Here is a 144179-nt window from a genome sequence, read left to right as displayed (position 1 = left end):
CCCACGTTTACTGACAAAGAAGAAACTCTTCTCGCGTCTCTGGGGGGTACAAAGGATAGGGAAGGCAAGTGGACCTTACCCGATGGCCGCCAGCTACTAAATCGACCGTTGACGCGGGACATTATTGCCCGTTTACACCAAGGGGGTCACTGGGGCGCCCAGGCACTGTGTGATGCCTTCCTGCGCCGATATGCTCACCCTGGTCTGTACACGGTAGCCAAGCAGGTCACAGGAGATTGCATAACATGTCGAAAGATTAACAAAAGGGGGCTGCGGCAGCATGCAAGACAAGGGGGTAGGAGTCCGGCCTATAGGCCGTTTGAGTATATCCAGGTAGATTACACTGAGCTCCCCCCCACAGGTCGCCTGAAGTATCTATTAGTAGTGGTAGATCACCTGACAGGATGGGTGGAAGCTTTCCCCACTACCACGGCAACGGCAACTCAGGTTAGCAAGATTCTACTCGAGCAAATCATCCCACGATTTGGGCTACCCCGCGCTATTGACTCTGACCAGGGGAGCCACTTCACCTCGACCGTCCTCCAGAATGTAGTGCAAGCAATGGGGATTGACTGGGATTTGCACACTCCCTGGCATCCCTCCTCCTCGGGCAAGGTCGAAAGAATGAACCAGACCATCAAAAAGCAGCTAACCAAGCTCACTAGTGAAATCGGCCTGCCTTGGACCAAATGCCTACCCCTTGCCCTGTTGCAAATTCGCACCCAGCCAAGGCGGGATTTGGGCGTCTCCCCTTTCGAAATGTTATTTGGCCTCCCGTTCCATGAGCCGAAGGGGGAACCTCCTGTATTTGAGTCTCGGGATATGTTTGTGCAAAAATATGTGGTGGCTCTGGGGTCTGCTCTATCTCGTTTACGCCAACAGGGACTTTTGGCACAGACGCCGCCCCTCGAGTTTGCGGTGCACACCGTCAAGCCGGGTCAGTGGGTCCTGATTAAAAGCTGGAAGCAACGTACCCTCGAACCAACTTGGGATGGTCCCTTCCTGGTACTTTTGACGACCGAAACGGCTGTCCGTACGGCCGAAAAGGGCTGGACACATTACACTCGAGTCAAGGGACCAGTGCCACAACCGACGGAGGACGAACGAACCTCTCTGACAAAGGCATCTAAGGAACAGAGACTCTGAGAACGAACTAATCGGACTTTGGCGAGTCTAAAGGAACTGTGCCCTCGGGCTACGGGTGTCGCGACAAAATGCGGTCAATCGTATTGTTAACTTGCTATGCCATTGTCCTTGGGCTGGGTCATAGTGTGCGTGTTACCCAATTTGGCCTCCGGATGAAACAAATAGAGGACCGTCAGTGGTTCACCATCTCCGTGCTTGCCAACCAATCAACACAGACACTTAGCTTAGACCTATGTGAGTTGGTGCCCTGTAGGACTAAAAGTCAACTGAATCAAACTAAGCAGAATCTCGAGAGAGAAAGGGGATTCCAGGGTCAGACGTTAGTATTACAATTGCATGGTAGGGAAGGCCTAAGTAGGCCTCCAGCCCCCGGGGTCCAGGCTATGGTGTCAGTTGTCCGTGATCCCATCACCCCTGGACGAGATTGTGGGCATAATCGGTGCAATCCGCTTTATCTGACCATAAAGAACTTGGAAAAGAACGAGGCGAGACTTAATAGAACAATACTGGGTATTAGAGTTGGGGGCCAGGCAGGATGGGGGGGGGGGGGGATGCAGCTGTGCTGCACGTACATCACGGTCATTGAAGCTGAGTCTGGGGGCTCATCCACCACTGATAAGCAGGAAAAGATTAGAATAATTGAGACGACGGATTTGGAAAAGACCTTTGAAATAGAAACGGGATACGGGGAGGCGAATGCCTGGATGGAATGGGTCAAATATACTGTGAGGAGCATGAAAAAGAGTGATTGCTACGCATGCACGAGTGCCCGCCCTAACCCTCAGGTGGTCCCATTCCCGCTGGGATGGGAGAAACACCCACGAGCCATGGACTGCATGATAAGGCTGTACCAGGACCGAGAGGCCTGGAACGACCCCACTTGTCGACCCTTGAGTTTGAAGTTTCCCCCCGTCAGGTCTGAGGGGGCGCCCCGCCCGCCATCATTCTCAGGGGTAACGGGTACGCACCAGGCCTGCGTCTCTCGGACGGGACTACAGTGGGATGACGATGTGGGGACATTTGACAAGTGCAGTGGATCAATCCGGCTGGTCAATGAAACTACTGGGGGCGGGGATTACTCCCACATTCATGTGCCTAGGGCAGACCTCTGGTGGTACTGTGGTGGGAGGGTTCTGCGACCGACCCTGCCCCAAAAATGGACGGGCACTTGTGCGATCGTTCAATTGGCCATCCCATTCACCCTGGCATTCGAAAAACAAGAGCGACCCCGTTCTAGTGGAAGAACTGAGAGAGCTTTGGAGACCTCTTTCGATGATAACATATATTTAGATGCCATAGGGGTCCCCAGGGGTGTTCCTGACGAATTCAAGGCTAGGAACCAGATAGCGGCGGGTTTTGAGTCGTCACTGTTCTGGTGGGTGACCATCAATAAGAATGTGGATTGGATTAATTATATTTACTACAATCAGCAGAGGTTCATTAATTATACCCGGGATGCAGTGAAAGGAATAGCAGAACAACTGGACGCCACTAGTAGGATGGCGTGGGAAAATAGGTTGGCCTTAGACATGATGTTGGCAGAGAAGGGGGGTGTTTGTGTCATGATAGGCACTCAGTGCTGCACTTTCATCCCCAACAACACAGCCCCTGATGGGTCCATCACCCGTGCCCTGGATGGACTCACCACATTGGCGGACGAACTGGCCGAAAACTCGGGCATCGACTCTGGCCTCACGGACTGGTTGGAAGCTTGGTTCGGTAAATGGACGGGGGTGGTCGTCCCCTTTCTTGTCTCATGTATAGTGGTGGCAGGGGTACTCACTGCCCTTGGGTGTTGCGTTATTCCCTGTGTCCGGGGATTAACTCAACGACTGATCGAAACCGCCCTTACTAAGAAGGATGTTCCCTATGGGCAGGTTGAACGAATAAATCTCGAGATGGAACAACGTGAATCCCTCTTGGGCGGGGGTAGTATTAGAGAAGGGCAGTTTGATGAACAAGCTCGGGAGTTATTAAATGCCCTGGAGAAGAAACTTACGGTTGAAAAATTACAGGCCGTAAGAAAAGACACGGGGGATTTGTAGGGGGTAGTGTAATTTTTGAACGGTTAGCTGCCTTTTAGTCTTTTCTACCTCATAGTAAACACAAGCAGACACTCGAAACTGTTGCCGGACCTCCCCCACGTTTATATGAATGACACAGTTGTAACAGCTTTCCTCGATAGTTGAGAGGCCGCCCTTAACCACAGTTGTACAACATCATCCATATAAGGGAAGAATGGGAAGCTCAAACACTGATTGGCCAAGTGAATGATAAAAGAATCGCAGGCACCAGAACCCAAAAAAGGAAAACAGTGCGGAATCCGAGCACTCGTTGGTCAAGGCAGCAGTAGTAAACCCAGCCCACATATACATGTATATAATGTGTGGAGATTACTATGCTTGTGTGTGTGTACCTTTGGGAACAGCACCCGACTTTGCAAAGTTGAATGAAAAGTTTTGGACTGACTCCTCCGTGTCTTTGTTCCTGGGAAGGGAAATAAAAAAGTGCCGTAGATGGGGCTGGATAGCCACCTATCTCGCACACTATCTGTGCATTTGTCCAAATACCTTTTCAATATTGTTAGTGTGCCCACTTCAACCACTTCCACTGGCAGCTCAGTCTAATTTGCCAGTTCACCTTGGATACCATGCGATCTAACCTTCTAGAGCGGCCTACTATGTGCAACCTTGTCAAAGGCCTTATTGAAATCTATATAGAATATAAATACATCCCTGCTCTCATCGACCTTCCTGGTCACTTCCTCAAAAATCTCTAACAAAATTTGTAAGGTATGATCCGCTAGGCACAAAGCCATGCTGACGGCTCCAAGTCAAACTGTGTCTTTCCAAATGCATGCACATCTTATCTCTCAGAACCTTCTCAAGTGGTTTACCGAAAACAGGTGTGAAGCTTACTGGTCTATATTTCCGAGGCTTTTTTTGCAGCCCTTCTTGAATAAGGGAACAACATTTTCTACCGCCCAGTCTTCCAGGATCTTGGTCCCTGAGCTTTTTTCTCTCGCCTCTTACAGTGTTCTCAGATATATCTGATCAGGACCAAGAGATTTGTCTGACTTTGTGCATTCTAATATGTCCGACAGCAACTCTACTGTGATATGAACAGTACCAAGATATGACAACTAACCTCCTAAAGGTCAAAGGTCTTCATGTCTTTCTTCATGATAAACACAGAGGGGAAATTGAGGACTTCACCCATCTCTTGAGGTTTTACGCATGCATGCCGGTTTTGGATTTTAAAGCATCCTATTCTCTCTCTAGTTGCTCTTTATCTTTACTATACTGCATTTGGATTCACTCTACTCTTCTCAGCCAAGACTACCTCATACCCCCTTATGGCCTTGTTGATATCCTTCTTCAGTAAACTCCTCTATCCCCTGAATATACCTCCAGGGATTCCCTTGATATGAGCTGCCTGAACATGAGCCACGCCTCCTTTTTCTGGTCAAAGCCTCAATATCCCTTGACATCCAGAGTACTCTCATCCAGTCTCACATAACCTTCACCCTCACAGGAAAATGGAAACCTTGAACTCAAGCTATCTCACGTTTAAAGCCCTCCCACTTTCCCGAGATCCTTTTACCTGGAATCAAACTACTCCAATCATCCCCTGCAATCTCCTGTCTAACTCCAACAACATACGCCTTGCCTGAGTTTAGAACTTGAATCTGTGGACCAATTTTGTTCCTACCATAACTATTTTAAAATTAATACAACTCTGATCACTTTTCCCAAAATGCTCCCCCACTTTATCTCCTTCACCTATCCTGCCCTATTTCCCAACAGTAGGTCGTGTTTGTCCCTTCCCGAGTACGATACTCTATATATTGATTGTGGCAACTTCGCTGAACACACTTAACAAATTACGTTCCACCTAAGTTATTAACCATCTGGAAGCCCCAGTCTATGTTAGGAAAATGGAAATCACCTATTATAACAACCCTATTGTTCCTGCAAGTCTCCCTAGTCCCCCTGCATATTTGTTCCTCTAATTCACATTGTTGATTATAGTGCAACCACTATAACATTACCATCCCCCTCTAACTACTTTGCACCATTCACGAAACCTCATTGCATATTATCTCAGGTATTTCAACTTTAAATACTGGTGTGATACTCGCCTGAAACGGAACTATTGGTATTTAAAATGTTTCCATTTACATCTCTACATCGCAGTGATTTTCACATCCATGGCATCCTTTGTCAAAGTACAGTGGAGATATGGAGCTGTAAATGGATGGGAGCTGCACATCCTGTCACATTCAGCATTGGTTGCATGTATCCCCACACTGGGCAGTGATCTAACAATGTGTTACCAAACAATGCAACAGCCTGTGTTTATATATGAATGAACCAGTGCGGTCTGCACAGCTCCCCACGCTGGACATTTAGCCCAGGATTATAGATCCAGCATTGGTGTGGGCTGCACAGAGTTCCATTCTGGACATTGCTGGGTTGTATTCTGCCGTACGCTCGCCATATCAACACAGTGCTCCATCCTGAAAGTATAATGGACGGGCTGGTTCTGTGAGTTGGATTGAGAATGTGAGAGAACTAAACATCTGGCTATACCTTTATTTTATGTTTTCATTCTTGTTATTGGACCCTTCAAATCCAGACTCATCCGGTTTGACCCGACCCTCTGGATGAGTCATGGTGACTGTTGTTGCAGCATCTGGGTATGCAACATGACCAACAAATGGAGCAGAGGCTGCAGAGAGGGGAGTCTCCGTAAAATGGAATGAGGGAATCACAATCAGATAAGTCGTGGTCTAAGTGAATGGTGGGGCAGGATTGTGTGGACCACGAAAGCAACTTATTCATCTATTTATGTTTGTTCCAAACAAACTCCCCTTCTCTCCCAGTGTCCCATACAGATGGGGAGTGAGTTACCTCCTCCTGTTCCTGCGTAACAGGATCCTCGGGCCTCTCTAGACTCTAGATTTCCTGTGTCCAAATTTCGAGCAGTTGAATGACTCCCTCCTGTTCCTGTGTCCCAATCTCAACCAGTTGAGTGACTGTCTACTGTTCCTGTGTCCCAGTCTCGAGCAGTTGAGTGACTGCCTCCTGTTCCTGTGTCCCAGTTTCGAGCAGTTGAGTGACTGCCTCCTGTTCCTGTGTCCCAGTCTCGAGCAGTTGAATGACTCTCCCCTGTTCCTGTGTTCCAGTCTCGAGCAGTTGAGTGACTGCCTCCTGTTCCTGTGTCCCAGTTTCGAGCAGTTGAGTGACTCCCTCCTGTCCCTGTGTCCCAGTATCGAGCAGTTGAATGACTCCCTCCTGTTCCTGTGTTCCAGTCTCGAGCAGTTGAGTGACTGCCTCCTAATCGAAGTTTTAGACAATAGAGAATAGACAATAGATGCAGGAGTAGGCCATTCTGCCCTTCGAGCCTGCACCGCCATTCAATATGATCATGGCTGATCATTCCTAATCAGTATCCTGTTCCAGCCTTATCTCCATACCCCTTGACTCCACTATCTTTAAGAGCTGTATCCAATTCTTTCGTAAATGAATCCAGAGACTGGGCCTCCACTGCCCTCTGGGGCAGAGCATTCCACACAGCCACCACTCTCTGGGTGAAGTAGTTTCTCCTCATCTCTGTCCTAAATGGTCTACCTCGTATTTTTAAGTTGTGTCCTCTGGTTCGGCACTCCCCCATCAACGGAAATATGTTCCCTCCTGCCAGAGTGTCCAGTCCTTTCATAATCCTATACGTTTCAATCAGATCCCCTCTCAGTCTTCTAAACTCAAGGGTATACAAGCCCAGTCGCTTCAGTCTTTCCGTGTAAGGCAATCCTGCCATTCCAGGAATTGACCTCGTGAACCTACGCTGCACGCCCTCAATAGCCAGAATGTCTTTCCTCAAATTTGGAGACCAGAACTGTACACAGTACTCCAGGTGTGGTCTCAGCAGGGCCCTGTACAGCTGCAGAAGCACCTCTTTGCTTCTATACTCAATCCCTCTTGTTATGAAGGCCAGCATGCTATTAGCCTTCTTCACGACCTGCTGTACCTGCATGCTTGCCTTCATTGACTGGTGGACAAGAACACCCAGATCTCTCTGAACAGCCCCTTTACCTAATTTGATACCATTGAGGTAGTAATCTGCCTTCCTGTTCTTGCCACCAAAGTGGATAACCAGACATTTATCCACATTAAACTGCATCTGCCATGCATCTGCCCACTCACCTAACTTGTCCAGGTCACCCTGTAATCCCCTAACATCCTCATCACATTTCACCCTACCACCTAGCTTTGTGTCATCAGCAAATTTGCTAATGTTATTGCTGATACCATCTTCTATATCATTTACATATATTGTAAAAAGCTGCGGTCCCAGCACGGATCCCTGCGGTACCCCACTGGTCACTGCCTGCCATTCCGAAATGGAGCCGTTAATCACTACCCTTTGTTTCCTTTTAGCCAACCAATTCTCTATCCAATCTAGTACTTTGCCCCCAATCCCGTGCGCCCTAATTTTACTCACTAACCTCTTGTGTGGGACTTCATCAAAAGCTTTCTGAAAGCCCAGGTACACTACATCCACTGGATCTCCCTCGTCCATCTTCCGAGTTACATCCTCAAAAAATTCAAGAAGATTAGACAGGCATGATTTCCCCTTCATAAATCCATGCTGACTCTGTCCTATCCTGTTACTATTATCCAGATGTGCCGTAATTTCATCCTTTATAATAGACTCCAGCATCTTTCCCACCACTGAGGTCAGACTAACTGGTCTATAATTTGCTGCTTTCTCCCGCCCACCCTTCTTAAAAAGTGGCACAACATTAGCCGCCCTCCAATCCTCAGGAACCGACCCCGATTCTATTGAACTCTGGAAAATAGTCACCAGCGCATCCACGATTTCCCGAGCCACCTCCTTCAGTACCCTGGGATGCAGGCCATCAGGTCCCGGAGACTTATCAACCTTCAGACCTAACAGTCTCTCCAACACCAAATCCTGGCAAATAGAAATTCCCTTAGGTTCAGGTCCTTCAGCCACTGTTACCTCAGGGAGATTGCTTGTGTCTTCCCCAGTGAACACAGATCTGAAGTACCCATTTAATTCCTCTGCCATTTCTTTGTTCCCAGTAATATATTCCCCTGCTTCTGTCTTTAAGGGCCCAATTTTTGTCCTAACCATTTTTTTGCCTTGGACATACCTAAAAAAGCTTTTACTATCCTCCTTTATATTCTTGGCCAGTTTACCTTCGTTCCTCATTTTTTCTCTGCGTATTTCCTTCTTACTAATCCTCTGTTGTTCTTTAAAAGCTTCCCAGTCCTCCGTTTTCCCGCTTATCTTCGCTAAGTTATACTTTTTCTCTTTTAACCTCATATGTTTCTTTACTTCCCTTGTCAGCCACGGCCGCCCATGTCTCCTCCTGGGATCTTTCTTCCTTTTAGGAATGAACTGATCCTGCATCTTCTGCATTATACACAGAAATATCCGCCATTGTTCCTCCACGGTCTTCCCTGTTAAGGTATTGAACCATTGAACTTTGGCCAGTTGCTCCCTCATAGCTCCATATTTCCCTTTATTCAACTGAAATATTGTCACTTCAGATTGTACCCACTCCCTATCAAATTGCAGATTGAAGCTTATTGTATTATGGTCACTACTTCCCAATGGCTCCTTCACTTCGAGGTCACTGACCAATTCTGGTCGGTTACACAATACCAGATCCAGAATCGCCTTATCCCTGGTCGGCTCCAGCACCAGCTGCTCTAAAAATCCATCTCTGAGGCACTCCACAAAGTCTCTTTCTTGAGGCCCGATACCATCCTGATTCTCCCAGTCTACCTGCAGGTTAAAATCCCCCATAACAACTGTAGTAACATCTTTGCGACAAGCCAATTTCAGCTCCTGATTCAACTTACCTCCAACATCCAACATCGAGTGTCACAGTGTGTCTAGGTGAGTGCCAGAGAGAGTCACAGCGCATCTAAGAGAGTCTCAGAGAGAGTCAGCGAGTGTAACAGTGAAAGTAGATGTCCTCCTCCAGCTCCTGAGTAACAGGCTCCAGTAGCTCTGTGCTCACCTGCTGCTCCTGTGGAATGGAGGTGAGGGACTGAATGGCCTCTTCACATTCTTTACAGCTTCTCTTGACTAAAAGCCTTTCTCCTGTTTCTGTAAAACACCATCAAATTTTAAATGATTTATTTTTGTATTTTACTGTCAGTAATTGAGCAAACCAGCTGACTTACAGAATTCAGAAGCTGAATAGCCTCCTCCTGTTCCCGTGTTAAACTCTCAAGAGTCAATAGACTCTCAGAGATGTACAGCACAGAAAAAATCCTTCGGTCTGGTTATCTATACCAACCAAATATCCTAAATTAATCTCGTCTCCCTTGCCAGCACTTGGCCCATCTCTCTCTAAACACGTTCCATGCATGTATCCATCCAAATGCCTTTTAGAAGGTGTAACTGTGTCTGCTTCCACCACCTCTTTTGGCTGTTCAATCCATATCAGCAACAGACTCTGTGTGAAAATGTTGTCCCTCACATCCCTTTTTAAATCTTTCTCCTCTCACCTTAAGCCTTCATATTCCTTATTTGGAATTGTCTATCCTGGGAAAATACATTGACTGTTTACTTTTTCTATGCCCGTCCTGATTTTATAAATTTCTTTAAGGTCCACCCTCAGCCTCAACACTTGAAAATACTCCCAGCCTATTCAAACTCTCCCTGTAACTCCAACCCTCCAACACCTGCAACATTCTTTTAAATCTCTTCTGCACCCTTTCAAGTTTGACAACGTCTCGACGACAGCAGGGTGACCAGAAGTAAAGGCAATATTACACAATAGGCCAAACCAATGTCCTGTACAGATGCAACATGTCATGCAAACGCATAGACTCAAAGCACGCACCAATAAAGGGAAGATCACCGAGTGCCTTCTTCATTGCGCTGTCTACCTGTGACGGCAATTTCAAGGAACGGAGAAACTGCACCAGAAGGTGCCTCACAGGGCAGCGATCGGGGTTTAATTCCATCCTTGAATGACTGGCCATGTGGAGTTTGCACATCCTCCCCGTGTCTGTGTGAGTTTCCTCCGGATGCTATGTTTCCCTCCGACAGTATAATGATATACAGATAAGGGTAGGTTGGCCATCCTTAATTGTGCATAGTACACTTGGATGTGAGGGCAAGGTGCATTAGCCATGGGAAATGCAGGCTGAGAGGGATAGGGTAGGGGTTTGTAAGTGGGATACTGTTTAGAGGGACGGTGTGGCCTTGATGGGCCGAAAATCCTGTTTCCTAACTGTAGGCATTCCATAATTTCTATGGAGTTCTCCTTGATTGGAAACTTTCGACAGGATCCGACCTGTATGCCTGGTCCTGATTTTTCTTGCCAAAATGCAACACCTCGCATTTATCTAAAATAAAATCCATCTGACACTCCTCAGCTCACCCAGTTAAGTTCCCATTATATTCTGAGAGATCATTTTTCACTGTCGACTACACCACCAAATTTGGAATTATCTACAAACTTACTGACAATACTTCATATACTCAAGTGCAAATGATTTGTAAAGTAACAAAAGACAATGGATCCACTATTGATCTTTGCGAGCAGCGCCACTGGTCACATGTCTCCAAGTTTAATGAACAAATGCCAACTGTCACACACTGTCTCCGATATTCAAGAAAAGTTTTGACCTAAATTGTGAGTTCTCCCTGGATCCCAGCCAGCCTAACCTTGCTAATCAGTCTACCATGTAGAACATTTTGGTTTTCTTACTGAATTCCATGAAGACAACATCCACTGTCCTGCCTTCATCAATCATCATCTTCAATTCCTCAAAAAATTCCATTGAGTCAGTTAGACGTGATCTCCAATGTACAAAGCCCTCTTCAGTCCTTGTCTTTCCAAATGCATATACATCGTTTCCCTCAAAATCCCCTCCAACAATTTAGTCACCGTTGACGTCAGGCTCACCGATCTATAGTTACCTGGGTTTTCCTTAATTTCTGAAATAATGACACTATGTTATCAACCTCCAGTCTTTTCCCACCTCACCTGTGGAAATCAATCTTACAGATATATCAGCAAAACGATGAGCAAATTCTTTCCGAGCTTCCCATAATATTCTGGAATACAACTGATCAGGTCCTCGGGATTTGTTCACCTTTATATGTTTTAAAATGTCCAACATCTCCTTATAATATAGATACTTTTCAAGATATCACTATGTATTTCTTCATTCTCTCGCTCTTGTAACCTCTTCTACATTAAATACTAGGAAAAATACTTGTTTAGTATCCCTTCCATCTCCTATGGTTCCACACATATGTAGCCTTACTGATCTTTAAGGTGCCCTATTCTCTCTCTAGTTAATATTTTGCAATTAAAGGATGTGTAGAGTTGCTTCAATGCCTCGTTAACCCTATTTCTAAAGCCATCTCATGTCCACATTTTTCTGGCCAATTTCCCTGTTGACGATACACTTATTGCCCTTATACACCTCTCGGGATTCACTTAAACACAGCTCTGTTTACCTGACATATGCCTCCTTCCTTACCTTGACCAGACCATCAATATATCTAGCCATCCAGCACTCCCTGCACCCACCAGCCTTGCCCCTCTCACTAATAGGAACACGTTGGCTCTGGACTCTCTGAAACCAAGTTTTGATGGCCTTGCATTTTCCAACCATCCCTTTACCTGTGAATAGGGTATTCCAATCAGCCTTTCACAGGGCTCACCTAATACTTTCAAAATTGGCCTTGTTCAAAGTTAGAACTTTAATGTTTACATCAGGTCTTTCATTTCCACAACTAGTTTCAAACTAAAATTTATGTGTAACAGACTTGAATGTTAAATAAACATTTCCTGCCCCTTTGTGACAGGTTCGAGAGGCTGAATAGTCTCCTCCTGTCCCTCTGTAATAGACTGGAGAGGCTGAATGACCTCCTCCTGTCCCTCTATAATATACTGGACAGGCTGAATGGCCTCCTCTTCTCCCTCTGAAATGGACTCAAGAGGCTTCATGGCCTCCTCCTGTCCCTGTGTAACAGATCTGAGACATTAAATAACATAGCAACCCATGGATTATGATCAGCTGGTAAACTGTATCTAATGGAGATCTATTCCTTCTCAGTTACAGAAACATAAACAACACTATTTACTCCAGGTGCCCTCTCAGTAACACTTCATAAAGCTGCAGCGAATGATTCTTTCGGCAAAATGTGCCATTATTCCAGCTTTCCACCTTTTCAAGTAGTAACAGGCTTATATGGGCTGAATGGCCTTCTCCTATCCCTCTGTAACAGGCCCATAGGGACAGAATTGCGTCGGCCTGTTCCTGAGCAGCAGTCTCAATAATCTCAAGGTTATGAAAGGATTTGACAACAGGGAATTAAAACCAGGAGTGGCCGCACACTGGTCAATAATTACTGTACTTTGTGTTCAGGTATCGAGAAACTTGCCCACCCGAATTATTTTTATGCAGTCGATCTGTTATTTTATAACTGCCTCCTTTCATAAACAGAGTGGAACATATATAGACGACTGCAGTGTCCTGTTAATACTCTCATATACAAGTTAATTAAAAGATTTAAAAGATTTAAAGATTTATGATCCATCGCTCAGCAACCCTCATCCATTCCATCCAAAACCAGTATATGAAAAGTGATGTGTTGAACAGGTTAACTGAGCCTATTTGTTCAGTAAGTGTGATTAATGCCAATCTCCATGGATTCTAATTATCCCAGTGGAGGGTATCCATCTTTTAATGATAAATGGGCTCCTTTCAATGTGTCAACCCATAACATGAGCGGGAGCATCACCAACAGCACTGACAGGGAACAGCGGATCCAGAGAGAGGGGGAGGAGAGATCAGAATCTGAGAACATTAGACTGGAATGTTCCAACAATGGATCAGAATCTGAGAACATTAAACTGGAATATTCCAACAATGGATCAGAATCTGAGAACATTAAGCTGGAATGTGCCAACAATGGATCAGAATCTGGGAACATTAGGCTGGAATGTGCAAATAATGGATCAGAATCTGGGAACATTAGACCGGAATATTCAAACAATATACAGGAGCTTATCCGATTATGTTTGGTATCTTTCTTCATTTTATTGGATGTCATTATCGTCGCAGATCTTATATGCTCTTTTCATTATTCAATATTTTTATTATCCCTTCCTGGCTATCGTTGGTGTTCCTGGTGAGTATCACTGTCCAGACTTTGTTTTTTATAAACCAGTTATGACTGTATTATTGTTATTTCATATAGTCTACACATCTTGTCACTATTATTGTTCCTGTTGAATCTCTCCATCCAGATATTCACTCTACAGACCACTACTAAGTACATTAATGAAGGTGTTCAATTCCTGCCTCCCTCTCTGCTCTGGCAGTGTTACTCATGGGTCTCTATGTTGATCTATTCAGTTTCAGGGGAGAACCACAACGCATCGTATCATTGACTTTGCTATTAACAGCAGGGAGGTCACTCTCTACTCTTCTGGTTACAAACTCCACTTCCTTCCACTGTTTCCATCCCAGTCTTGCCAATAGCAGCAGCTGAAGCAGCCAAGTCACAATTGTGGGACATCTCTTTGACTATGACCTGATTCTTGACACCATTCCCTGACCATTTCTAACTTGAAATACTCACCACCCCAGAATATATCTCACTGGTTTATTCCATCTGCTGTTTGTACCTTGAGCTATGAAGTACAGGCTTAATGAAGCCAATAATCTGCTGCTGACGCTCCTGGCTTCAGACCTGCCGAAACAAATCTGATTAGACCTCACACCAAACTCCCATCGATCTTTCATTCATGTGCACGCCGATGTATATTGCTGTTGTGTCTGGCAATGACTTTATTTTAACATTCTCAAACACTTTATCTTTTCTGTCCATGAAACTTCTCTCGTTTTGTCTCTGTTGATTAATAAAAAGCCTGCCAGTTGTTCATATTTATAATAGTTTCCTCCATGTGCGTTCCTTCTCAAACAATGAGTTTCACATTCAAACACACACACACACACACACACACACACACACACACACACACACACACACACACACACACACACACACACACACACACACACACACACCTCTTCCCATTGTAGGCAATAATCTGATGTGAGTATAGTTTGCATATTATAGTAAAGTTTGCATTACTCTCATGCTGGGCAGACAGTGCAGTTTACTGAGCAACACACTAGCATGGTCTGCACAGCTCTCCATGCTGGGCTGTCATCTTGTCCCAGTTTATGTTGTTTGTGGTGCTCTGTGAAGCAGATTTAGAACTTGATGTAACAAACCATTCCAGCTGATCTGACAATGCCTTTATTCAATGTTCTCATTCTTGTCATTTTACCCACGAAGATCTCACTTCGATAGTTAGTCCCACTGCCCTGTCTTTTTCCACATATTTCCACAACATCTTTTCAGTTAATTAACTGACTGTTTCTGTCTTTAAAGTGAATCTCTCTGTCCCTCTGTATCTTTCCTTGGCCTTGGGTTTTGGCTCCCTAGTGTATCCAGTGCTGGTATTGTGTCACTCAGAAATACTGAAATGGTGTATCAAGCTGTTGTTCACTTCCCGTGTGATGGTCGATGGACAGGCATGTTTCAAAAGTTATGAGATACATCCTTGTAACTTGGTCTGGACCTGTGGGTGACCCTCTCAGGTGACCTTGCGATCAGTAACACGAGGAAGCCCACTGAGTGAAGGACAAGGCATATAAATGGCCTGACAATGCTGTCACTTTTTTAAATAAAGTGTTAGTTTCTCTTTTTTAGTAAGAGGTCTTAAAGGCCAAACTGTCGACTGAAAACAGCTGAAGTAAATAACTTACGGGGCTTTTAGCGTTTTTAATAAATAGTAGTAACAATGGCCAGCTCGCATAGATCAGGCTTTCTAGTTTGTTTTTTCTTGTAGCTGTAACAATCACCGGGTGCTTGGGGTCCCAGAGGGGTTGGAAGTTTTAGTAAATTATCCCGAGCTGCTACTCTCTCTAAAGCCTCACTTGATGGTGTTTCCTCCTGGATTGGAGAACTGTATGCAAGAATGCATGTCTGAATGTTCCTTTTTGCCAAGTGGTCTGTTTAGGTGATGTTAGTAGATTGAACAGTTCATTTGTAGAACGCACTCTATCCATTATTCAGTTAAGTTTTCCAATAGTTAAGTTATTCTAAATTCCTCTTCATTTTGTATGGATTTCCATTAGAGGATAATGAGGAGGTAGCAACACTATGGTAGCCGAAGGCCTGATCAGGATCTGTTTAAATACATCCAGGCATTATCTAAATTTGATGAGAATGATGGGGGAGCCTTTTTAATTTCATTTCAGAAAGTGGCAAAACAAGTGCAGCGGCCAGTGAACATGTGGATTCAGTTTATCCAAACAAAGCTGATCGGTATTTGCATCCCTATCGGAGGAGGTGAAGAAAGCCATCTGAAGTGCAAATGAGCTTGTGCCAGAAGCCGACAGTGTTTCAGGAATCTAAAATAGTGTCCCTGGTTAAACGCACGTTGTGTTTGAAAGAATCAAACAAAGTAATTTTGAAAGTTGGGGAAGGGTATTAAAAACAGCACAAACCTATGACACTCTGAGAGAGACTCTAATTTTGGAGAAGTTCAACAATTCACTTCCTGCAGTCGGGAGAACTCGTGTGGAAGGGCAGAGAGTTACAATGGCAAGCTTAGAAATGGCTGATGATGATGACTGAGTTCAGAAATCAAAGTTTGGTTTCTGTGAGGGATTGAGAAGAATGGGTGAGATCTTCTTAAAACATATCCCTGTGAGAGTAAGGTTTACTGGCATAGGCCAGGAGTAGCAGAGAAAGGGGTAACAGCATTAAGAGGTACAGAAGCATGTAATTCTTTTATGCTGAGACATGAGGAGCTATGTCATTCAGAGGGACTATTGGAGAGATGAGAAGTGCTCCGTTATGTAACGTGTGGTTGGAGCGTCCAGTGGAAACATCAACAGATTTATTCCACAATCGGGAAGGAGGCCTTGAGCTTGGTGTTGGCGTTACAACATTTCAGCATTTAAATTGCGAATAACATACATGAGACAAATCTTTATCACTGATCGTGACCCCTTAAAGTTTGTGGAGAAGTTTAGGGAGAAAACATTATTGAGTTTATTATTGCTGCCATTCAACTTGAAATTATAAAGTTGACAGGGCGAGAAAAAGTAAGTTTTGACACGTTGTGGAGACTTGGACGAAGAAAGATAAAATGCATTCTGTGGTATGAGTAAAATGACTGAAATCGAAACGAGCTGTGAACATTTGTATGCTCAGAGTCAATGTAATATATATTCATTCCAGTCTACCAATAGAGGAAGATTAGGAGGTCTAAAATGAATCCACCTTTGTATATGGATGGATTATTTTATTAAAGATGGAGTTGTGAGGATACTATCACTGTAAAAAGGTTATTTTCTGTTGTGGTTCTGTTCGCCTAGCTGGGAATTTGTCCTGCAATCGTTTTGTTCACTGTCTAGGTGACATCCTCAGTGCTTGGGAGCCTCCTGTGAAGCGGTTCTGTGCTGTTTCCTCCGGCATTTATAGTGGCCTGTCTCTGCCACTTCCGGTTGTCAGTTCCAGCTGTCCTCTGTAGTGGCCAGTCTATTGGGTCCCAGTCGATGTGTTCGTTGATAGAGTCTGTGGATGAGTGCCATGCCTCTAGGAATTCCCTGACTGTTCTCTGTTTGACTTGCCCTATAATGGTAGTATTGTCCCAGTCGAATTCATGTTGCTTCTCATCTGTGTGTGTGGCTAGTAAGCATAGCTGGTCATGTCGTTTCGTGGTTATTTGGTGTTCATGGATACGGATCGTTAGCTGTCTTCCTGTTTGTCCTATGTAATGTTTTGTGCAGTCCTTGCATGGGATTTTGTACACTACTTTGGTTTTGCTTATGTTGGGTATCGGGTCCTTCGTTCTGGTGAGATATTGTCTGAGAGTGGCTGTTGGTTTGTGTGCTGTTATGAGTCCTAGTGGTCGCAGTAGTCTGGCTGTCAGTTCGGAAATGCTACTGATGTATGGTAGTGTGGCTAGTCCTTTGGGTTGCAGCATGTACTCGTTCCGTTGTCTTTCCCTTAGGCATCTGTTGATGAAATTGCAAGAGTATCTGTTTTTGTCGAATACCTTGTATCGGTGTTCCTCTTCCTCGTTTTGCAGTTCTGGTGTGCTGCAGTGTGTTGTGACCCTTTTGAATAGTGTCTTGATGCAACTTCGTTTGTGTGTGTTGGGGTGGTTGCTTTCATAGTTTAGGACTTGGTCTGTGTGTCTGGCTTTCCTGTAAGCCTTTGTGCTAACTCTCCGTTCGGTGTTCTCTGTACCATCACATCTTGGAATGGGAGTTGGTTGTCCTTTTCTTCCTCTCTAGTGAATTGGATTCCTGTATGTGTAGCGTTGATGATCTGGTGTGTGTTCTCTCTTTCTGTGTTTTTAATTATTACAAAGGTGTCATCCACATATCTGACACAGAGTGTGGGTTGAATTTGCGATAAGGCTGTTTGTTCTTACTTTTGCATTACCGCTTCTGCTATGAATCCAGAGATCAGTGAGCCCATGGGTGTTCCGTTGATTTGTTCGTACATCTGGTTGTTGAATGTGAAGTGTGTTGTGAGGCACAAGTCCAGTAGTTTAAGTATGCCGTCTTTGTTGATAGATTCAACGTCCTGTTGTCTGTTATGTCTGTCGAGCAGGGTTGGCTATTGTTTCTCTGGCTAGGGTTTTGTCGATAGAGGTGAAGAGTGCCGTTACATCGAATGAGACCATAGTTTCTTCCTTGTCTATGTGTCTATTTCTGATAGAACATAGAACATAGAACATAGAACAATACAGCACAGAACAGGCCCTTCGGCCCACGATGTTGTGCCGAACTTCTAACCTAGATTAAGCACCCATCCATGTACCTATCCAAATGCCGCTTAAAGGTCGCCAATGATTCTGACTCTACCACTCCCACGGGCAGCGCATTCCATGCGCCCACCACTCTCTGGGTAAAGAACCCACCCCTGACATCTCCCCTATACCTTCCACCCTTCACCTTAAATTTATGTCCCCTTGTAACACTCTGTTGTACAAGAATTCCTGTGTTGATTGTATGGATTGTCTGGATGCGCTGATCAGGTGTTTCAGTTTCTGCTGCAGTTATTGAGCCAGTTTGTGTGATGGTGTCCCTGGTAGTGATACTATGGGTCTGAGTGGGATGTCTGATTTGTGCACTTTGGGTAGTCCATAGAATCTGGGGGTGTTGATGCTTTCAGGTTTCATTCTTTGTCGGTCAGACCTGGTTATCTGTCCGTTTTTTTGTCGATTCCTGAGTGTGTTGTTTATCCTAATGGTGAGCTGTGGGGTGGGGTCAAACTCCCTCTTTTGGTAGGTGTTGATATCTGCAAGTAGTTGTTGTACTTTTTGGATGTACTCTGCTTTGTCCAGGATGACCGTCATTCTGCCTTTGTCTGCTGGTAGTATGATTATGTTCTTATCGTTTCTTAGAGATTTTAGTGCTTCCCTCTCCTTGGTGTTGAGGTTATGTGTTTGTCTTTTTCTTGTTATCAGATGTACGATACTTTGTCTCACTGTTTGTTGTGTCTCTTCTGTAAGTCCATTGTTCCTGAGTGTGCATTATCGTGCTGCTAGGAAGTCTTCTGTCTTGGCGTCCCTGTGGTTGTAGTTGAGCCCATTAGCTAGTTTTGTTCTTTCCTTGTGTGTGAGCTGTCTGTGGAAGGGGTTTTTAACCGAGGTGTGTGTTGTGGTGTCCTCTTCGTTGTGTGTTAGTTTGACCATTTTTTCTTTTAGTGATTTTTTTTTGCGGTGTGTTGTCCTGTTCTGTCCTATGGTGACGGCCTGATCTATGGTCTGGGTCCATTCCTGATTGGTGGTTTTTGAAATTAACGGTTTATAGCGCGCAATTTCTTGTCTGTATTTGTGTAGTCTGCTGTGAGCGTCTGTAATCATTACCTGGATCATCCTGAATCCGTTCTGCCTGGCTGTGTCCCTGGCTTGTGGATATGCCGCAACCCAAAGGACTAGCCACACTACCATACATCAAGAACATTTCGGAACTGACAGCCAGACTACTGCGACCACTAGGACTCATAACAGCACACAAACCAACAGCCACTCTCAGACAATATCTCACCAGAACGAAGGACCCGATACCCAACATGAGCAAAACCAATGTAGTGTACAAAATCCCATGCAAGGACTGCACAAAACACGACATTGGACAAACAGGAAGACAGCTAACGATCCGTATCGATGAACACCAACTAGCCACGAAACGACACGACCAGCTATCCTCGGTAGCCACAAACACAGAGGAGAAGCAACATGAATTCGACTGGGACAACACTACCATTATATGGCAAGCCAAACAAAGCACAGCCAGGGAATTCCTAGAGGCATGGCACTCATCCACAGACTCTATCAACAAACACATCGACCTGGACCCAATATACCGGCCACTATAGCGGACAGCTGGAACTGACAACCGGAAGCGGCAGAGACAGGCCACTATAAATGCCGGAGGAAAGATCACAGAAGCGCTTCACAGTAAGCTCCCAAGCACTGAGAATGTCACCTAGACAGGGGACGAAACGTCTTCAACACAAATTCCCAGCTCGGTGAACAGAACCACAACAACGAGCACCTGAGATACAAATCTTCACCCAAACATTGAGATTACCTTATCTTGTTTTTTTTTGGCGAGAGGTTTTAAAGGCAGAGGTGCAGAACTGCTGTCTGTAAACAGTTTAAGTAAATAACTGAGAAAGCATTTAGATTTTATTAAAACATTGGTAACAATTGAAGGGCAGTGCCCAGCTCTCCCAGACCAGGTTTTCCTCGTTTTGTTTTTAGCTGCAGCATTCAGAAGCTGCTGGGGATCCCTAAAGGGTTGGGAGTTTCAATACATGATCCCCAGCTGCTTTTCTCTCTGAGATCTCTGTTGATGTTGATTTCTCCTGGATCGGAAAACTGCATCTAATGATCTGTATTTGAATATATCTTTGTGCCAAGCGGTGTATACCAAGAAGGTACGGTATCTATTGTTTAGAACATAGAACATAGAACATAGAACATAGAACAATACAGCACAGAACAGGCCCTTCGGCCCACGATGTTGTGCCGAACTTCTATCCTAGATTAAGCACCCATCCATGTACCTATCCAAATGCCGCTTAAAGGTCGCCAATGAATCTGACTCTACCACTCCCTCGGGCAGCGCATTCCATGCCCCCACCACTCTCTGGGTAAAGAACCCACCCCTGACATCTCCCCTATACCTTCCACCCTTCACCTTAAATTTATGTCCCCTTGTAACACTCTGTTGTACCCGGGGAACAGTTTGTGTAACTGTTCCAACATATAAGCCATCCCGAAATGTTCTTTTCTTTGATTGTATTTTAACTAAAGCATTTAAATAGATTATGTTTTGCTTAACGTCGAGTGGTTTGACCAGTCACAACATATCTGGAAAGCACACTTCACATCAATATTCAAAATAAGAAAAGGCTTGGGTCTAAGCAGCCTTCTTAAAATATTTTGCGGGAATCTGGTCTGGTCCACAACACTTATAGACGAGGGGTTTCTAACTGACTCCTGTTACTGAAAAGTTAGTGCAGCAGCTGGGGATGGTTTGCTGGAGGTTGTGCTGTGAACTTCCTCAGACATTCAGGGAGACCTGAGGATTTGGTGACCCAACTTTGGATGGAGCCTGGGGACTGTAGTTACAGCATCTGGGTCACATGAACAACAAATGGAGCAGAGGCTGCAGAGAGGGGAAGCTTTGAAACCACGGAGTGAGTGTGTGTGGGGAAAGGGATCTGCTGTGTCCACCCCGGATTTTCCAGGTACAGCTTCCCAAGCTCCACTTAACCCAGTAGCAGAGTGTGAGGGGACCCTGACTGAACAAGGAGCTGGTCACAGAGCGGTGTCACCTTCTTTAACACGTCCTGCAGCTTCACACCAGGGGGAGGATGGTGCTGCCAGCGGCTGTTAGGGTCACAGTTTCATTCAGCTTCTATGTTCTGGAACTTTTCAAACAGGACTGTGTGACATATCCATCATCTCCCAGTATGTTGCCATCAATGTAACCATTCAGTAACGGAGGATATATATGGTGGATGAGGTAAATACATTGTTTCACCCTCAGCAGGGAACTGCCGGGTGTATCCAGTATAGTGGGATTCCCGATGGTGTACATGGCGTCTGCGGAGTAGCCGTGTCAATGGGGAGAGGTAGAGGAACTGAAGGAGCACTCTCTGCATTAATCTTGTAGTGTGCCCATCACAGTACATCACGTTGGTGAATACCCCTGTCCTCACTGCAGCCACAGCCTCTTCATTCACAAGCAGGCAGCAATTCCCATCGTCTTCAGATCTCCATGTAGAAAGGAATGAATGTATCTTGGATAAAGGCCATCCCCTTGATACACGTTTGATAACAGCATCCCCCATCACCAACCAAACACTTCAAAACATTCCATGTGTACGGAGAGCAATGGGGTCACTTGGAGCATCAAGGAGCAGACGATCAGGGATGGAGCAAAACCTCCCATGTCTGAACGGGTCTGAGTGAACCCCCAGTACACAGTATCATTAATTCCTGTAATCCCTCTCCATTTCAGTAACATACTGCCTTCCATTATTCCTGTAAATGAAATGACAGATTATATCATGTTATATTCCACCTGCCAAATTATTCGCCATTGCCTTTACCTCTCTGTATCTATCTGTAGACCCTCCACCCTCTCTTGATAATTTAATCTCTTGCTTATCACAGCAACATGACCAAACTCAGTATCTCCATATCTGTTCCATCCTCCTGATCATTGATATAGATTGTAAATAGTTGAGGACCCAGCACTGGTCACTGTGTGACTCCACTGGTGACGTTCTGTCAAACTGATTTAGACTGATTTATCCGGAGTACCTGCTTCCTGTTTGATACATAATCCTCCCCCATTACTGTGTAACACAGTCGTAAAGCTGAATATGAACGAGGAGAATCAGTCAGGAATCCAACCCCTCGAATCTGCTCTGCCATGGAATACAATCATGGCTGATGTCATCGCGGCCTCTGTTCCACATCCCTGCTATCTCTCAATTCTCAAACTGTCGTCTGTTATTGTAGACTGCGCCACATGAAAAAATATCCACTCCACAGCTACACTTTCAATTACGTTTAGCATTTTACAGACCTCAATGAGCTCTCCTTTCATTCTTATAAACTCGACAGTATAGGCCTAAACTGCTCAATTTCTCTTCATAAGACAAACAATTCAAATATGGAATCATTCTAATGAAGGTCTTCTGAATTGCCTCTTATGGAAATACCTCATTCTGCAGGACACCCAAACTGTACTCCAGTTACAGCCTCACTAATGCCTTGCATAGCTACAGCAACACTCCCTACCTTTCTACTCTATCCTTTTCCAAATAAACGCTGAAATTATGCTTGCATTTCTCATTACTTCAAGTACCCGCAGGCAGGTTTTCTGTGGTATACAAGCAGGCATCCAGATCCCTGTGCACTTAAGCACTTTGAAGTTTCTCTCCATTTAGATAATAATTTGCTTTTTTATTAGGCTGGCCAACTTGAATAACCCCATATTTATCCACTTTAATTTTCATTGCCAAATGTTTGCCCATTCACCCAACCTATTCATATAGTTTTTAAATCTCTTGCATCATCATTCCGAAGTAATTTCCCACCAATGTTAGTGTCATCTGAAAATGTAGCGAGAGCATTTTCTATCCCGTCAACCGAGTAATGATGTCGATCACAAATGGTTGAACCATGAGAACTGAAATCTATGGCACCCAACAAATTGCATTTTCCAATAGAAAATGACACAGTTTATTCATCTGACTGCATTTTGTTGGTTAACCAATCCTCCATCCAAGCCAATAAATTACTCCTAAACTGATGCTGTCTGACCTTACCACTCACTCTTTGGAGAAGGGACGTATCTGAATCCTTCACGAAGACCAGATATATTCCATCTCCAGCATTCCCACTATCCACCTTGTTTGTCACATCTTTAAATAACTCAAGAAAACACTTCAATCATGATTTATCCTTTGTAAAACCATGTTGACTCCGATGAATTGTGGTTTTACGTTTGCAAATGTCCTCAACAATGGATTCTAATAATTTGCTTTAAATTACAATACTTTATTGTTCCATTTTACTCCCTAATGTATTCAGTTATTATAAATTCTTCCCTTTTGAAAACTTTTACGTTTTCTTTGAATTCCTGTTTGATGGGCAAAAAGGTTTTAATAGATGTGCTCCAATTGCTGTATAAGCGGTATGTGTGGCTGACTGGACTCATCATCCTGCTGGTGTACAAAATCGATGGGATGAAGTCTTTCTGGTGTTCCCATGTTGTCATCTCCAAGGTCAGAATGACCACCTCCTGTTGATGAGTTAGAGGGGTGGGGGATTATGGAATCTTCCCGTTACTGTGTAACATTTTGAGGGGCTGATGGGTCTTCTCATGTTTCTCCATAATCGGTGGAGATACTGAACGGTCTCCTCATGTATCCCAGAGATGGGACGAAGGGAGCGATTGGTCTTCTCTTGTTCCCACACAACAGACACGTGTCTGAATTACCTCCTCCTTTCTCATGAAATAAGTTTCAGATAGTTTTTTATCCTAACACATTTCCCTTGCAACAGACTCGGTGGGTCTGAATGGCCTCCTGTTATCCCAGTGTAACAATCTCCAGTCACTGTGTGACCACTTCCAGTTCCTATGTTACGGACTTGAGGAGGCTGAATGGACTGATCCTGTTGCTGTGTAACAGGATACTGGTGCAGCATGGCCTACTCTGGGTCCAGTGTTATAGATTCGAGGGGCTGATTGGCCTCGAATACACATCAGGCTCCAGGGGCTGAACAGTGTCGTCCTATTCTGGTGTAACAGGCTCGAAGGCCTGAATATCCTACTGTTGTTCCTGTGTAACAGGCTGGAGAACGGAATGGATTCCCCCACTATCTGTGTAATTCTCTTCAGTTGTTGACTCCTTCCTGTCATCTATGTTGAAATAAGATCATCCTTTATTTTTGTAAGCTCCAATGGCTATTGGATCAACCTGATCATCCTTTCGTTATAGGCTATCACCTTCATTGCAGGAATAAGGTGAGGGAACCATCTCTGAGCTGCTTCCAATATCACAACATCCTTTCTTCATTGAAGAGATTAAATCTGTACACACTACTCCAGATGTGATCTCACTAAGATCCTGTACAGCAGCAGTAATGCTTTACCAGCCTGTTGTAAGGTTCCCACCCAGGTTAGAGCAGTCTCAGCTCTCTGGGGGAAATACAGAGCATTTATGAACGATCATTGTCCTTCTCTACTCCATCAGCATCACGGGAGATCTGGAGAAAATGTCACAATGATGCTTAAGAAGATCATAAATGCTGTGGCGAGATGATCTCGACCATTAATCTCCCCAAATCCCACATCGCTCAGATTCTCCAGAACCTAGTAAGGTGGAGTGCAAAAACAGCAAGGAGAAGGAAACATTGATGGGAGTTATATATCAAAGTGAAAGCTGCAATACAAATGCTGGACATGTTATAAAACAGGAAATGAGATATACACATTTGTGGGTACTGCAGTAATAACGTACTGTTTACATTATATCGAAACTGTGTTAACCCAACTGAATGCTAATGGTGGGAAAAATGGATTTCATGAGCATGTGTAAGATGGTGGCATTAACATTTTGTCGAGCGCTGAGCTAGAGATCAGGTTATTTCGAAATTGGTGTTGGATGATCAAAAGAACTAATCGAAAACTGTGCTGTAAAGGACCTTTTGAGAACAGTGACAACAATGCATTGGTTTTCTTTTATGCTGTTTGAGTACTCGGTAGTTTTTGTTTTATTTGAAGTAACTGTCATAAATCTGAATCATACAAGCCCTGAAGGTGTGAGGAGAAATTGGGGACTGCAGATGCTGGAGATCAGAGTCGAAGAGTGTGGTGCTGGAAGATCTGAGTCGAAGAGTGTGGTGCTGGAAGATCAGAGTCGAAGAGTGTGGTGCTGGAAGATCAGAGTCGAAGAGTGTGGTGCTGGAAAAGCGCAGTCAGGCAGCGTACTAGAAGCAGGAGAATTGACGTTCTGGGCATAAGCCCTTCATCAGGAATGAGGCTTATGATGAAGGGGGCTGAGAGATAAATGAGAAGGCGGTGTGGCAGGAGGGAGGTAGCTAGGAATGCGATAGGTAGATGAAGGTGGGGTTGAAAGTGATAGGTGATGAAGGGAGACAGAACGCCTCATCTACTACATACATTAAAGTCAGTGTGGTCTTCTCTACATTGGTAAGACAGGTGGATCATTTCAGAGAACATATCTGGGATAGCCACATTGACCAACTCCACCGCCTTGTGGCTGAACACTTTAACTCCTCTTTCCACTCTGCCAAGGACGTGAGAGTCCTGGGCCTGCTCCATCGTCAAACCCTAACCACCCGAACCATGGATGTAGAAAGGTTCTTCTTCTACCTTGGGACCCTCCAACCACAGGGGATTAATGTAGGTTTCACCAGTTTCTCCATTTACCCGAACTCCACCTTATCGCAGTCCAATCTTCCAACTCAGCATCCTCCCCCCTTTTGAACGTTCCTATGTGTTCATCTTCCTTCCGATCAATCTGGTCCACCCGCCTCTCTGACCTAACCCTTTCAGCCTCACCTTCAACTATCTATTAGATCACAGGAATCAGCTTCGAAAAATATCAAGTACTGTAGTAAACCAATGGATTCGGAGAAATATAGGACCCAGCAACGGATGACGAAGAAAAGAAAAGCAAACAGCGAAAAAGCATACAAACAAAAGAAAAATATAAAGACTGCGAAAAAAAAACGTACATCAGTGTATGAAACAAAAGTAAAAACAAGGTCAAATATGGAACAGTGGGTGTGCGGACAGAATAATTTATTGAAGACAACAGAGAAATCACAGGGAAAAGAAACAGTTTCTTTGTGTCTATCTTCAAGGCAGAATATCCAGAAATTCTCCCAGAAATACCAATTGACCATGGGACTTGTGTAAGTAAAGTCTAAGATTATTCTTATCAGTGTTTAGGTCATCTTTTAAAAGAAAGCTGGATTGAGTATTTATAAATCTGACAGATCAGATGTACTTCATACAGGAATTTCAGAGGAAGCAGCAATTGACGTATTGATTGCATCGTAGATTATCACGTTGTATTCCAATACATTCCCGAAAGATATTTAGCCAATCTGGATAAGGCAAAGGTTACAAATATTATCCAACAGTTTCAGAAAGGATGAAGATGGAGAGTGGTGAACTACAGATCAGTAACTTGTCATCCGCGGTCGGGTGTCTGTTGGGCTCGATTATAAAGAACGTGTTACTGGAAATATAGAAGGTCATGGGAAAACTGGAGAGGATGATAATGCATCGATGAAACGAAAACCATAAGTGGCAAACATTTTCTGGAATGGTTTGAATATGATTCTTGTGGACGTCGGCAATGAGGAGATAATGGATAACGTATCGTTGGATATTCAAGAGGATTTTTTTTTTAAGAACTCTCCCACTAACATCATAAGAAAAGTTAAAGTGAAAGGAATTGGGAAGAATTGGGCGGCACGGTGGCACAGTGCTTAGCACTGCTACCTCACAGCGCCAGAGACACGGGTTCAACTCCCACCTCAGGTGACTGACTGTGTGGAGTTTGCACATTCTCCCCGTGTCTGCGTGGGTTTCCTCTGGGTGTTCCGGTTTCCTCCCACAGTCCAAAGATGTGCAGGTCAGGTGAATTGGCCATGCTAAATTGCCCGTAGTGTTAGGTAAGATGTAAATGTAGGGGTATGGTTGGGTTGCGCTTCGGCGGGTCGGTGTGGACTTGTTGGGCCGAAGGGCCTGTTTCCACACTGTAATGTAATCTGAACACAAGCAAATAGGAAACGAAAAATTAGGTTTACATTCATGTGAATGTAATTGAAATATAGAAGATGCCATGCGCCAGCTGCACAGAGTGTTGCTGAGACTAAATTGAGAGTATTGTGTACCATTTGGAGTCCCAATCTAAGACAGAATATACTACAGACGAACTGCAAAAGGTATTCTCCAGATTAATCCCTAAAATGGCAAGATTATCTGATGTGGAAACTCAGCCTGTGATCTCGAGTTTCAAAAGATGAGAGGTGATTTTAGTGAAACTTAGAAACATAGAGGGGAGAGAACAACCGAGGGACATGGAGAAGTGCAAGCAGGAGAGATGAGGGAGAATCCCATGATATTCTACACGGACAAGTAGAACAGAATAATCAGCAAACAGTTAGTGTCCATTAGAAACCAAAGGGGCAATCTGTGTGTCAACCCGGAAAACATTGATAGAATGTTACATGTAAACATCACAGCCATTTTACTTGGGAGAAGGAGGATGCAGGTACAGAATTCGAGAGGATGGACTGGAAAGCTCTTGAAAAAAAAAAAGATTGATGTAAAATACGAGCGGGGGTTTGAGGCTTTGTCTGGTATAAAATTGGACCAATCTGCAGGTCTGGATACTGTTGGAGTCAAGGGAGGAAAGGCTCTGACTGGAAATTTTAATTAGAATCTGACAATAGGGGAGGTGCTAGAGGACTGGAGAACAGCTATTATGATTGCACTTCACAGTAAGGGTGGTAGAGATAGACCAGGAAACTCTAGACGAGCGAGTATTAAATCACTGTTCGGGAAACTACTGGAGAAAATAGAGAAGGAGAAAATTGAACTCCAATCAGAATGGCAAGGTTTGATCAGGGATAATCACCATGACTTTATCAGAGTGAAGTCACACTAATGGAGTTGATTCAATTAGTTTGAGGAGGTCGCTTATTTAGTTTTGATGCAATGCCTTTGACAAAGTTCCGCACGGGAAACTGAAAAAAAAAGTATATTCTCACAGTATCAACGATAACTTGAAACGTTACAGTGAAAATTGTCTTAGTGTCAGGAGGCAGAGGGTGGTGGGAGAAGGCTGTTTGTGTGATTGGAGACCAGTGTCCCCTGGTGTACCACAGAGATCAGCGTTGCGTCCCTTATTGTTGGTAGCATTCATAAATGGTATAGATGTGAATCTGGAGGCGGGGGGTGGGGGGGGTGGGTGGAGGGGTGTGAGTTGTGATAAGTAAGTTTGTGTTTGACACAAAGATTGGCCGGGTGGTTGGCAGTGAGGAGGAAGTTCTGATTTTACACGAAAATACAAGTGGAATGATCAGATGGGCAGATCAATGGTAGATGGAATGTGATCCTGATAAATATGAGGTGATGTACTTTGGAAGGAGGAACCAGACATGGGGTGTACACAATGATTGGCAGAACACGAGGGAGCTCACAGGGTGTTTCTCCACACATCCCTGAATGTGACTGAACAGGGTAATGGACTAGTTAAGAATTGAACCTTGGGTGGAGCGTTTATTAATTAGGGAGTAGATTATAAGTGCTATACAGGGCTTGGTTTAGTCCATGATGGAGTACTGTATGTCGTTCTGGGAGCCTCATTACAGGAAGGATGTGATTGTACTGGAGTGGTTGCAGAGGAGATTCACCAGGATGTTCCCTGGGATGGAGCATATCAACTATGGAGAGAGGCTGGATAAGCTCGGGTTGTTTACTTTGGACAGAGAGGCTGAGGGGGATGTGATTCAGAAGGATAAGGTAACGAGGGGCATCGACAGGGTGGACAGACAGCAACTGTTCCTTTTAGACAAAGGGTCAAGAACAAGGGAGCACACTTTTAAAGTGAAGGGTTTGAGGTTCAGAGAGGATTTAAAGATTACATTTTTTTCACCCAGAGCGTGTTGAGGTCTGGAATGTACTTCCTGAGAGGGGAGTTACCACGGCTAACCTCTCAACCGTTAAAAGTACTTGGTCAAGCACTTGGAAGTGTCATAACATTCCAGGCTATGTGCGTGGTGTTGGAAAGTGGGACTAATATAGATCGTGCTGTATTTCTGTTGGTACAGAGACTATGCTCCTGTGCGTGTATGATGTGGAGCTGAGCAGCTTAAGAGTTGATGGGTTTCTGAAGATAATATTCACAAAGGTTATAAGAGTGAACTGTTATAGCTTGTCAAATTATGTCAATGTGAGAAGTATGAAAAAACAGTGCAGGTTCCTTCCAGTTTGAAACCAGAGAATGGAGAATGGGAAACAGGGAAATGGCAAAACTATGAATCCACTACTTCAGTTCTGTCTTCACGCAACTTTCTGACAATATCAGGAAAAGCAAGTCCGGTATGGAAAATGAAATAGTACATGGAACATAGAACATAGTAAGTAAATGGCTTCGGAGAAATTATTGGGACTGAAAATAATGGGTATAGACAACACTCACATAGAGTTATGAAATGGGAATTATGTTTCAGAAACTGACTGGGAGACAAATGAAAGAGAAGCAATGGATATAGAACACGTGGATTTTTAGAAATGTTTTGGTAAAGCTCCAAGTCCAGTTTACAAAATCAAATCTTAGTGGATTGGGGCTAATGTATGGCCATGTGTCTAGAATGGGACAGCTGGCAGGAAACAGTGAATAAAAATAAACAGACTTGTGAAGCAACAGCCCAACATTGTATTTAAGGTATGAATCTGTGATTAAGACTGTGTCCCTGACAGCCCATCACCTTCCCTGGATATCTTCTGTCTCACCAGCAGGACAGACACAACAGAAATGGCGGCACAGTGGGATACAGTTAGAGGGGAATTGCTCTGGGAGTCCTCAACAGTGTCTCTGTATCCCATGATGACTCATGGTGTTAGTTTACACATGGGAAAGGCAACCTCCTGCTGATTACCATGTAGCAGCCTCTCCCAACTGATGGGTCAATACTCCTCTATGCTGATCAACACTTGGAGGAAGCTCTGAGGGTGGCAAGGGCACAAAACGTACTCTGGGTGAGGGATTTCAATGTCCACCATCAAGAGTATCTCAGCTGCAGCTTTACTGATTGAGCCGGCCGGGTCCTAAAGAATATAACTGATATACTGGGTCGATGGCAGGTGGTGAAGGAACTCACAAGAGGGAAAAGCCATATTTGACCACAGCCTTACTAATCTGCCAGTTGCACAAGTATCTGTCCATGACAGTATCGGGTAAGAGTGACCACTGCATCGTCATTGTGGAGATAAAGTCACACCTTCACATTGAGAATAACCTCCATAATTCTGGGTGGCACTATCACCGTGCTAAATAGAACAGACTTCAAACCAATCTAGCAGCTCAAATCTGGGTTTCCATAACGTGTTGTGGGGCATCAATAGCAGCAGAACTGTACTCCAGCACAACCTCATGGCCTGGCATATCCCCCTCACAACAATTACCATCAAGACAGAGGATCAACCTTGATTCAATGGAGTGTGCAGGAGGGCAGGAGCAGCACCGGGCATACCTGAAAATGAGGTGTCTGCCTGATGAAGCCACCAACCAGGACTGCTTGTGCACCAAACAGCACAAGCCGTAAGTGACAGACAGGCTAAGTGATTCCACAAGCAATGGTTCAGGTCTCTGCAGTCCTTCCACTTCTAGTTGAAAATAGTTATGGACAATTAAACAAGTCATCGGAGGAGGTGATCCCACAAGTATCTCCATCCTGAATGATGGAAGAGCCCAGGACTTCAGTGCATAAGATAACGTTTATGCATTCACAACAATCTTCAGTCAGAAATGCTGAGTGGATGATCCATCTCGGCCTCCTCCAGTGGTCCTCAGCAATTCAGTTACCAGTCATCAGCCAATTTGGTTCAGTCCACGCGATATCCAGATTCAGTTGGAGACACTGGATACTCCAGAGGGTAATACCCTGACAACATTCTGGCAATAGTACTGAAACGTTGTGCTCCAGGCCTTGTCAATGCCCTGGCTAAGCTGTTCCAATACAGTTACAACAATGACATTTCCCTGTTTAGGTCAAAAATTACCCCAAGTATCTCCTGTGCATAAAAAGCTGAACAAATCCAATCCGGCCAATTCCCACCCCATCAGTCTACTCACAATCAGCAGTCAGGTGGTGGAAGGTGTCAGTGATTTCACGCAGCACCTGCTCAGCAATAACGTGGTCAATGACGCCTAGTTTGGGCTCCACCAGGGCCACTCAGCTCCTGATCTCATTACCTTCATTCAAACATGGACAAAAGAGCTGAATTCCAGAGGTGGGGTGAAAGTGACAGCCCTTTAAATCAAGGCTGCCTTCTCCCAAGTATGGTATCAAGGGGCCTTAGCAACACTGGAATCAATGGGTATCAGGGGCAAACTCCCTGATGGTTAGAATCATACCTGACACGTAGGAAGATGGTCATGGTTGATAAAGGCCAGTCAATCAAGCTCCAGGACAAGTCTGTAGGTGTCCCTGGGGCAGTGGCCTAGGCCCAAACATCTTCATAGCTTTTTCATCAATGACCTTGCCTCTATCCTAAGGTCAGAAGTGGGAATGGTCGCCAATGATTGCACCATGTTCAGCAACATTTGTGGTTCTTCAGATACGGAAGCAGGCCATGTCCAAATGCGACAAGACATCGACAGTATCCAGGCTGACAAATAGCAAGTAATATTCAGGCCACACAAATTCCAGACCGTGACCATCACCAATAAAATTCAATCTAACACTGCCCCTTGTCATTCAATGGTGTTACTGTCACTGAATCCACAGTGGACTGCAGCGGTTCAACAAGGCAGCTCACCGCCACCTTTTCAAGGGCAACGAGGGATAGGCAATAAATGCTGGCCCAGCCAGTCACACCCAGATTCACGAAATAAATATTATTTTTAAAAAATAACAGAGGAAGGTTGCTGGGATATCACAGAGATCGGTGCTCAGGTCCCAGTTGTTCACAATACCCATTAAACATTTGGTTGCAGGAATGAAATACAATATATCCCAACCTGCTGACGGAACTAAAGGATGTTGGATTGTGAGTGGGTAAGGAGGTTGTAAAAAGCTTCAAGGTGACTAAGACAAGAGGAGTGAATGGGCAAATACGTGGCGGATGGACCGCAAGGTCGGCAGAGGTGACAGTGTGCCCTTTGCTGGGAACAATAGACTGGCAGCCTATCGTTTGAAAAGGGATTGTTTGAAACATGTTGATCTACAAAGGGTCGAATGCTCCTGCTTGTTGTTTCCTTCTGCGCAGCCTCTGAGGTCCCTGCAGCGCAGTGAGGTCTGAAACCAGACGTAAATACTGGGAATGGCATTGGCACGCTTCCCAGTGTACATAGTCTCACCAAGTGGGGAGCTGTAACATTACAAATAATCGAGATCTCCCTGCAGACCAGTCACTGAAAGCAATATTGCCGGAGCAGAAAGCAGTTAGGAAGGTAAATTGGGTGTTGACCTTCATTTCAGGGGGATTTGAATCCAGGAGTAAGGGTGTCTTACTGCAGCTGTACAGGGCCTTTTTGAGACCCCATCTCGAACATTGTGCAATATTGTGTGCAGGTTTGGTCTCTGTACCTAACAAAGGGCAACCCTGACATTGAGGGAGAGCAGCGAAAGATGAGCAGACCGATTTCTAGGATGACAGGCTTGCTGTGGGAGCAGAGTTTGGGGGCGACTGGGCCTGTATTCCATGGGGTTTAGGTAAATGTGTGAGGATCTCAGTGAGATATATAAAACACTGACAGGGTGAGACAGAATGGAAGCAGGGATGATAATTCCCCAGGCTGTGATGTCTAAAACAAGTGGCCGCAGTATTAGATACAGACAGGCTATTCTGCACTGAGATGACAATAAATGTCTGCTCTCAGAGACTGGAGAACCTGGGGAATGCGCTCGCACATGGAAACCAAGACACTGAATATAAATACGGATTTAGAGACAGGAAAGGGATGGTGGGAGAGCAGGAGTACGGTGTGGAAATAAAGGGCGAGGTATCATTGTATTGAATTGGGAGCAAACTCGATGGACCAAAGGGACTACTGCACTTCCTATTTTATAGCTTTCCAAGGTTACTCACATTAACGGATATATTAATTGTGTGGGATAAGTGCATTGTGGAGATGTTTGAACATGAACGACAATGAGGAAGGCTCAATGTGTTGTATGGCCTACTCCATTCCCGATATTTCTGTGCAGTCTGTGGGAAAGCTCTGTAAATGTTGTCACAAGCTCTCAGATGTTAGGAAGGAGGTTTCTGCAGGTTCAAAGGAACTGTGTTCCCTTTCCCTTTTTCCGATACTGAGGCTGGGGCCGGGTGTTCTGTTCGGGTTTATCATTTAAGACCTCGGAGCAGTTTGATACAATAGAGTGTCTTGCTTGGCCGATTCAGAGATCATTGAAAAGTTTTATCCCATGTCTATGTGTCTGTAGTCATAGATAATCATAGATAATCATAGATAGCAAACAGCAATGGACCCAGCCTCCAGTCTGACAGACATCCTTCCACTAAACACTCTGCTTCCTACCATCAAGCCAACTGTGTATCCAATTGGCCAGTTCCCCCAGCATTCCACGCGATGTAACCTTCCTGAGCAGCCTACCATGTGGAAGCTTATCAAATGCCTTACTGAAATCCATAGAGACTACGTCTACCACTCTGTCCTTGTCAAACTTCCTGGTCACTTCATCAAAGAACTCTAACAAAGTTGGGAAGCATGATCTCCCACTCACAAGTCTATGCTGACTGCTCTGAATCAAACCCTGTGTAAGTAATGGGTGCAGTCAATGGTATGCTGTGCTTCATTGTAAGATGATTCGAGTTCATAAGTAAAGCCATCTTCCTGCTGTTGTAGAGCCTTGCTGAGAGAGCATTAGGAGCACACGACACAAATGTGATCTCCTTTGTAAGATGGGTGATGGTAATATGAGGATAGAGTGAAGAAGCTGAGTGTTTAATCTGTGGAGCTGTGAGAGACGAAGAAATTGTGATGCTGAAACACGAGGAGTGGCAGCGATCACTTATTTGCAAAAGAGACATTGACAGGGAGAGAAATTCCATACTTTACCCAGGATTGATTGGTGTGATTTATTGTCACGTGTACCTCAGTACAGGGAAACACTATGTTTATGAGCAGTGGAGGAAGATCATAGTAAGCATGGCCAGACAGATCATAAGGTGGAAATAGACTTGGACAGACTAAGGCACACAGGTTACACTGAACAGGACATGCACTAGACAAGGTCAATATGAACAAGATCACCATTATTTGAACTTAGTGAGTCAATTCATCAGTCTAACGTGACTTTCCTAATAGTTTATATGCCTAAATTAACTCTCCCCATATTATTGTGCAGTCGGTGAGTGAACCCTGTACTGAACGTCAGGTTGCTCACAATCCCCAACAGCAGCCACAATACCTTCCATCTGAAACAGGGAGCCATTCCCACCAGCTTCCGGCCGACACAGAGAAGGCATCTCAGAGATGAAAGATGCCTTCATGAGACTTCACACAAGATATATGGCTTTCCTCCTCACCACTAGAAAACCACGTTAAAGTCCCACGTGTGTATCATGAGCAACGGAGCCAGGAGGAACAATGTGGAGCAGTCTGTCTGTGCAGCCTCTCCTCCACTTGTTCATCATGTTAGAGCATCATTCTGGAGACAGTAAGGACTGCCGATGCTGGAGATCAGAGTAGAGCCTCGATTGCTGGAAAAGCACAGCAGGTCAGGCAGCATCTGAGGAGATGGAGAATGAATGTTTCGGCATAAGCCATTCATCAGGAATCAGCATCAATTACCTCATTCTGACCCTGTGTAAGTACGTTGAGGGGGGAATGGCCTCTTCTGTTCCTGTGAAAGTGACTCAAGGAGCTGAATGGCCTCATCCCATTGCTGTGTAAGTGACCCAAGGGTCTGAATGGTTTCTTCCTCGTCCGATTGGACAGGGTCAAGGGCCGGATTGGGTTACCCCTGGTTCTTTTTGAAAGCTCGATGTACTGACAAGTGTGATTATGCTGCAGCTTTAAGAGGTTATTTTGTCCGGGTTTCTTTTAAGAGAGAGATTGAACGATCGTTACAAAGCTGGCTAGTTAAGACCACTCGAGTAAACAACGAGGGAGGCTTTGTGTTTATTTTAATGCAGTCTGAGTGGGTATGGCCAGCTCTCACAGATTAGGATCTCTGGGTTTTGGTTTCTCAGCAACATCAGAAACTATTGGGGTCTCCACAGAGTTGGAAGCTTCAGTGAATGCCTCCTGCTACTTCCCCTGAGTTTTCTCTTGGTCCTGTTTTTAATTCCTGGATTAGAGAATTATTTGTGACAAGCTGTGTCTGAATATTCCTTTCTGCGGAGGGCTGTGTTTATGTGATTTTCCTGTATTGGAACCGTTCATTAGTAATAGTTACTAGGTATATTATTCTGTTAACTTGTCCAGTAGAATTAAGTTATTCTACATTCCTCTTTCTTTGGTTTCATTTTATATTTCGTGTTTCAATAAATGGTGTTTTGCTTCACACCAAGTACTTTGACCAGTCACATTGCGTCTAGAACAGACACTTTACATTTCCATTAAAATAAAAAAAAGAGTCTACGCTACAGCCTTCAAATATTTTCGAGGGGCTCTGGTGTGGTCCATCACACTAGACTCCTTCTCGTCCTGAGTAATAGGCTGGAGGCACTGAATGGGCTGTCCCTGTTCTTCTCCAATAGTGTCAATGGGCTGAATGGCTTCCTCATATTCCTGTGAAACCAGCGTGAGGTACTGAATGAACTCTTGTTTTACTGTGGCAATGTGCAGTGACAGACAGTGCTAGTAGATGAATGTTACCGACACTTTAACAGCACAAGTCTCAATGGAGTCTGGGTCTTGTTGCACACGGACACAGACTAGTTCAGGAGCTGACGGGGGACAAAATGTTCTGAACATTGTGGAATGTTCGGTGACCATCCCCACTTCTGATCTTATGTTGGTGAGGGTGGGGATGGGAGACATTGATGAAGCAGCTGAAGCTGTTTGTGAAAAGGAGGCTCCCCTGAGGATGTCCCACAGAGCTGACACAGGACTGAGAAGGTGAACATCTTCTCTTGTGCCATGTTTGACTCCAAACACTGGAGAGTTTACTCTGATTCCCATTAAGTTCAGTTTTGTTAAGCTCCTTGATGTCAACAGAAGGCAACCACTGCCTTGATATCAGGGTCGTCACTTTTACCTGATCCCTTGTCTCAACCTCTTTTGTTCATATCAATAAGCCATGATATAGGAGCAGCAAGTGTTTTCTTCAAACAGGTGGGATTGAATGTCAGGATTTCACTTCTCAAGAGTGTTCGGGGAGCAAGATTTTGGAAAGTATTTGAAGAGGAGGTGGATGGATATTGACCTGACAGAGAGGTGAGGGCTATGAGGAATTGGGTTTGAAAGATGATTTGAGACCAAGAGCAGATCAGCCACAATCTTACTGAAGGGCAAGGCAGGCTTGGGGAGTGAACGACGTGCCCCTGTTTCTGATGTTCTCCCATTCTGTTTTTGGAAAGTTAGTGGGTGTTATTTTCATGAATGTTATGTTTTTGAATATTGCAGTCAGGGAGACCAGATGATTTTGTGAGCCATCTCTGGGTGAGGTATATGGGCTGTATTCACAGTGAATCTTGGTCTACAACATGACCAACAACTGAAGCACAAGTTGCAGATAGGGGAAGCTCTATAAAGAGAGATGAGGGGACACTTTCATACCCGTGCCTGGATTTTCCAATTACATTTCCCAAATCATTTCAAAGCATATGTGACAGTCTTGAGAGGCTGAATGGTCTCCTCTGTTTCTGTGCACCAGGTCATAGGAGTAAGTGACCTCCAACTGTTCCTGTCTAGCAGGTATGAGGGGCTGAATGGAACACAGGAAAATGGGACTGAGGAGTCATTAGATATTTTGACCCTTCTCCACCAGGAAGTAAGATTGTGGCTGATCAGGTTGTGGACTCAGCCCCTCTTTCCTGTCTGTATCCCAATATCCGTTAGTCCAATCTGTTCACTCCGATCAGATATCAAATCTGATCCAGTCCCATTTGCCAGCATTTGGTAAATATCTCTCCTCTTTCAGATACATTTTAAATGTGCGATTGTAACCGCCTTCACCACTTCCTCTGACAGCACTTTCTGTACACACACCACTCTCTGTGTGAAACATTTACCTTCAGGTCCCTTCTAAATCATTCGTACTGTCCCCTCCAACCTATGCTCTCTTGTTCTGGACTCCCCAATCCTGGAGAGCAGAATGTGGCTGTTCAGAATATCCATGCCCCTGATAGTTTTGTAAACCTCTATAATGTCACCCTTCAGCCTCTGCCACTCCAGGGGGAAACGCCTCAACCTAATCAACCTCTTCCTAAAACTCAAACTTCCAGTCCTGGAATATCTGTGTCGAAATCATTTCTGCAGAAAACCGAGTTGTACGCATTATTCTTAAAGTGGCCGCACCAACGTCCTGTACAGATGTAATATGCCACCACAACTCCTATACTCAATGCTCTAACTGATTAAGGCAAATGTGCCAAATGTGTTCTGCACCACTCTGTCTACCTGCAACTCCACTTTCAAGGAACAATGTACCTGCAGTCCTATGTCCCTTTGTTTCACAACACGCCCCAGGACCTGACCATAAAGTATATAATGTTTGCCCTGATTTGCCTTCCCAAAATGCAAAGCTTCATATTTATCTAAATTAAACTTCATCTGTTACTCCTTGTCCCTTTGACCCATCTAATTGCGGTCTTGTTGTACTCTGAGATAATCTACTACACCACATTTCTGATGTCATCTGTATACTTACTAACTATTGCCCCTATATTCACATCTAAATCTTTACAGAAATGATGAAATGTAGTGAACTCAGTACTGATTCTTACAGCACACTGCTGCTCACAAGCCTCCAGGCTGAAAAATATCCCTCTTCCTTCAAGCCAATTGTGACGAGTTTCTTCTGTATCTTATGTGACTGAAACTTACTAATATGTCTACCAATCAGAATGAAATACTAGCTATGATGATAGGCTGAGTATGTTAGGTTTATTTTCACTAGATAAAAGGAGATTGAGGGGCGGACCTGATAAAGGTTTGCAAAATCATGAAGAGCACAGACAGGGTGGACAGAAACAAGCTTTTTCCCAGGTTGAAGGATTCAATAACGAGAGGTCATGCAGAAAGCCACGTTGTCTACCCCGATCAGCCCTTGCCTTCCCAAATGTATGTAAATCGTGTACCTCAGAAACCCCTCCAACAACTTACCCACCACTGACATCAGGCTCACCGGTCTACAGTTCCCCGGCTTTTTGGGTCACTGTTTCCTTTTCTAGTCCCACACCACCACTGCTCACAACACATGTGAAATGTAACCAGGTTGGTGATATGGCCGATCATATCGGTCTCAGACTGAGTCAGGGTCAGTTTTAGGAACAAGTCAGGCTAGTTTCGTTAATCTGCTAAAACAACACTTTTATGATCTAGAGCAATGTTACTCAAACTATGATGGAAAGATGAATGGCAAACCGTGTGGGTATTGCAATAATATAATCAATATTTCCCTTTCTAAAAATGCTGACACACACACACACACGCGCACACACACACACACACTCTGTAAATTTAACTTGAAAGAACTTGGTCCAAATATTATTGGAACTCATGACAAAGGATAAATTGTGAGATTGTCCAAAACGTTATTCTGCTTCAGAAGATATTGTACTCACACAAGCTGCTAGCAATGGGATTTCATCCTGGGAGAGTTTGGATTTGGCTGAATTCCCTTTGCTTTAGGCAGTGAGTAGATTCCAGTGAATTCTGGTTAGGGATCATCAAAAGCGTAGCACGGTGGTTAGCACTGCTCCCTCACAGCACCAGGGACTTGGGTTCGATTCCAGCCTTGGGTGACTGTCTGTGTGGAGTTTGCACATTCTCCCCTTGTCTGTGCGAGCTTCAAATGGGTGATCCAGTTTCGTACCTCAAACTGTGGAAGTTCGTTGGATTGGTCATGCTAAATTGTCCGTAGTGTTCAGGGATTTCTAGGTTATGTGCAATAGTCAGGGGTAAATATAGGGAAATGGGTTGGGAAGGTTGGTCTGGACTTGTTGGGTCGAAGGGCCTGTTTCCACACTGCAGGGATTCCATAAAAATAAGAAAGGTAACGATGACTTGTAGAGGATTTTTTTAGCTCACACACATTGCTGTGATGAGGAACAATGAAGGAGAGAGAGTGCAACAGGCCATTCCTTCTCGGGCAGATTACATTTTCTCCCTCTCTGAGTTGAATCACACAGTAATGTCATCCTGTCCCAAACTGGACCATGTGAGGTCTCCTTGTACATTGTCCAAACTATGTCTCCATCACATTCCCTGTTCCATGTACGTGCATCATTGCTGCTGTCATACACAGAGCCATACCCTGAGCAGAAAATGGTCTCGGTCAATTTGAAGATATGTTTATATGTCCCTGCGTCATTAGAAAATAAAACTGTTTAATTTATTCAGAATACCTGTGTTAAACTGAATGCATTTTTAAAAGAAATACAGAAATTGCTGGAAAAGTTCGCCAGGTCTCTCAGTACCCAGATGCTGTATTTGTACCATCCTCCACCACTTCCTCTGGCAGCTCATTCCATACGCACACCACCCTCTGTATGAAATGGTGCCCTTTAGGACTCCTCAAAGCCTTGCCCCTCTCACTTTCCACCAATGCCCTCTAGTTTTGAATGCCCCTAACCTGGGGAAAAACCCCTGACTACTCACCTTATCCATGACCATTCTGCTTTTACAAGCCGCTACTGTGGCGAAATGTGACCCCAATCAACACGAATGGCTGTACTTTCAGTCATCCTGGGCCTAAATTCTGAAATTCAATACTGACACCTCTTCCTTCTCCATCAAGTCACAATTCTAAATCCATTTTAATCAGTTTGTTCTTTAATCACTATTATCTGTAGCCTGCAATATTAGGGAAAGAAATCCTGCACTCACACTCTGCCCAAAGAAGGGTCTCAAATGGATATTTATTACTGAACACCAGAGACATAGGAAGAGCTTAATTTCTGACACCAAAACACTGATCACTCTTATCCAACTCTCACGTGCGGCCGCTGATTACTGTCCAGCCTCTCCTCCCCACTGACTGTGTCAGCAATCTGTCTGTCCTCCCCCTAACCACACAAGGCTACCCAAACTCAGGGTCTTTGTGAAAATCAAGGCCGGAGTGTGCAGGCCTCGTGGAGAGGGGGGTGGGTATTTTAAAATTGAAGGGGGAGGGTGAGGTGACAGTAATATCACACACTGGGCTGAGGGGTGGCTGGTGGAGTTTAGTTTGGATTAACGCGAGGTCTTGGATTTGGTAAATCAAACAACAGCAGGACCTATAAAATTAAAAGCAGGGACTTTGTCAGTGTTGTAGAACAGAGACCTAGGCGGTCAGATATAATTCGTTAAAATTTGCATCTCATACAGAAAGTGTCTTCATTGGTCAGACCTTTGAGTATCGGAATTGGGATGGCATGTTGAGGACATTCGTGAGAACTCTTCTGGTATACTGTGTCCAGTCTGGTCATCCTGCCCGCTCATTCCATAGGCACACCACCCTCTGGGTGAAAAAGCTGCCCCTTAGGTCACTTTAATATTTCCCCTCTCACCTTAAACCTATACCCTCTAGTTTTGGTCTCCCCTAACCTTAGAAAACACCTTGACTATTCACTTTGATATTATTGACCTTGATATTATTAAGCTGGAGAGGGTTGAGAACAGATGAAACTGGATGTTGTTGGGAATGCAGGGAGTGAGCGATAAGGAGAGGCTGGGTATGCTGGGACTTTTTTCACTGGAGAGGATGAGATAAGGGGTAACTTTACAGAGGTTTATAAAATATTGAGGGGTACAGAGAAGCTGAAGGGCTGATGTCTTTTCCCGAGAGTTGAGGATTCAAAACTGAGGGATATTTTAAGGTGTGATGAAAATAATTTAGAAAAGTCATGAGAAGTAATTATTTTAGACAGAAGCTGGCTTGTGTGTGGAATGAACTTCCAGAGGAAGTAGTGATAGCAGGGACAGTTACAACGTTTAAAGGACGTTTAGATCAGTCCATGGATAAGACATCTGTTTGGATGGTGCTGTGAGCAGCTGCCCTCTCCCTCCCCATCTCTGAATGAATCCCTGTTGGTTTTCACCCTCTGCCAATGTCTGCGCAGTGGCGTGTGGAGGTGTGGAGGGTGGCATTGCATCACTTTAAGCACCACAGAGACTGGCAGACCTGCCCCACACAGAGATACACAGATACACACACGGAGATGGTTAGTGCACGGCGTGAAGCTCATAGGTAATTTAAATTAAACATAGCAGTATTGGGAATATTGCAGTATTTCACTTGCTCACATTCGTGTGTGTGGGGCAGGATTTCAGTTGTTTCATGGGGACTGTGACACTATAACAATCTCAATGTTTGTAGGTGGCACCGAACCTGGAAGAACTCTGAAGTCTATGGAGGACAGTGTAGAACTCTGACAGGACAGTGACACGTTGATGTCGTGTTCAGGTGTAAGACAGATGGGGATCAGTGCAGAGCAGTGTGAGGTGATACACTTTGGTAGGAAAGACAATGAAAGACAGTTTAAAACAGCCTGTACCGTTATAAAGGGGTTGCAGGAGCAGAGGGAGCTGGGTGTATATGAGCACAGCTTGTTGAAGATGTCGGCAGGTGCGGAGAGCAGTGAATCTCACAGATTAGTTTCAGTATCTGAGCTGTTTACAGGGGGAGGTGTGGGAGGGAGTCTCCGTGCTCCTTTCCTGGGAGGTGGTGGTGACGATGTGTTGTGAGCCCACCCTCCTGCCCACCGAGACCGTGGGGATTCCATTTGTACCAGCTCGACACAAAAGGGAGATGGCATCAGGGCCACGGCTTCTAAGTTGTGCCGGGGGGAAACGGAGCTGCCAGTGAGTTTAAAGTGAGAATTGCCCTTCACTGAACATTGCCCCTCACTCGGTCGGTGGGACGTGGATGTTTCAGAATCTCCACACGAGACGTCCCGGTCCTCTCAGGCTCCTACCAGGGTCCACCCCACATGGCGCGGGGAGGGGGGTGAGGGAACGGATATCGGGTACTCCACCACATGGCTTGGCCCTCCCTGTCCTATTCCAGGGTGTTTCTCCTGAAATAGGACAAAGGGAGGGAATGAGTGAGGGTGGGAGTGGGTGGTCCTGCTGTTAGTGTTAGTGTAGATGGGGAGGGAGTCATGGTGAGGTGTCCGGAGGGAGTTAGTCCACAGTGTTCTATCCATGCCGTGTTATTAGTGTAGGGGTGAAGTGGAGGGAGGCGGAGAGAGAGAGGGAGAGAGAGAGAGACAGAAATACAGAGAGAGAGAGAGAGAAGGTACTGCATGCGACAGTGAGAGTGGCGGAGCATGAGCCTTGTTCAGGGGTCGGTGCTATAACAGATATACAGTGAGTGTGAGGGAGCAGAGAGAATATGGTGAATGTTACCTGACAGAGTGGGGAAGCTTATTGATGCTTCTCCTGATTTGCTGGGCATTTCTTCAGACCCCAGATACTGCACTGAGCTGGGTGGGGAGCTCAGACAATACTCTGTGGGTCTGGTGGTTTCGCCCCCTCTGGGAAGAGAATGGTCCCCCTCTGTACTAGCCCATCCACCAGGACCTCCGTGCCCCTGTTGACAAACCGTAGTGTAATTGTCCCTTATCTGCCATGCTCGGGGTAAACTGGGTGATGGTGTGTACTCCATTTACAAAGCTGTAGAACAAATGCTCATCCAAAACTCTCCATCAGCTGACCTCACACAAATATCCCTTTTTCCCATCTTTCCTGGGAAGACAGGCTCATGTTACAGGACGTTATCGAAGTGGCTCCATTTCAGCATTCTGAAACCTGGGAACACATCCTTCCATGACACTGTCTCTCAGTCTCCCCCTCTCTGTCTATACCCCAAACCCCTCCCATGTGGTGATATCTAAACTGATTCCCCCGCCATCTCTCTCTGGCACTGATGTTCACACCCACAGCACCCCTTTGACAGGGCACAAAGGAGACATGGAGCTGTAAATGGGTGAAGCTGTACATCCTGTCAGTTCCAGCACGGGCTGCAAGTTTCCCCACACTGGGCAGGGATCTAACACAGTGTTACTGAGCATTGCACTGGGGCAGGGTACACAGTCCTACATGCTGGGAGGGTAACTGCTCCTGGGTTACAGATCAATGTACTGGGGTGGGGTACACAGTCCTACATGCTGGGAGGGTAACTGCTCCTGGGTTACAGATCAATGTACTGGGGTGGGGTACACAGTCCTACATGCTGGGAGGGTAACAGCTCCTGGGTTACAGATCAATGCACTGGGGTGGTGTACCCAGTCCTACATGCTGGGAGGGTAACTGCTCCTGGTTTACAGATCAATGCACTGGGGTGGGATACACAGTCCTACATGCTGGGAGGGTAACTGCTCCTGGGTTACAGATCAATGTACTGGGGTGGGGTACACAGTCCTACATGCTGGGAGGGTAACTGCTCCTGGGTTACAGATCAATGTACTGGGGTGGTGTACACAGTCCTACATGCTGGGAGGGTAACTGCTCCTGGGTTACAGATCAATGCACTGCGGTGGTGTACACAGTCCTACATGCTGGGAGGGTAACTGCTCCTGGTTTACGGATCAATGCACTGGGGTGGGGTACACAGTCCTACATGCTGGGAGGGTAACTGCTCCTGGTTTACAGATCAATGCACTGGGGTGGGGTACACAGTTCTACATGCTGGGAGGGTAACTGCTCCTGGTTTACAGATCAATGTACTGGGGTGGTGTACACAGTCCTACATGCTGGGAGGGTAAATGCTCCTGGGTCACAGATCAATGCACTGGGGTGCTGTACACAGTCCGACTCACTTGGAGGGTAACTGCTCCAGGTCGGCAAATTAATTCACGGCTGATCACTGCACAGTTCCGTGTGCTGGTCAGTCATTCGGGTTGAGGTTTATACATACTGCAATGATGTGGTCTGTGCAGCTCCCCACGCTGGATGGATATTTGTTTCAGGATCACACATTAGTGCCCTGCTGTGGTCTGCACAGCTCCCCGTCCTGGACAGAAATCTAGTCCGGGTTTATAGATCAATGCACTGCTGTGGTCTGCAAAGCTCTCGGTCCTGAACAGATATCTAGTCTGGGTTTATAGATCAATGCACTGCTGTGGTCTGCACAGCTCCCCGTCCTGGACAGATATCTGGTCTGGGTTTATAGATCAATGCACTGCTGTGGTCTGCACAGCTCCCCGTCCTGGACAGATATCTAGTCCGGGGTTATAGATCAATGCACTGTTGTGGTCTGCACAGCTCTCAGTGCTGTACAGATATCTAGTCCGGGGTTATAGATCAATGCACTGCTGTGGTCTGCACAACTCCCGGTGCTGGGCAGATATGTATTCCGGGGTTATATATCAATGCCCTGATCTGATCTGCGCAGTGTTCCACTCTGGACAGATTGCTGGATTGTATTGACCGGTGTAATGGATGAATCTGAACAGATTGCTGGGTTGTACTGAGCAGTACACTGGCCTGGTCTGTACAGTGTTCCCCGGTGAACAGATATCTCCCTCTGGGTGTATGGTGTTTGGGCTGGTTCTGGGAGGTGGATTGAGAATGTGGTATATCTCACCATTTCAGCTGATCTGGCAATGCCTTTAGTTCCCATTCCTGTGATTGGACCCTCCGTCTCTCACCCTATTAATGTTACAGTGTGTCCAGGTACAGTATATCATGTTGGTGGGGTGGGGAGGGGGGAAAGGTCATGGACAGGTCAAGGGGTTCCCTGGAATATTCTGTCCCCAACATTCAATAACTGACATTCTCCGGAACGTTCTGTCCCTGACATTGTTTGTGAACGGCCGGACGTCAGTGAATTGAACAAACGATAAGATCCCGAGGGAAGAGATCCCGTTCCAGGGAGAAGGAGACACTGTTCCGAAGTTCCCTCAGGCAGTTAAAGGGGTGAATACGTTTTCCCTGCGTTTACATTTCATCACAACACACGATCGACCACAATTTAGACCAAAATACAGAAATTCCCAAACTCCGTTTGTCTTCAGGAAACTGGGAGAGAATCCTTCAGGACAGCAACGTTCCCACCCTCCGTATTAGGAACTGGGAAGGAGTGACCTGTGTCTGCTCTCGAGTGATCGAAAGTGTGGGAATGTTCTAGAAACCATCTGTCCTTATGGATGTGTCTCTGTGTGTTGGGGAAGGGAGGGTTTCTTGTGGTTTTTGTCACATTTTTGTCAGTAATTCCCACCTTAAGATTTGTGATTCCAGCTCCAATTATTTTAATAAATCCCTGAATACAGGGACACATTTGAAAATCTCACTGGGTCCCCGATCAAACGGGTCCCTTTGCCTCCAGGCTGATGGATAATGGGTTTGTTTTCCTTCCTCACAGTTAACGTAGTGACCATCTACGTCCTGCTTTATAAAGATTGTGGATTGTCTCCATGTGTCAGACGTTACCTGGGGGCCATGGCAGCGGCGGATCTCCTGGTCATTATCCTCGACCTGATCCTGAGACACATTCCCATTGTTTATTGGGAACAGTTTTATTTCGTGGAGTACTCCGTCCCCGTGTGTAATATCCACGCCGTCCTGCTTTATGCAGCCGCTGACTGCTCTGTCTGGTTCACCGTCACTTTCACCTTTGATCGGTTTGTGGCCATTTGTTGCCAGAAGCTGAAAAGTAAATATTGCAGTGAGAAAACGGTGGCTGTGGTTCTGGGAGCAGTGACTGTGCTGAGCTGTTTAAAGAACATTTCCTGGTATTTTATGCTCGAGGCTCGGTATTGGCTGGCGAACCACCCCTGGTTTTGTGAGGTAACAGACGCTGTTGTATTCTCCAGTGTCTGGGTCACAATCGAGCTCCTCCACAACATTCTAACCCCGTGTGTCCCATTTCTCCTGATTCTGCTGCTCAATGTTCTCACCGTCAGACACATTTTAGTGACCAGCAGAGCCCGCAGGAGACTCCGCGCTCACACCAATGGGGACGCTCAGTCTGACACTGAAATGAGAAACCGAAAAAAATCCATCATTTTACTGTTTGTGATCTCGGCCAATTTCATCCTGTTATGGTCAACGTTAATGCTGTATTCTATATGGAGACGGATGTTTGCTATTGGGTATCACTCTGTGTATCTCCATGACTTTGTGCGGGAATTGGGCTTCATGCTGCAGCTCCTCAGTTGCTGCACAAACACCGCGATTTATGCCGTGACCCAGACTAAGTTCAGGCAGCAGCTGAAGAATGTGCTGAAATATCCCATCACCCAAATCCATCCATCCATCAAATTCCCTCATTAATCAATCCATCCAGCATTTTCTCATTTCAGTTCAGTGTTCCAGTGATGCAGCAGCCTGTCGCTATGGTAACAGACTGAGGGTGGCGCTGGTTTGTCCATCCTTATCCCCCAGGGGGGTAACAGGGAAACATTTCAATGTTTCTCAAAACTCAGTGGCCAGTGAGAAAAGGCACCATCCCACTAACTGTATCCATCACTTCCATTTGTAACCAATAAAAATGTTGATTAAAGCATGCCGAGCAGCAGAGTGGCCGATGTTGTTGTGTGTCTTTGTGTTGGAGAAGCTGAGCTGGAGAGAGACAACTCAGCCCCAAGTCCTGGTCCTCAGGGAAGGGGAGGGCACCGCGCCCTGAGCTCAGGAGCTGGGTTTAACTCCCTCTGTTCCCCCCCCCCACTCCAACCTGGACTCCCCATTTCCTGTCGTGAGTGGGACAGGATTTCAGTTGTTTCATGGGGACTACCCTCCTTCCCAATCTCTGGATCAGAGGGAGAGGGACGCGTCAGGGAGACAGATTGCATCAGAGAGGGGGGGGGCAGGAGGGAAAGAGATTTAGTGAGAGAGAAACAGAGGGAGGTGGGGAGAAAGAGAGACTGAGGTAGGGGGATCAAGAGTGAGAGAAGTGGAGAGAGAGTGAAGGAGCAGGGAGAGACAGTGAGAGCGAGAGAGAGGCAAGGGAGAGCTAAGGTGAGGAAGAGAGAGAGAAATAGGGGAGGATATAATGAGAGAGGGGTCAGAGAGTCGGGGACAGAGAGAGGGGGACAGAGAGAGAGGGGGGACAGAGAGAATGGGACAAAGAGAGGGGGAACAGAGAGGGGGGACTGAGAGTGGGGGACAGAGAGAGGGGAACAGAGACTGGGGGACGGAGAGAGTGGGGGCAGTGAGTGGGGGATGGAGCGACTGGGGGACAGAGGGGGGTCAGAGAGTGGGGGATGGAGAGAGTGGGGGACGGGGGGACGGGGGGACAGAGAGGGAGGTGACAAAGAGAGGAGGGAGTGAGTGGGGGACACAGAGAGAGGGGTAAAGAGAGATGAGTACAGAGAGAGGGGGCAGAGAGAGGGGGGACATAGAGAGGGGAACAAAGAGAGGGGGGCAGAGAGAGGGGGACTGAGAGTGGGGGACAGAGAGAGGGGAACAGAGACTGGGGGACGGAGAGAGTGGGGGACAGTGAGTGGGGGATGGAGCGACTGGGGGACAGAGGGGGGACGGAGGGTACGGGGGACAGAGAGTGAGGTGACATAGAGAGGAGGGAGTGAGTGGGGGACACAGAGAGAGGGGGAAAGAGAGATGAGGACAGAGAGAGGGGACAGAGAGGGGGGACAGAGAGAGGGGGACAAAGAGAGGGGGACAGAGAGAAAGGGGGGACAAAGAGAACAGGAGAGAGAGGGGGCAGAGAGAGGGCAAAAGAGAAAGGGGGACAGAGAGAGGCGGACAGAGAAAGGGGACAGAGAGCAGGGGGACAGAGAGGGGAACAGAGAGAGAGAGGGATAGAGAGGGGGACACAGAGAGAGTGGGGGACAGAAAGAGGGGGGTACATAGAGAGGGCTGGGAACGAGAAGGCAGGACGAGAGTGGGGAACAGAGAGGGAGGTCAGAGAGATTGGGGACAGAGAGGGGAGGGACGGAGAGGGGAGGGACAGAGATGGGGGCAGAGAGAGGTGAACAGAGAGAGATGGGACAGAGAGAAGGGGGACAGAGAGTGAAGGGGACAGAGAAACCGGGACAGAGAGAGTGGGGCAGATAGACTGGGACAGAGAGAGGGGTAAAAAGAGACGGGGACAGAGGGGGCGGACTGAGAGCGGGGGGACAGAGAGAAGGGGGACACAGAGAAGGGGGACAGAGAGAGAGGGGGACCGAGAGAGGGGGACAGAGAGCGGGAGGGTCAGAGAGGGCTGGGACCAAGAAGTCGGAGACAGGTGGAGGGGGGGGGGGTAACAGACAGAGGAATACAGAGAAGGGGGGACAGAGAGAGGGGGAGACAGAGAGGGGAAGGACAGATATATAGAGGAGGACAGAGACTGGGACAGAGAAGGGGGGAAAAGCGAGGGGGACTGAGAGAGGGGGACAGAGAGAAGGGGGGATAGAGAGAGGTGGACAGAGAGAGAGGAGGACAGAGAGAGAGGGAGGACAGAGAGAGGTGGTACAGAGAGAGGGGGGACAGAGAGAGGGGGAACAGAGGGGGGTACAGGGAGAAGGGGAGATAAAGAGATGGAGCAGAGAGAGAGGGAGGACAGAGAGAGGTGGTACAGAGAGAGGGGGGACAGAGAGAGGGGGAACAGAGGGGGGTAAAGGGAGAAGGGGAGACAGAGAGAGAGTGGGGACAGAGAGAGAGATTGGGGACAGAGAGAGGGGGTGCCAGAGAGAGGGGAGAAAGAGAGAGAGGGGGGACGGAGAGAGAGAGAGGGGGACAGAGAGAGGATGGGGCAAAGAAAGAGAGGACAGAGAGAGGGGGGGACAGAGAGAAGGGGGACAGAGAGGGGGCGGTCAGAGTGAGAGAGGGGGTCAGAGAGAGAGGGGGACAGAGAGAGAGGGGACAAGAGAGTGGGGACAAGAGAGGGGGGAGAGAGAGGGTTGAGTGATAGGGGAGAGAGAGGGGGTAGTGAGAGGGGGAAGAGAGAGAGGGGACAGAGAGAGGGGTACAGAGAGAGAGAGGGTAGACAGAGAGATGGGGACAGAGGGAGAGGGAGGGACAGAGTGAGAGGTTGACAGAGAGATTGGGGACAGAGTGAAGGGACATAGACCGGGGCGACAGAGAGAGAGGGACAGAGAAAGAGTGGGGACAAAGAGAGGGGGGATATTGAGAGAGGGGTACCGGGAGATGGGGGCGAAGAGAGAGGGGGACAGAAAGAGAGGGGCAGAGAGAGCGGGGGAAAGAAAGAGGAGGAAAGAGAGACGGGGACAGAGGGGACGGACAGAGAGAGAGTGGGGACACAGAGGGTGGGACAGAGAGAGGGGGGACAGAGAGGGAGGGAACAGAGAGCGAGGGGGACAAGAGAGTGGGGGGAGCAAGGTAGGGGACAGACGGAGAGAAAGAGGGGTCAGAGAGTGCGGGACAGAGAGTGGGGGACAGAGAGTGGGGGATGGAGAGAGTGGGGGACAGAGGGGGGACGAGGGAGAGAGTGGGGGACAGAGGGGGGAACGGGTAGACAGAGAGGGAGGTGACAGAGAGATGAGGGAGTGAGAGGGGGACACAGAGACGGGGGGGACAGAGAGCACGTGGGGACAGAGAGGGGGACAGCGAGAGAGGTGGACAGAGAGATGAGGACAGAGAGAACGGGAGAGAGAGGGTGACAGAGAGAGGGGGAGAGAGAGAGGGGGACAGAGGGGGCGTACAGAGAGAGGGGGACAAAGAGAGGGGGACAGAGAAAGAGGAGACAGAGAGAACGGGCGAGAGAGGGGGGAGACAGAGAGCAGGGGGATAGAGAGAGGGAGACAGAGAGTGGGGAACAGAGAGAGGGGGACAGAGAGTGTGGGACAGAGAGAGGGGTCAGAGAGACGGTTCAGAGAGAGGAGGGGACAGAGAGACGGGGAAAAAGAGAGGGGGAACAGAGAGAGGGGGCAGAGAGTGGGGGACAGAGAGAGGGGGACAGAGAGTGGGGGACAGAGAGAGAGAGGGGGGGACAGAGAGTGTGGGGATGGAGAGAGTGGGGGACAGAGGGGGGGACGAGGGAGAGAGTGGGGGACAGAGGGGGGAACGGGTAGACAGAGGGGGAGGTGACAGAAAGAGGACGGAGTGAGAGAGGGACACAGAGATGGGGGGACAGAGAGCACGTGGGGACAGAGAGGGGGACAGCGAGAGAGGTGGACAGAGAGATGAGGACAGAGAGAACGTGAGAGAGGTGGTGACAGAGAGAGGAGGAGAGAGAGAGGGGGACAGAGAGAGAGGGGGTATAGAGAGAGGGGGACAAAGAGAGGGGGACAGAGAGAGAGGGGATAGAGAGAACGGGCGAGAGAGGGGGGACAGAGAGCAGGGTGATAGAGAGAGGGAGACAGAGAGTGGGGGACAGAGAGAGGGGGACAGAGTGGGGGACAGAGAGTGGGGGATGGAGAGAGTGGGGGACAGAGGGGGGACGAGGGAGAGAGTGGGGGACAGAGGGGGGAACGGGTAGACAGACAGGGAGGTGACAGAGAGAGGAGGGAGTGAGAGGGGGACACAGAGACGAGGGGACAGAGAGCACGTGGGGACAGAGAGGGGGACAGAGAGGGGCACAGCGAGAGAGGTGGACAGACAGGGGGGACAGAGAGATGAGGACAGAGAGAACGGGAGAGAGAGGGTGACAGAGAGAGGGGGACAGAGAGAGGGGGACAGACAGAGGGGGACAAAGAGAGAGGGGGACAAAGAGAGGGGGACAAAGAGAGGGGGACAGAGAGAAAGGGGACAGAGAGAACGGGCGAGAGAGGGGGGACAGAGAGCAGGGGGATAGAGAGCGGGAGACAGAGAGTGGGGAACAGAGAGAGGGGGACAGAGAGTGGGGGACAGAGAGTGGGGGATGGAGAGAGTGGGGGACAGAGAGAGGGGGACAGACAGTGGGGAATGGAGAGAGTGGGGGACAGAGGGCGACGGGAGGACAGAGAGGGTGGTGATAGAGAGAAGATGGAGTGAGAGGGTGACACAGAGAGAGGGGGACAGAGAGGGGGAAAGAGAGAGAGGGGGACAGAGAGAGGAATAGAGAGAGAGGGGGGACAGAGAGAGTGAGGTGACAGAGAGCAGGGGTAAATAGAGAGGGCTGGGACCGAGAAAGCGGAAAGGGGGGTGGGCAGAGAGGGGGGTCAGAGAGAGGGTGGACAGAGAGAGTGTGACAGAGAGGGGAGGGACGGAGATGGGGGACAGAGATGGGGGCAGAGGGAGGGGGAACAGAGAGAATGGGGACAGGGAGGAGGGGGACAGAGAGTGAAGGGGACAGAGAGACGGGGACAGAGAGGGGGGGACAGATTGGGGGGCAGAGAGAGAGAGAGAGAGGGGAACCGAGAGGGGGACAGAGGAAGGGGGGGGTGGACAGAGAGAGGGAGGTCAGAGTCAGGGGGACAAAGAGAGTGGGGACAGAGAGAGGGTGGGACAGAGAGAGAGACGGACAGAGAGAGACAGGGACAAGAGAGTGGGGGGAGCGAGGTAGGGGAGAGATGGGGAGAGAGGGTGGATATGTATAGAGGAGGGTCAGTGAGTGGGGGACAGAGAGAGGGGGACAGACAGAGAGGGGGGATAGAGAGAGGGGGACAAAGAGAGGGGGAACAGAGAGAGGGGGACAGAGACTGGGGGAGAGTGAGGGGGGACAGAGAGAGGGCATGGAGAGAGTGGGGACAGAGACTGCGGGATGGTGAGAGTGGGGGACAGAGGGGGGGACGAGGGAGAGAGTGGGGGACAGAGGGGGGGAAGGGGAGACAGAGAGGGAGGTGACAGAGAGAGGAGGGAGCGAGAGGGGGACACAGAGACGGAGGGACAGAGAGCACGTGGAGACAGAGAGGGGGACAGCGAGAGAGGTGGACAGAGAGAACGGGAGAGAGAGCGTGACAGAGAGAGGGGGACAGAGAGAGGGGGAAAGAGAGATGAGGACAGAGAGAACGGGAGAGAGAGGCTGACAGAGAGAGGGGGACAGAGAGAGGGGGACAGAGATAGGCGGAGAGAGAGGGGGGGATAGAGAGAACGGGCGAGAGAGGGGGAACAGAGAGCAGGGGGATAGAGAGAGGTAGACAGAGAGTGGGGAACAGAGAGAGGGGGCAGAGAGTGGGGGACAGAGAGTGAGGGACAGAGAGTGAGGGATGGAGAGAGAGAGAGGGGGACAGAGAGAGGGAGGGGCAAAGAAAGAGGACAGAGAGAGGGGGGACAGAGAGAAGGGGTACGAAGAGGGGGCGGTCAGAGTGAGAGAGGGGGTCAGAGAGAGAGGGGGACAGAGAGAGAGGGGGACAAGAGAGTGGGGACAAGAGAGTGGGGGGAGAGAGAGGGTTGAGTGATAGGGGAGAGAGAGGGGGTAGTGAGAGGGGGAAGAGAGAGAGGGGACAGAGAGAGAGGTACAGAGAGAGAGAGGGTGGACAGAGAGATGGGGACAGAGGGAGAGGGAGGGACAAAGTGAGAGGGTGACAGAGAGAGTGGGGACAGAGAGGAGGGTGACAGAGAGAGGGGGGACAGAGAGAGGGGGACTGAGAGAGAGTGGGGAAAGAGAGAGGGGACAGAGAGAGGTGGGACAGAGAGAGAGTGGGGACAGAGAGAGAGGGGATATTGAATGAGGGGGACAGGGAGATGGGGACGAAGAGAGAGGCGGACAGAAAGAGGGGGGTAGAGAGAGCGGGGGAAAGAAAGAGAAGGAAAGAGAGACGGGGACAGAGGGGACGGAAAGAGAGAGTGGGGACAGAAAGGGTGGGACAGAGAGGGAGGTGACAGAGAGAGGAGGGAGTGAGAGGGGAACACAGAGACGGGGGGACAGAGAGCACGTGGGGACAGAGAGGGGGACAGAGAGAGAGGTGGACAGAGAGAGAGGGATAGAGAGAAAGGGGCGACAGAGAGAGAGGGACAGAGAGATGAGGGCAGAGAGAACGGGAGAGAGAGGGGGACAGAGAGAGAGGGGCAGAGAGAGGGGGGACAGAGAGATGAGGACAGAGAGAACGGGAGAGAGAGGGTGACAGAGAGAGGGGGCCAGAGTGAGGTGGACAAAGAGAGAGGGACAGAGAGATGAGGACAGAGAGAACGGGAGAGAGAGGGTGACAGAGAGAGGGGGACTGAGTGAGGGGGACAGAGAGAGGGGGTCAGAGAGACGGGTCAGAGAGAGGGGGGACAGAGAGAGGGGGACAAAGAGAGGGGGAACAGAGAGAGGGGGTAGAGAGTGGGGGACAGAGAGATGGGGACAGAGAGTGGGGGAAAAAGAGAGGGGGACAGAGAGAGAGGGACAGAGGGGGGGGGACAGACAGTGTGGGGATGGAAAGAGTAGGGGACCGAGGAGGGGACGAAAGAGAGAGTGGGGGACAGAGGGCGGACGGGTAGACAGAGAGGGAGGTGACAGAGAGAGGAGGGAGTGAGAGGGGAACACAGAGACGGGGGGACAGAGAGCACGTGGGGACAGAGAGGGGGACAGAGAGAGAGGTGGACAGAGAGAGAGGGATAGAGAGAAAGGGGCGACAGAGAGAGGGGGACAGAGAGATGAGGACAGAGAGAACGGGAGAGAGAGGGGGACAGAGAGAGGGGGGCAGAGAGAGGAGGGACAGAGAGATGAGGACAGAGAGAACGGGAGAGAGAGGGTGGCAGAGAGAGGGGGACAGAGAGGGGGGGACAGAGATAGGGGGACAGAGAGATGAGGACAGAGAAAACGGGAGAGAGATGGTGGCAGAGAGAGGGGGACAGAGTGAGGTGGACAAAGAGAGAGGGACAGAAAGATGAGGACAGAGAGAACGGGAGAGAGAGGGTGACAGAGAGAGGGGGCCAGAGTGAGGTGGATAAAGAGAGAGGGACAGAGAGATGAGGACAGAGAGAACGGGAGAGAGAGGGTGACAGAGAGAGGGGGGCAGAGAGAGGGGGACAGAGAGATGAGGACAGAGAGAACGGGAGAGAGAGGGTGACAGAGAGAGGGGGACAGAGAGAGGTGGACAGAGAGATGAGGACAGAGAGAACGGGAGAGAGTGGGTGACAGAGAGAGGTGGACAGAGTGAAGGGGACAAAGAGAGAGGGACAGAGAGATAAGGACAGAGAGAACTGGAGAGAGAGGGTGACAGAGAGAGGGGGACAGAGAGAGGGGGGACAGGGAGATGATGACAGAGAGAACGGGAGAGAGAGGGGGAAAGAGAGAGGGGGCAGAGAGAGGGGGGACAGGGAGATGATGACAGAGAGAACGGGAGAGAGAGAGGGTGGCAGATAGAGATGGGGCAGAGAGAGGGGGACAGAGATAGGGGGACAGAGAGATAAGGACAGAGAGAACGGGAGAGAGATGGTGACAGAGAGTGGGGGACAGAGTGAGGTGGACAAAGAGAGAGGGACAGAGAGATGAGGACAGAGAGAATGGGAGAGAGAGGGTGACAGAGAGAGGGGGACAGAGTGAGGTGGACAAAGAGAGAGGGACAGAGAGATGAGGACAGAGAGAACGGGAGAGAGAGGGTGACAGAGAGAGGGGCGCAGAGAGAGGGGGACAGAGATAGGGGACAGAGAGATGAGGACAGAGAAAACGGGAGAGAGATGGTGACAGAGAGAGGGGGACAGAGAGAGGTGGACAGAGAGAGTGGGACAGAGAAATGAGGACAGAGAGAACGGGAGAGTGAGGGTGACAGAGAGAGGGGGACAGAGTGAGGTGGACAAAGAGAGTGGGACAGAGAGATAAGGACAGAGAGAACGGGAGAGAGAGGGTGACAGAGAGAGGGGGACAGAGAGAGGTGGACAGAAATAGGGGGCAGTGGAAAGAGGATACAGAGAGAATGGACGAGAGAGGGGGACAGAGAGCAGGGGGATAGAGAGAGGGAGACAGAGAGTGGGGAACAGAGAGAGGGGGACAGAGAGTGGGGGACAGAGAGTGGGGAATGGAGAGGGGGGGGGACAGAGGGGGGACGGGGGGACAGAGAGGGTGGTAATAGAGAGAGGACGGAGTGAGAGGAGGACACAGAGAGAGGGGACAGAGAGAGAGGACAGAGAGAGAGGGATAGAGAGAGAGGGATAGAGAGAGAGGGGGGACAGAGAGAGTGAGGGGACAGAGAGAGGGGGAACTTAGAGAAAGCTGAGACCGAGAAAGCGGGAAGGAGGGGCCAGAGAGGGGGGTCAGAGAGAGGGGGGACAGAGAGAGTGTGACAGAGAGGGGAAGGACGGAGATGGGGTACAGAGATGGGGGCAGGGGGAGGGGGGAACAGAGAGAATGGGGACAGGGAGAAGGGGGACAGAGAGTGAAGGGGACAGAGAGACGGGGACAGAGAGGGGGTGACAGATTGGCGGGTGCAAAGAGAGAGAGGGAGACCGAGAGAGGGGGACAGAGGAAGGGGGGTCAGAGAGAGGGAGGTCAGAGTCAGGGGGACAGAGAGAGGGTGGGACAGAGAGTTTGGGAAAGAGAGAGGCGGACAGAGAGAGAGGGGGACAAGTGAGTGGGGGGAGCGAGGTAGGGGAGAGATGGGGAGAGAGGGTGGATATGTATAGAGGGGGGTCATTGAGTGGGGGACAGAGAGAGGGCGACAGACAGAGAGGGGGGACAGAGAGAGGGGGACAAAGAGAGGGGGAACAGAGAGAGGGGGACAGAGACTGGGGAAGAGAGAGGGGGGACAGAGAGAGGGCATGGAGAGAGTGGGGACAAGAGAGTGGGGGGAGAGAGAGGGTTGAGTGATAGGGGAGAAAGAGAGGGTAGTGAGAGGGGGAAGAGAGAGAGTGGGACAGAGAGAGGGGTACAGAGAGAGAGGGTGGACAGAGAGATGGGGACAGAGGGAGAGGGAGGGACAAAGTGAGAGTGTGACAGAGAGAGTGGGGACAGAGAGGAGGGTGACAGAGAGAGGGGGGACAGAGAGGGGGAACTGAGAGAGAGTGTGGACAGAGAGAGGGGACAGAGAGAGGGGGACAGAGAGAGAGTGGGGACAGAGAGAGGGGGGATATTGAATGAGGGGGACAGGGAGATGGGGACGAAGAGAGAGGCGGACAGAAAGAGGGGGGTAGAGAGAGCGGGGGAAAGAAAGAGGAGGAAAGAGAGACGGGGACAGAGGGGACGGAAAGAGAGAGTGGGGACAGAGAGGGTGGGACAGAGAGAGGGGGGACAGAGTGGGAGGGAACAGAGAGAGAGGGGGACAAGAGAGTGGGGGGAGTGAGGTAGGGGACAGATGGGGAGAGAGAGGGGTGCATAGAGAGGGGTCAGAGTGTGGGGGACAAAGAGAGGGGGAACAGAGAGAGGGGGACAGAGAGTGGGGGACAGAGTGTGGGGGACAGAGAGTGGGGGACAGAGAGAGGGGACAGAGAGAGGGTTACAAAGAGAGGGGGAACAGAGAGAGGGGGTAGAGAGTGGGGGACAGAGAGAGGGGGACAGAGAGTGGGGGAAAAAGAGAGGGGGACAGAGAGGGGGGGACAGAGAGTGGAGGATGGAGAGAGTAGGGGTCAGAGGGGGGGACGAAAGAGAGAGTGGGGGACAGAGGGGGGACGGGTAGACAGAGAGGGAGGTGACAGAGAGAGGAGGGAGTGAGAGAGGAACACAGAGACGGGGGGACAGAGAGCACGTGGGGACAGAGAGGGGGACAGAGAGAGAGGTGGACAGAGAGATGAGGTCAGAGAGAACGGGAGAGAGGGTGGCAGAGAGAGGTGGGGCAGAGAGAGGGAGACAGAGATAGGGGGACAGAGAGATGAGGACAGAGAAAACGGGAGAGAGATGGTGACAGAGAGAGGGGGACAGAGTGAGGTGGACAAAGAGAGAGGGACAGAGAGATGAGGACAGAGAGAACGGGAGAGAGAGGGTGGCAGAGAGAGGTGGGGCAGAGAGAGGGGGACAGAGATAGGGGTACAGAGAGATAAGGACAGAGAGAACGGGAGAGAGATGGTGACAGAGAGAGGGGGACACAGTGAGGTGGACAAACAGAGAGGGACAGAGAGATGAGGACAGAGAGAACGGGAGAGAGAGGGTGACAGAGAGAGGGGGACAGAGTGAGGTGGACAGAGAGAGAGGGATAGAGAGATGAGGACAGAGAGAACGGGAGAGAGAGGGTGACAGAGAGAGGGGGACAGAGTGAGGTGGACAAAGAGAGAGGGACAGAGAGATAAGGACAGAGAGAACGGGAGAGAGAGGGTGACAGAGAGAGAGGGATAGAGAGAGGTGGACAGAGATAGGGGACAGAGAGAGAGAGGATACAGAGAGAATGGACGAGAGAGGGGGACAGAGAGCAGGGGGATAGAGAGAGGGAGACAGAGAGTGGGGAACAGAGAGAGGGGGACAGAGAGTGGGGGACAGAGAGTAGGGAATGGAGAGAGGGGGGACAGAGGGGGGACGGGGGGACAGAGAGGGTGGTAATAGAGAGAGGACGGAGTGAGAGGAGGACACAGAGAGAGGGGACAGAGAGAGGAGGACAGAGAGAGAGGGATAGAGAGAGAGGGATAGAGAGAGAGGGGGGACAGAGAGAGTGAGGGGACAGAGAGAGGGGGAACATAGAGAAAGCTGAGACCGAGAAAGCGGGAAGGAGGGGCCAGAGAGGAGGGTCAGAGAGAGGGGGTACAGAGAGAGTGTGACAGAGAGGGGAAGGACGGAGATGTGGGACAGAGATGGGGGCAGAGGGAGGGGGGAACAGAGAGAATGGGGACAGGGAGAAGGGGGACTGGGGACAGGGAGAAGGGGGACAGAGAGTGAAGGGGACAGAGAGACAGGGACAGAGAGGGGGTGACAGATTGGCGGGTGCAGAGAGAGAGAGCGGGAGACCGAGAGAGGGGGACAGAGGAAGGGGGGACAGAGAGAGGGAGGTCAGAGTCAGGGGGGACAGAGAGAGGGTAGGACAGAGAGTTTGGGACTGAGAGAGGCGGACAGAGAGAGAGGGAGACAAGAGAGTGGGGGGAGCAAGGTAGGGGAGAGATGGGGAGAGAGGGTGGATATGTATAGAAGGGGGTCAGTGAGTGGGGGACAGAGAGAGGGGGACAGAGAGAGGGGGACAAAGAGAGGGGGAAGAGAGAGAGGGGGACAGAGAGAGGAAAATGGAGAGTGTGGGGACAGAGAGTGGGGGATGGAGAGAGTGGGGGACAGAGGGGGGGACGAGGGAGGGAGTGGGGGAAAGAGGGGGCAACGGGTAGACAGAGAGGGAGGTGACAGAGAGTGGAGGGAGTGAGAGGGGGACACAGAGACGGGGGGGGACAGAGAGCACGTGGGGACAGACAGGGGGACAGAGAGATGAGGACAGACAGAATGGGAGAGAGAGGGTGACAGAGAGAGGGGGGACAGAGAGAGTGTGACATAGAGGGGAGGGACGGAGATGGGGGACAGAGATGGGGGCAGAGGGAGGGGGGAACAGAGAGAATGGGGGACAGGGAGAAGGGGACAGAGAGTGAAGGGGACAGAGAGACGGGGACAGAGAGGGGGGGGACAGATTGGGGGGCAGAGAGAGAGAGAGAGGGGAACCGAGAGGGGGGAAAGAGGAAGGGGGGGGACAGAGAGAGGGAGGTCAGAGTCAGGGGGACAGAGAGAGTGGTGACAGAGAGAGGGTGGGACAGAGAGAGGCGGACACAGAGAGAGGGGGACAAGAGAGTGAGGGGGCGAGTTAGGGGAGAGATGGGGAGAGAGAGGGATGTATAGAGAGGGGTCAGTGAGTGGGGGACAGAGGGGGGACGAGGGAGAGAGTGCGGGAAAGAGGGGGGGAACGGGTAGACAGAGAGGGAGGTGACAGAGAGTGGAGGGAGTGAGAGGGGGACACAGAGACGGGGGGACAGAGAGCACGTGGGGACAGAGAGGGGGACAGAGAGATGAGGACAGAGAGAATGGGAGAGAGAGGGTGACAGAGAGAGGGGGACAGAGAGAGTGTGACAGAGAGAGTGTGACAGATAGGGGAGGGACGGAGATGGGGACAGAGATGGGGGCAGAGGGAGGGGTGAACAGAGAGAATGGGGACAGGGAGAAGGGGGACAGAGAGTGAAGCGGACAGAGAGACGGGGACAGAGAGGGGAGGACAGATTGGGGGGCAGAGAGAGAGAGAGGGGGTCCGAGAGGGGGACAGAGGAAGGGGGGGGGGGACAGAGAGAGGGAGGTCAGAGTCAGGGGGACAGGGAGAGTGGGGACAGAGAGAGGGTGGGACATAGAGAGGCGGACAGAGAGAGAGGGGGACAAGAGGGTGAGGGGGCGAGGTAGGGGAGAGATGGGGAGAGAGAGGGGTGTATAGAGAGGGGTTAGTGAGTGGGGTACAGAGAGAGAGGGACAGAGAGAGAGGGGGGAGAGAGAGGGGAACAAAGAGAGGGGGAACAGTGAGAGGGGACAGAGACTGGGAGAGAGAGGGGGGACAGAGAGAGGTGGTCAGAGAGAGGGCGGTGGAGAGGGGGGGACTCAGAGTGGCGGATAGAGAGAGTGGGGGACAGAGGGGGGAAGGGAAAACAGAGAGGGAGCCGAGAGAGAGTAGGGAGTGAGATGGGGACACAGAGACAGGGGGTACAAAGAGCGTGTGGGGACCGATTGGGGGACAGAGAGAGAGGGGGACAGCGAGACGGGGACAGAGAGATGAGGACAGAGAGAACGGGAGAGAGAGGGGGGACAGAGAGTGTGGGACAGAGAGAGAGGGGGACAGAGAGAACGTGAGAGAGAGGGGGACAGAGAGCAGGGGGACAGAAAGTCGGGGACAGAGAGTGGGGCACAGAGAGTGGGGGATGTAGAGAGTGGGGGACAAAGAGAGGGGGACAGAGAGTGAGGGGTGGAGAGAGTGGGGGACAGAGGGCGGGACGGGGGGACAGAGAGGGAGGTAACAGAGAGAGGACGGAGTGAGATGGAGACACAGAGAGAGGGGGGACAGAGAGGGGGGCAGAGAGAGAGGGATGGAGAGAGGGGGGTACAGAGAGAGTGAGGGGCCAGAGAGAGGGGGGTACATAGAGATGGCTGGGATCGAGAAGGCGGGAAGGGGAGTGACAGAGAGAGGGGTCAGAGAGAGGGTGGACAGAGAGAGGGTGACAGAGAGGGGAGGGACAGTGATGGGGATAGAGATGGGAGCAGAGAGAGGGGGGAACAGAAAGAATGGGGACAGAGAGAAGGGTGACAGAGAGTGAAGGGGACAGAGAGATGTGGGACAGAGAGGGGGGGACAGATAGAGGGGGGAAGAGAGAGGGGTAAAGAGAGGGGGACAGGGAGAGGGGGTGACAGAGAGGAGGTACAGAGAGGGGGGGGCAGAGAGGGGGGACAGAGAGAGAGGGGGACAGAGAGAAGGGGACAGAGGAAGGGGGAAAGAGAGAGGGTGGTCAGAGTCAGGGGGACAGAGTGAGAGGGACCGAGAGAGTGACAGAGAGAGGGGGACAGAGAGAGGGCTGGGACTGAGAAGCGGGGGACAGAGAGGGGGATTGAGAGAGGGGAACAGAGAGAGGGGGGAAAGAAAGAGGGGGAGAGGGAGACAGAGAGGGGGGAGGACAGAGGGGGGGATAGAGAGAGGGGTGACAGAGAGAGGGGGGACAGAGAGGGGGGAAAAGAGGGGGTGTACAGAGTGAAGGGGCGACAGGGTGAGGGGGCAGAAAGAGTGGGGACAGTAAGAGATGGGAGAGGGAGAGACGGGGATGCAGTAGAGAGACGGACAGGGGGACAGAGAGGGAGGGACAGAGAGAGGGGGAAAGAGAGAAGGGTACAGAGGGGGCAGACTGAGAGTGGGGGGGACTGAGAGAAGGAGGGGCAGAAAGAGAGGGAACCGAGAGAGGGGGACAGAGAGCGGGAGAGACAGAGAGAGATGGGGGGACAGAGAGAGTGGCGGGTCAAAGAGAGAGGGCGGCAGAGGGGGCAGAGAGAGGTGTACAAAGAGAGGGGAACAGGGGGGTACAGAAAGGGGGAAAATTAGGGAAGGGGGACAGAGAGAGGGGGGGACAAAGAGAGAAGAGGACAGAGAGAGTGGGGGGCAGAGAGAGGGAAACAAAGAGAGGGGGACAGAGAGAGGGGGACAGAGAGCGGGGGAGGGGGGGCGGGGGGGCAGAGAAAGGAGGACACAGAGAGGAGGGAACGGAGGAAGAGGGGGTCCTGAGGGGGAAGAGAGAGGGGTGACAGAGAGAGTGGGGACAGAGAGAGGGGGACAGAGACAGTCGGGACAGAGAGAGTTGGGCAGAGAGTGTGGGGACAGAGAGACGGGGACAGAGAGAGGGAGGGGCAAAGAAAGAGGGGACAGAGAGAGGGGGAAGATAGAATGGGACAGAGGGAAGGGGGACAGAGAGGGGGCGGTCAGAGAGAGATGGGGGATCAGAGAGAGAGGGGGAGAGAGAGAAGGGGGACAAGAGAGTTGGGGGAGAAAGAGGGTGGAGTGACGGGGAGAGAGAGGGGTAGAGAAGGGGGAAGAGAGGGGGACAGAGAGAGGGGTGCAGAGAGTGGGGGGACAGAGAGAGGGGAACAGAGAGAGGGGAACAGAGAGAGAGGGGTGGACAGAGAGATGGGGGACAGAGGGAGAGGGAGGGACAGAGTGAGAGGGTGACAGAGAGGGTGGGGACAGAGAGGAGGATGACAGAGCGGTGGGTACAGAGAGGGGGGACAGACAGAGGGGGACACAGAGATAGTGGGGACAGAGAGAGGGGTCAAGAGAATGGGGATAGAGAGGGGGGTAAAGAGAGGGGGAAGAGAGGGAGTGTGGACATAGAGAGAGGGAACAGAGAGAGGGGGACAGAGAGAGTAGGGTCAGAGAGAGAGGGGTGGACAGACAGAATGGGGACAGAGAGGAGGGTGACAGAGAGAGGGGGGACAGACAGAAGGGTGGACAGGGAGAGGGGAGACAGAGAGGGGAGGGACGGAGAGTGGGACAGAGAGAGTCCGAACAGAGAGGAGGGGTCATAGAGAGATGGGACGGAGGGGGGGAACAGAGAGAGGGGAACAGAGAGAGGGGGACAGAGAGAGGGGGGACAGAGAGTGGAGAGGGTGCGGGTGAGAGTGCGTTGGGAGAGAAGGGAGAGAGACTGGGTAAGTGATCGGGGTAAGAGAGCAGGGTAAGAGACAGGGGAGAGAGAGAGAGGGGAGGGAGAGAGGGGAGTGAGAAAGAGAGGGGAAGGAGCGAGACGAGAGAGAGTGGGGTGAAAAAGAGGGGAGATGGAGAGAGGGGAGGTGGAGAGAGGGGAGAAAGAGAGGGGTGGAAAGAGAGGGGTGAGAGAGAAAGGGTAGAGAAACAGGGGTATAGAGCGAGGGAGAGAGCGAGACAGAGGGGGTGGAGAGAGTGGAAGAGAGAGAGAGGGGAGAGAGAGGGGAGAGAGAGGGGAGAGAGAGAGAGAGGAGGCGAGAGAGGTCGGAGAGCGGGAGAGGGAGGGGCGTGAGAGAGGGTGAGAGAGATGGTGTGAGAGAGGGGTGAGAGAGGGGGTGAGAGAGAGGGAGAGAGTGGAGACGAGTGGGGGCGAAAGTGGGGGCGAGAGAGGGGGTGAGAAGGGGTGAGGGAGGGGGCAAGAGTGGGGGGAAGAGTGGGGGGCAAGAGAGGGGGCGAAAGTGGGGGCGAGAGTGGGGCGCGAGAGAGGGTGCGAGAGGGGGGCGAGAGAGAGGGGGGAGAGAGGGGGTAAAGAGAGAGTTGGGGAAAGAGGCGGAGAGGGGGGAGAGAGAAGGGGAGCGAGAGGGGGAGAGAGTGTGGTGGAGAGAGAGTGGGGGAGAGAGTGGAGGAGAGAGAGGGGGGTGAGAGGGAGAGGCGAGAGAGAGGGGCAAGAGAGGTGGGGAGAGAGAGGAGAGAGAGTGGGAGGGAGAGAGAAAGGGTGATAGAGAGGTGAGAAGGAGAGGCAAAGAGAGGGGGAGAGGGGAGAGCGTGATGGGGAGACAGAGGGTGTGAGAGAGAGGTTGTGAGAGAGTGGGGGAAGAGAGAGGGGGAGAGAGAGGGGGAGAGAGGAGGGGCGAGGTGGGAGAGAGGGGGGAGAGGGAGGGGGGAGAGGAGGGGAGAGAGAGGGGGCGAGAGACGGGGAGAGCGACAGGGAGAGGGGAGAGATGGGGAGAGAGAGGGGAGGGAGAGGAAGGTACGAGGGAGGGTGAGAGAGGGGGGACAGAAAGAGCTTCAGAGTGGGGGGAGAGAGAGGAGAGAGAGGCGGACAGAGAGAGGGGAAGAGGGAGGGGGACAGAGAGTGGAGGGAGAGAGAGGGGGGAGAGATAGAGGGGGGAGATGCAGGAGAGAGAGGGGGAGAGAGACGGGGAGAGCGACGGGGAAGAGAGGGGATAGAGACGGGGCAAGAGAGGGGAAGGGAGAGGAAGGTGCGAGGAAGGGGAAGGAGGGGACAGAAAGGGGGTGAGAGCGAGGGGAGAGTCAGGGGAGAGAGTTGGGGAAAGAGAGTGGGGTAGAGGGGGAGACAGAGGGAGAGAGAGAGAGGGCGAGAGTGACGGGAGAGCGATGGGGAGAGCGACGGGGACGTGGAGAGACGGGGAGAGAGATGGGGCGGAGAGGAAGGGGGAGGGAGGTGGAGAGAGGGTGACAGAAAGGGTGTGAGAGAGAGGGAAGAGAGCGCAGGGAGAGAGGGGAGAGTAGAGGGAGGGAGTGAGAGAGGGAGAGAGATGGGAGAGATTTAGGCGAGAGAGTTAGTGAAGAGCGAGAGGGGGAGAGAGTTTGAGGGGTAGAGAAACAGGGTGAGCGGGGTAGAGAGAGATGGGATAGAGAGAGGAGGTGAGAGAGTGGGGTAGAGAGAGGGGAGAGGGAGGGGCGAGAGAGGAGAGAGAGGCGGACAGAGAGAGGGGAAGAGGGAGGGGGACAGAGAGTGGAGGGAGAGAGAGGGGGAGAGAGAGAGGGGGAGAGAAGGAGGGGAGACAGAGTGTGTGGAGAGAGTGAGGGAGAGAGTGGGGAGAGAGAGTGGGGAGAAACAGTGTGGGGAGAGAGTGGGGGTGAGAGTGGGGGAGGGGAGAGAGGAGGAGAGGGAGGGTGGAGTGAGGGGGAGGGGGAGAGAGGTGTTAGAGGGGGGAGAGTGGGGGAGAGAGAGGGGAGAGTCGGAAGGAGAGCGAAGGAGAGAGAGGGGAACAGAGCGAGGTGGCCAGAGAATCTCGAGAGAGAGGGGGGGGGGGGAGATAGACAGGGAGAGAGAGGGTGAGCGGGGTAGAGAGAGACAGGATAGAGAGAGGAGGTGAGAGAGTGGGGTAGAGAGAGGGGAGAGGGAGGGGGAGAGGGAGAGTGGGGGAGAGTGGGGGGAGAGAGAGGGAAGAGTGGGGGAGAGAGAAGAGAGAGGGGCAGACAGAGGGAGGGGGAAGAGGGAGGGGGACAGAGAGTGGAGGGAGAGAGAGGGGGAGGAGGGAGAGGGGGGGGGAGAGAAGGAGGGGAGCCAGAGTTTGGGGAGAGAGTGAGGGAGACAGTGGGGAGAGAGAGTGGGGAGAAACAGTGTGGGGAGAGAGTGGGGGTGAGAGTGGGGGAGGGAGAGAGGAGGAGAGGGAGGGTGGAGTGAGGGGGAGGGGAGAGAGGTGTTAGAGGGGGAGAGTGGGGGAGAGAGAGGGGAGAGTCGGAAGGAGAGCGAAGGAGAGAGAGGGGAACAGAGCGAGGTTGGCCAGAGAATCTCGAGAGAGAGAGAGAGAGGGGGGGTGAGATAGACAGGGGAGAGAGAGGGTGAGCGGGGTAGAGAGAGACAGGATAGAGAGAGGAGGTGAGAGAGTGGGGGTAGAGAGAGGGGAGAGGGAGGGGGAGAGGGAGAGTGGGGGAGAGTGGGGGAGAGAGAGGGGAAGAGTGGGGGAGAGAGAAGAGAGAGGGGGCGGACAGAGGGAGGGGGAAGAGGGAGGGGGACAGAGAGTGGAGGGAGAGAGAGGGAGAGAGTGGGGAGAGAGAGTGGGGAGAGACAGTGCGGGGAGAGAGTGGGGGAGAGAGTGGGGGAGAGAGTGGTGGAGGGAAAGGGTTAGGGAGGGAGGGAGTGAGAGAGAGGGAGAGATTTAGGTGACAGAGTGGGGGGAGAGAGTTAGTGAAAGAGAGGGGAGAGAGAGAGTGAGGGGTAGAGAGAGGGGGTGCGAGAGAGAGGGGCTGAGAGAGACCGTAGAGAGAAGGGGAGAGAGGAGGGGAGGGGGGAGGCGAGAGGGGAAGAGAGAAAGGCGGGTAGTGAGAGACAGAGAGGGGGGAAGAGAGACAGAGAGAGAGAAGAGAGACAGGGAGTGGGAGAGAGGGGGGAGGAGGAGGGGAGTGAGAGAGGGCGGGGAGAGAGGGGGCAGAGAGCCGGGGGAGAAAGTGGGGGAAGAGAGATGGGGAGAGTGTGGGGGTAAGTGGGGGGGGAGAGGGGGAGAGAGAGGGATGGGGGAGAGAGGGGGGAGAGGGCGGGAGAGAGGGGGCAGAGATCAGGGGGGAGAAAGTGGGGAAGAGAGATGGGGAGTGTGTGGAGGTGTGTGCGGAGGGTGAGAGAGAGAGGGAGAGAGTGGGTGGGAGAGAGAGACGGGGAGAGAGAATGGGAGAGAGAGGAGGAGAGGGGGGAGAGACAGAGAGAGTGACGGGGAGAGACGGGGAGGGGGGGGAGAAAGTGGGTGAGAGAGATGGGGAGAGTGTTGGGGTGAGTGAGGGGGAGAGAGGGAGAGAGAGAGGGGAGAGAGGGAGGGGGGAGAGAGGGGAGAGAGGGCGGGAGAGAGGGGCCAGTGAGTGGGGGGAGAAAGTGGGGGTAAGTGGCGCCACGGGGGCAAAGTGGTTAGCACTGTTGCCTCAAAAGCGCCACAGACCCGAGTTCAATTCCCGCTTCAGGCGACTGACTGTGTGGAGTTTGCACATTCTCCCCGTGTCTGCGTGGGTTTCCTCCGGGTGCTCCGGTTTCCTCCCACAGTCCAAAGATGTGCAGGTCAGGTGAATTGGCCATCTAAGTTGCCCGTAGTGTTAGGTAAGGGGTAGATGTAGGGGTATGGGTGGGGTGCGCTTCGGGCGGGGCGTGTGGACTTGTTGGGCCGAAGGGCCTGTTTCCACACTGTAAGTAATCTAATCTTTATAAAAAGAGATGGGGAGAGTGTGGGGGTGTGTGAGGGGAGAGAGAAAGGGGAGAGAGTGGGTGGGAGAGAGAGAGAGACGGGGAGAGAGAAGGGGAGAGAGAGGGGGGAGAGGGCGGAGAGACGGGAGAGAGAAGGGGAGAGAGAGGGGGAGAGGGGAGAGACGGGGAGAGTGACGGGGAGAGACGGGGAGAGAGAGGGGGAGGGAGAGGAAGGGGCGAGGGAGGTGGAGAGGGGGGATAGAAAGGGGGTGAGAGAGGGGGGACAGAGCGGGCGGAGAGAGGGGAGAGAGATGGGGAGAGAGATGGGGAAAGAGATGGGGTGAGTTAGAGGGAGAGAGAGGGGAGAAAGGGCGCACGAGAGGGGGAGTGAAAAGCGGGCAAGGGGCGAGATGGGGTGGGAGAGAGGGGAGAAAGAGCGGGAGAGAGAGGGAGAGAGTGAGGGTGCGAGAGACAGGGAGTAGAGAGAGGGGGAGAGGGAGGGGATAGAGAGAGAGGGAGAGACGGGGAGAGATTGTGGAGAGACGGGGAGAGCGAGAGGTGTCGAGAGAAGGGACAAGAGAGAAGGCGAGAGTGGGTGGTGAGAGAGTCGAGCAAGACAGGGGAATGGGGGGCGAGGCAGGGGAATGAGAGAGGGGGCGAGAGGGGGAGAGCTGGGAGAGAGAGGTGGAGAGAGAGGGGGGCTGAGAGAGAGAGTAAGGAGAGAAAGGGGGGAAGAGTGAGCGAGAGAGTGAGAGGGAGAGAGAGGGCAGAGATAAAGGGGAGAGAGAGGGTAGAGTGAGACAGGTGAGAGAGTGGAGGAGAGAGAGCGGGAATGAGAGAGTGGGGGAGAGAGAGGGCGAGAGAGTGGGGGTGAGAGAGCGGAGGTGAGAGAGCGGGGAATGAGAGAGAGGGAGGCAGAGAGGGGGGAGAGGGGAGAAAGAGGGGGAAAGACAGGGGGAGAGAGACAGGGGGAGGGAGATGAAGGGGACAGAAAGGGGGGTGAGAGAGTGGCAAGAGAGTGTGGGGAGAGAGGGGGGAGAGAGATGGGGAGAGTGATGGGGAAAGAGATGGTGAGAGGGAGAGAAAGGGGAGAGGGGGGCACGAGAGGGAGTGAGAGAGGCGGGCGAGGGGGAATGAAAGGGGGTGAGAGAGGGGGAGGAGAGAGGGGAGAGAGAGGGGGAGTGAGAGGATGCAAGAGAGAAGGGTAGTGAGAGGGGAAAGAGAGGGGCGAGAGAGGGTGAGATACAGAGGGTGAGAGGGGGGAGAGAGAGGGGACAGTGAGAGAGAGTGTGGAGAAAAAGTTGGGAATAGAGAGGAGCAGGGAGAGAGAGGGGAGAGAGATAGGAGAGATAGGGGTCAGAGAGAGAGAGAGTGCGTGGAGAGAAAGGAGGAAGAGAGTGCGGAGAGTGAGAGGGAGAGAGAGGGGGAGCGATAGTGTGGGAGAGACAGGGCGATAGAGAGAAAGAGAGGGGTGAGAGAGGGGAGAGAGGGAGGTTAGAGAGAGGGACTGAGGGAGTGGTGGTAAGAGAGCGGGGTGTTAGAGAGAGGGGGCAGAGAGTGGGGAGAGAGTGGGGGGCAAGAGAAGGGGGAGAGAGAGGGGGGGAGAGAGAGGGGGAGAGGGGGAGAGACGGGTAGAGTGACGGGGAGAGGCGGGAGAGACAGAGGGAGAGAGGGGGAGAGAGAGGGGGCGAGAGAGGGAGCGGAGAGTGGGGGGTGAGAGAGGGGGGTGAGAGAGGGGTGAGAGGGGGGAGACAGAGGGGGCAGAGAGAGAGGGGAGAAAAAAGGAAGAGAGGGAGAGAGAGGGAGAGAGATGGGAGGAGGGTGATGAAAGAACGGGGGTGAGAGAGCCGGGGTGAGAGAGATGGGGCAGACAGTGGGGGAGAGAGAGGGGCGGAGAGTGGGGGGAGAGAGATGGGGAGAAAGAGGGGGAAAGAGAGAGGGGGAGAGGGCGAGGGAGAGACAGGGAGAGAGAGGGCAAGGGAGAGGAAGGTGCGAGGGAGGGTGAGAGAGGGGGGACAGAAAGGGGATGAGAGTGGGGGGAGAGAGATGGAGGAGGGTGATGAAAGAACGGGGGTGAGAGAGCCGGGGGTGAGAGAGAGGGGGCAGACAGTGGGGGGAGAGAGACGGGGGGACGGAGAGTGGGGGAGGAGAGATGGGAGGAAAGAGGGGGAAAGAGAGAGGGGAGAGGGCGAGGGAGAGACAGGGAGAGAGGGGGGAAGGGAGAGGAAGGTGCGAGGGAGGGTGAGAGAGGGGGGACAGAAAGGGGATGAGAGTGGGGGGAGAGAGGGGAAAGAGATGGGGAGAGATTGGGGGAGGGAGAGGAAGGTGCGAGGGAGGGGGATGAGAGGCCGACAGAGAGGGGGTGAGAGCGGGGGGAGAGAGGGGGGAGAGAGATGGGGGTGAGAGTGGGGGAAGAGAGTGAGAAAGAGAGTGGGGGAGTGAGAGGCGGAGAGAGATGGGAGAGGGAGGTGAGAGAGAAGGGAAGAGAGACGGGGAGAGCGACGGGGAGAGGGGGGAGAGACGGGGAGAGAATTGGAAGGAGAGGATGGGGCTAGGGAGGTGGAGAGAGGGGGAAAGAAAGAGGGTGAGAGTGTGGGAGAGGGGAGAGAGAGGGGAGAGTGAGAGGGTGAGAGAGGTAGGGAGTGAGAGACGGAGAGAGAGAGGCGAGAGATTTTAGGCGACAGAAGTTAGTGAAGAGCGGGGGGGAGAGAGCTGATAGACAGGGGATGATAGAGTGAGGTAGAGAGAGGGGAGAGGGAGGGGGAGAGATGGGGAGAGGAGTGAGGGTTTAGAGGGGCGAGAGTGTGGGACAGAGAGGGGAGAGTCGGAGGAGAGAGGAAGAGAGAGAGGGGGAGAGCGATGGGGAGGGGGGAGAGACGGATGGAGAGAGAGGGGGAGGGAGATGAAGGGAGCGAGGGAGCGGGTTAGAGAGGGTGCAGAAAGGGGGAGAGAGTGCGGGGAGAGAGAGGGGAGAGAGATGGGGAGAGAGATAGGGAGAGTGAGAGGGAGAGGGAGAGAGAGGGGAGAGTGGGAGTGCAAAAGGAGGCGAGAGAGGCGGGCGAGAGGGGGGCAAGAGGGGGGAGCGAGGGGGAGAGAGATGGGCGAGGGGGAGAGAGAGAATGTGAGAGAGAGGGGTAGTAAGAGCGGGGAGAGAGAGAAGGGTAGAGAGGGTGGCGAGTGAGGGGGGCGAGACGGGGATGAGAAAGTGGGCGAGAGAGGGGTAGAGAGAGGGGGAGAGAGGGGGATAAAGAGGGTGGAAAGAGAGTGGGGAGAGAGGGGGGAGAGGGGCAGAAAGAGAGAGAGTGTGGAGAGAAAGGGGGAAGATAGAGCGGGAGAGAGAGCGGGGAGAGAGGGGGAGAGATAAAGGGAGAGAGAGAGTGTGTGGTGGGGGGGGAGAGGGGGGAGGGGGAGCGAGAGAGAGGGGGGGGAGAATGAGACCAGACGAGAGAGTGGGGGTGAGAGCGTGGGTGCTAGATTGGTGGGTGAGAGAGGGTGGCGCGACAGAGTGGGGGAGAGAGAAGTGGCGAGAGAGAGAGGGGGAGAGAGAGGGAGAGATGGGGAGAGAGTGGGGGAGAAACTGGAGGAGAGAATGGGGGAGTGAGTGGAGGGAGAGAGTGTGGGAGAAGGGGTAGAGAGTGAGGGAGAGAGTGGGGGATAGAGTGGGGCAGAGTTAGAGGGTGAGAGAAGGAGGGAGTGACAGAGGGTGAGAGAGAGGAGAAGGTTCGGTGGCAGAGTGGGGACAGAGTTAGTGAAGAGAGGGGGAGAGAGAGTGAGGGGTATAGAGAGGGGGGTAGAGAGAGAGGGTGAGCGCGGGGACAGCGAGTGAGAGGGATGAGAGGGGGAGGGAGAGTGAGGTGACAGAGTGAGGGGGGAGAGGGAAGGGCAGAGAGGGGAGAGAGGGGGAAGACGTGGCGAGAGAGGGATGAGAGAGGTTGGAGAGAGGGGAAAGTCAGAGAGTGTGGGAGAGAGTGGGGAGAGAGAGGGGGAGATGGAGAGAGGAGGACAAAGAATGGGAGAGAGAAGATGGAGAGGGGAGATATCGAGGGGAGAGAGACAGAGAGAGAGAAAGGGTTCAGAGACAGGGGTAGAGAAGTGGAGTAGTGAAAAGGATAAAAAGAGAGGGGGAGAGAAGTGGGTGTGAGAGAGGGCGAGAGAGGGGGACAGAGGGAGTGGGAGAGAGAGAAGGGGAGAGAGGGAGGGGGAGAGAGGGAGGGTGGAGAGAGTGGGGGAGAGCGAGTAAGGGAGAGTGAGTGGGTAGAGAGAGAGAGACAGAGGAGAGAGAAAGGGGGAGGGAGAGAGGAGGAGGGGAGTGAGGTGCGAGAAAGGTGAGAGAGAGGGGAGAGAGAGGGGGAGAGAGAGGGGACGAGGGAGGGGGGCGAGAGCGGGGAGAGAGAGAGGTGGGCGAGAGAGAGAAGCGGGGGAGAGACAATGGTGGGGAGAGAGAGAGATGTAGGCGAGAGAGAGAGGTGGGGGAGAGAGAGAGGTGAGTGAGAGAGAAGTGTGGGTGAGAGAGGTCAGGGAAAAAGAGAGAGCGGAAGAGAGAGAAGGAAAGAGAAAGAGGGGAAGAGAGGGAAGGGCAGAGAGAAGGAGGGCGAAAGAGGGGAGTATTGCCAACGGAGAGGGGTCAAGGGAGAGGGCGGAGAGAGGAGAGGGAGAGAGAGGGAGAGAGGGGAGAGAGGAGGGGGAGAGGGATGGAGAGAGAGGGGGAGAGGGGGAGAGAGAGATGGGGAGACAGAGAGGGGAGAGAGAGCGGGGAGAGAGAGAGGAGTCAAGGTAGAGGGAGAGAGAGAGAGGTGAGTGAAACGGGCAGAGAGAGAGGGAGAAAAAGAGGGGAAGGGAGAGGGGGAGAGCGAGCGAGGAAAGCGAGGGGTGAGATAGGGTGACGAGCGAGAGGGGAGACAGAGAGGGTGTGACAGAGAGAGGGGAGGGAGAGGGAGAAAGAGAGGTGAGAGAGGGGGAGAGAGAGGGGGAGATAGAGTGGGGGAGTGAGTGGGGGATTGAGTGGGGGGAGAGAGTTTGTAGAGAGTGTGGGGAGAGGGGGAGAGAGGGGGTAAAGAGTGGGGGAGAGAGAGAGGGAGGGAGTGAGAGGGGGAGGGGGAGGGGGAGTGAGGTGACAGAGTGAGTGGGTCAAAAGAGGGGGCGAGAGAGGGGCAGACAGGAAGTGGAGAGAGGGAGGGGGAGAGACAAGGAGTGGGGAGAGAGTGGGGGAGAGAGAGGGGGAGAGAGAGGGGGAGAAAGAGAAAGGTGAGAGTGAGGCAAGAGAGGAGGCAAGAGATGGAAAAAGAGAGAGGGAGAGAGAGAGGGCGAGAGCGAGGGGGGGAGCGGGAGACAGAGCGTGGGGAGAGAGTTGTGCAGAAGGGGCGGGGAAGACCGAGGGGGAAGACAGAGAGCGGGGGAGAGTGTGGGGAAGAGAGGGGGGAGATGGAGATAGAAGAGACGGAGAGAGGTGAGAGGGAAGATGGAGAGGGGAGAGAGAGTGGAGAGAGAGAGGAGAGAGAGACTGGGGGTAGAGAGACAGGGGTAGAGAGAGGGGAGAATTGAGAAGGATAAAGAGAGAGGGTGTGAGAGAGGAAGGGGGTGAGAGAGGGGGCGAGAGAGGGGACGGGGGAGTGGGAGAGAGTGAGGGAGAGAGAGTGAGGGGGAAAGAGGGATGGGGAGAAAGAGGGGAGAGAGAGGTGGTGAGAGAGAGAGGTGAGGGAGATAGAGAGGTAAGTGAGAGAGAGGTGGGGGAGAGAGAGGTGGGGGAAAGAAAGAGAGGGGGAAGAAAGAGCGAGGGAAGAGAGAGGGGCAGAGAGAGAGGGAAAGATAAGGGGCGAGATAAGGGGGAGAGATTGGGGGTGAGATTGGGGAGAGATAGGGGAGAGGTACCGGAGAGATAGGGGAGAGAGAAGGGGAGAGAAAAGGGGAAAGAGAAGGGGAAAGATAGGGGAGAGAAAGGGGTTAGAGAGAGATGGATTAGAGAGAGAGAGAACGGGACAGAAAGGGGTCGAGTGCAGGGGTCGAGAGAGGGGGTCAAGTGAGAGCTTTCGAAGGGAGCGGTTGTGAGAGGTGTGTCGAGAGAGGGAGTCGAGAGAAGAGGGCTGAGAGGGGGGTCGAGAGAGTGGGTCGATAGGGGGAGAGTGAGGGGAGGGGGAGAGAGAGGGGTGAGAGCGTGGGGGAGAGTGAGTGGGGAGAGAGAGTGGGGGGGAGAAAGGGGGCAGAGAGGGGGTAGAGATAGGGAAAAAAATGAGAGAGAGTGAAGGGTGAGAGATAGGGAGAGCGAGGTGCGATCAAGAGAGACGGGCGAGAGAATGGGTGAGCGACAGACAGACAAGTGTGAGTGAGTGAGTGAGGGGACGGAAATGAGAGAGAGTCTGAGAGATTGAGAGAGAGTGCGCGATAAGGGGACAAGAGAGAGAAAGAGAGAGAGAAAGATAGAAAGAGGGGGAGAGCGAGATAGGGAAAGATACAAGGTGAGCTAGAGAGAGAGGGACGTGAGTGAGAGGCACGCGAGGGGGGAGAGAGAGAGTCAGGTGAGAGAGAGGGATGAGGTGGAGAGTGAGTGAGTGGGTGAGAGAGTGTGTGTGAGGGGAAGAGAGATAGAAAGAGAAGGTCAGAAAGGGGCTGAGAGAGAGAAAGAGAGTGAGAGGGTTGAGAGATAGATAATGAGGGAGTGAGAGAGGGGATCGAGAAAAAGAGACAGAGAGTCTGAGAGAGAGAGAGAGATGTCTCAGGGAGGACCAGTCCAGCAGAGGTGAGAACAGGACCCTTACAAGATGGTGGGAATGAAGCCTAGAATGTAGCTGTTCCTTACCCAGCTCTGTGTCCATGTCCTGTCTTCCGGGTCTGAATACAGCAGGTCACTAACCCCTCCCTGTGCTGTTTACTGTGAGTGATCTTACTGACTGCAGGATTTACTGAAGGCTCCAGACCTCCCTCTCCATCTCTGTCTGGCTGACCAACCGTCTTTGATGCGGTAAAGGACGAGACAGGAGTTAGGAATTCGGCTGAGACAGGAACATCCTGATTACCTGCAGGTGACAGATAAATAGACGGAATGGGAAATTAGACTGATGCAGTGAGGGTTACACATGGAGGATCTGGAAAATCCCTGTCTCCATCCCTGACCTGTTCTGCTGTGTCTCTCTGGAATGGGGTATTCCATTAGCTCAGGATCTGGAGTAGCTACAAGAGTGAGAGACACTGACAGAGGCAGCAATTAGACCCAGACAGTGAGGGATACGACATGGAGAGATACTGAGTGATATCACCAGAGTGCAGGAAGGTATCAGGATTACACAATGGTCATGATAAAAGGGTTGGGATTCATGGTGCACGGGGATCAGTACTCAGTGAACGGTGAGCTACGAGTGGGACAGGTGATGGCCTCGGGCTATTCTCACCCGACTGTTCATCCAGATATTAATGCCGGTGTCCAGTATAATCCATCTAACTGCTTAATATCATTTTCGGAAGGAAATATATTATAGACAGCGGGTCTGGCCTACACATGATTCAGACCCAGAGCGATGGGGTTGACTCTAAACTGCTGTCTGTAATGATCCAGCAAGGCACTCAGCTCAAGGGCAGCTCGGGGTGGGTATGCGATGCTGGCCAGCCAGAGACAGCAACATCCCGTGAGTGAATTAAACACAACACTGCTGGGAGCAGTGTCCTGGTCAACCATGTCGGTAGGCTGATGGACAGGGCTTTAAACTGACAGAGAGGATGCAGGGCCAGGGTTCAGGTGAAAGGAACTTTCCAAATCCAAAGAGAAAATGGTGATGTAGCTGAAGACAAGCAGAAAGAAACAGGAAGAGACAGAGTTTAACTGAAACTGTTCATCAGTGAATTGGACTGTGACAAGAAATTGTGGAAAGAGTCAATTGTAATGTTCTTTTTTGGACTGGATAAAGTCTCTGCAATAAGGAGGATGGACTGTGGCACAGAGATAAATGAGATTTAGTGGTGACGGGGTGAACAAAAGGTGGAACATGAATATTTTATTGTACACCTCCTTGAGGGGTCTCAGGGAGTGCAGGATGGGTAACCCTGACAGTAATGGGTAACAAAGGCATTACAGAGAAAGCATTTGACCTCAGATGACGAAGCTGAATCAGTCTGAATGCAGATTCTGGGTAACACATGTCAACAACACAAGCAGAACAGTTTAGAGGCTGCCTAACAGCATTTCATTGCTCAACCCTGTTACACATTCCAATGTATTCCTGTGTAATGCAAAGGCACTGTGATAATTCTGGGAGACTTCAGTCTTTGTGTAATCTGGGACAGTCACATCGGCAAAATTGATGTTCTCCAAACTCCTCTTCGAATGTTTGTGTCAGTGTTTCTTTGAAGAACATATTGTGCAAACGGCCAGTAATGTGGCTATCTCAGATCGACCGTTGGGTGATGACGCTGAGTGAAGCAGTAATGTCACACTGAGATATCCTCTGGGAAATTGTAGTGTAGTGGAATTCAGCGAGATGATGGATTTTTAAAGTGACCATAAAGCACACCCAACAATCACAACCAAAGCCATTGACATGTGTTTGAGAGGGGAACTGACCAAGGTAAACAGGGGAAACAGTGAAGTGTATGGCTGGAAATGGACAGTGGAAAACATTCACAGTCATAGAGATGGACAGCACAGAAACAGGGCCTTCGGTCCAACTCATCCACACCACCCACACATCCGAACATAATCTCATCACATTTGCCAGCACTTGGCCCAAATCCCTCTCACCCTTCCTGTTCGTATACCCATCCAGATGCCTTTTCAATGCAGTAATTGTACCAGTCTCCACCACTTCATCTGGCAGGTCATTCCATACATGCAACACCCTCCACATCAAAACGTGTCCCTTAGGTTCCTTTTATATCTTTCCCCTCTCATCCTGAACCTATGCCCTCCAGTTCTGGACTACCCCACCCCAGGGAAAAGACCTTGTCTGTTAAACCTAACCATGCCTCTCATAGCTTTATAATCCTCCATATGGGTTACCCCTTGGTCTCAGACATTCCAGGGAAAACACCCCCAGCCCATTTAACCTCTGTCTTTAGCTCAAATCCTCCAATCCTGTCAGCGTCTTTGCAAATCTTTTCTGAACCTTTTCAATTTACACAACATCATTCCGATAGGGAGGAGACAAGAATTGCACACAATATGCCAAAACTGGCTTATCCAATGTCCTATACAGCCACAACATGACCTCCCAACTCCTCTACTCAATGCACTGATCAGTAAACACAAGCATAACAAACTCCTTCTTCACTATCCTATCGACCCACAATTCTCCTTTCAAGGAACAATGAACTTGCACTCCAAGGTCTCTTTGTTCAGAAACACTCCCTGGGACATTAACATTAAGTGTATCAGTCCTGCGAAGAGTTGCTTTTCCAAAATTCAGCACCTCCCATTTATCTAAATTAAACTCCATCTCCCACTCCTCAGCCCATTGGCCCATCAATTCACGATCCCATTGTAATGTAAAGTAACATTCTTCACTGTCCACTACACCTGCAATTTTGGTGTCATCCACAAACTTACTGCTGTGTTCACATTCAAATCATTTATATAATTAATGGAAAGTAGTGGACACCACCACCCCCCCACCCCCCACCCCCACCCCCCCGATCCTTTTGGCACTCCACTGGTCACAGGTCTCCAGTCTGAAAAAACAACCCTCCAAAACCACCCTCTGTCTTCTACCTTCGTGCCAGTTCTGTATCCAAATGGCTGGTTTTCCCTGTATTCGGTGAGATCTATCCTTGCTCTCCAATCTCCCATGTGGAAACATTTCGAACACCTTACTGAAGTCCAGATCACTTACATCCACCGCTCTGCCCTCATCAATCCTTTTGTTACTTCTTCAAAAAACTCAATATTTTGAGACATGATTTCCCACGTACAAAGCAATGCTGACTATCCCCAATTAGACATTGCCTTTCTAAACACATGTAATTCCTGTCCCTCATGTATCCGTCTCTCAATGTGCCCACGACTGACGACAGGTGAACCAGTCTGTAGTTTCCTGGCTTGTCCTTACCACCCTTCTTAAACAGTGGCACCACGTTAGCCCAACCTCCAGTCTTCTGGTACCTCACCTGTGTCTATCGATGATACAATATTTCAGCACGGGGCACAGCAATCACTTCTCTAGCTTCCCACAGAGATCGAGAGTACACCTGATCAGGTCCTGGGGATTTATCCACCTTTAACCATTTCAAGACATCCAGCACCTCCTCCTCTGTAATATGGACATTTTGCAAGATGACATCATCTACTCCCCAATGCTATTTCCCAAACCATCATTCCATTCTATATCTTCCATGTCCTTCTCGACAGGAAATACTTGTTAGGTATTTTCTTAATCTCCTGCAGCTCCACGTGCAGGCTGTCTTGATCTTTGAGGGCCCGATTGTCTCCCCAGTGACCCTTTGGCCTTTATGCATTTGTAAAAGATCTTTGGATTCTCCTTAACCCTAATTGTTAAAGCAATCTCATGTCCCCTTTTTGCCCTTCTGATTTCCCTCTAACCCTACACAACACTGCAACCTCCCCCTCCCTGACTGATCCCTACCAAACACTGCAATATGCCCCTCCCTGACTGGTCCCTCCCCAACACTGTAATCTCCCCCTCCCTGACTGACCCCAAACCAACACTGCAATCTCCCCCTCTCTGACTGATCACTACCCAACACTGCAATCTCCCCCTCCCTGACTGACCCCCACCCAACAAAGTAATCTCCCCCTCCTGACCCATCTCTCCCAGATCAGGTCAGAGGGATGCAGGTATTAATAATTAATCCTGTCCTTTGTGTATTTGTATGTATTAGAATGTATGAACATGGACAAATCTCCTGACCAAATATATCCAACAACACTGCAAGAGGCGAGAGAAGAAATTGAGGGGGTCCCTGGCTGATCTTTTTGCATCAACATTACCTACGGGCGAGGTCCCAGATTTTGGAGGGCAGCAAATGTTGTGTCCTTGTTCGAGAAGGGCTGCAAAGGAAAACCTGGGAACTATAGAACAGTAAACCCAACATCCATGGTGAGTAAATTACTTGAGAAGATGCTCTGTATTTGGAAATACAACATTTAATTGGGAGTAGTCAGCATAGCCTTGTGTGTGGTAGACTAGGCCTCACAAATTTGTCAGCGTTCTTTTGAAGAAGTGATCAGGAAGTTTGACGAGGGCAGGCCAGTACATGTAGACTCTACAGACTTCAGGAAGGCCTTTGATAAGATTCCACATGGTACCTTGCTCTGGAAGGGTAGATCGCATAGAATCCAGGATCCGTTCGCAAACTGAGTACTCAATTGGCTTGATGGTAGGAAGCAGAGGGTAACAGTCAGACTGGAGGCCTTTGACTAGTGGTGTGACTCAGCGGTCATAGAATCATAGAATCCCTCTTCTGTGGAAACAGGCCCTTCGGCCCAACAAGTCCACTGGCCCTCTGAAGATCATTTCACTCAAAGCTATTCCCGTACCCTGTTAGTCTACATTAACCCCTGACTAATGCAACTTACTTACACATCCATGAACACTATAGACAATTGAGCATGGCCAATTTACCTGACCTGCACATCTTTGGACTGTGGGAGGAAACCGGAGCACCAAGAGGAAACCCACGCAGACATGGGAAGAACATAAAAACTCAGTTGGGTTGGCATGGTGTCTCAGTGGTTGGCACTGCTGCCTCACAGCGCCAGGGACCCGGGTTTGACCCCAGCCTCGGGTGACTGTCTGTGTGGAGTTTGCACATTCTCCCTATGTCTGCGTGGGTTTCCTCCCACAATCCAAAAATGTACAGGTCAGATGAATTGGCCGTGCTATGTTGTCCATAGTGTTCGGTACATTCGTCCAGAGTAAATATTGGGTAAGGAGAATGGCTCGAGGTGGGTTACTCTTCAGCAGGTCAGTGTGGACTTGATGGGCTAAATGGCCTGTTTCCATACTGTAGGAAATCTAACCCTAACAGGATCTAACCCACACAGACCATCCTGTGAGGTTGGAATTGAACCCAGATCCACGGTGCTGTGAGGCAGCAGTGCTAACCACTGAGCCACTGTGCCGCTGAGTTGGTCAGTGTTAGGCCCATGGCTGTTTGTCATCTATATCAATGATTTGGATGAGGATGTTTAAGGCATGATTTGAAAGTTTGCAGATTACACTAAAATAAGTGAGGAAGGTTCTCAGCAATTGCAACAGGGCCTTGATCAGCTGGGGAATTGGGCTGAGAAACGGCAAATGGAGTTTAATACAGACAAGGGCGAGATCTAGTATTTTGGAAAGTCAAATCAAGACAGGGGTTTCATGGTGAATGGTAGGGCCTGAAGGAGTGTAGTGGAACAGAGGGACCTTGGATTCCAGGAGCACGGCTCTCTGAACTCAGGGAGACAGGGCAGTGAAGAAGGCTTTTGGCAGACTGGGCCCTTCACCAGTCAGGGCATGGAATATCGAAGTTGGGAAGTTCTGTTGTAGTTGTGCAGGATGTTAGTGAAGCCGCACTTGGAGTATTGTGTTCAGTTTTACCCACCTTGCTATCGGAAGGATGTTATTAAACTGGAAAGAGTGCAGAAGAAACTTACAAGGATGTTGCCAGAACTCAACTAGACAGATATAGAGAGAAGTTGGACAAGTTAGGGCATTTTCTTTAGTGCGTAGGAGACTGAGGGGGTGTCCTTATAGAGGTGTATAGGATCATGGGAGGCATGGATAGGGTGAATGCACTCAGTCTTTATCCAAGGCTTGGGGAATCAAGGATGAAAGTGCATCAGTTTAAGGTGAAAGGGGAAGATTAAAAGGGAACCTGAGGGATAATGCTTTTCCCCAGAGGGTGGTACACTTACGGAATGAACTACCAGTGCAAGTGGTCGAGGAGGATACATTTAAGAACATTTAAAATGCACTTGGACAAATACATGGAGAGGAACGTATTGGAAGGATATGGGCCAAGTGCAGGGAAACGGGGTTAGTGTGGATGGAGCAGTTTAGGCCAAAGAGCATGGCTCCATGCTGTAGAACTCAATGACTCTATGAACATACCCAGGTATCCCATAATACAGAAGCAGCCAAAGCAACAGGAACACGAGCCGGTACAAATGTGAAACAGTCCTGCAGAATTTGGCAGGAAGCCAGCCTGGCCGTGCAGTGAAGGATTCCTGGCACAGGAGCTGTGGTGAGATGCCCATAGAGAACTGGGGAAGGAAGCTGGAAAGCTCATTCCACTGCCGATAGCCTAGAGGACCCCCGGCTGGGATAAAGCAGCTGGGATCCGGTCACCCCAAGGGAAAACTACAGGCTGTGACAGAGCTAGGTCTCTGACACAATGAGCAGGACAGAAGGTTACAGGAAAATCTCACCCACATGGGACTACTCCAGTTCCAATTGGGAAGAGCCCAATCCAGTGAAAGGAGGGTCTCTGGGGATGGGGAGGCAGCCTCAGGTTACATTGACAATCTGGAAGGACAGTGTGTGAGCTCCAAGCAGCTGCATGGGTCCTGTACACCTACAACATGGAACAACACACATCAGGCCCTAGTAGGAGGTGTCAGGAGCACATACAATCCCTAGGGAACTAGGACTCCTCCCAGAATGGGATAATGTGTGCCTTTGGGGTTCTACCTCCCCAGGGAGATAATGACAGGCCCCACACTGACACATCCACACCCGCTCACAGATGGGGTCTCCCACTGCACCTTTTGCCCCCAGCCCTGACCCACAGCCGAACTCAGATTCCATGAATCCTGTGGTTACCCAGTGTAAAGCAGCTTATGGTCTCACTCCGTACACAACAGTCATTCCAGGCACCCAGCTGGTGGGCAGCACCAAAAAGGTCACTCTGTTTGATCCTGTCTCAAACCCAGATACATTTTTGTATGAGATAGACCGACAGTCTGTCATACACGGACTGGATGCTGACAAACAAATTAAATTAATCACCATGTGACTTTGTCCACCAGGCCATTCAGCCCTCGCTGAGGGTCAACAGAGAGGGAGGGACATCCATGATGAAATGAAGGCAGCGATCCTCACTGCTCGAGAAAAAGTCCCATCCCAGATTAGTGACAAGCAGCGGAAATATTTGTTCCAGGAGAACACACACACTAACATGTCTCACTGTCAGTTACAGCAGCTCACCAAGGGCTGGGTTAATGACAGCTGTAAGGACACTTTCGGTGGGGCACTGGGCTTGGTGCGAGGGATTCCAATTATCCCAAGTGACAAAGTCAGGATGGGGATCTTTGAAGTCGAAAGTATCGGAATTATATTAGAAAAGGTATTTGGATGGGTTATCATGATTCCATCCCACATGCTGTGGAGATAGAGGGGACATTGACAGGGTCCACACTGACGTAAATGTGAAGGAACAGGCCATACCATGGCATTCCCATAGCCTGTCATTAACGAATTCGGCTCCTCTCACATCAAGCTGTGGTCCTAACTACACTCACCTTGATATATCTCGGGATACCGGTGGTTAGGATTGCAGGCTGTAACAGATGGGTCCGATCATGGTGAATAATGCCTGGATACACCACCAGGGACTGGAAGGTAGATGGAACTCCCCGGGTGATCACCTTAGTTTCATTCATTTGCAGTGTTTGAGTGTTCCTGGCTGGGCCCAGTATTGATTGCCTGTCCGTAGCTGCTCGGGATCTGGTTTTGGTGGTGAGCTGCCTCCTTGAACTGTTGCAGGTGGTGGACTCACAATGTCCTTCGGGAAGGAATTCCAGGAGTTTGAGCCAGGAGGTCTCATTCACTTGCATTTATTCTGCTCACTGAATGTTGACTATGCATCACAATTCTGTATGGATTCTCAGAACAGAATGTGTTTTGTCGAAACAGTTTGGAGAGCCACAGTCACTCGGTGGAGAGCACTGTCACCTCACATCGCCAGAGACCTGGGTTTGATTCCACTCCTGAGCGACTGTCTGTGTGGAGTTTGTACATTCTCCCTACATCTGTATGGGATTTCTCCCACTGTTCAATGGTGGGCATTTTTGACAGATTGCCCGTAGTGTCGAGGGATATTCCGGTTAGCTGGAATAGCCATGGGAAATGTAGGGTTTCAGGGATATCATCAGTGGATGGATCTGAGTTGAATTCTCTTCAGAGGGTCATTGTGGACTCGATGGGCTGAAGGGCCTGTTTCTGCTCTGTAGGGATTCTATGATAACACTTATCAGCCATAATGACAATCGGTTTGACCAATGTACAAAATGGTTTTCGCTCAAATAGCAGGCTACTCTGACAACAAACATAACCAGCTTTTAAAATTAGGTTTGTAATTCATTGTATAAGCTTCTTTCTATTCAAAAGACTGGGTGGGGGAGGGGGAATGGGTGAAATGTTCCTGCCTCCTTGCTAAAACACAGATAGACAGCTAAGAGATGCTGGGTATATTGGACAAGTTCTACTCCCAAATCACAAAAGCCAGACAGCAGCCAGATGGTTATCCCATCAGCATAATGTCAAAGGCAACAGTTCCCCTGGACAGACATATCCCGAATAACGTCTCCACTAAACAAAGGAGGGCCCAAACAGGAAGGTACCGGGTCCTGCTGCACAAAGAAACTAACAGGAAAAAGCCATCCAAATGATTAGCAACGCTTCAAACTATTAACTGATTCTCTGAATTGGCCAGAAGTGTAGAAAGTTCTGGGAAACCATCCAGAAATGAACAAAACCAGGGATCACCTGCAGACTGATCTCTTGAATTTTCTGGAGGCTTTCTGAGATGACCAACATGGCAAGGGACAGAGACCAGCTCACCATCCAGAGAGAGGGAGAGAGAGAGGGAGAGACAAGCTGAAGGAAACCTCAGGAGCAAGGGAGAGAGGGAGTGTGAAAAACGATTGAGAGAGAGAGAGCTGGAACCAACTGAAATACTGAGTGTGACCCCTTCAGTCTGTCCATGCTTTAACGCCTGTTTGTCTCAGTCTGACTTCCCCTTCTCTCTTTGTCCTTCTCTCTCCCTGTCTGTCTCTTTCTCTCAATCTGCCTTTCTCTCACACCCTCTCTCTCACTGTTTGTCTCTGCCCCATCTTTCTCTCATCCCCCTTCTCCATCCCCACTCTCTCTACCTCTCTCTCTTTTTCTCACCTTCCCTTTCTCTTTTTCTTTATTCCAGACCTGAAAGTGCTCACCCAATTTTGACCCCCCCAAAAACATTTGCCCCTCATTTTCACTATCCTCCCAAATTTATTCCCTTCTGCAAATACCTTCCCTCCTAAATACCTACCTTACCAACTGTGCCCCCCTCAAATATTTCGCTGCCCCCAACATTGCAGTGAGCCCCACTCCCTGGGGCAGAGGGAGTTGAGTGGAAAAGTATGGAGCTGGAAAAGCCCAGCAGGTCAGACCTGAACCATCGACTCTCCTGGCTTACCTGCTGTGCTTCCCCAGCCCCACACTTTGTAACTCTGACTCTCCAGCATCTGCAGTCCTCACTTTCTGGGAGTCTGGGTTGACTGACTCACCTGTGACTGTTTTAATGTACAGCAAGATCCCAGTCCAAGAGTTACAGAAGGTTTGCATCACAGATGGAGTCCTTTCTGCCCATCATCCCCCCTCCCCCATTAAATGATCCTGGTCCTGTTCAGGATCCTCAGGATTGGCCCCTGAATGGCCTCATTGACTATCCTTCCTGTGGAGACCTCTTCTCCACCCTGTCTCAGATTTTGCATCACATGCTATCTCTCCCTCCATCTCTCTCTGACAACAGCCCCTCCTTTCTCCACCAACCCCAAAACTCCATCAAACCCTCCCCCTGTCTCTGGCTGTCCCACTTCCTCCTTGTCTCCCACTCTCCCCCTTCCCATGCAGACTCACAGCCCCTGGGCTGGAGGACATAGTGCAGAGACTAACTCACCTTTTGACTGACTGCAGTAATGCACAGCAAGATCCCACTCTGAAACCATCACCAAGTACACACACTGTCCTTCTCCCTCCTTATATGTCCTTCTCACTCTCTCTCTCTCTCTGTCTCTCTCACTCTGTCCTTTTCTCACGCTACCTCCTTGACTCTCACTGCCCATCTCCCTCTCCACTTTCTCCATCTCCAATCTCTCCATGTCTCTCTCTCTTTTTGTCACTCTCCCTTTCTCTTTCTCTTTTTCTCTATTCCAGACGCATTCAGAAAAGTACTTCATGTTCCTCCCCTACTGTGGAGGTAAAACCTGGGAGAGAGCAGGCACTGAGGCAAGCTCTTCCCAATGCCCCTTCCTCCAGTCACTGGGCCAGAGCAGAGGGGTCCAGGGAGAAAGAGGGAGAGAAACTACAGGAGAGAAAGAAAGATGGATGGACAGACAGTGAGAGGGAGGGAGAGAACAAGAGAAAGACAGGCAGGCAGAGGGAGGGAGAGGAAGTGAGAAGAACTGAGAGAGAGCAGAAGAGAGACAGACAGACAGAGAGAGAGTGAAACTCCAGGAAGAGAAATACAATGTCAGACAGATACAAGGTGAAAATTGGGAGAGAAAGAGAGGAAGAGATGTTCAGGCAGACAGCAAGAAAGAAATCCCAGGGAGAGATATAGGACAGAGAGAGAGAGGAGTTACAACAGCAGAGAGATAGAGCTGAGAGAGTGGGGTGGTGGTGGGGGCTGCTGTGATGTGGCTAGAAGGATATACAGACAGGAATAGCAAGATCCCACAAAGCTGACAGATATATGCAGAGAGAAATGAGCAAGGTGTTAGTTTTGTGAAAGACTGAATGATTAAGCATTCCTGAAAAACCTGGTGAGGTGACAAAGGGGGAAGGGAATCTACTGGGAAATGTAAACAGGACAGAGATGTGAAGGATCTTGAGCGATAGGGATTGAACGAAAGATGTGGGAGAGAGAACTGGGAACACAGAAATAGACATGAGAACTGCAGAGAGAGTGAAGGAGTGAAATCTGTGGGATCAGATCCCTCTCTAGCATTTTGCTCCTTTCCACAGACGGCCTGAATCCCACAATATGTGTGCGTGTGTGTGTGTGCGCTTTTGTCTGATGGTTCCTCATGGCAGAATAATTTGATTCTCTGTCTCTGTATTGTCCCAGTTTCAGCACCCAAACCAAATGCTGAATCATCCACGATCCTATTGAATAGTAGAGTAGGCTCGATGGGCTGAATGGTCTCCTCCTGTTCCTATTTCGGATGGTCTTATGTCCTTAACACTATCTCCCAGCTCTTGGTCCCCACACTGGAGGTTATGACTCCACAAGGCCCTGATCTGTAGAGTGCTGCACTCTTCCGTGAGTCTCGGAGGGAACCAGCCTGATTTGGATTGGAGTTGCAGCCTCTCAGTGAGAAGTGAAATCTCCTCGAGATTCCCCTCAGTCTCTCACTGTAAGGTGGAGCAGGCCAGTCTCGGGGAAGCAAACAGCAGGCCAGGTCTGCCCTGTCCTCCAGCTCCATTTCAGAAGGCCACATGGGAGGGGCTTGGTTCCTTCATCAGCTTCCCGTGCTCTCCCTTCTGGGTTAGGGTGGGGGGCGAATGGCCTTGGTCCTGGATCCTATTGAGGTGCAGGCTGGCTATGATTGGGTTATACAGGGCATGCCCCTGGAGTGAAGTCAGTTAGCTCAGTTGGCTGGACAGTTAGTTTATAATGTAGAGTAAAACCAATAGCGTGTGTTCAATTCCCACACCAGCTGGGGTTACCCTGAAGGACTCTCCTTCCCAACCTCTCCCCTCAGCTGGGCCATAGTGACCCTCTGATTAAATCCCCACCAGACACCGGTCTGTAATGAGGAGCTGTCCCATGCTCTGGTAAGACTACAGTGACATTACATTGGTTTGTACCTGGAGTTCTGTGTTCAGGACTAGTCACTGCATTGTCAGAGGGATGTTAGTGTGTGGGGAAGGTTTACTGGATGAATCCCCACTGGAATGAACAGCACTCTCTTTCCCCCAGTTAATTCACTCTTGCAGCCTTTGTGTCTTTGGAGACACAAGGACCATTTCACCTGAAACAGCAGCTGGATTTTATAGTCATAAGATTGGCTCGTTTAAACACACACACACACACACACACACACACACACAGACACACACACACACACATACACAAAGGACTCCCCCCACACACATACACACGCTCACTCAAATACAAACACGGACACACTCTTGCACACACATACACACACAAGCACACACTATCTCTCTCATACATATACACGCACAGACATACGCTCTCTCAAATACACACACGGACACACTCTCTCACACATACACGCAGACACACTCTCTCTCACACACAGACATACTCTCTCTCGCACACACACAGACTCTCTCTCTCTCTCACACACACACACACACACTCTCTCTCACACGGACACACTCTCTCTCTCACACACACACACACTCTCTCTCACACGGACACACTCTCTCACACACTCAGACACACTCTCTCACACACACATACACACACTCTCTCTCATTTACACACACACTCTCACACACCCGCTCACTCTCACGCACACAGACACTCTCTCTCTCACACACACACACAGTTTCTCACACACACAGACACTCTCTCTCACACATACACACAGACAGACACACAGACACACAATCCCTCAAACACACACAGACACACTCTTTCTGATGCACACAGACACACACTCTCTCTCACACGGAAACACTCTCTCTCACACACACAGCCACACTCTCTCACACACAAATACACACACACTCTCTCATTTACCCACACACTCTCACACACACACTGTTATTCTCTCACACGCCCACTCACTCTCACACACTCACTCTCTGTCTCTCACACACACAGACAATCTCTCTCACACACATACACACAGGCAGACACACAGACACACAATCTCACACACACACATAAACACACAGTTACACTCTCTCTCACACACACACTCTCTGTCTCTTACACACAATCTCTCTCACACACATACACACAGGCAGACACACAGACACATGATCTCATACACACACATAAACACAGAGTTACACTCTCTCTCACACACATACACATGCAGACACACGCTCCCTCAAACACACATAGAAACACTCTCTCACACACACACACTGACACACACTCTCTCACACACAGACACTCTCCCTCTCACACACATAAACATACAGTTACACTCTCTCTCATACACACATACACACGCAGACACACACTCCCTCAAACACACATAGACACACACTCCCTCACACACACAGATACACTCACTCTCACACACATTCACACTCACTCTCACGCACACAGACACACACTCTCTCACACACACATACACACTCTCTCTCACACAAGACACACTGTCATAACCACACATAGACACACAGACACATACACACATAGACACACAGACACATTCTCTCACACACAGACACACACTCTCACACACAGACACACTTTTACACACACTGTCACACACAGGCACACTCACACACACACACATACACACTCTCTCACACACAGACACACTCTCACACACATACACACAGACACACTCTCTCACACATACATACACACATACACACTCTCTCTCATACACCCTCACTCACACACATGCACACAGAGACACACACTGCTTCAAACATACACACAGCCACACACTCTCTCACACACATACATAAACTCTCACACACAGACATACTCTCACACACATACACACAGACACACTCTCTCACACATACATACACACAGACACACTCTCTCTCATACACCCTCACTCACACACATGCACACAGAGACACACACTGCTTCAAACATACACACAGCCACACACTCTCTCACACACATACATAATCTCTCACACACAGACACACTCTCACACACATACACAAAGACACACTCTCTCACACACAGATACACACATACACACTCTCTCTCATACACCCTCACTCACACACATGCAGACAGCGACACACCCCCTCTCAAACATACACACAGCCACACACTCTCACATGAACATTCACTTTCTCTCTCACACACACATATACAGACACACAGAGGTACACATGCATCCACACTCTCACACGCACATCCACAGGCAGTCTCTCTCTCTCTCTCTGACTGTTTACCTCTCTCACACACACACACACTGCTGTAAAGGCATGGTTGAGGTATTGCTGGAGAAATGATTTCTCCGAGGACTGAACCCTGATCTCACATGATGACTGCTCCAGGGAGACAGACAACAGCGACAGATGGACTTGTTGGATCTTCCTGTGCACCACCTCTTGCATCGACATCATTATTCTGTTTAGGTGCCTGCTTTTCTAAAACGTCTCCAAGCAACAAGCAACAATAGATTGATGAAAGTTTTCTTCCAAACCATGTTTCAGACACATGCTGCTGTTATTTTTCACTGATTGTTTAAAATGATCTGAATCTTCTGAAATGGGGAGTGGCTTCCATTTCAAATTACGACACCAGAGTGCCTCGGGGACCCTGAGGAAATATCAGGAAATTACATCTGTTCCTTTCTATCCTCTGCACTCTGTTCCACCAGATAGTTCTCCCTCAGTACCTCAGATAGTTCTCCCTCAGTACCTCAGATAGTTCAAAGTTTGGGAGAAGATTTGTAGCTCGGGTGCTCGGCGAACAGAACCACAACACCTCAGATAGTGCTCCCTCAATACCTCAGATGGTTCTCCCTCAATACCTCAGATAGTTCTCCCTCAGTACCTCAGAAAGTGCTTCCTCAGTACCTCAGATAGTTCTCCCTCAATACCTCTGATAGTGTGCCCTCAATACCTCAGAAAGTGCTCCCTCAACGTCACAGATAGTTCTCCCTCAGTACCTCAGATAATGCTCCCTCAATTCCTCAGATAGTGCTCCCTCAATACCTCAGCAAGTGCTCCCTCAATATCTAGGAAAGTGCCACTTTGTCGTTTTTAACCCCCAAAGCCCCTTAGACATTACCTCCACAAAACATTCACATCCTCAACACTTCAGGGCTCAGCCCAGGTCCCCCCTCAGATTGTGTTCAAACCCCTTCAGACTGGAAGGAACCACATCCACCCCAGTCCAAGATTGGAGCCCAGGTCCCCAGAACATTCCTTGTCTCTCTGGATTAATTTTAGAATTCCTACAGTGTAGAAGCAAGCCATTCCGTCCATTGGCTCCACACTGACTGTCAGAACAGCATCCCACCCAGACTCACATCCTCTACTCTATCCCAGTAATGCTGCATTTCCCATGGCATCTTTGGACTGTGGGAGGAAACTTGATCACCTGGAGGGAACCCGCACAGATACAGAGAGAATGTGTAAACTCCACACAGTCAGACACCGGGAGTTAGAATCAAACCACTGAGGCACCGTGCTGTCCTCTCTCCTGGAATGCCATCTCATCTAACCTTTTACTAAGCAACCTCCCATGTGAAACCTTCTCATCTGTCTCCTTGGTCATCCCTTCAAAAGCTCTATCAACTTGGACACATCATTTCCAAACAAAGCCAAGCTGACCATCCCTAATCAATCCTTGCTTTTCCAAATGCATGTAAATTGTCTCTCAGAATGCCCTCCAACAGCTTACCCACCACTGCCATCAGGCTCACAGCTCCATAGTTCAATGGCTGTTCCTTGCAGCCTTACTTCAATAATGGCCCATCATTAATCACCCTCCAGTCTTCAGGCACCTCACCCGTTGCCACTGATCAGTCCATCTGACAAGGCCATCTCCATCCTTCTGTAATCTAAGGCTATCATCCTCAGTATTTATCACCCAACCAATCTTCATATTACTCATGAACCCAATGATTAACCCTCCACCATTCAAATCTAAATCTTTTCTATCAACCACATCAGCAAGACCCCCACAGTGAGACATGAACAGACAGAGATTTCTAATTGGGCCATTACTGTCTGCTTCCAGCCACTCAGCATTCTGCACCAAATTCCTTGGATCTTGAGTTTTTATGTTCATTATCAGTTTCCAATATGGATCCTGATAAAAGCCTTACTGACCTCCAAGCAGGCGACAGGAAAGTATTGCCCTTATTTACACACCTGGTCACCTCCTTAAAAAGTGCAATCCCATTGGTCAGACCTGACCTCCCCTTAACACAACCATTCTGAGTGTTCTTCATGAACTCCAGTCTCTTTAAATGCTGATTAATTCTCTCTCCCAAAATTGCTTCCAACAGACCTCACACCCACGATATTTGCCTGACTGGCCTGTAGCTGCCTAGTATATCCCATGCTCCTTCTTGAATAACAGTACCACATGGTCAGTCCGACGACACCTGTCCTGTGGCCAGAGGGGATTTGAAAATGTTTGCAAGTGTACCTGTTACTTCCTCCATCACCTCATTCGGTAAACTGAGAAACATTTCCACCGTCTTTGGAGATTTATTGGGTTGTAAGAAGGCCAGACCACTCAGAACCATCTCTCTCTCTATACATGCTAATTCATTTAATTGTATCACAGAGCATCTTCACGATTTCATATCAACCCTGTCCCAATGAGCATTGACAAAATGAATCCATTCACTGTAGCCTCTGGGTCCATGCAAAAATTCTCACTGTGTTCCACAACCTACTCTTTCTGTCATTATCAATTCACCCTTATTTTCACTGTAAGGTACTTTCAGATTTTTATTTCCTCTCTTAGCACTCCTCTCTCCCAGGCAATTAGCCTGCGATACGATTTGGAGGAGTGTGGATTAGCATTGGGAAGCTCAGAAATAAGGAATAACCGACTGTGCTGAGAGTGGGGCAGTGGGATTCATTTGGGATGAGTACATGGAAGCTGAGGAATAAACCTCAGTCCTGCAGCATGAAAATATCCCTTTGAGCTGGCAGGTCAGTCACACGAAACGAAAACTTGATCCCTTGGAAAAGAGGGTGGTAACCAAATGAAGACGGTCTGTTTGAACACAGTCTCTGGAATCTGGTCGTGGGAATCATTGCTGAGCAGGGTATGTAGGAAGCAGAGGCAGAAATATACTGAACAATTTCGGATATTCCTCTTAGACCACAAGATATGGGAGCAGAAATTAGGCCATTCAGCCCATCTGATAGTGTGGCACTCACTCAGTCCTGACTCTCTTACAATGCAGGTATCCCCCAGACTGATGCGCTGACAGTACAGCACTCCCTCAGTCATGATCCTCTGACAGTGTGGCACTCCCTCAGTACTGACTCTCTGACAGTGCAGCACTCCCTCAGTACTGACTCTCTGACACTGCAGCTCTCCCTCAGTAATGACCATTTGACAGTGCAGCACTCCCTCAGTACTGACCCTCTGACAGTGTGGCACTCCCTCAGTACTGACCCTCTGACAGTGCAGCACTCCTTCAGTAATGACCCTCTGACAGTGCAGCACTCCCTCAGTACAGACCCTCCGACAGTATGGCACACCCACAGTACAGATCCTCTGACAGTGCAGCCCTCCCTCAAACTGACCCTCTGACAGTCCAGCACTCCCTCAGTACTGACCCTCTCACAGGGTAGCAATCCCTGAGTACTGACCCTCTCACAGTGCGGCGCTCCCACAGTATAGACCCTCTGATAGTGCAGCACTCCCTCAGCACTGACCATCCGAAAGTGCATCTCTCCGACAATGCAGCTCTCAACAGTACAGACCCTCTGACAGTGCAGCACTCCCTCAGTACTGTCCCCCTGACAGTGCAGCACTCCCTCAGTACTGACCCTCTGACAGTGCAGCACTCCCTCAGTACTGACCCTCTGACAGTGCAGCACTCCCTCAGTACTGTCCCCCTGGCAGTGCAGCACTCCCTCAGTACTGACCCTCTGACAGTGCAGCACTCCCTCAGTACTGACCCTCTGACAGTGCAGCACTACCTTGTTACTGGTCCTCTGACAGTGCAGCACTCCCTCAGTACTGACCCTCTGACACTGCAACAGCTCCTTGGCCCTGCGCCCCTGACGGCGCTGCAATCCCTCAGTACTGACCCTCTGACAGTGCAGCACTCCCTCAGTACTGACCCTCTGACAGTGCCGCACTCCCTCAGTACTGACCCCCTGACAGTGCAGCACTCCCTCAGTTTTGACCCTCTGACAGTGCAGCACTCCCTCAGTACTGGCCCTCTGACAGTGCAACTCTCCCTCAGTACTGTTCCTATGACACTGCAGTACTCCCTCAGAACTGACCCTCTGACACTGCAACAGCTCCTTGGCCCTGCGCCCCTGACGGCGCTGCAATCCCTCAGTACTGACCCTCTGACAGTGCAGCACGCCCTCAGTACTGACCCTCTATCAGTGCAGCTCTCCCCCAGTACTGACCCTCTGTCAGTGCAGCACGCCCTCAGTACTGACCCTCTATCAGTGCAGTTCTCCCTCAGTACTGACCCTCCGACAGTGCAGCACTCCTTCAGTACTGACCCTCCGACAGTATGGCACACCCACAGTACAGACCTCTGACAGTGCAGCCCTCCCTCAAACTGACCCTCTGACAGTCCAGCACTCCCTCAGTACTGACCCTCTCACAGGGTAGCAATCCCTGAGTACTGACCCTCTCACAGTGCGGCGCTCCCACAGTATAGACCCTCTGATAGTGCAGCACTCCCTCAGCACTGACCATCCGAAAGTGCATCTCTCCCACAGTACAGTCGCTCCGACAATGCAGCTCTCAACAGTACAGACCCTCTGACAGTGCAGCACTCCCTCAGTACTGTCCCCCTGACAGTGCAGCACTCCCTCAGTACTGACCCTCTGACAGTGCAGCACTACCTTGGTACTGGCCCTCTGACAGTGCAGCACTCCCTCAGTACTGACCCTCTGACACTGCAACAGCTCCTTGTCCCTGCACCCCTGACGGCGCTGCAATCCCTCAGTACTGACCCTCTGACAGTGCAGCACTCCCTCAGTACTGACCCTCTGACAGTACCCAGTCCCTCAGTACTGACCCTCTGACAGTGCAGCACTCCCTCAGTACTGGCCCTCTGACAGTGCAACTCTCCCTCAGTACTGTTCCTATGACACTGCAGTACTCCCTCAGAACTGACCCTCTGACACTGCAACAGCTCCTTGGCCCTGCGCCCCTGACGGCGCTGCAATCCCTCAGTACTGACCCTCTGACAGTGCAGCACGCCCTCAGTACTGACCCTCTATCATTACAGCTCTCCCTCAGTACTGACCCTCTGACAGTGCAGCACGCCCTCAGTACTGACCCTCTATCATTGCAGCTCTCCCTCAGCACTGCTCCTTTGACGCTGCAGCACACCCTCAGAAATGACGCTCTGACACAACAGCATTCCCTCAGTACTGACACTCTGAATCTGCAGCACTCTCTTTACACTGAAATTTCTGCAGTGCAGCATTCCCTCTGTACTGATACTCATACAGTCTGGCATTCCCTCAGTACTGACCATCCGACAATGTAGCCCTCCCTCAATACAGATGCTTTAAAGTGCAGCACTCCCTCGGTACTGACCCTCCGATAACGTGGCATTTTCTCAGTACTGACCCTCCGACAGAGCAGAACTCCCTCAGTACTGACACTCTGACAGTGCGGCACTGCCTCAGTCCTGCACTTCTGATAGTCCAGCACTGCCTCAGTACTGACCCTTTGGCAGTGCAGCACTCCCACAGTACTGACCCTCTGTAAAAACGCTCCCACAGAACTGACACACTGACCGTGTTGCGCTCTCTCAGTAATGACCCTTTGAGCGTACATCACTCTCTCAGTACTGACCCTCTAGCAATGCAGCAATCACTCAGTACTGACTGTCTGACACATAGTATGGAGCTCCCTCAGTACTGACCCCCTCACAGTGCGGTGATCCCTCAGTACTGACCCCCTCACAGCGCGGTGATCCCTCAGTACTAATCCCCTCAGAGTGCGGTGCTCCCTCAGTTCTAACCCTTTCACAGTGCAGCGCTCCCTCAGCAGTGACCCTCTCACAGTGCAACACTCTGACAGCATGGCCATCCATTAGTACTGACCGTCAGAGAGTGCGCACTTCATCATTACTGACCCTCTCACTGCACAGCAATCCCTCCATCCTGACTCACTGACAATGCAGCACTAACTCCACACTGACCCTCTGACAATGCTGCACTCCCTCCACACTGAACCTCTGACAATGCAGCACTCCCTCCACACTGATCCTGACAATTCTGCACCCCCTCCACACTAATCCTCTGACAATGCTGCACTCCCTCCACACTAACCTTCTGAAAATGCTGCACTCCCTCCAGACTGACCCTCTGACAATGCTGCACTCCCTCCACACTGATCCTCTGAAAATGCTGCACTCCCTCCACACTGATCCTCTGACAATGCTGCACTCCCTCCACACTGACACTCTGACAATGCTGCACCCCCTTCATACTGACCCTCTAACAATGCTGCACTCCCTCCACACTAATCCTCTGACACTACTGCACTCCATCCACACTGATCCTCTGACAATGCTGCAATCCCTCCACATTGACCCTCTGACAATGCTGCACTCCCTCCACACTGACGCTCTGACAATGCTGCACTCCCTCCACATTGATCCTCTGACAATGCTGCACTCCCTCCACACTGACCCTCTGAAAATGCTGCACTCCCTCCACACTGACCCTCGGACAATGCTGCACTCCCTCCACACTGATCCTCTGACAATGCTGCACTCCCTCCACATTGATCCTCTGACAATGCTGCACTCCCTCCACACGGATCCTCTGACAATGCTGCACCCCCTCCACACTGACCCTCTGACAATGCTGCACTCATTCCACATTGATCATCTGACAATGCTGCACTCCCTCCACACTGACCCTCTGACAATGTTGCAATTCCTCCGCATTGACCCTCTGACAATGCTGCACTCCCTCCACACTGATCATCTGAGAATGCTGCACTCCCTCCACACTGACCCTCTGACAATGCTGCACTCCCTCCACACTGATCCTCTGACAATGCTGCACCCCCTCCACACTGATCCTCTGACAACGCTACACTCCCTCCACACTGACCCTCTGACAATTCTGCACCCCCTCCACACTGATCCTCTGACAATGCTGCACTCCCTCCACACTGACCCTCTGACAATTCTGCACCCCCTCCGTACTGACCCTCTGACAATGCTGCACTCCCTCCACACTGACCCTCTGAAAATTCTGCACCCCCTCCACACTGATCCTCTAACAATGATGCACCCCCTCCACACTGATCCTCTGACAATGCTGCACTCCCTCCACACTGACCCTCTGACAACGCTGCAGTTCCTCCACACTAATCCTCTGACAACGCTGCACTCCCTCCACACTGATCCTCTGACAATGCTGCACTCCGTCCACACTGACCCTCTGACAATGATGCACTCCCTCCACACTGACCCTCTGACAATTCTGCACCCCCTCCATACTGATCCTCTGACAATGCTGCACTCCCTCCACACTGACCCTCTGACAACGCTGCACCCCCTCCTCACTGACCCTCTGACAATGCTGCACCCCCTCCACACTGATCCTCTAACAATGATGCACTCCCTCCACACTGACCCTCTGACAATGATGCATTCTCTCCACACTGACACTCTGACAATTCTGCACTCCCTCCACACTGATCCTCTGACAATGATGCACTCCCTCCACACTGATCCTCTGACAATGGTGCACTCCGTCCACACTGATCCTCTGACAATGCTGCACTCCCTCCATACTGATCATCTGACAATGCTGCACACCCTACACACTGATCCTCTGACAATGCTGCAACCCCTCCACACTGATCCTCTGACAATGCTGCACTCCCTCCACTCTGATCCTCTGATAATTCTGCACTCCCTCCACACTGATCCTCTGAAAATGCTGCACTCCCTCCACTCTGATCCTCTGATAATGCTGCACTCCCACCACACTGAACCTCTGACAATGCTGCACTCCCTCCACACTGACCCTCTGACAATGCTGCACTCCCTCCACACTGATCTTCTGACAATGCTGCACCCCCTCCACACTGATCCTCTGACAATGCTGCACTCCCTCCACACTGACCCTCTGACAATGCTGCACTCCCTCCACACTGATCCTCTGACAATGCTGCACCCCCTCCACACTGATCCTCTGATAATGCAGCACTCCCTCCACAATGATTCTCTGACAATGCTGCACTCCCTCCATACTGACTCTCTGGCAATGCTGCACTCCCTACTCACTGACCCACTGACAATGCTGCACTCCCTCCACACTGATCCTCTGATAATGCTGCACTCCCTCCACACTGATTCACTGACAATGCTGCACTCCCTCCACACTGATCCTCTGAAAATTTTGCACTCCCTCCACACTGATCCGCTGACAATGCTGCACCCCCTCCACACTGATCCCCTGACAATGCGCACTCCCTCCACACTGATCCTCTGATAATGCTGCATTCCCTCCACACTGACCCAATGACAATGCTGCACTCGCTCCACACTGATCCTCTGATAATACTGCACTCCCTCCTCACTGACCCACTGACAATGCTGCACGCCCTCCACACTGCTCCCCTGACAATGCTGCACTCCATCCACACTGATCCTCTGACAATGCTGCATTCCCTCCACACTGATCCTCTGATAATGCTGCACTCCCTCCACACTGGCCCACTGACAATGCTGCACTCTCTCCACACTGACCCTCTGACAATGCTGCATCCCCTCCATACTGACCCACTGACAATGCTGTAGTCCCTCCACACTGACCCACTGACAATGCTGCACTCCCTCCACACTGATCCTCTGATAATGCTGCACTCCCTCCACACTGATCCTCTGACAATGCTGTAGTCCCTGCACACTGACCCACTGACAATGCTGTTCTCCCTCCACACTGATCCTCTGACAATGCTGCACCCCCTCCACACTGATCCTCTGACAATGCTGCACTCCCTCCACACTGATCCTCTGACAATGCTGCACCCCCTCCACACTGACCCTCTGACAATGCTGCACTCCCTCCACACTGATCCTCTGACAATGCTGCACTCCCTCCACACTGACCCTCTGACAATGCTGCACTCCCTCCACACTGATCCTCTGACAATGCTGCACTCCCTCCACACTGATCCTCTGACAATGCTGCACTCCCTCCACACTGATCCCCTGATAGTGATGCACTCCCTCCAAACTGATCCTCTGACAATGCTGCACTCCCTCCACACTGATCCTCTGATAGTGATGCACCCCCTCCACACTGATCCTCTGATAGTGATGCACTCCCTCAGAACTGACTCTCTGATAGCGTGGAAGTGGCCCTATACTGACCCTCTGACCGTGTGGCCCAATCTCAGGACAAAACCTCTGACAGCACTGCACTCCATCATAACTGAGACTCTGACAGTGCAGCACTGCCTCAGTACTGACTCATTGACAGGGTAGCACTCCCTCAGTACTGACCCATTGCCTTGGTCGTGCACCTCTGACAGTCCAGCAGTGCCTCAGTACTGTCTATCTGACAGTGCAGCACTCCCTCAGTACTGACCCTCTGACAGTGTCGCCCTCCCTCAGTACTGACCCTCTGACAGTGTGGAAGTGGCCCTATACTGGCCTTCCGACAGTGTGGCCCAATCTCAGGTCAAAACCTCTGACAGTACAGCACTCCATCAGAACTGAAACTCTGACAGTACAGCACTGCATTAGTACTGACTCATTGACAGTGTAGTACTCTCTCAGTACTGACCCTCTGCCTCGGTCCTGCACCTCTGACAGTCCAGCAGTGCCTCAGGGTACTGTCTATCTGACTGTGCAGCACTCTCTCTGTGCCATCCCTCTGACAGTGCAGCACTCCCTCAGTACTGACCCTCTGGCAATGAGGCACTCCCTCAGTACTGACCCTCTGATGGTGCAGTGCTTTCTCAGTGCAGATCCTCTGATAGGGAGGCTTGCCATCTGGACTGACCCTCTGACAGTGTGGTGCTCACTCAATACTGACTCTCCGACAGTGCAGCACTCCCTCAGTACTGACCCTCTGAAATAGCACTCACTCAGAACTGACACTCTCACTGTATAGCGCTCCCTCAGTACTGACCTTTTGATAGTGCATGCTCCCTCAGTTCTGACCCTCTGACAGTGTAGTGCTCGTTCAGTCCTGACCCTCTGATGGTGCAGTGCTCTCAGAGTACAGAGCTTCAGACAGTGCGGCATTCCCTCTGGATTGAACCGTTGACAGTCTGGTTCTCCCTCAGTACTGACCCTTTGACAGTGTAGTACTCCTCAGAAATGGCCCTCTGGTAATGCAGCAGTCCCTCACTACTGACTGTCCGATAGTGCGGTGATCCCTCAGTACTCACCCTCTGACAGTGCAGCACTCCCTCAGTCCTGACGCTTACACAGTGCAGAACTTCTTCAGTACAGACCATCTGACCGTGTGGCTCTGCCCCCATACCGACCATGTGACAGTGTGATACACCCTCAGTACTGACCCTCTGAAAATGCAGCACTCCCAGTACTGACACTGTGACAGTGAAGCACTCCCTCAGTACTGACCCTCTGACAGTGCAGCACTCCCTCAGAACTGTCCCCTTTGACAGGGCAACACTCACTCAGTACTGACCCTCCAACAGTGCAGCACTCCCTCAGTACTGACCCTCTGACAGTGCAGCACTCCCTGAGTACTGACACTCTGACTGTGCAGCACTCACTCAGTACTGGCAATCTGACAGTGCAGTGCTCCCTCTGTAAGGAGCCTCTGACATTGCATCACTCCCTCAGTACTGACCCTCTGACAGTGCAGCGCTCCATCAGTACTGACCCTCTGACAGTGCAGCACTCCCTCAGTACTGACCATCTGACAGTGCAACGCTCCCTCAGTACTGACCCTCTGACACTGCAGCACTCCCTCAGTACTGACCCTCTGACAGTGCAGCACTCCCTCAGTACTGACCCTCTCACAGTGCGGCGCTCCATCAGTACTGACCCTCTGACATTGCAGCACTCCCTCAGTACTGACCCTCTGACAGTGCAGCACTCCCTCAGTACTGACCCTCGGACAGTGCAGCACTCCCTCAGTACTGACCTTCCAACAGTGCAGCACTCCCTCAGTGTTGACCTTCCGACAGTGCAGCACTCCCTCAGCACTGACCCACTTTTTTTCTATTTCACAGAGTCTTGTGTATATTTGGAGACATAGGGTTTGCAGATTCTGAGGAAGCATGAGAGAGACACACAAACCAAGCCCTGTCTGAAACTCTGCAATAGACCTTCAGAGGCACAGAGTCACTGAGATGCACAGCTTGGAAACAGACCCTCCTGTCCAACTTGTCCATACCAACCCGATATTCTCATCTCATTTCATTCCATTTGCTAGCACTTGGCTGATATCCCTCTAAACCCTTCCTATTCACATACTCATCCTGATGCCTTTTAAATGCCGCAATTATACCAGCCCCCATCACTTCCTCTGGCAGCTACCTGCATGCCCTTGAATAAGTGCTCAAACATTCATACAGTCGATACAAACTCTAATAAACACCAACCTACAAAAGGCTATCATTGTCATTTTCAACTGACCCTTTGCTTCTTCATTTCGCTGATTTGATCGGAGGTAAAGAAACAGAGTTAGTGACCATCCACCGTCACCCTGTTATAAAACTTATTTTCAAATGTGGCTTGTATGTGATTCTCACAGCCTCTAATAGTTGCCTGGAAGGTGGGGGTGAGCTGTACTCTCCTGCTGCAGTCCTTGGGTGACCCACAGCGATGTTAGGGAGGGAGATCCAGGAGTTTGACCTGAACCATGTAAAGAGCTCTCTTACTGGAGTGCCCTTTTTAAAGTTGGGAAGTTATTATAGACCAGGAGGACCCGAGAGCTGCTGTCTTGTCAGAGAGAGAGGCTGGTGGGTCACACACCTCAGGTGAGGGGCAAGGTTGAGAAGCTGGGGCCTTCCTGGTCATTTCAGACATGATAGAGATTGAACCAACAATGTTGGCATCACGAACCTGTTAGCTGAGGTAACTGACCCCCCCCCCCCCCCCCCCCTCCCCCGCTTTGTAGCAGAGGGATTCAATCCCTTGAATAGAGCAAGCTTGAGAATTCAACACTAAAATCAATCTGTACGGACGCGCTAGAGACCTGAAACATCAATACAGAGATTGCTGAAGAAGCTCAGCATGTCCGGCAGCATCTCTGAAGGGAGAGGGAGAAAGAGACAGAGAGAGAGTTCACCTTTCAATCCAGTGATTTCTGCGGGAAAGTTCCTTCAGAACAGACCGTTTTGAGGAAGGGTCACTTGACAAAGGCACTTCACAAAGATCCTGATCAATGTAACTTTGTGATGTTAGATCAGAAGGAACAGCTCAGACCTAACATTTCAGTGTGCCTGTGTTCTGTATCTGTTCTCCCATGTATCCCACCCTCCGAATAAAATACCTTACACAGCCTTAAACCTGTTTGTCAACTTTCAGCAGAAGCAGCCTCAGGGCATTGAACACAGACTGAATTACTCAGTGACGCTTGGATCAGGTCAAGTTCTCAAGTCAACAGATGGTGGGGAAATTCAGCACAATTCAGCAGGTAGCAACGGTGAAGAGACAGAGGAACAATTCGCATTTCAAGTGATCCTTCCTCAAAACGGTCTGTTCTGAAAGAACTTTCCCGCAGAAATCACTGGATTGAAAGGTGAACTCTCTCTCTGTCTCTTTCTCCCTCTCCCTTCAGAGGTTCTGCTGGATATGCTTAGCTTCTTCAGAAATCTCTGTATTGATGTTTCAGGTCTCCAGCGCGACCGTACAAGTTGATTTTAGTGTTGAATTCTCCAGCTTGCTCTATTAAAGGGATTGAATCCCTCTGCCATAAAGTGGGGGGGGGGGGGGTCAGTTAACACAGCTAACAGGTTCGTGATGCCAACATTTTTGGTTCAATCTCTATCATGTCTGAAATGACCATGAAGGCCCCAGCTTCTCAACCTCTCCTCTCACCTGAGGTGTGTGACCCACCAGGCCTCTCTCTCTGACAAGACAGCAGCTCTCGTGTCCTCCTGGTCTATAATAACTTCCCACCTTTAAAAAGGCACTCCAGTAAGAGAGCTCTTTACATGGTTCAGGTCAAACTCCTGGAGCTCCCTCCCTAACATCACTGTGGGACACCCAAGGACTGCAGCAGGAGAGTACAGCTCACCCCCACCTTCCAGGCAACTATTAGAGGCTGTGGGAATCACATACAAGCCACATTTGAAAATAAGTTTTATAACAGGGTGACGGTGGATGGTCACTAACTCTGTTTCTTTGCTTGTATTCAAATCAGCGTAATGAAGAAGCTAAGGGTGGGTTGAAAATGACAGAGGGTCAGTACTGAGGGAGCACCATACTGTCAGAGGGTCAGTACAGAGAGAGTGCTACACTGTCAGAGGGTCATTACAGAGAGAGTGCTACACTGTCAGCTGGTCAGTATTGAGGCACTGCTGGACTGTCAGAGGTGCAGGACCGAGCCAGAGGGTTAGTACTGAGGGAGTGCTACACTGTCAATGGGTCAGTGCTGAGGGAGTGCTAAACTGTCAATGGGTCAGTACTGAGGGAGTGCTACATTGTCAATGGGTTAGTACTGAGGGAGTGCTAAACTGTCAATGGGTCAGTGCTGAGGGAGTGTTACACTGTCGGAGGGTCAGTGCTGAGGGAGTGCTGCACTGTCAGAGGGTCAGTACTGAGGGAGTGCTGAACTGTCAGAGGGTCAGTACTGAGGGAGTACTACATTGTCAATGGGTCAGTACTTAGGGAGTGTTACATTGTCAATGAGTCAGTACTGATGGAGTGCTGCACTGTCAGAGGTTTTGTCCTGAGATTGGGCCACACTGTCAGAGGGTCAGTATAGGGCCACTTCCACACTGTCAGAGAGTCAGTACTGATGGAGTACATCACTATTCAGAGGATCAGTATGGAGGGAGTGCTGTATTGACAGGATCAGTATGGAGGGAGTGCAGCATTGTCAGAGGGTCAGTGTGGAGGGAGTGCAGCATTTTCAGAGATTCAGTATGGAGGGAGTGCAGCATTGTCAGAGGGTCAGTATGGAGGGAGTGCAGCATTGTCAGTGAGTCAGGACAGAGGGATTGCTGTGCAGTGAGGGGGTCAGTAATGATGAAGTGCGCACTCTCTGAGAGTCAGTACTCATGGATGGCCATGCTGTCAGAGTGTCGCACTGTGAGAGGGTTACTACTGAGGGAGCGCTGCACTGTGAAAGGGTTAGAACTGAGGGAGCACCACACTCTGAGGGGATTAGTACTGGGGGACCACCGCGATGTGAGGGGGTCAGTACTGAGGGATCACTGCACTGTGAGGGGATTAGTACTGAGGGATCACCGCACTGTGAGGGGGTCAGTACTGAGGGAGCACCACACTCTGAGGGGATTAGTACTGAGGGATCACCGCGATGTGAGGGGGTCAGTACTGAGGGATCACCGCACTGTGAGGGGATTAGTACTGAGGGATCACCGCGATGTGAGTGGGTCAATACTGAGGGAGCACCACACTCTGAGGGGATTAGTACTGAGGGATCACCGCGCTGTGAGGGGGTCAGTACTGAGGGAGCACCACACTCTGAGGGGGTCAGTACTGAGGGAGCTCCACACTCTGAGGGGATTAGTACTGAGGGATCACCGCGATGTGAGGGGGTCAGTACTGAGGGATCACCGCGATGTGAGGGAGTCAGTACTGAGGGAGCACCACACTCTGAGGGGATTAGTACTGAGGGACCACCGCGATGTGAGGGGGTCAGTACTGAGGGATCACCGCGATGTGAGGGGGTCAGTACTGAGGGATCACCGCGCTGTGAGGGGGTCAGTACTGAGGGATCACCGCACTGTGAGTGGGTCAGTACTGAGGGAGCACTGCACTGTGAGTGGGTCAGTACTGAGGGAGCACTGCACTCTGTGGGGGTCAGTACTGAAGGATCACCGCACTGTGAGGGTGTCAGAACTGAGGGATCACCGCACTGTGAGGGGGTCAGTAATGAGGGAGCACTGCACACTGAGGGGGTCAGTACTGAGGGATCACCGCACTGTGAGGGGGTCAGTACTGAGGGAGCACTGCACACTGAGGGGGTCAGTACTGAGGGATCACCGCACTGTGAGGGGGTCAGTACTGAGGGAGCTCCCACTATGTGTCAGACAGTGAGTACTGAGTGATTGCTGCATTGCAAGAGGGTCAGTACTGAGAGAGTGATGCACACTCAAAGGGTCATTACTGAGGGAGCGCTACACAGTCAGTGTGTCAGTTCTGAGGGAGTGTTGTTTCAGAGGGTCCGTACTGAGGGAGAGCTGCACTGCCAAAGGGTCAGTACTGAGGGAGTGCTGCACTGCCTAAGGGTCAGTACTGAGGGAGTGCTGCACTGTCATAGGAACAGTATTGAGGGAGAATTGCACTGCCAGAAGGTCAGTACTGAGGGAGTGCTGCACTGTCAGAGGGTCAGTGTGGAGGGAGTGCAGCATTGTCAGAGGATCAGTGTGGAGGGAGCGCTGCATTGTCAGTGCGTCAGGATGGAGGGATTGCTGTGCAGTGAGAGAGTCAGTAATGATGAAGTGCACTCTCTCTGACGGTCAGTACTAATGGATGGCCATGCTGTCAGAGTGTCGCACTGTGAGAGAGTTACTACTGAGGGAGCGCTGCACTGTGAAAGGGTTAGAACTGAGGGAGTACCGCAGTCTGAAGTGATTAGTACTGAGGGATCACCGCGATGTGAGGGGGTCAGTACTGAGGGAGCACCACACTCTGAGGGGATTAGTACTGAGGGATCACCGCGATGTGAGGGGGTCTTTACTGAGGGAGCACCACACTCTGAGGGGATTAGTACTGAGGGATCACCGCGATGTGAGGGGGTCTTTACTGAGGGAGCACCACACTCTGAGGGGATTAGTACTGAGGGAGAACCGCGCTGTGAGGGGGTCAGTACTGAGGGAGCACCACACTCTGAGGGGATTAGTACTGAGGGAGCACCGCGCTGTGAGGGGGTCAGTACTGAGGGTTCACCGCACTGTGAGGGGGTCAGTACTGAGGGATCACCGCACTGTGAGGGGGTCAGTACTGAGGGAGCTCCACACTATGTGTCAGACAGTCAGTACTGAGTGATTGCTGCATTGCCAGAGGGTCAGTACTGAGAGAGTGATGCACACTCAAAGGGTCATTACTGAGGGAGCCCTACACGGTCAGTGTGTCAGTTCTGAGGGAGTGTTGTTTCAGAGGGTCAGTACTGAGAGTGATGCACGCTCAAAGGGTCATTACTGAGGGAGCGCTACACAGTCAGTGTGTCAGTTCTGAGGGAGTGTTATTTCAGAGCGTCAGTACTGAGGGAGTGCTGCTCTGCCAAACGGTCAGCCCTGAGGGAGTGCTGCACTGCCAAAGGGTCAGTACTGAGGCAGTGCCGCACTGTCAGAGTGTCAGTACTGAGGGAGGTCTGCTCTGTCGGAGGGTCAGTACTGAGAAAATGCCACATTATCAGAGGGTCGGTATCGAGGGAGTGCTGCACTGTAAGTGCTTCGGTATTGAGGGAGGGCTACATTGTCGGAGGGTCAGTACTGACGGAATGCCACATTGTAGAAAAGTCAGCACAAAGAGAGTGCTGCAGTGTCAGAGTGTCAGTACTGAGGGAATGCTGTTGTGTCAGAGCGTCATTTCTGAGGGTGTGCTGCAGTGTCAAAGGAGCAGTGCTGAGGGAGAGCTGCACAGTCAGAGGGTCAGTACTGAGAGAGTGCTGCACTGTCAGAAGGTCAGTACTGAGGGATTGCAGCACCGTCAGGGGCGCAGGGCCAAGTGGCTGTTGCAGTGTCAGAGGGTCAGTTCTGAGGGAGTACTGAATGATCAGAGAATGTGCCGCATTGTCTGAATGTCAGTATGAACGTGCCCCACACTGTGGGAGGGTCAGTATACATGCAATGCCTCATTGTCAGAGGGTCAGTACGGAGGGAGTGCTGCACTGTCAGAGGGTCAGTACAGAGGGAGTGCTGCACTGTCAGGGGGTCAGTACAGAGGGAGTGCTGCATTGTCAGGGGGTCAGTACAGAGGGAGTGCTGCACTGTCAGGGGGTCAGTACAGAGGGAGGGCTGCACTGTCAGAGGGTCAGTGCGGAGGGAGTGCTGCACTGTCAGAGGGTCTGTACGGAGAGAGTGCTGCACTGTCAGAGGGTCGGTACGGAGAGAGTGCTGCACTGTCAGAGGGTCAGTTCTGAGGGAGTGCTGCACTGTCAGAGGGTTAGTACTGAGGGAGTGCTGCACTGTCAGAGGGTCTGTACTGTGGGAGTGCTGCAATGTCAGAGGGTCAGTACTGAGGGAGTGCTGCACTGTCAGAGGGTCAGTACTGAGGGAGTGCTGCACTGTCAGAGGGTCAGTACTGAGGGAGTGCTGCACTGTCAGAGGGTCAGTGCTGAGGGAGTGCTGCACTGTCAGAGGGTCAGAACTGAGGGAGTGCTGCACTGTCAGAGGGTCAGTACTGAGGGAGTGCTGCACTGTCAGAGGGTCAGTACTGATGGAGTGCTGCACTGTCAGAGGGTCAGTGCTGAGGGAGTGCTGCACTGCTAGAGGGTCAGTACTGAGGGAGTGCTGCACTGTCAGACGGTCAGTACTGAGGGAGTGCTGCACTGTCAGAGGGCCAGTACTGAGGGAGTGCTGCACTGTCAGAGGGTCTGTACTGAGGGAGTGCTGCACTGTCAGAGGTTCTGTACTGTGGGAGTGCTGCTCTGTCAGAGGGTCTGTACTGTGGGAGTGCTGCACTGTCAGAGGGTCAGTACTGAGGGAGTGTAGCACTCTCGGAGAGTCAGTACTGAGGGAGTGCTGCACTGTCGGATGGTCAGTGCTGAGGGACTGTAGCACTCTCGGAGGGTCAGTACTGAGGGAGTGCTGCACTGTCAGAGGGTCAGTGCGGAGGGAGTGCCACACTGTCAGAGGGTCAGTACTAAGGGAGTGCTGCACTGTCAAAGGGTCAGTACTGAGGGAGTGCTGCACTGTCAGAGGGTCTGTACGGAGAGAGTGCTGCACTGTCATAGGGTCTGTACAGAGAGAGTGCTGCACTGTCAGAGGGTCAGTTCTGAGGGAGTGCTGCACTGTCAGAGGGTTAGTACTGAGGGAGTGCTGCACTGTCAGAGGGTCTGTACTGTGGGAGTGCTGCAATGTCAGAGGGTCAGTACTGAGGGAGTGCTGCACTGTCAGAGGGTCAGTACTGAGGGAGTGCTGCACTGTCAGAGGGTCAGTACTGAGGGAGTTCTGCACTGTTAGAGGGTCAGTGCTGAGGGAGTGCTGCACTGTCAGAGGGTCAGTACTGAGGGAGTGCTGCACTGTCAGAGGGTCAGTACTGAGGGAGTGCTGCACTGTCAGAGGGTCAGTACTGATGGAGTGCTGCACTGTCAGAGGGTCAGTGCTGAGGGAGTGCTGCACTGCCAGAGGGTCAGTACTGAGGGAGTGCTGCACTGTCAGACGGTCAGTACTGAGGGATTGCTGCACTGTCAGAGGGTCAGTACTGAGGGAGTGCTGCACTGTCAGAGGGTCTGTACTGAGGGAGTGCTGCACTGTCAGAGGTTCTGTCCTGTGGGAGTGCTGCTCTGTCAGAGGGTCTGTACTGTGGGAGTGCTGCAATGTCAGAGGGTCAGTACTGAGGGAGTGCTGCACTGTCAGAGGGTCAGTACTGAGGGAGTGCTGCACTGTCAGAGGGTCAGTACTGAGGGAGTGCTGCACTGTCAGAGGGTCAGTGCTGAGGGAGTGCTGCACTGTCAGAGGGTCAGAACTGAGGGAGTGCTGCACTGTCAGAGGGTCAGTACTGAGGGAGTGCTGCACTGTCAGAGGGTCAGTACTGATGGAGTGCTGCACTGTCAGAGGGTCAGTGCTGAGGGAGTGCTGCACTGCTAGAGGGTCAGTACTGAGGGAGTGCTGCACTGTCAGACGGTCAGTACTGAGGGAGTGCTGCACTGTCAGAGGGTCAGTACTGAGGGAATGCTGCACTGTCAGAGGGTCTGTACTGAGGGAGTGCTGCACTGTCAGACGTTCTGTACTGTGGGAGTGCTGCTCTGTCAGAGGGTCTGTACTGTGGGAGTGCTGCACTGTCAGAGGGTCAGTACTGAGGGAGTGTAGCACTCTCGGAGAGTCAGTACTGAGGGAGTGCTGCACTGTCGGATGGTCAGTGCTGAGGGAGTGTAGCACTCTCGGAAGGTCAGTACTGAGGGAGTGTTGCACTGTCAGAGGGTCAGTGCGGAGGGAGTGCCACACTGTCAGAGGGTCAGTACTAAGGGAGTGCTGCACTGTCAAAGGGTCAGTACTGAGGGAGTGCTGCACTGTCAGAGGGTCTGTACGGAGAGAGTGCTGCACTGTCATAGGGTCTGTACGGAGAGAGTGCTGCACTGTCAGAGGGTCAGTTCTGAGGGAGTGCTGCACTGTCAGAGGGTTAGTACTGAGGGAGTGCTGCACTGTCAGAGGGTCTGTACTGTGGGAGTGCTGCAATGTCAGAGGGTCAGTACTGAGGGAGTGCTGCACTGTCAGAGGGTCAGTACTGAGGGAGTGCTGCACTGTCAGAGGGTCAGTACTGAGGGAGTGCTGCACTGTCAGAGGGTCAGTGCTGAGGGAGTGCTGCACTGTCAGAGGGTCAGTACTGAGGGAGTGCTGCACTGTCAGAGGGTCAGTACTGAGGGAGTGCTGCACTGTCAGAGGGTCAGTACTGATGGAGTGCTGCACTGTCAGAGGTTCTGTCCTTTGGGAGTGCTGCTCTGTCAGAGGGTCTGTACTGTGGGAGTGCTGCACTGTCAGAGGGTCAGTACTGAGGGAGTGTAGCACTCTCGGAGAGTCAGTAATGAGGGAGTGCTGCACTGTCGGAGGGTCAGTGCTGAGGGAGTGCTGCACTGTCAGAGGGTCAGTAGTGTGGGAGTGCTGCACTGTCAGAGGGTCTGTACTGTGGGAGTGCTGCACTGTCAGAGGGTCAGTACTGAGGAAGTGTCACACTGTCAGAGGGTCAGTACTGAGGCAGTGCTGCACTATCAGGCGGTCTGTACTGTGGGAGAGCTGCATTGTTGGAGGATCAGTACTGAGGGAGTGCTGCACTGTCAGAGGGTCAGTTCTGCGGGAGGGCTGCACTGTCAGAGAGACAGCACTGTGGTTGTGCCATACTGTTGGAAGGTCAGTACTGAGGGAGTGCTGCACTGTCAGAGGATACTACTGAGGGAGTGCTGCGCTATCAGGGGGTCAGGAATGGGGGATTGCCGCAATGTCAGAGGATCAATCTGGGGGCAGTGCTGCACTGTGAGAAGGTCAGTACTGAGGGAGTGCTGCAGTGTCAGAGAGTCAGTACTGAGGGAGTGCTGCACTGTCAGGGGATCATTACTGAGGGAGTGCTGCACTGTCAGCGCATCAGTCTGGGGGATACTTGCATTGTAAGAGAGTCAGGACTGAGTGAGTGCCACGCTATCAGATGGGCTGAATGGCCTAATTTCTGCTCCCACATCTTGTGGCCTAAGAGGAATATCCGAAATTGTTCAGTACATTTCTGCCTCTGCTTCCTACATACCCTGCTCAGCAATGATTCCCACGTCCAGATTCCAGAGACTGTGTTCAAACAGACCGTCTTCATTTGGTTACCACCCTCTTTTCCCAGTGTTGGGGTTTCTGTTTCGTGTGACTGACCTGCCAGCTCAAAGGGATATTTTCATGCTGCAGGGCTGAGGTTTATTCCTCAGCTTCCATGTGCTCATCCCAAATGAATCCCACTGTCCCACACTCAGCACAGTCGTGTGTCCCTTATTTCTGAGCTTCCCAATGCTAATCCACACTCCTCCAAATCGTATTGCAGGCTAATTGCCTGGGGGAGAGGAGTGCTAAGAGAGGAAAAAAAAATCTGAAAGCACCTTACAGTGACATTAAGAGTGAATTGATAATGAGAGAAAGAGTAGGTTGTGTAACGCAGTGAGGATTTGTGCATGGACCCAGAGACTACAGTGAATGGATGCATTATGTCGGTGCTCATTGGGACAGGTTTGATATGAAATCGTGGAGATGCTCTGTGATACAATTAAATGAATGAGCGTATATATATAGAGAGAGAGATGGTTCTGAGTGGTGTGGCCTTCTTACAACCCAATAAATCTCCAAAGACGGTGGAAATGTATCTCAGTTTACCGAATGAGGTGATGGAGGAAGTAGCAGGTACACTTGCAAACATTTTCAAATCCCCTCTGGCCACAGGACAGGTGTCGTCGGACTGACCATGTGGTACTGTTATTCAAGAAGGAGCATGGGATATACCAGGCAGCTACAGGCCAGTCAGGCTAATATCGTGTGTGGGGCGTCTGTTGGAAGCAATTTTGGGAGATAGAATTAATCAGCATTTAAAGAGACTGGAGTTCATGAAGACCAGTCAGAATGGTTGTGTTAAGGGGAGGGTCAGGTCTGACCAATGGGATTGCACTTTTTAAGGAGGTGACCAGGTGTGTAAATAAGGGCAATACTTTCCTGTCGCCTGCTTGGAGGTCAGTAAGGCTTTTATCAGGATCAATATTGGAAACTGATAATGAACATAAAAACTCAAGATCCAAGGAATTTGGCGCAGAATGCTGAGTGGCAGGAAGCAGACAGTGATGGCCCAATTAGAAATCTCTGTCTGTTCATGTCTCACTGTTGGGGTCTTGCTGATGTGGTTGATCGAAAAGATTTAGATTTGAATGGTGGAGGGTTAATCATTGGGTTCATGAATGATATGAAGATTGGTTGGGTGATAAATACTGAGGATGATAGCCTTAGATTACAGAAGGATGGAGATGGCCTTGTCAGATGGACCGATCAGTGGTAACGGGTGAGGTGCCTGAAGACTGGAGGGTGATTAATGATGGGCCATTATTGAAGTAAGGCTACAAGGAACAGCCATTGAACTATGGAGCTGTGAGCCTGATGGCAGTGGTGGGTAAGCTGTTGGAGGGCATTCTGAGAGACAATTTACATGCATTTGGAAAAGCAAGAATTGATTCGGCATAGTCAGCTTGGCTTTGTTTGTGGAAATGATGTGTCCAAGTTGATAGAGCTTTTGAAGGGATGACCAAGGAGACAGATGAGAAGGTTTCACATGGGAGGTTGCTTAGTAAAAGGTTAGATGAGATGGCATTCCAGGAGAGAGGACAGCACGGTCTCTCAGTGGTTTGATTCTAACTCCCGGTGACTGACTGTGTGGAGTTTACACATTCTCTCTGTATCTGTGCGGGTTCCCTCCAGGTGATCCAGTTTCCTCCCACCGCCCAAAGATGCCATGGGAAATGCAGCATTACAGGGATAGAGTAGAGGATGTGAGTCTGGGTGGGATGCTGTTCAGACAGTCAGTGTGGAGCCAATGGACGGAATGGCTTGCTTCTACACTGTAGGAATTCTAAAATTAATCCAGAGAGACAAGGAATGTTCTGGGGACCTGGGCTCCAATCTTGGACAGGGGTGGATGTGGGTCCTTCCAGTCTGAAGGGGTTTGAACGCAATCTGAGGGGGGAGCTGGGCTGCATCCTGAAATGTTGAGGATGTGAATGTTTTGTGGAGCTACTGTCTTAGGGGCTTTGGGGGTTAAACACAATAAAGTGACGCTTTCTTCGGTATTGATGGAGAACTTTCTGAGGTATTGAGGGAGAAATATCTGAGGAATTGAGGGAGCATTATTAGAGCTACTGAGCGAGAACTATCGGAGCTATTGAGGGAGCAATTTCTGAGGTATTTAGGGAGTACTATATGAGGTACTGAGCGTGCACTTTCTGATGTACTGAGGGAGAATTATCTGAGGTATTGAGGTAGCAATTTCTGAGGTATTGAGGGAGCAATTTCTGATGTATTGAGGCAGCGCTTTCTGAAGGACGGAGTTAGCACTTTTTGAGGTATTGACGGAGCACTTTCTGAGGTTCTGAGGGAGCACTTTCTGAGGTACTGAGGGAGCAATTTCTGAGGTATTGAGGGAGCACTGTCTGAGGTACTGAGGGAGCACTTTCTGAGGTTCTGAAGGATCACTTTCTGAGGTATTGAGGGAGCACTTTCTGAGGTCTTGAGGAAGCACTTACTGAGGAATTGAGGGAGCACTTTCTGAGGTATTGAGGGAGCACTTTCTGAAGGACTGATGTAGCACTTTTTGAGGTATTGAGGGAGCACTTCCTGAGGTTCTGAGGGAGCACTTTCTGAGGTACTGACGGAGCACTTTCTGAGGTATTGATGAAGCACTGTCTGAGGTACTGAGGGAGCACTTTCTGAGGTACTGAAGGATCACTTTCTGAGGTATTGAGGGAGCACTTTCTGAGGTCTTGAGGAAGCACTTACTGAGGAATTGAGGGAGCACTTTCAGAGGTATTTAGGGAGCACTATCTGATGTACTGAGGGAGAACTATCTGAGGTACTGAGAGAGCACTATCTGAAGTATTGAGGGAGCACTATCTAAGCTATTGATGGAGAACTTTCTGAGATATTGAAGGATGACTTTCTGAGGTATTGAGGAAGCACTTTCTGAGGTATTGAGGGAGCACTTACTGAGAAATTGAGGGAGCACTTTCAGAGGTATTTAGGGAGCACTATCTGAGGTATTGAGGGAGCACTATCTGAGATATGGAGGGAGCACATTCTGAGGTATTGAGGGAGCACTTTCTGAGGGACTGAGAGAGAACTTTCTGAGGTATTGAGGGAGCAAATTCTGAGGTATTGAGGGAACATTATCTGAGCTATTGAGGGAGCACTATCAGAGGTTGCAGGAGCACCTCCTGAGGTACTGAGGGAGCACTTTTTGAGGTATTGAGGGGGCACTTTCTGTGACATTGGGGGAGCACTTTCTGAGGTATTGGGGAAGCAGGTTCTGAGTTACTGGGGGAGCAATTTCTGCGGTACTGAGGGAGCACTATCTGAGGATTTGAGGGAGCATTATCTGAGGTACTGCGGGAGAACTATCTGAGGTATTGAGGGAGCACTTTCTGAGGTATTGAGGGAGCACTTTCTGAGGTATTGAGGGTGCACTATCTGAGGTACTGAGGGAGCACTTTCTGAAGTATTGAGGGAGCACTGTCTGATGTATTGAGGGAGCACTTAATGAGGTATTGAGTGATCACTATCTGAAGTATTGAGGGAGCACTATCTGAGGTATTGGGGGAGCACTGTCTGAAGTATTGAGGGAGCACTTTCTGAGGTCTTGAGGGAACACTTTCTGAGGTATTGAGGGAGAACTTTTTGAGGTACTGAGGGAATACTGTCTGAGGTACTGAGGGATCACTTTCTGAGGTACTGAGGGAGCACTTTCTGAGGTATTAAGGGAGCACTATCTGAGGTACTGAGGGAGCACTTTCTGAGGTATTGAGGGAGAACTATCTGAAATATTGAGGGAGCGCATTCCGAGATATTGAGGGAGTACTATCTGAGCTACTGAGGGACAACTATCTGAGGTATTGAGGGAGCACTATCTGAAGTATTGATGGAGCACTTTCTGAGGTATTGAGGGACGACTTTCTGAGGTATTGAGGGGACAGTTTCTGAGGTGCTGAGGGAGAGCTATCTGATGTATTGAGGGAGCACTTTCTGAGACATTGAGGGAGAACTTCCTGAGGTATTGAGGGAACACTATATGAGGTATTGAGGGAGCACTTTCTGAGTTACTGTGGGAGCACTTTCACATGTATTTAGGGAGCACTGTCTGATGTACTGAGGGAGAACTATCTGAGGTCCTGAGAGAGTACTATCTGAAGTATTGAGGGAGGACTTGCTAAGGTATTGAGGGAGCACTATCTGAATTATTGAGGGAGCAAATTCTGAGGTATTGAGGGAGCACTTTCTGAAGTATTGAGGGAGCACTATCGGAGGTACTGAGCTAGCAATTTCGAAGGTACTGAGGGAGCACTTTCTGTGGTATTGAGGGGGCACTTTCTCAGACATTGAGGGTTAACTATCTCAGGTATTGAGGGAGCACTTTCTGAGACATTGATGGAGCACTTCCTGAGGTACTGAGGGAGCACTTTCTGAGGTATTGAGGGAGCAAATTCTGAGTTATTGAGGGAACAGTTTCTGCGGTATTGAGGGACCACTATCTGAAGTATTGAGGGAGCACTTTCTGACGTATTGAGGGAGAACTATCTGAAATATTGTGGGAGCACTTTCTGAGATATTGAGGGAGAACTATCTTAAATATTGAGGGAGCACTTTCTGAGGTATTGAGGGAGGACGTTCTGAGGTTGAGGGAGCACTTTCTGAGGTACTGAGGGAGCACTTTCTGAGCTGCTGAGAGAGCACTTTCTGAGGTATTGAGGGAGCACTGTCTGAGGTACTGGGGAGCACTTTCTGAGGGACTAATGGAGCACATTCTGAGGTATTGAGTGAGCACTATCTGAAGTATTCAGGGAGCACTTTCTGAAGTATTGAGGGAGCACTATCTGAGGTATTGAGGGAGAATTATCTTAGATCGTGATGGAACACTTTCTGAGTTATTGAGGGAGCACTTTCTGAGGTTGAGGTAGCACGTTCGGAGGTACTGAGGGAGCACTTTCTGAGGCATTGAGAGTGCACTTTCTGAGGTACTGAGGGAGGAAGTTCTGAGGTATTGAGGGAGCAGTTTCTGAGTTACTGGGGGAGCAATTTCTGAGGTACTGAGGGAGTTCTATCTGAGGAATTGAGGGAGCATTATCTGAGGTACTGAGGGAGAACTATCTGAGCTATTGAGGGAGAACTATCTGAAATATTGAGGAAGCACATTCTGAGATATTGAGTGAGCACTCTCTGAGATACTGAGGGTGAACTATCTGAGGTATTGAGGGAGCACATTCTGAGGTATTGAGGGAGCACTTTCTGAGGTACTGATGGAATACTGTCTGAGGTACTGAAGGATCACTTTCTGAGGTACTGAGGGAGCACTTTCTGAGGTATTGAGGGTACAATTTCTGAGGTACTGAGACAGCACTTTCTGAGGTATTGGGGGAGCACTGTCTGAGGTACTGGCGAGCACTTTCTGAGGTACTGAGGGAGTGCTCTCTGTGGAATTGAGGGAGCATTATCTGAGGTACTGAGGGAGAAATATCTGAGCTTTTGAGGGAGCACTTTCTGAGGTATTGAGGGAGCACTATCTGAGGTATTGAGGGAGCACTATCTGAGGTATTGAGGGAGAACTATCTAAAATATTGATGGAGCACTTTCTGAGGTACTGAGGGTGCACTTTCTGAGGTATTGAGGGAGGACTATCTGAGGTATTGAGGGAGAACTATCTGAAAAATTGTGGGAGCACATTCTGAGGTATTGCGGGGGCACTTTCTGAGGTATTGAGGGAGAACTATCTGAGGTATTGAGGGAGCACTTTCTGAGACATTGAGGGAGCACTTCCTGAGGTACTGAGGGAGCACTTTCTGAGGTATTGAGGGAGCACTTTATGAGGTACTGAGGGAGCACTTTCTGAGGCACTGAGAGAGCACTTTCTGAGATACTGGAGGAGCAGATTCTGAGGTATTGAGGGAGCACTTTCTGAGGTACTGGGGAAGCACTTTGAGAGATATTTAGGGAGCACTAACTGATGTACTGAGGGAGAACTATCTGAAGTTTGAGGGAGGATTTGATGAGGTATTGAGGGAGCACTATCTGAATTATTGAGGGTGGACTTGCTGAGGTAATGAGGGAGCACTTTCTGAGCTACTGAGCTAGCACTTTCTGAGGAAATGAGTGAGCATTTTCTGAGGAATTGAGGGGGCACTTTCTGAGGAACTGAGGGAGAAATATCTGAGGTATTGAGGGAGCACTTTCTGAGGTATTAAGGGAGCTCTTTCTGAGGTATTGAGGGAGAACTATCTGAAATATTGTGGGAGCACATTCTGAAATATTGAGGGAGCACTATCGGAGGTACTGAGGGAGAACTATGTGAGGTATTGAGGGAGCACTATCTGAAATATTGATGGAGCACTTTCTGAGGTACTGAGAGAGCACTTCCTGAGGTACTGAGGGGGCACTTTCTGAGGTATTGAGGGGGCACTTTCTGAGGTGCTGAGGGAGAGCTATCTGATGTATTGAGGGAGCACTTTCTGAGACATTGAGGGAACACTTTCTGAGGTATTGAGGGAGCACTTACTGAGGTACAGAGGGAGCACTTTCTGAGGAACTGAGGAAGCACTTTCAGAGGTATTTAGGTAGCTCTGTCTGATGTACTGAGGGAGAACTAACTGAGGTACTGAGAGAGCACTATCTGAAGTATTGAGGGAGGACTTGCTGAGGCATAGACGGAGCACTATCTGAATTATTGAGGGAGCAAATTCTGAGGTATTGTGGGAGCACCTTCTGAGGTATTGAGGGGGCACTTTCTGAGACATTGAGGGAGCACTTCCTGAGGTACTGAGGGAGCACTTTCTGAGGTTTGAGGGAGCACTTTATGAGATACCGAGGGAGCAATTTCTGAGGCACTGAGGGAGCAATTTCTGAGGTATTGAGGGATCAAATTCTGAGTTATTGAGGGAGCACGTTCTGAGGTAATGGAGGAGCACTTTGTGAGAAATTGAGGGAGCAGTTTCTGAAGTACTGAGGAAGCACTTTCAGAGGTATTTAGGGAGCACTATCTGATGTACTGAGGGAGACTTATCTGAGGTATTGAGGGAACACTTTCTGAGGTCTTGAGGGAACATTTTCTGAGGTATTCAGGGAGCACTTTCTGAGGTACTGAGGGAGTACTGTCTGTGGTCCTGAGGGATAACCTTCTGAGGTACTGAGGGAGCACTTTCTGAGGTATTGAGGGAACACTTTCTGAGGTACTAAGAGAGCACTTTCTGAGGTATTGGGGACCACTATCTGAGGTACTGAGGGAGAACTATCTGAGGTATTGAGGGAGCACTTTCTGAGGTATTGAGGGAGCACTTTCTGAGGTGCTGAGGGAGCACTTTCTGAGGTATTGAGGGAGCAAATTCTGAGATATTGAGTGAGCACTTTCTGAGGTATTGAGGGAGCACTTTCTGAGGTATCGAGGGAGCACTATCTGAAGTATTGTGGGAGCAATTACTGAGGTATTGAGGGAGCACTATCTGAAGTATTGAGGGAGCACTTTCTGAGGTAATGAGGGAATAGTTTCTGCGGTATTGAGGGATCACTATCTGAAGTATTGAGGGAGCAAATTTCTGAGGTATTGAGGGAGCACTGTCTGATGTATTGAGGGAGCAGTTAATGAGGTATTGAGCGAGAACTATCTGAGGTACAGAGGGAGCACTGTCTGAAGTATTGAGGGAACACTTTCTGTGGTACTGAGGGAGTATAGTCTGAGTTACTGAGGGATCACTTTCTGAGGTACTGAGGGAGCTCTTTCTGAGGTATTGTGGGAGCAATTTCTGAGGTATTGAGGGAGCTCTGTTTGAGGTACTAAGGGCTCACATTCTGACGTACTGAGGAAGCACTTTCTGAGGTATTGAGGGAGCACTTTCTGAGGTATTGAGGGAGCACATTCTGAGGTACTGAGGGAGATCTATCTGAGATAGCACTTTCTGAGGTACTGAGGGAGCTCTTTCTGAGGTACTGAGGGAGCACTTTCTGAGGTATTGAGGGAGCACTTTCTGAGGTATTGAGGGAGCACATTCTGAGGTACTGAGGGAGATCTATCTGAGATAGCACTTTCTGAGGTACTGAGGGAGCTCTTTCTGAGGTACTGAGGGAGCACTTTCTGATGTATTGAGGGGGCACTTTTTGAGGTACTAAGGGAGAACTAACTGAGGTATTGACGGAGAACTATCTGGGTTATTCAGGGAGAACTATCTGAGGTACTGAGGGAGCACTGACTGAGTTACTGAGGGAGCACTGACTGAGGTACTGAGGAAGCACTTTCTGAGGTATTAAGAGGGGCTCTTTCTGACGTGCTGAGGGAGAACTATCTGATGTATTGAGGGAGCACTTTCTGAGACATTGAGGGAGCACTTCCTGAGGTACTGAGGGAGCACTTTCTGAGGTTTGAGGGAGTACTTTATGAGATACCGAGGGAGCAATTTCTGAGGCACTGAGGGAGCAATTTCTGAGGTATTGAGGGATTAAATTCTGAGGTATTGAGGGAGCACTTTCTCAGGTACTGAGGACGCACTTTCAGAGGTATTTAGGGAGCACTATCTGAGGTACTGAGGGAGACCTATCTGAGGTATTGAGAGACCACGATCTGAAGTATTGAGGGAGCAAATTTCTGAGGTATTGAGGGAGCACTATCTGAGGTACTGAGCTAGCACTTTCTGAGGTACTGAAGGAGCACTTTCTGAGGTATTGAGGGGTCACTTTCTGAGGTACTGAGGCAGAACTATCTGAGGTATTGAGGGAGCAAATTCTGAGATATTGAGTGAGCACTTTCTGAGGTATTGAGGGAGCACTTTCTGAGGTATTGAGGGAGCACTGTCTGAAGTATTGAGGGAACACTTTCTAAAGTATTGAGGGAACACTTTCTGAGGTCTTGAGGGAACACTTTCTGAGGTACTGAGGGAGTATAGTCTGAGGTACTGAGGGATCACTTTCTGAGGTACTGAGGGAACTCTTTCTGAGGTTTTGTGGGAGCAATTTCTGAGGTATTGAGGGAGCACTGTTTGAGGTACTGAGGGGGCACTTTTTCAGGTGTTGAGGGAGCACCTTCTGAGGAATTGAGGGAGCATTATATGAGGTACTGAGGGAGAAGTATGTGAGCTATTGAGGGTGCACATTCTGAGTTATTGAAAGAGCACTTTCTGAGGTACTGAGGGAGCACTTTCTGAGGTACTGAGGGAGAATTATCTGCGGTACTGAGGGAGCACTATCTGAGCTATTGAGGGAGGACATTCTGAGGGATTGAGGGAGAACTAACTGAGGTATTGAGGGGGCACTTTCTGAGGTATTGAGGGAGCACTATCTGAGATATTGAGGGAGCACTTCCTGATGTCTTGAGGGAGCACTATCTGAGGTAGCACTTTCTGAGGTACTGAGGGAGCTCTTTCTGATGTATTGAGGGGGTACTTTCTGAGGTACTATGGGAGAACTATCTGAGTTATTCTGGGAGAACTATCTGATGTATTGAGGGAGCACTGACTGAGATATTGAGGGAGCACTTTCTGAGGTACTGAGAGAGCACTTCCTGAGGTATTGAGGGAGCACTTTCTGAGGTACTGGGGGAGCAATTACTGATGTACTGAGGGAGCACTATCTGAGGAATTGAGGGAGCATTATCTGAGGTACTGAGGGAGCACTATCTGAGCTATTGAGGGAGCACTTTCTGATGTATTGAGGGAGCACTTTCTGAGGTAATGAGGGACCACTTTCAGAGGTATTGAGGGTGCAATATCTGAGGTATTGAGGGTGAACTATCTGAAATATTGAGGGAGCACTATCTGAAGTATTGAGGGAGCACTGTCTGATGTATTGAGGGAGCACTTTCTGAGGTCTTGAGGGAGCACATTCTGAGGTCTTGAGGGAGCACTTTCTGAGGTATTGAGGGGGCACTTTTGAGGTATTGAGGGGGCACTTTCTGAAGTATTTAGAGAGCATTAGCTGATGTACTGAGGGAGAACTATCTGAGGTACTGAGAGAGCACGATCTGAAGTATTGAGGGAGGACTTGCTGAGGTATTGAGGGAGCACTATCTGAATTATTGAGGGAGCAAATTCTGAGGTATTGAGGGAGCACTTTCTGAGGTATTGAGGGAGCACTATCTGAGGTACGAAGCTGGCACTTGCTGAGGTACTGAGGGAGCACTTTCTGAGGTATTGAAGGGCCACATTCTGAGGTACTAAGGGGGAACTATCTGAAGTATTGAGAGGGCACTTTCTGAGACATTGAGGGAGCACTTTCTGAGGTATTGGGGGATCACTGTCTGAGGTCCTGAGGGAGCACTTTCTGAGACATTGAGGGAGCAATTTCTGAGATACTGAGGGAGCACTTTCTGGGCTGCTGAGAGAGCACTTTCTGAGATACTGAGGGAGAACTATCTGAGCTATTGAGGGAACAATTACTGAGGTCTGAGAGATCACTTTCTGAGGTATTGGGGGAGCACTGTCAGAGGTACTGCCGAGCACTTTCTGAGGTACTGAGGGAGTGCTGTCTGAGGAATTGAGGGAGCATTATCTGAGGTATTGAGGGAGCACTTTCTGAGGTACTGTGGGAGAATTATCTGCGGTACTGAGGGAGCACCATCTGAAGTACTGAGGGAGCACGATCTGAGCTATTGAGGGAGAACCTTCTGAGGGATTGAGGGAGAACTATCTGAGGTATTGATGGGGGACTTTCTGAGGTATTGAGGGAGAACTATCTGAAGTACTGAGGAAGCATTATCTGAAGTATTGAGGGAGCACTGTCTGATGTATTGAGGGAGCAGCTAATGAGGTATTGAGCGAGAACTATCTGAGGTACAGAGGGAGCACTGTCTGAAGTATTGAGGGAACACTTTCTGAGGTCTTGAGGGAACACTTTCTGAGGTATTGAGGGAGCACGTTCTGAGGTACTGAGGGAGTATAGTCTGAGGTACTGAGGGATCACTTTCTGAGGTACTGAGGGAGCACTTTCTGAGGTATTGTGGGAGCAATTTCTGAGGTATTGAGGTAGCACTGATTGAGGTACTCAGGGCGCACATTCTGACATACTGAGGAAGCACTTTCTGAGGTATTGAGGGAGCACTTTCTGAGGTACTGAGGGAGCACTTTCTGAGGTATTAAGGGAGCACTTTCTGAGCTACTGAGGGAGAACTATCCGAGGTATTGAGGGACCACTTTCTGAGGCACTGAGGGAAGACTTTCTGAAGTACTGAGGGAGCACTTTCTGAGGTATTAAGGGAGCACTTTCTGAGGTCCTGAGGGAGAACTATCCAAGGTATTGAGGGAGAAATTTCTGAGGTACTGAGGGAGCACTTTCTGAGGTACTGAGGTTGCACTTTCTGAGGTATTGAGGGAGCAGTTTCTGAGGCACTGAGGGAGTACGATCTGAGGTATTGAGGGAGCACTTTCTGAGGTATTGAGGGAGCTCTTTCTGAGGTACTGAGCGAGCACTTTCTGATGTATTGAGGGGGCACTTTCTGAGGTACTAAGGGAGAACTAACTGGGGTATTGACGGAGAACTATCTGGGTTATTCAGGGAGAGCTATCTGAGGTGCTGAGGGAGAACTGACTGAGGTACTGAGGGAGCACTGACTGAGGTACTGAGGGAGCACATTCTGAGGTATTGAGAGGGGCTCTTTCTGAGGTGCTGAGGGAGAAATATCTGATGTATTGAGGGAGCACTTTCTGAGACATTGAGGGAGCACTTTCTAAGGTACTGTTGGAGCACTTTCTGAGGTACTGAGGGAGAACTTCCTGAGGCATTGAGTGAGCACTGTCTGAGGTACTGAGGGATCACTTTCTGAGGTATTGAGGGAGCACTTTTTCAGATGTTGAGGGAGCACCTTCTGAGTAATTGAGGGAGCATTATATGTGGTACTGAGGGAGAACTATGCGATCTATTGAGGGCGCACTTTCTGAGTTACTGAAAGAGCACTTCCTGAGGTCCTGAGGGAGAACTCTCTGAGGCATTAAGGGAGCACTTTCTGAGGTACTGAGTGAGAATTATCTGCGGTACTGAGGGAGCACTATCTGAAGTACTGAGGGAGCACTTTCTGAGGTATTAAGGGAGCACTTTCTGAGGTCCTGAGGGAGAACTATCCAAGGTATTGAGGGAGCAATTTCTGAGGTACTGAGGGAGCACTTTCTGAGGTACTGAAGTTGCACTTTCTGAAGTATTGAGGGAGCAATTTCTGAGGCACTGAGGGAGGACGATCTGAGGTATTGAGGCAGCACTTTCTGAGGTATTGAGGGAGCTCTTTCTGAGGTACTGAGCGAGCACTTTCTGATGTACTGGGGTTGCACATTCTGAGGTACTGAGTGAGCACTTTCTGAGGTACTGAGGGAGCACTTCCTGAGGCATTGAGTGAGCACTGTCTGAGGTACTGTGGGATCAATTTCTGAGGTATTGAGGGAGCACTTTTTCAGGTGTTGAGGGAGTACCTTCTGAGTAATTGAGGGAGCATTATATGAGGTACTGAGGGAGAACTATGCGATCTATTGAGGGTGCACTTTCTGAGTTATTGAAAGAGCACTTCCTGAGGTCCTGAGGGAGAACTCTCTGAGGCATTAAGGGAGCACTTTCTGAGGTACTGAGGGAGCACTTTCTGAGGTACTGAGTGAGAATTATCTGCGGTACTGAGGGAGCACTATCTGAATTACTGAGGGAGCACGATCTGAGCTTTTGAGGGAGAAATTTCTGAGGTATTGAGGGAGAACTATCTGAGGTATTGAGGGGGCACTTTCTGAGGTATTGAGGGAGCACTATCTGAGGTGTTGAGGGAGCACTATCTGAGATATTGAGGGAGCACTTCCTGATGTATTGAGGGAGTACTATCTGAGGTAGCACTTTCTGAGGTACTGAGGGAGCTCTTTCTGATGTATTGAGGGGGTACTTTCTGAGGTACTATGGGAGAACTATCTGAGGGATTGACGGAGAACTATCTGAGTTATTCAGGGAGAACTATCTGATGTATTGAGGGAGCACTGACTGAGATATTGAGAGAGCACTTTCTGAGGTACTGAGGGATCACTTTCTGAGGTATTGAGGGAGCACTTTCTGAGGTATTGTGGGAGCAATTTCTGAGGTATTGAGGGAGCACTGTTTGAGGTACTAAGGGCGCACATTCTGACATACTGAGGAAGCACTTTCTGAGGTATTGAGGGAGCACTTTCTGAGGTACTGAGGGAGCACTTTCTGAGGTATTAAGGGAGCACGTTCTGAGCGACTGAGGGAGAACTATCCGAGGTATTGAGGGACCACTTTCTGAGGCACTGAGGGAGGACTTTCTGAAGTACTGAGGGAGCACTTTCTGAGGTATTAAGGGAGCACTTTCTGAGGTACTGAGGGAGCACTTTCTGAGGTATTAAGGGAGCACGTTCTGAGCTACTGAGGGAGAACTATCCGAGGTATTGAGGGACCACTTTCTGAGGCACTGAGGGAGGACTTTCTGAAGTACTGAGGGAGCACTTTCTGAGGTATTAAGGGAGCACTTTCTGAGGTACTGAGGGAGAACTATCCAAGGTATTGAGGGAGCAATTTCCGAGGTACTGAGGGAGCACTTTCTGAGGTACTGAGGTTGCACTTTCTGAGGTATTGAGGGAGCAATTTCTGAGGCACTGAGGGAGGACGATCTGAGGTATTGAGGGAGCACTTTCTGAGGTATTGAGGGAGCTCTTTCTGAGGTACTGAGCGAGCACTTTCTGATGTATTGAGGGGGCACTTTCTGAGGTACTAAGGGAGAACTAACTGGGGTATTGACGGAGAACTATCTGGGTTATTCAGGGAGGGCTATCTGAGGTGCTGAGGGAGCACTGACTGAGGTACTGAGGGAGCACTGACTGAGGTACTGAGGGAGCACATTCTGAGGTATTGAGAGGGGCTCTTTCTGAGGTGCTGAGGGAGAACTATCTGATGTATTGAGGGAGCACTTTCTGAGACATTGAGGGAGCACTTTCTGAGGTACTGATGGAGCACTTTCTGAGGTACTGGGGTTGCACATTCTGAGGTACTGAGGGAGCACTTTCTGAGGTACTGAGGGAGCACTTCCTGAGGCATTGAGTGAGCACTGTCTGAGGTACTGAGGGATCAATTTCTGAGGTATTGAGGGAGCACTTTTTCAGATGTTGAGGGAGCACCTTCTGAGTAATTGAGGGAGCATTATATGAGGTACTGAGGGAGAACTATGCGATCTATTGAGGGTGCACTTTCAGAGTTATTGAAAGAGCACTTCCTGAGGTCCTGAGGGAGAACTCTCTGAGGTATTAAGGGAGCACTTTCTGAGGTACTGAGTGAGAATTATCTGCGGTACTGAGGGAGCACTATCTGAAGTACTGAGGGAGCACGATCTGAGCTATTGAGGGAGAAATTTCTGAGGTATTGAGGGAGAACTATCTGAGGTATTGAGGGGGCACTTTCTGAGGTATTGAGGGAGCACTATCTGAGGTATTGAGGAGCACTATCTGAGGTGTTGAGGGAGCACTATCTGAGATATTGAGGGAGCACTTCCTGATGTATTGAGGGAGCACTATCTGAGGTAGCACTTTCTGAGGTACTGAGGGAGCTCTTTCTGATGTATTGAGGGGGTACTTTCTGAGGTACTATGGGAGAACTATCTGAGGGATTGACGGAGAACTATCTGAGTTATTCAGGGAGAACTATCTGATGTATTGAGGGAACGCTGACTAAGATATTGAGAGAGCACTTTCTGAGGTACTGAGAGAGCACTTCCTGAGGTATTGAGGGAGCACTTTCTGAGGTTCTGGAGGAGCAATTTCTGATGTACTGAGGGAGCACTGTCTGAGGAATTGAGGGAGCATTATCTGAGGTACTGAGGGAGAACTATCTGAGCTATTGAGGGAGCACTTTCTGAGGTATTGAGGGAGACCTATCTAAGGTACTGAGGGAGCATTATCTGAAGTATTGAGGGAGCACTGTCTAATGTATTGAGGGAACACTTTTTGAGATCTTGAGGGAGCACTTTCTGAGGTATTGAGAGGGCACTTTCAGAGGTATTTAGGGAGCATTATCTGATGTACTGAGGGAGAACTATCAGAGGTACTGAGAGAGCACTATCTGAACTATTGAGGGAGCACTTTCTGAGGTATTGAGGGAGCACTATCTGAGGTACGAAGCTAGCACTTGCTGAGGTACTGAGGGAGCACTTTCTGAGATATAGAGGGGCCACATTCTGAGGTACTAAGCGGGAAATATCTGAAGTGAGAGAGCACTTTCTGAGACATTGAGGGAGCACTTTCTGACGTATTGGGGGATCACTGTCTGAGGTCCTGAGGGACCACTTTCTGAGGTAGTGAGGGGGCACCTTCTGAGGTACTGCAGTTGAACTATCTGAGGTATTCATGGAGACCTTTCTGAGACATTGAGGGAGCAATTTCTGAGGTACTGAGGGAGTACTTTCTGGGCAGCTGAGAGAGCACTTTCTGAGATACTGAGGGAGAACTATCTGAGGTATTGAGGGAACAATTACTGAGGTGCTGAGAGATCACTTTCTGAGGTATTGGGGGAGCACTGTCTGAGGTACTGGCGAGCACTTTCTGAGGTACTGAGGGAGTCCTTCCTGAGGACTTGAGGGAGCATTATCTGAGGTATTGAGGGTGAATTATCTGAAATATTGTGGGAGCACATTCTGAGATATTGAGGGAGCACTATCTGAGGGACTGAGGGAGAACTATCAGATGTATTAAAGGAGCACTATCTGAAGTATTGATGGAGCACTTTCTGAGGTAATGGGGAACACTTCCTGAGGTATTGAGAGGGGCTCTGTCTGAGGTGCTGAGGGAGAGCTATCTGATGTATTGAGGGAGCACTTTCTGAGACATTGAGGGAGCACTTTCTGAGGTACTGAGGTTGCACTTTCTGAGGTACTGGGGGAGCACGTTCTGAGGTACTGGGGGAGCACTTTCTGATGTATTGAGGGGGTACATTCTGAGGTACTATGGGAGAACTATCTGAGGGATTGACGGAGAACTATCTGAGTTATTCAGGGAGAACTATCTGATGTATTGAGGGAGCACTGACTGAGATATTGAGAGAGCACTTTCTGAGGTACTGAGGGATCACTTTCTGAGGTATTGAGGGAGCACTTTCTGAGGTACTGCGCGAGCAATTTCTGAGGTACTGAGAGAGCACTTCCTGATGTATTGAGGGAGCACTTTCTGAGGTACTGGGGAGCAAATTCTGAGGTACTGAGAGAGCACTTCCTGATGTATTGAGTGAGCACTTTCTGAGGTACTGGGGGAGCAATTTCTGAGGTATTGAGGGAGCACTATCTGAGGAATTGTGGGAGCATTATCTGAGGAACTGAGGGAGAACTATCTGAGCTATTGAGGGAGCACTTTCTGAGGTATTGAGGGAGCACTTTCAGAGGTATTGAGGGTGCACTATCTGAGGTATTGAGGGTGAACTATCTGAAATATTGAGGGAGCACTTTCTAAGATATTGAGGAGCACGATCTGAGGTACTGAGGGAGAACTATCTAAGGTACTGAGGGAGCGCTGTCTAATGTATTGAGGGAAGACTTTCTGAGGACTTGAGGGAGCACTTTCTAAAGTCTTGAGGGAGCACTTTCTGAGATACTGAGCGAGCACTTTCTGAGGTATTGAGGGGGCACTATCTGAGGTACGAAGCTAGCACTTGCTGAGGTACTGAGGGAGCACTTTCTGAGGTATTGCGGGGCCACATTCTGAGGTACTAAGGGGGAAATATCTGAAGTATTGAGAGAGCACTTTCTGAGACATTGAGGGAGCACTTTCTGACGTATTGGGGGATCACTGTCTGAGGTCCTGAGGGACCACTTTCTGAGGTAGTGAGGGGGCACCTTCTGAGGTACTGCGGTTGTACTATCTGAGGTATTCATGGAGACCTTTCTGAGACATTGAGGGAGCAATTTCTGAGGTAGTGAGGGAGCACTTTCAGGGCTGCTGAGAGAGCACTTTCTGAGATACTGAGGGAGAACTATCTGAGGTATTGAGGGAACAATTACTGAAGTGCTGAGAGATCACTTTCTGAGGTATTGGGGAGCACTGTCTGAGGTACTGGCGAGCACTTTCTGAGGTACTGAGGGAGTCCTTCCTGAGGACTTGAGGGAGCATTACCTGAGGTATTGAGGGAGAATTATCTGAAATATTGTGGGAGCACATTCTGAGATATTGAGGGAGCACTATCTGAGGTACTGAGGGAGAACTATCTGATGTATTAAAGGAGCACTATCTGAAGTATTGATGGAGCACTTTCTGAGGTACTGAGGGAGCACTTCCTGAGGTATTGAGAGGGGCTCTGTCTGAGGTGCTGAGGGAGAGCTATCTGATGTATTGAGGGAGCACTTTCTGAGACATTGAGGGAGCACTTTCTGAGGTATTGAGGGAGCACTTTCTGAGGTACTGAGAGAGCACTTTCTGAGTTATTGAGGGAGCACATTCAGAGGTATTGAGGGAGCACTTTCAGAGATATTGAGGTCGCACTATCTGAGGCACTGAGGGAGAACTATCTGAAGTACTGAGTAAGCACTATCTGAAGTATTGAGGGAGCACTGTCTGATGTATTGAGGTAGCAGATAATGAGGTATTGAGCGAGAACTATCTGAGGTACAGAGGGAGCACTGTCTGAAGTATTGAGGGAACACTTTCTGAGGTCTTGAGGGAACACTTTCTGAGGTATTGAGGGAGCATTTTCTGAGGTACTGAGGGAGATTAGTCTGAGGTACTGAGGGATCACTTTCTGAGGTACTGAGGGAGCACTTTCTGAGGTATTGAGGGAACACTTTCTGAGGTACGAAGAGAGCACTTTCTGAGGTATTTGGGGAGCAATTTCTGAGATATTGAGGGAGCACTGTTTGAGGTACTAAGGGCGCACATTCTGACGTACTGAGGAAGCACTTTCTGAGGTTTTGAGGGAGCACTTTCTGAGGTACTGAGTGAGCACTTTCTGAGGTATTAACGGAGCACTTTCTGAGGTACTGAGGAAGAACTATCCGAGGTATTGAGGGAGCAATTTCTGAGGTCCTGAGGGAGCACTTTCTGACGTACAGAGGGAGCACTGTTTGAGGTACTAAGGGCGCACTTTCTGACGTACTGAGGAAGCACTTTCTGAGCTATTGAGGGAGCACTTTCTGAGGTACTGAGGGAGCACTTTCTGAGGTATTAAGGGAGCACTTTCTGAGGTACTGAGGGAGAACTATCCGAGGTATTGAGGTTGCACTTTCTGAGGTATTGAGGGAGCACTATCTGAAGTATTGAGGGAGAACTATCTGAAATATTGTCGGAGCACTTTCTGAGATATTGAGGGAGAACTATCTGAGGTATTGAGGGAACAATTACTGAGGTGCTGAGAGATCACTTTCTGAGGTATTGGGGGAGCACTGTCTGAGGTACTGGCGAGCACTTTCTGAGGTACTGAGGGAGTCCTTCCTGAGGACTTGAGGGAGCATTATCTGAGGTATTGAGGGTGAATTATCTGAAATATTGTGGGAGCACATTCTGAGATATTGAGGGAGCACTATCTGAGGGACTGAGGGAGAACTATCAGATGTATTAAAGGAGCACTATCTGAAGTATTGATGGAGCACTTTCTGAGGTAATGGGGAACACTTCCTGAGGTATTGAGAGGGGCTCTGTCTGAGGTGCTGAGGGAGAGCTATCTGATGTATTGAGGGAGCACTTTCTGAGACATTGAGGGAGCACTTTCTGAGGTACTGAGGTTGCACTTTCTGAGGTACTGGGGGAGCACTTTCTGAGGTACTGGGGGAGCACTTTCTGATGTATTGAGGGGGTACATTCTGAGGTACTATGGGAGAACTATCTGAGGGATTGACGGAGAACTATCTGAGTTATTCAGGGAGAACTATCTGATGTATTGAGGGAGCACTGACTGAGATATTGAGAGAGCACTTTCTGAGGTACTGAGGGATCACTTTCTGAGGTATTGAGGGAGCACTTTCTGAGGTACTGCGCGAGCAATTTCTGAGGTACTGAGAGAGCACTTCCTGATGTATTGAGGGAGCACTTTCTGAGGTACTGGGGAGCAAATTCTGAGGTACTGAGAGAGCACTTCCTGATGTATTGAGTGAGCACTTTCTGAGGTACTGGGGGAGCAATTTCTGAGGTATTGAGGGAGCACTATCTGAGGAATTGTGGGAGCATTATCTGAGGTACTGAGGGAGAACTATCTGAGCTATTGAGGGAGCACTTTCTGAGGTATTGAGGGAGCACTTTCAGAGGTATTGAGGGTGCACTATCTGAGGTATTGAGGGTGAACTATCTGAAATATTGAGGGAGCACTTTCTAAGATATTGAGGAGCACGATCTGAGGTACTGAGGGAGAACTATCTAAGGTACTGAGGGAGCGCTGTCTAATGTATTGAGGGAAGACTTTCTGAGGACTTGAGGGAGCACTTTCTAAAGTCTTGAGGGAGCACTTTCTGAGATACTGAGCGAGCACTTTCTGAGGTATTGAGGGGGCACTATCTGAGGTACGAAGCTAGCACTTGCTGAGGTACTGAGGGAGCACTTTCTGAGGTATTGCGGGGCCACATTCTGAGGTACTAAGGGGGAAATATCTGAAGTATTGAGAGAGCACTTTCTGAGACATTGAGGGAGCACTTTCTGACGTATTGGGGGATCACTGTCTGAGGTCCTGAGGGACCACTTTCTGAGGTAGTGAGGGGGCACCTTCTGAGGGACTGCGGTTGTACTATCTGAGGTATTCATGGAGACCTTTCTGAGACATTGAGGGAGCAATTTCTGAGGTAGTGAGGGAGCACTTTCAGGGCTGCTGAGAGAGCACTTTCTGAGATACTGAGGGAGAACTATCTGAGGTATTGAGGGGGCACTATCTGAGGTACGAAGCTAGCACTTGCTGAGGTACTGAGGGAGCACTTTCTGAGGTATTGCGGGGCCACATTCTGAGGTACTAAGGGGGAAATATCTGAAGTATTGAGAGAGCACTTTCTGAGACATTGAGGGAGCACTTTCTGACGTATTGGGGGATCACTGTCTGAGGTCCTGAGGGACCACTTTCTGAGGTAGTGAGGGGGCACCTTCTGAGGTACTGCGGTTGTACTATCTGAGGTATTCATGGAGACCTTTCTGAGACATTGAGGGAGCAATTTCTGAGGTAGTGAGGGAGCACTTTCAGGGCTGCTGAGAGAGCACTTTCTGAGATACTGAGGGAGAACTATCTGAGGTATTGAGGGAACAATTACTGAAGTGCTGAGAGATCACTTTCTGAGGTATTGGGGAGCACTGTCTGAGGTACTGGCGAGCACTTTCTGAGGTACTGAGGGAGTCCTTCCTGAGGACTTGAGGGAGCATTACCTGAGGTATTGAGGGAGAATTATCTGAAATATTGTGGGAGCACATTCTGAGATATTGAGGGAGCACTATCTGAGGTACTGAGGGAGAACTATCTGATGTATTAAAGGAGCACTATCTGAAGTATTGATGGAGCACTTTCTGAGGTACTGAGGGAGCACTTCCTGAGGTATTGAGAGGGCCTCTGTCTGAGGTGCTGAGGGAGAGCTATCTGATGTATTGAGGGAGCACTTTCTGAGACATTGAGGGAGCACTTTCTGAGGTATTGAGGGAGCACTTTCTGAGGTACTGAGAGAGCACTTTCTGAGTTATTGAGGGAGCACATTCAGAGGTATTGAGGGAGCACTTTCAGAGATATTGAGGTCGCACTATCTGAGGCACTGAGGGAGAACTATCTGAAGTACTGAGTAAGCACTATCTGAAGTATTGAGGGAGCACTGTCTGATGTATTGAGGTAGCAGATAATGAGGTATTGAGCGAGAACTATCTGAGGTACAGAGGGAGCACTGTCTGAAGTATTGAGGGAACACTTTCTGAGGTCTTGAGGGAACACTTTCTGAGGTATTGAGGGAGCACTTTCTGAGGTACTGAGGGAGTTTAGTCTGAGGTACTGAGGGATCACTTTCTGAGGTACTGAGGGAGCACTTTCTGAGGTATTGAGGGAACACTTTCTGAGGTACGAAGAGAGCACTTTCTGAGGTATTTGGGGAGCAATTTCTGAGATATTGAGGGAGCACTGTTTGAGGTACTAAGGGCGCACATTCTGACGTACTGAGGAAGCACTTTCTGAGGTTTTGAGGGAGCACTTTCTGAGGTACTGAGTGAGCACTTTCTGAGGTATTAACGGAGCACTTTCTGAGGTACTGAGGAAGAACTATCCGAGGTATTGAGGGAGCAATTTCTGAGGTCCTGAGGGAGCACTTTCTGACGTACAGAGGGAGCACTGTTTGAGGTACTAAGGGCGCACTTTCTGACGTACTGAGGAAGCACTTTCTGAGCTATTGAGGGAGCACTTTCTGAGGTACTGAGGGAGCACTTTCTGAGGTATTAAGGGAGCACTTTCTGAGGTACTGAGGGAGAACTATCCGAGGTATTGAGGTTGCACTTTCTGAGGTATTGAGGGAGCACTATCTGAAGTATTGAGGGAGAACTATCTGAAATATTGTCGGAGCACTTTCTGAGATATTGAGGGAGAAATATCTTAGATATTGAGGGAGCACTTTCTGAGGTATTGAGGGAGCATGATCTGTGGTACTGAGGGAGCACTTTCTGAGGTTGAGGGAGCACTTTCTGAGGTACTGAGGGAGCACTTTCTGAGGTATTGAGGGAGCACTATCTGAAATATTGTGGGAGCACTTTCTGAGATATTGAGGGAGAAATATCTTAGATATTGAGGGAGCACTTTCTGAGGTATTGAGGCAGCACGATCTGAGGTACTGAGGGAGCACTTTCTGAGGTTGACGGAGCACGTTCTGAGGTACTAGGGAGCACTCTCTGAGGTACTGGAGGAGCACTTCCTGGGATATTGAGGGAGCACTTTCTGAGGTACTGAGGAAACACTTTCAGAGGCATTTAGGGAGCACTATCTGATGTACTGAGGGAGAACTATCTGAGGTACTGAGAGAGCACTATCTGAAGTATTGAGGGAGGACTTGCTGAGGTATTGAGGGAGCACTATCTGAGGTATTGAGCTAGCACTTTCTGAGGTACTGAGGGAGCACTTTCTGAGGTATTGAGGGGGCACTTTCTGAGGTACTGAGGGTGAACTATCTAAGGTATTGAGGGAGCACTTTCTGAGGTTTTGAGTGAGCACTTTATGAGGTACTGGGGAGCTTTTTCTGAGATATTGAGGGAGCACTTTCTGAGGTTCTGAGGGAGCGCTTTCTGAGGTATTGAGGTAGCAGTTTCTGCGGTATTGAGGTACCTCTGTCTGTAGTATTGAGGGAGCACTTTCTGAGGTATTGAGGGAGCACTATCTGAGGTATTGAGGGAGAACTCTCTGAAATATTGTGGTAGCACTTTCTGAGATATTGAGGGAGAACTATCTTAGATATTGAGGGAGCACGATCTGAGGTACTGAGGGAGTATTTTCTGAGCCGCTGAGAGAGCAGTTTCTGAAGTATTGAGGGAGCACTGTCTGAGGTATTGAGGGAGCACTTTCTGATGTACTGGGAGAGCACCTTCTGAGGTACAGAGGGAGCACTGTCTGAAGTATTGAGGGAACACTTTCTGAGGTCTTGAGGGAACACTTTCTGAGGTATTGAGGGAGCACTTTCTGAGGTACTGAGGGAGTTTAGTCTGAGGTACTGAGGGATCACTTTCTGAGGTACTGAGGGAGCACTTTCTGAGGTATTGAGGGAACACTTTCTGAGGTACGAAGAGAGCACTTTCTGAGGTATTTGGGGAGCAATTTCTGAGATATTGAGGGAGCACTGTTTGAGGTACTAAGGGCGCACATTCTGACGTACTGAGGAAGCACTTTCTGAGGTTTTGAGGGAGCACTTTCTGAGGTACTGAGTGAGCACTTTCTGAGGTATTAACAGAGCACTTTCTGAGGTACTGAGGAAGAACTATCCGAGGTATTGAGGGAGCAATTTCTGAGGTCCTGAGGGAGCACTTTCTGACGTACAGAGGGAGCACTGTTTGAGGTACTAAGGGCGCACTTTCTGACGTACTGAGGAAGCACTTTCTGAGCTATTGAGGGAGCACTTTCTGAGGTACTGAGGGAGCACTTTCTGAGGTATTAAGGGAGCACTTTCTGAGGTACTGAGGGAGAACTATCCGAGGTATTGAGGTTGCACTTTCTGAGGTATTGAGGGAGCACTATCTGAAGTATTGAGGGAGAACTATCTGAAATATTGTCGGAGCACTTTCTGAGATATTGAGGGAGAACTATCTGAGGTATTGAGGGAACAATTACTGAGGTGCTGAGAGATCACTTTCTGAGGTATTGGGGGAGCACTGTCTGAGGTACTGGCGAGCACTTTCTGAGGTACTGAGGGAGTCCTTCCTGAGGACTTGAGGGAGCATTATCTGAGGTATTGAGGGTGAATTATCTGAAATATTGTGGGAGCACATTCTGAGATATTGAGGGAGCACTATCTGAGGGACTGAGGGAGAACTATCAGATGTATTAAAGGAGCACTATCTGAAGTATTGATGGAGCACTTTCTGAGGTAATGGGGAACACTTCCTGAGGTATTGAGAGGGGCTCTGTCTGAGGTGCTGAGGGAGAGCTATCTGATGTATTGAGGGAGCACTTTCTGAGACATTGAGGGAGCACTTTCTGAGGTACTGAGGTTGCACTTTCTGAGGTACTGGGGGAGCACTTTCTGAGGTACTGGGGGAGCACTTTCTGATGTATTGAGGGGGTACATTCTGAGGTACTATGGGAGAACTATCTGAGGGATTGACGGAGAACTATCTGAGTTATTCAGGGAGAACTATCTGATGTATTGAGGGAGCACTGACTGAGATATTGAGAGAGCACTTTCTGAGGTACTGAGGGATCACTTTCTGAGGTATTGAGGGAGCACTTTCTGAGGTACTGAGGGAGTCCTTCCTGAGGACTTGAGGGAGCATTACCTGAGGTATTGAGGGAGAATTATCTGAAATATTGTGGGAGCACATTCTGAGATATTGAGGGAGCACTATCTGAGGTACTGAGGGAGAACTATCTGATGTATTAAAGGAGCACTATCTGAAGTATTGATGGAGCACTTTCTGAGGTACTGAGGGAGCACTTCCTGAGGTATTGAGAGGGGCTCTGTCTGAGGTGCTGAGGGAGAGCTATCTGATGTATTGAGGGAGCACTTTCTGAGACATTGAGGGAGCACTTTCTGAGGTATTGAGGGAGCACTTTCTGAGGTACTGAGAGAGCACTTTCTGAGTTATTGAGGGAGCACATTCAGAGGTATTGAGGGAGCACTTTCAGAGATATTGAGGTCGCACTATCTGAGGCACTGAGGGAGAACTATCTGAAGTACTGAGTAAGCACTATCTGAAGTATTGAGGGAGCACTGTCTGATGTATTGAGGTAGCAGATAATGAGGTATTGAGCGAGAACTATCTGAGGTACAGAGGGAGCACTGTCTGAAGTATTGAGGGAACACTTTCTGAGGTCTTGAGGGAACACTTTCTGAGGTATTGAGGGAGCACTTTCTGAGGTACTGAGGGAGTTTAGTCTGAGGTACTGAGGGATCACTTTCTGAGGTACTGAGGGAGCACTTTCTGAGGTATTGAGGGAACACTTTCTGAGGTACGAAGAGAGCACTTTCTGAGGTATTTGGGGAGCAATTTCTGAGATATTGAGGGAGCACTGTTTGAGGTACTAAGGGCGCACATTCTGACGTACTGAGGAAGCACTTTCTGAGGTTTTGAGGGAGCACTTTCTGAGGTACTGAGTGAGCACTTTCTGAGGTATTAACGGAGCACTTTCTGAGGTACTGAGGAAGAACTATCCGAGGTATTGAGGGAGCAATTTCTGAGGTCCTGAGGGAGCACTTTCTGACGTACAGAGGGAGCACTGTTTGAGGTACTAAGGGCGCACTTTCTGACGTACTGAGGAAGCACTTTCTGAGCTATTGAGGGAGCACTTTCTGAGGTACTGAGGGAGCACTTTCTGAGGTATTAAGGGAGCACTTTCTGAGGTACTGAGGGAGAACTATCCGAGGTATTGAGGTTGCACTTTCTGAGGTATTGAGGGAGCACTTTCTGAGCCACTGAGGGAGGAATATCTGAGGTATTGACGGATCACTTTCTGAGGTACTGAGGGAGCACTTTCTGAGGTATTGAGGGAGCACTATCTGAAGTATTGAGGGAGAACTATCTGAAATATTGTCGGAGCACTTTCTGAGATATTGAGGGAGAAATATCTTAGATATTGAGGGAGCACTTTCTGAGGTATTGAGGGAGCATGATCTGTTGTACTGAGGGAGCACTTTCTGAGGTTGAGGGAGCACTTTCTGAGGTACTGAGGGAGCACTTTCTGAGGTATTGAGGGAGCACTATCTGAAATATTGTGGGAGCACTTTCTGAGATATTGAGGGAGAAATATCTTAGATATTGAGGGAGCACTTTCTGAGGTATTGAGGCAGCACGATCTGAGGTACTAGGGAGCACTCTCTGAGGTACTGGAGGAGCACTTCCTGGGATATTGAGGGAGCACTTTCTGAGGTACTGAGGAAACACTTTCAGAGGCATTTAAGGAGCACTATCTGATGTACTGAGGGAGAACTATCTGAGGTACTGAGAGAGCACTATCTGAAGTATTGAGGGAGGACTTGCTGAGGTATTGAGGGAGCACTATCTGAGGTATTGAGCTAGCACTTTCTGAGGTACTGAGGGAGCACTTTCTGAGGTATTGAGGGGGCACTTTCTGAGGTACTGAGGGTGAACTATCTAAGGTATTGAGGGAGCACTTTCTGAGGTTTTGAGTGAGCACTTTATGAGGTACTGGGGAGCTTTTTCTGAGATATTGAGGGAGCACTTTCTGAGGTTCTGAGGGAGCGCTTTCTGAGGTATTGAGGTAGCAGTTTCTGCGGTATTGAGGTACCTCTGTCTGTAGTATTGAGGGAGCACTTTCTGAGGTATTGAGGGAGCACTATCTGAGGAATTGAGGGAGAACTCTCTGAAATATTGTGGTAGCACTTTCTGAGATATTGAGGGAGCACGATCTGAGGTACTGAGGGAGTATTTTCTGAGCCGCTGAGAGAGCAGTTTCTGAAGTATTGAGGGAGCACTGTCTGAGGTATTGAGGGAGCACTTTCTGATGTACTGGGAGAGCACCTTCTGAGGTACTGAGGGAGCACTTTCTGATGTATTGAGTGAGCACTATCAGAAATAACGTGGGAGAACTATGTGAAATATTGTGGGAGCACGTTCTGAGATATTGAGGGAGAACTATCTTAGATATTGAGGGAGCACTTTCTGAGGTATTGAGGGAGCACTTTCAGAGGTATAGAGGGAGAACTATCTGAGGTATTGATGGTGAACCATCTGAAATATTGAGGGAGCACTTTCTGAGATATTGAGGTCGCACTATCTGAGGTACTGAGGGAGAACTATCTGAAGTACTGAGGAAGCACTATCTGAAGTATTGAGGGAACACTGTCTGATGTATTGAGGAAGCAGTTAATGAGGTATTGAGCGAGAACTATCTGAGGTACAGAGGGAGCACTGTCTGAAGTATTGAGGGAACACTTTCTGAGGTCCTGAGGGAACACTTTCTGAGGTATTGAGGGAGCACTTTCTGAGGTACTGAGGGAGAATAGTCTGAGGTACTGGGGGATCACTTTCTGAGGTACTGAGGGAGCACTTTCTGAGGTATTGAGGGAACACTTTCTGAGGTACTGAGGGAGTATAGTCTGAGGTACTGAGGGATCACTTTCTGAGGTACTGAGGGAGCACTTTCTGAGGTATTGAGAGAGCACTATCTGAGGTACTGAGGGAGTATAGTCTGAGGTACTGAGGGATCACTTTCTGAGCTGCTGAGAGAGCACTTTCTGAGGTACTGAGAGAGCACTTTCTGAGGTATTGAGAGAGCACTGTCTGAGGTTCTGAGGGAGCACTTTCTGAGGTACTGGCGTGTACTTTCTGAGGTACTGTGGGAGCACTTTCTGAAGTATTGAGGGAGCACTTTCTGAAGTACGGTGGGAGAACTATCTGAAATATTGTGGGAGCACTTTCTGAGATATTGAGGGAGAAATTTCTGAGGTATTGAGGGAGCACGATCTGAGGTACTGAGGGAGCACTTTCTGAGTTACTGAGGGAGCACTTTCTGAGATATTGAGGGAGCACTGTCTGCGGTTCTGAGGGAGCACGTTCTGAGGTACTGAGTGAGCACTAACTGAGTAATTGAGTGAACATTATCTGGGGTACTGAGGGAGAACTATCTGAGGTATTGAGGGAGCACGTTTTGAGGTATTGAGGGAGCACTATCTGAGGTATTGAGGGAGAACTATCTGAAATATTGTGGGAGCACTTTCTGAGATATTGAGGGAGTACTATCTGAGGTTGAGGGAGCACTTTCTGAGGTACTGAGGGAGCACTTTCTGCGGTATTTAGGGGACACTTTCTGAGCTACTGCGGGAGGACTATCTGAGGTATTGATGGAGATCTTTCTGAGACATTGAGGGAGCACTTTCTGAGGTACTGAGCGAGCACGATCTGAGGAATTGAGGGAGAACTATCTGAGGTATTGAGGCAGCACTTTCTGAGATAATGAGGGAGCACTTTCAGAAATATTGAGGGAGCACTATCTGAGGTATTGAGGGTGAACTATCTGAGGTACTGAGGGAGAACTATCTGAGGTACTGAGGGAGCACTATCTGAAGTATTGAGGGAGCACTGTCTGAAGTATTGAGGGAACACTTTCTGAGGTCTTGAGGGAACATTTTCTGAGGTATTCAGGGAGCACTTTCTGAGGTACTGAGGGAGTACTGTCTGTGGTCCTGAGGGATAACCTTCTGAGGTACTGAGGGAGCACTTTCTGAGGTATTGAGGGAACACTTTCTGAGGTACTAAGAGAGCACTTTCTGAGGTATTGGGGACCACTATCTGAGGTACTGAGGGAGAACTATCTGAGGTATTGAGGGAGCATTATCTGAGGTATTAATGGAGCACTTTCTGAGGTACTGAAGGAGCACTTCCTGAGGTATTGAGCGAGCACTGTCTGAAGTACTGAGGGATGACTTTCTGAGGTATTGAGGGAGCACGTTTTGAGTTATTGAGGGAGCACCATCTGAGGTATTGATGGAGAACTATCTGAAATATTGTGGGAGCCCTTTCTGAGATATTGAGGGAGCACTATCTGAGGTTGAGGGAGGACTTTCTGAGGTACTGAGGGAGCACTTTCTGCGGTATTGAGCAGACACTTTCTGAGCTACTGCGGGAGGACTGTCTGAGGTATTGATGGAGATCTTTCTGAGACATTGAGGGAGCACTTTCTGAGGTACTGAGGGAGCACTTTCTGAGCTATTGAGAGAGCACTTTCTGAGGTCTTGAGGGAGCACTTTATGAGGTACTGAGGGAGCACTTTCAGAGGTATTTAGGGAGCACTATCTGATATACTGAGTGAGAACTATCTGAGGTACTGAAAGAGCACTATCTGAAGTATTGAGGGAGGACTTGCTGAGGTATTGAGGGAGCACTTTCTGAGGTATTGAGGGGGCACTATCGGAGGTATTGAGGGAGCACTTTCTGAGACATTGGGGGAGCACTTCCAGAGGTACTGAGGGTGTACTTTCGGAGGTACTGTGGGAGCACTTTCTGAGGTACTGGGGGAGCACTTTCTGAGATATTGAGGGAGCATTTTCTGAAGTACGGTGGGAGACCTATCTGAAATATTGTGGAAACACTTTCTGAGATATTGAGGGAGAACTATCTTAGATATTGAGGGAGAAATTTCTGAGGTATTGAGGGAGCACTTTCTGAGGTATTGAGGGAGCACTTTCGGAGGTACTGAGGCAGCATGTTATGAGGTATTGAGGGAGCACTTTCGGAGGTACTGAGGCAGCATGTTATGAGGTATTGAGGGAGCACTTTCGGAGGTACTGAGGCAGCACGTTATGAGGTATTGAGGGAGCACTTTCTGAGGTATTGAGGGAGCACTTTCTGCGGTACTGGAGGAGCATTATCTGAGATATTGAGGGAGCACTTTCTGAGGTACTGAGGAAGCACTTTCAGAGGTACTTAGGGAGCACTATCTGATGTACTGAGTGAGAACTATCTGAGGTACTGAGAGAGCACTATCTGAAGTATTGAGGGAGGACTTGCTGAGGTATTGTGGGAGCACTTTCTGAGATATTGAGGGAGCACTTTCTGAAGTATTGAGGAAGCACTTTCTGAGGTACTGAGGGAGCACTTTCTGAGGTACTGAGGGAGCACTTTCTGAGGTATTGACGGAGCACTCTCTGAGGAATTGAGGGAGCATTATCTGAGGTACTGTGGGAGAACTATCTGAGTTATTGAGGCAGCACTTTCTGATGTATTGAGGGAGCACTTTCTGAGATATTGAGGGAGCACTTTCTGAGATATTGAGGGAGCACTATCTGAGGTACTGAGGGTCAACTATCTGAGCTTTTTTGGAGAACTTTCTGAGATATTGAGGGAGAACTTTCTGAGGGATTGAGGGAGAACTATCTGAGGTATTGACGGGGCACTTTCTGAGGTACTGAGGGAGCACTTTCTGAGGTGTTGAGGGAGCACTATCTGAGATATTGAAGGAGCTCTTTCTGAGGTACTGAGGGAGCACTTTCTTATGTATTGAGGGGGCACTTTCTGAGGTACTGAGGGAGCACTATCTGACGTATTGAGGGAGAACTATCTGGGGTATTCAGGGATCACTATCTGAGGTACTGAGGGAGCACTATCTCATGGTACAGAGTGCAGAGGATAGAAAGGAACAGATGCAATTCCCTGATCATTTCCTCAGGGTCCCCGAGGCACTCTGGTGTCGTAATTTGAAATGGAAGCCACTCCCCATTTCAGAAGATTCAGATCATTTTCAACAATCAGTGAAAAATAACAGCAGCATGTGTCTGAAACATGGTTTGGGGGAAAACTTTCACCAATCTATTGTTACTTGTTGCTTGGAGACGTTTTAGAAAAGCCGGCACCCAAACAGATTAACGCTGTCGATGCAAGAGGTGGTGCACAGGAAGATCCAACAAGTCCATCTGTCGCTGTTGTCTGTCTCCCTGGAGCAGTCATCACGTGAGATCAGGGTTCAGTCCTCGGAGAAATCATTTCTCCAGCAATACCTCAACCATGCCTTTACAGCTCTGTGTGTGTGTGTGTGTGTGTGTGTGAGAGAGAGAGAGAGAGAGAGAGGGAGAGACTGCCCGTGTTTGTGTGTGTGATAAAGTGGATGCATGTGTATCTCTGTGTGTCTGTATATGTGTGCGTGAGAGAGAAAGTGAATGTTCATGTGAGAGTGTGTGGCTGTGTGTGTTTGAGGGTGTGTGTGTCTCTGTGTGCATGTGTGTGAGTGAGGGTGTGTGTGAGAGAGTGTGTATGTGTGTGAGAGAGAGTGTGTCTGTTTGTATGTGTGTGTGAGAGTGTGTCTGTGTGTGAGAGAGAATGTGTCTGTTTTTCTATGTGCGTGTGTCTCTGTGTATCTGTGTGTGTATGTGTGTGTGTGTCTGTGTGTGCGTATGACAATGTGTCTTATGCGAGAAATAGTGTGTATGTGTGTGTAAGAGAGTGTGTGTCTGTGTGCATGTGTGTGTGAGAGTGAGTGCATCTGTGTGTGAGAGAGAGTGTGGGTGTCCGTGTGTGTGTATGAGAGAGTGTGTCTATGCATATTTGAGGGAGCATGTGTCTGCGTGTGAATGTGTGTGTGAGAGAGAGTGTAACTGTGTGTTTACGTGTGTGTGAGAGAGAGTGTCTGTGTGTGAGAGAGTGTGTGTCCATGTGTGTGTGTGAGAGACTGTGTCTATGTGAGTTTGAGGGAGCATGTGTCTGCGTGTGTATGTGTGTGTGAGAGAGAGTAACTGTGTGTTTATGTGTGTGTGTGAGAGAGAGTGTGTCTGAGTGTGTTTGAGGGATCGTGTGTCTGTGTGTCTGTGTGTATGTGTGTGAGAGAGAATGTCTGTGTGTGTGAGAGACAGAGAGTGTGTATGTGAGAGAGAGAGTGTATGTGTGCGTGACAGTGAGTGGGTGTGTGAGAGAACAAGAGTGTGTGTGTGAGAGTGTGTGTGTGCAAATGAGAGAGAGTGTGTGTATATGTGTGTGAGAGAGTGTGTCTGTGTGTATGAGGGATCGTGTGTCTGTGTGTCGGTCTGTGTGTATGTGTGAGAGAGAGAATGTCTGTGTGTGAGAGGCAGAGAGTGTGTGAGAGAGAGAGAGTGTCTGTGAGTGTGTGAGAGGCAGAGAGTGTGTGTGAGAAAGAAAGTGTCTGTGTGCATGAGAGCGAGTGGGTGTGTGAGAGAATGAGTGTGTGTGTGAGAGAGAGTGTGTCTGTGTGAGAGAGAGTGTGTCTGCGTGTATGTGTGAGAGTGTGTGTCCCTGTGTGTATTTGAGGGAGCGTATATCAATGCGTGTATGTGTGTGTGAGAGATATAGTGTGTGCTTGTGTGTGTGTGTGTGAAAGAGTTGTGCCTGTGTGTATGTGTGTGTGAGAGTGTTTCTGTTTGAGGGAGCGTGTGTCTGTGTGTGTGAGAGAGCCTGTGTGTGGCGGGGTCCTTTGTGTATGTGTGTGTGAGAGTGCGTCTGTGTGTGTTTGAGGGAGTGTCTGTGTGTCTGTGTGTGTGTGTGTGTGTGTGTGTGTAAACTCGCCAATCTGATGAATATAAAATCCAGCTGCTGTTTCGGGTGAAATGGTCCTCGTGTCTCCAAAGACACAAAGGCTGCAAGAGTGAATTAACTGGGGGAAAGAGAGTGCTGTTCATTCCAGTGGGGATTCATCCAGTAAACCTTCCCCACACACTAACATCCCTCTGGCAATGCAGTGACTAGTCCTGCACACAGTGCTCCAGGGACAAACCAATGTTATGTCACCGTAGTCTTACCAGAGCATGGGACAGCTCCTCATTACAGAGCGGGGTCTGGTGGGGATTTAATCAGAGGGTCACCAGGGCCCAGCTGAGGGGAGAGGTTGGGAAGGAGAGTCCTTCAGGGTAACCCCAGCTGGTGTGGGAATTGAACACACGCTATTGGTTTTACTCTGCATTATAAACCAACTGTCCAGCGAACTGAGCTAACTGACATCACTCCAGGGGCATGCCCTGTATAACCCAATCATAGCCAGCCTGCACCTCAATAAGAGCCAGGAGCAAGGCCATTCGGCCCCCACCCTAACCCAGAAGGGAGAGCACGGGAAGCTGATGAAGGAAACAAGCCCCTCCCATGTGGCCTTCTGAAATGGAGCTGGAGGACAGGGCAGACCTGGCCTGCTGTTTGCTTCCCCGAGACTGGCCTGCTCCACCTTACAGTGAGAGACTGAGGGGAATCTCGAGGAGATTTCACTTCTCACTGAGAGGCTGCAACTCCAATCCAAATCAGGCTGTTTCCCTCCGAGACTCACGGAAGAGTGCAACACTCTACAGATCAGGGCCTTGTGGAGTGGGGGCCTCCAGTGTGGGGGCGAAGAGCTGGGAGGTAGTGTTAAGGACCTAAGACCATCTGAAATACGAACAGGAGGAGACCATTCAGCCCCTCGAGCCTGCTCTACTATTCAATAGGATCGTGGAGGATTTAGCATTTGATTTGGGAGCTGAAACCTGGACAGTACAGAGACAGACAATCAAATTATTCTGCTATACGGAATCATCAGACAGGCGCTGGAACCAGAGAGAGTGAACACACACACACACCCACACAGACACACCCACACACACACACGCAGATACACACACACACACACACACATACACACACACACACAGACACACACAGACACACACACACACACACACACACACACACATAGACACACACACACACACACACACACACACACATTGTGGTATTCAGGCTGTCTGTGGGAATTTTACCACAAGGGGTGATCTCTACACTGAGGAGAGACAAAGGTGCAAAATCCTAGAGAGGGGGCAGCTGCACAGTCTGATCCCACCGATCTCACTGCTTCCCACTGCCATGAGAGCTCTTATGAAAATTTCTGTGTTCCCAGCTGTCTCTCCCACATTTTCCCTTCAATCCCTATCTCACAACATCCTTCATATCTCTGGCCTGTTGACATTTCCCTGCAGATTCCCTTCCTCCAACACTCTGCCCCATTGACACCCCATCATGTTTTTCAGGAATGTTTAATCATTCAATCTTCCACCAAACCAACACCTTGCTCATCTCTCTCTGTATCTTACTCTCAGCTCTGTGGGATCTTGTCTTTCTTGTCTGTAAATCATTCTCGTTGCATCGCAGCAGCACCCCCCCCCCCCACCCCTCAACTCTCTCAGCTCTATGCTGCTGCTGCAACTCCCCTCTCTCTCTCTCTCTCTCTCTCTCTCTCTACCCTATATCTCTCCCTGGGTTTTCTCTCTTGCTGTCCATCTGACCTTCTCTCCCTGTCTTTGCCTCACCTTTTCCCCCTTGTATCTGTCTGACATTGTATTTCTCTTCCTAGGGTTTTACTGTCTCTCTCTCCTTTTCTCTCTCTGCCACTCTCCTGCTCTTTTTCAGTTCTTCTCACTTTCTCTCCCACCCTCTCCCTGCCTGTCTTTCTCGTGTTCTCTCCCTTCCTCTCACTGTCTGTCTACCCATCTCTCTTTCTCTCTTGTAGTTTCTCTCCCTCTGTCTCCCTAGACCCCTGTCCCAGTGACTGGGGAAGGGACATTGGGAAGAGTTTGTCTCTGTCTCGCTGGATGCTGTACAGTTAATGCAGGGGATCAAACTTTTCCTGGTCTCTCCCGAATGTTACCCCGACTGTGGGGAGGGGATTAGTGTAAGGGACATAAAAGGACTTTTCTCATTGAGTCTGAAATGAAGAAAAAGAGAAGGGGAGGGTGACAAAAAGAGAAAGAGAGAGATGGAGAGAGTGGGGATGGAGAAATTGAGGAGAGAGAGAGATGGGGAGTGAGAAACAGGGAGAGGAAGAAGGACACATATGGAGGGAGAAGGACAGTGTGTGTGGATGGGGAAAGTTTGCAGAGTGGGATCTTTCTGTGCATGACAGCAGTCAGTCAAAAGGTATGTTCGTCTCTGCACCATGTCCTCCAGCCCAGGAGCTGTGGGTCGACATGGGAAGGGGGAGATTGGGAGACAAGGGGGGAGTGGGACAGCCAGAGACGGGGGACTGTTTGATGGGGTTTTGGGGTTGGTAGAGAAAGGAGAGGCTGCTGTGAGAGACAGAGAGATTGAGGGAGGGACAGCATGAGACGCAAAGTCTGAGACAGGATGGAGAAGAGGTGTTCAAAGTTTGTGAGAAGATTTGTAGCTCGGGTGCTCGTTGTTGTGGTTCTGTTCGCCGAGCTGGGAATTTGTGTTGCAGACGTTTCGTCCCCTGTCTCGGTGACATCCTCAGTGCTTGGGAGCCTCCTGTGAAGCGCTTCTGTGTTGGTCCCTCCGACATTTATAGTGGTTTGTCTCTCCCGCTTCCGGTTGTCAGTTCCAGCTGTCCGCTGCAATGGCTGGTATATTGGGTCCAGGTTGGTGTGTTTAACAAACACATCGACCTGGACCCAATATACCGGCCACTGCAGCGGACAGCTGGAACTGACAACCAGAAGTGGCAGAGGCAGGCCACTATAAATGACGGAAGAAACAGCATAGAAGCGCAACACAGGAGGCTCCCAAACACTGAGGATGTCACTGAGGCAGGGGACAAAACGTCTGTAACACAAATTCCCAGCTCGGCGAACACAACCACAACACGGAGAAGAGGTCTCCACAGAAAGGATAGTCAATGAGGCCATTCAGGGGACAATCCTCAGGATCCTGAACAGGACCAGCATCATTTAATGGGGGAGGGGCCGAATGGGCAGAAAAGACTCCATCTGTGATACAAGCCTTTTATAATTCTGGGACTGGGATCTTGCTGTGCATTAAAACAGCCATAGGCCAGTCAGTCAACCCAGATTCGTTTACCGGTGTGAGAAAGTGAGGACTGCAGATGCTGGAGAGTCAGAGTTACAAAGTGTGGAGCTGGGGAAGCACAGCGGGTCAGCCAGGAGAGTGATGGTTCAGGCCTGACCTGCTGGTCTTTTCCAGCTCCACACTTTTCCACTCAACTCCCTCTGCCCCAGGGAGTGGGGCTCACAGCAATGTTAGACAATAGGTGCAGGAGTAGGCCATTCTGCCCTTCGAGCCTGCACCGCCATTCAATATGATCATGGCTGATCATTCCTAATCAGTATCCTGTTCCAGCCTTATCTCCATACCCCTTGACTCCACTATCTTTAAGAGCTCTATCCAATTCTTTCTTAAATGAATCCAGAGACTGGGCCTCCACTGCCCTCTGGGGCAGAGCATTCCACACAGCCACCACTCTCTGGGTGAAGTAGTTTCTCCTCATCTCTGTCCTAAATGGTCTACCCCGTATTTTTAAGCTGTGTCCTCTGGTTCGGCACTCCCCCATCAACGGAAATGTGTTCCCTCCTGCCAGAGTGTCCAGTCCTTTCATAATCCTATACGTTTCAATCAGATCCCCGCTCAGTCTTCTAAACTCAAGGGTATACAAGCCCAGTCGCTTCAGTCTTTCCGTGTAAGGCAATCCTGCCATTCCAGGAATTGACCTCATGAACCTACGCTGCACTCCCTCAATAGCCAGAATGTCTTTCCTCAAATTTGGAGACCAGAACTGTACACAGTACTCCAGGTGTGGTCTCACCAGGGCCCTGTACAGCTGCAGAAGCACCTCTTTGCTTCTATACTCAATCCCTCTTGTTATGAAGGCCAGCATGCTATTAGCCTTCTTCATGACCTGCTGTACCTGCATGCTTGCCTTCATTGACTGGTGGACAAGAACACCCAGATCTCTCTGAACAGCCCCTTTACCTAATTTGATACCATTGAGGTAGTAATCTGCCTTCCTGTTCTTGCCACCAAAGTGGATAACCAGACATTTATCCACATTAAACTGCATCTGCCATGCATCTGCCCACTCACCTAACTTGTCCAGGTCACCCTGTAATCTCCTAACATCCTCATCACATTTCACCCTACCACCTAGCTTTGTGTCATCAGCAAATTTGCTAATGTTATTGCTGATACCATCTTCTATATCATTTACATATATTGTAAAAAGCTGCGGTCCCAGCACAGATCCCTGCGGTACCCCACTGGTCACTGCCTGCCATTCCGAAATGGAGCCGTTGGTCATTACCCTTTGTTTCCTATTAGCCAACCAATTCTCTATCCAATCTAGTACTTTGCCCCCAATCCCTAACCTCTTGTGTGGGACTTTATCAAAAGCTTTCTGAAAGTCCAGGTACACTACATCCACTGGATCTCCCTCGTCCATCTTCCGAGTTACATCCTCAAAAAATTCAAGAAGATTAGTCAAGCATGATTTCCCCTTCATAAATCCATGCTGACTCTGTCCTATCCTGTTACTATTATCCAGATGTGCCGTAATTTCATCCTTTATAATAGACTCCAGCATCTTTCCCACCACTGAGGTCAGACTAACTGGTCTATAATTTCCTAGTCTATAATGTTGGGGGCAGCAAAATATTTGAGGGGGGCTAATTTCGTGAGGTAATTATTTGGGAGGGAAGATATTTGGGAAAGGGGATAAATTTGGGAGGACAGTGAAAATGAAGGGCATAGTATTTTTGAGGAGGTACAAAATTGGGTGTGATCTTTCAGATCTGAAATAGCGAAAAACAGAAAGGGAGGGTGAGAAAAAGAGATAGAGATGGAGAGAGTGGGGATGGAGAAGGGGGATGGGAGAAAGATGGGCAGAGGGAGATAGGGAGAGGGAGACAGGGAGAGAAAGAGTGTGTGTGTGAGAGAGAGAGACAGACAAAAGGACAGAGAGAGAGGGGACAGAGAGACGTAGAGATGGGGAAGTCAGACTAAGACTGAGGAGTTAAAACACGGACAGACTGAAGGGGTGACACTTGTTATTCCAGTTGGTTCTAACTCTCTCTCAATGGATTTTCACATTCCCTCTCTCCCATGCCCCTGGGGTTTGCTTCAGCCTGTCTCTCTCTCTCTCCCTCTCTCTCTGGTTCTGCTTCTGGG

General features: G+C 49.8%; 1 long non-coding RNA gene across 1 annotated transcript; it reads right to left on the bottom strand.

The window, feature by feature from the left end:
* Window positions 1-45696: 45696 nt before the first annotated feature.
* Window positions 45697-99097, bottom strand: LOC140472389 (uncharacterized). Its single transcript, XR_011957607.1, has 3 exons — window positions 98940-99097; window positions 72668-72884; window positions 45697-45810 (listed from the first exon to the last, which is right to left on the bottom strand). It is a non-coding gene; the product is annotated as an uncharacterized lncRNA (long non-coding RNA).
* Between the last annotated feature and the right edge of the window lie 45082 nt (window positions 99098-144179).

This window comes from Chiloscyllium punctatum, unplaced genomic scaffold (assembly GCF_047496795.1).
Source record: "Chiloscyllium punctatum isolate Juve2018m unplaced genomic scaffold, sChiPun1.3 scaffold_308, whole genome shotgun sequence".
In the NCBI taxonomy this organism is placed as follows: Eukaryota; Metazoa; Chordata; class Chondrichthyes; order Orectolobiformes; family Hemiscylliidae; genus Chiloscyllium; species Chiloscyllium punctatum.
Note: the sequence above shows the minus strand (reverse complement) of the source record. Positions and strands in the feature narration are given on the sequence as shown.